Raw genomic sequence first — 114343 nt, forward strand, 5'->3', positions numbered from 1 at the left:
GACATTTACTACGTATTCTCTCTACAATCTTTTGCGCACCTAAAAAAGTACTTATGTCTATCTATTTACCCTGCTCCCCCTTTTTTTAATCAAGAGAATGACTCTTTGGCCAATCCTTTAATACCAGCACATCGTATCATTTAGTCTGATAAGTAGTTTTTACATGTATATAAAATTGTTATCAAAAAATTGCTATCAGAGTATGACAGTATAAAATACATTAAATTCAAACAGCTAAAATATTGCAGATTATCACTTAAAAGAAGAGCTCCCATTTCTGTTGTGTGTCAGGCACTGTGCTAGAACTTTATATCCCTTATTTTTATTCAAACAATGCCAAGGATGGATATAATTAGCCCAGTTTTCAAAATGCATTTAATTATATGAATTACTGTGTTTCACATTTTCTTCATTCTTAATTGGAATTTTTAGGTTGGTGCCAGAAATGGCTATAGAGTACAGCTATAAATAAATGTCTTGCCTTAGTGCTTTGCATCAGATGGATTCTTTTTAAAACCTGATTTAATCATTACAAACCATTTATAATTCTAAGAGCTTATAACATTATTATTTATGGACTTCACAAAATTTTACTTAAATAAATGGGAACTGCTTGTCTTAATCATAATTTAGAAAAATTATCCTGACCTAAGTCAGTAAACAAAGGTGAGAACCACGCATGCACAAGTGACCAGTACAACTATTCTCTTCCCTCAGGAAATCTTATTCACAGCCTCCGTCCCCTGTCCCCATTATCTGTCCTTTTTGCCATTGGAATGAAGGGGTTTTCATTTCAGGCATTGTTTTCCTCATACACATATACCATACACTTCTGTTAGTTCTTTTCCCCTTAACTTTTAATGCGAGTTAAAAGAATCCATGAAAACTTAAGTGAGCTTGGTTGACCTTTCCAACTTTTCACTCCTCATTATGTATCCTCTCTTTAAACCTTTTTTTTTTTTTGATGGCTACTTACATTTTAATAATAATGCTGCATTTGACTTTTTAAAAAGGAAAACTTGCAGATTATTCCCTGGGGTAGTTCCTTAAAGAGGTTATAAAAATATGACAGGTTTGAATTTTGACACACATTGCTTAATCTTAGAAAGTGATGCTTTTTGAAATAACAGATGGGAAATGAAATCGGGTCTTTTCCAAATTCTAAGAAAATGCTTAGGAGTGTCCTTAAATCTCCACAAATATTTTGATATACCTAAATATTTTTTAAAGTGGCATTTTAGTTGACTGTGAAGCAATGAAACTAGTAGAAAGACTCAATAGAGTTGGACTGTTTTTTAGTAAAAATATGCTTGTTTAAAATAAGGAAAGTAACAATCCTACTCTACGTGCTGTGGGCCTCAGTGTGGGCGCGTGATCCCCTTTTAATGCTGCACACTGAGGGCAAAGGCAGACTGGTGTGTGTCCAAGAAGTGATATAGAAGAATTGAGGGTAAAAAAGGGCAATATTGTTGGGAAATGCCCCATCTGATTACAGGGACTGTAGCCTCGCCGACAGGCAAGAGGGCCCCAAGGCTGGAGCTAATCAAGGAGGCCTAGGGAACACAGGCCACTGAGGAGACAAAACCTGTCCCCCTGGCAGGGGCACAGCCCCTGCCTCCCTTGCATCATTCTGCTTGGCCCTGTGATGGTCGGTTAGTCAAGGACAGGTAAGATCGCTCAAGAGGAGGGACAACCTAAGACAAACATGGCCGGTATGGGCAGCAGACAAAGCTTTGGGGGACATGGAGAAAGTGCAAAAAGACCCGCACCCCTAGGCTGGGCTTGGACTTGGCTGGAGTCCTCATTCTATCTGAAAGAAGTCTCCTTATCTCTTGGTGGCTCTGCCCCGCCCACCTGGCTCAGGCTTGAAACAATACTAAAGGCAAGTACAGCCCTAACCTGGATTGGGCAGTTCCTGAGGACAACCAGGCCTAAAAGTAAGATCCTGGAAGCATGCTTTGTTCTTCCCTCAAAAGCTATGATAACTGGCTCATAATGGTTAGGAGATTTACATTATTCATAGAGCCTGACCTGAGGCAGATCTCTTGTGTTCCTTCAATTGTTACCTATGATCTCTATTTGTTTTCTGTAAACATAGCCTTTTGACATTGATTGATGAGCTTTGCATCCTTACCCCTGTGCAGAGGGTTCTCAATAAAAGCCTTTGGACACAGGGGTTCGGGGTCCTCTCCACTAGAGGGAAGAGCCATGTCCCCTCTCCTGGCAAACAGAGAAGTGTGTGCGACAACTTGTGTTTATTCCCCCATCCGTGACAACCCCGGGACAGGCTCTGCGGGATTCAGAGCCCTGCTCCCTCCGCAGCTGGCTCCGGACAGTAACCCTCAGATCCAGGAGCCCTGCAATCCCCCACGACGCCTCGTTCCCCATAACACAATATGATCATAAATCTTAAGAAAGGAGGACCAGTTAGAAGACCGCACCAACAGGCCAATGTTTCAAATAAGGAGGTTGCAATCAAAGTTAAAAGAATAATTTTCTGAGAGAGCTATTTAAAGATGATTGCCTTATGATAGTGCATTTCTTGTCAGATGAGAACCTGAATTCCTGTTTGTCAAAGACTTCATGATAAAATTCTCTAATGCTGTCTTTTATTCATTCATTAGATAGTTATTTATGGGACACCTACTGTATGCCAGTCGTTGGGAATACAATAGTGAACAGTCAAGCAAAGAATCTGCCATGATATGTTTACATTTTGCCTGGAAAGAGAGAGAAAATAACCATAGGTCTGTGATAAATAAGGAATAGTGTGAATTATGGTATGATAGAGAATAGCAGACTGCTTCACAGGATTGTCTAGAGCCCTAGCCTCTTCTTTCCAGACTTGCATATGTGATTATCCAGCAACAGTTGTCTCAGAAGCTCCTCAGACTCAACTTACACTTGACACCTTCTCAATTCATGATCTCCCAGCGAACTGTGCAACCCTTTAATTCTTTTGGGGTAGCCACATGTAAACCTTAGCCTCATCCATGACTTCCCTCCCTACGCTTAATGCATCACCATGTTTCCTAAATATCTGCTCAAATCCTCCCTTGCGTCATTATTGCCAGTAGTACCATCCTGATCCAAATCAATATGTGTGACTGCAGAAGAGCACGGTTTGGTGTGGACGGTTGGGTCGGTTCATCAGGGTTGGAATCTGGCTCCGTCACAAGCTGTGGAACCTTGGGCAAGTCACCAGTCCTATTTGTGCCTGTTTCTGCATCTGTAAAGTGGAAACAATAACAGCACCTATCTTACAGAGTAGCTGTGGATTACATGAGTTAATATTTGCAAAGAACCTTAAAATAGTGCCTGACCTTTAGAAAACAGAAGTGTTGATTGATACTGTATTTCCAACACAGAAACTGAAATGATCTTTATATAGTCAAATCTGATAACTTGTTGAAAACTCTTCAGTTGGTTCCCTTACCCATGAAGACCAATTTCCTAAGGTGACCCTCAAGCCACCCTGCATTTTATTTCTTCTGGTCCTGTGGCCATTTGTTGTGTCCCTATCTGTCAAACGAAGGTAATGTTAGTATTTAACCTCATAGGGCGTTGTAAGGATCCAGTTAATGCATATAAAATGCATTATTTTAATTGAGTATCTGTTCAATAAGTACTGGCTATAAAAATAATAATTATTACTTTCCTCTTGTCCTTAATTGTTAACTATATTAGACTTCTTTCAAGTTATCAAATGCACTATGTACTTTTCCTACCTAAGGTATTTAAATTTTGCTTAAAAAGCTCCATTCCACCCTTTTCTAGCTAATTTATGCTCTTGCTTCACATTTCATCTGATCACATTCCATTAAAATGCCGCAGCATTAGTTTGGTTATAGCCATAAACTAAAAACTACAATTTAAATTCTCTTTTCCTCCTGTGTGTATTGGCTCTTTAATCTAGATACTCCTTGGTAATAATGTTACCCATTATGAGTTCATGTGAAAGTGTCTATGAGCTGCTTCAAACCGCTCTTGTTACTTCATGCCCTGCAGCGGAGGGGAAATCTGGGAAAGGAGATAACATGGGTAATGGCAGAATTTTCCATTGCCGAGAACAACTGCAAGTGCTAAAATTAACACAGATTGAACAACAAACAGTAGGATATTGAGGGCCTGCAGAACAGAGGGAAGGATATGCAGTACATGCAAAGTAAGTTAAATCGTGTTTGAAAAAGTTCAGAACACATGAGTCTTCAAAAATTAAAACAAAAATGAACTGGACCTCAACCTGATTCATTGCTCTTGTTTTTTGGCACAAAGCCCAGATCCCCACCAACCCACCATGTTCGTTCATTTGTTTATTTACTTTTAAAGTACCACACTTGAATGCTTTTGAAAACTGACTTATGTTAAACAGGAGTTGGTGGCGGGGAGGGGTGATATGTTGAGCAATTCAAGCCAAAATGAAGATTGGGTGTTTTCTTCTGAAAGAAGGTTCCACATGGAAATAAGTATGTCTCTATTGCATAGTTGGCAGGAATAGACAGCTTATAAAAATGTTCTCATCTCGCCCGCCCCCAGTTATTTTTATGCAATGGAGATTACATTAATTGTTTGAAATTTATTTCCTGCCTTAGAAATGGTGGGACCATGGTTATTTGAAGAAAAAAGTAGACAAAGAAAATAATCTGCTGAGTAGAGCTTTCAATCACTTGAAATTTTAAAGAGAAAGTTAAGAAGCAAGGGATGGATTTGATGGGGAGAAAGGAAAAGAATGTGCTCTAAACCAGTTTATCTGTGCTTATAGAAATAAAAAAAAATTGCTCACCACCAATATTCCAAGAGCAGTCTTGGTAGGTTTCAAAGCTCTGTATCATTCTAGTGTTTCCATGTTAGATATTTAGATTTGTTAAAGCTATCCTGACTTTAGATTTTAAGTATTTATTTCTCTGAATATTAGCCACTACAATATTAAGATCAATTTTAATTTCAAAATTAAATTTTGTTAACTTTATTTAAATAAATTTTAAAACATTTAATTTTGAAATTAAAATTAGGCAGCTCCCTAGTGTCAACCATACTTTTCTGAAAGAAAATAGTAGTCGTAATTATCATTGCTATAAATAATAGTAGCTATTATTTAATAGCTACATAAATAATAGAGGCTGTTTTTCCATTCTCTCACAAGACTGTGAAGTAGATTTCATTCTTGAACTCAAAGGAGAAATTTGGAAATAGAATTCGTTCACTTCCCAACTTGTGATTGGCTGTACCCAGTTCTGAATAGGGAGCAAGGCTGGAGGCTGAGAAAACACAGAGGCAGGGACTGAGCCCCATGAGGCAGGGTAGGCAGAAAGGGGAGGAGAGAAACTGGGAAGTGGACAGATGTAGAAGCGGATGATAAACAGTGGGCTATTGCACATGCCTCTTCCCCAAAGTTCCATTCACCCTAGCTTCTCGTCAAAGTATCCACTTTTTTTTTTCCCTTGGCAGAATTCTGAAAAGGCCATCCAGTTCAATTTGAAGCCTTTTCTTTGAGCAGCTAGAGACCCAAATAACAGGTCATCTGGAACCTTTAAAAAAAAAAAACAACATTCACTTAAATAAAAAATACGAGGAGACAGTAGGTGAATTATTTGCTATATTGTAAAACTATAGTCACCACCACACAAAGCACACACATATAAACCAAAAATAACAAACATTAAAATTATTTAACATTATTATTTCACAATTTTTCACTTCAAACTGGGTACATTGATTTATAAATCAACATTTTGATAGCTGCTCTCTGGGCTTGGAAACACTTTTTTGGGTCAAAGGCTTTAATTATAAAACAAAATGATCAGAAAATCGGCAACACCTTCAGGTCTGAGGCTTACTGGTTGGATGTGGATGTTATTTTTCAAAAAAATTATTTTAACTCTGCAGAATTAAAGTTCTGAATAAGGAATAAGAAAGCAAAAAGAGCAATAATTGAGTCCTTAGTATTTAAATTTTACATGTTATTTCAGTTAGTCTTGTGAACTTTTACAATAAAAGCTATCATTCAGTATATACTGTATGTCTGGCACTATGCTAGGGATTTATATTTCTTCTCTCATTTAACCTTTCAATGACTTTATAAGGTAAATATTATTCTCATATTAAAAATGAGAGAAGTGCAGCAGAAAAAAGTTTAAACCATTTGTCCAAGATTTCCAGATTTGGAAAACTGCAGAGTGAGAAATAAAATTTAGGTTTAACTAATAACCTCTCTAGTTATCAATATTTTAGAATACATTTTTCAAATTCAAAAACATTTTTGCTGTAGTTTCTAAACAACATTGAGAGGGGCCTTCTGAGGTGCCTGCATTGTTCTGTTTCACGGTCTTGGCTGGTGATTACGTGGAATAGCTTAGTTTGTAAATTCACTGAGATGTTCACTTACCACTTGTGAGCTTTTCTGTATATGAGGTCTGGATGGAAAAAGCCCAGCTATTGTTAATATAATGAGAACAGTTTGTGCGACTTCTATGTGACCGGGCTGCCAAGGAGGAGTGGACTGGAATGAGCATGTATGAATAATGAGGACTCACTGAACTAGTCAGTGAGGGCAGTAGATGCTGTTGAGTAAGCATGTGTAATGTGTGGCCGTTGCATTCAAAATGACCGAGCAAGTAGAGCAAGGAATCTGCATCAAATTTTGTGTAAAGCTTGAACATCCCTCTGCAGAAACTATTCGGAAGATTAAGAAGGCTATAGCTATGGGCAACTGGTGATGGGAGCTTCATCACAACAATGTGACCGCTCACGCATCACGTCTTCTGCAGAGATTTTTGGTGAAACACCAAGTCACCCAGGTAACTCTGCCCCCTACCAGCCCAGATTTGGTGCCCTGCAACTTCTGCCTTGTCCAAAAACTACAATTACCTTTGAAAGGGAAGAGATTTCAGACTGTTGATGAGATTCAGGAAAATACAACAGGGGCAGCTAACAGTGGCTGGAAGAACTGTGTGAGGTCCCAAGGTGCTTACTTTGAAAAGGACTGGGGCATCATTGTCCTATGTACAATGTTTCTTGTACCTTGTATCTTCTTCAATAAATGTCTCTATTTTTCATATTACCTGGCTGGATACCTTCTAGGCAGACCTCATATATTATATGCAATAAAGAGTTTACCTAAAAAATGTAATTCATGTTGAATACCCCAAATGTGAAAGACAGATAAGCACAAAGTAGATGGGTTTTGGTGGTTCCATACAAACTTTAGGATTGTTTTTTCCTGTTGCTGTGAAAAATGTCATTGGAGTTTTGATAGGGATTGCATTGAATTTGTAGATTGCTTTGGTAATGTAGGCATTTTAACAATATTAATTCTTCCAACCCATGAGCATGAAATATTTTTCCATTTATTTGCATCTTCTTCCATTTCTTTCCTTAATGTCTTGTTGCTTTCAGTATACATATTGCTCACCTCAGTTAAATTTATCCCTGGGTATTTTATGGTTTTTGATGCAATTATAAATGGGACTGTTCTCTTACTTTCTTTTTTTGACAGCTCATTATTAGTGTATATAAGTGTAACTGATTTTTGTTATTGATTTGTATCCTGTAACATTACTTGATTAGTTCTCAGGTTTTTGATGTCGTGCCTAGGGTTTTCTATGTATGCTATGTGTTATCTGTAAATAGTGAATTTTACTTCTTTCTTTCCAATTTGGATGACTTTTAATTCTTTTTCTTGCCTAATTGCTCTGGCTAGGAATGCCAATACTATATTGAATAAATGTGGTGACAGTGGGCATCCTTGTCTTGTCCCGAATCTTAGAGAAAAAGCTTTCAGCTTTTCACTATTAAGTAGGATGTTAATTGAGGGCTTGTCATATATGGACTTTATTATATTATGTTCCCTTTATACCTGCTTTGTTATCATAATTGGATGTCGAATTTTGTCAAATGCGTCTTCTGCATCTATTGAGATGATCATGATTTTCATGCATTTTGTTAATGTGGTGTATCACACTAACTAATATATGGATGTTAAGCCAGCGTTGCATCCCTGAATAAAACACACTTGAACATAGTGTTTGATCCTTTTAATGTATTAATTTGCTTTGCTAATATTTTGTTGAGGATTTTTGCATTTATTTTTATCAGGAATACTGGCCTCTTAATATTTTCTTGTATCCTTATCTAGTGTTGGCATCGGGGTATACCACAATGGCCCCATAAAAATGAGCGTGAAAGAGTTCCCTCTTCTATTTTTTGGAAGATTTTGAGAAGGATTAGTATTAATTTTTCATTGAAAGTTTGATAGAATTTACCAGTGAAGCCATCTAGTCCTGGACTTTTCTTTGTTGAGAGGTCTCTGATTACTGAATCAACCCTTTACTAGTACTCAGTCTGTTCAGAGAGTCTTTTATTTCTTCATGATTCAGTCTTAGTAGGCTTTATGTTTCCAGAAATGTATCCATTTTCTTGATTGAACAATTTGACCTGTAATCATTAATAGCAGTCTCTTATGAGACTGCTCTTATGATCCTTTGTATGTCTGTGGTAACAGTTGTAATATCTCCTCTTTCATTTCTGATTTTATTTGAGTTCTTTCTTTTCTGTTTGGTGAGTCTAGCTAAAGGACTTATGGGTTCTTAAACAGCTACCACTAAATTTTATTATGTTTAATAGTGTTATGAATATTTAAATGAATCATCAGACATGTCTTCTCTTAGAGAAATAATAGTTTTTAACATTCAAAGCCTCCAAGGCTACTTAAATTCTTCAAATAAAGAACAACACCATTGTCGCATTATTATCCTCTTGGAACTCTTGTAGGTCTGATAAGAGAGGAGGCAACGTTAACGGAAAGGCCAGTGAACTGGCAGGCAGGAATAATGGTTCCTACTTTTGCCTGTGCCACTGAATCAAAGCCTCATTGTCGACAAGTCTCAACTTCTTTGAACTTCAGTTTCTTGAGCTGTAAAATGAGAGTATCGGGCAGTCTCTCAAAGGACACTTACAGCCAAAATAATTATGACACTGGGGATATGACCAAATATCAAACTTTTATTGGCTCAGGCTGGGTGGGTCAGTTGGTTGGAGCACCACCTCATGCATTAAAAGGTTAAGGTTCTGATCCCTGGTGGGGTCGCAATAGGAGGCAATCAATTGATGTGTCTCTTTCACTCTGATATTTCTCTCTCGCTCTGCCCTCCCTTCCTTTCTCTCTAAAATCAATATCCTTAGGTGAGAATTAAAAAAAAAATGATAATAAGGAATGAATTAATAAAACAGAAATTTGAAAGAATATATGCACCCCTATGTTCACTGCAGCATTTATACAGAGGTCAAGATCTGGAAACAATCCAAGTGCCCATCAGTAGACAAGTGGATCAAAAATGGAATAGTATGCAGCTGTAAAAAAGAAGGAAATCTAATCTTTTGAGACAGCAAGAATGAACCGGAAGATTATTATGCTAAGTGAAATAAGCCAGTCAGAGAAAGACAAAGACCATATGATCTCACTTACATGTGGAATCTAAAAAACAAAATAGAAACAGAGGTATGCATACGTGGACAGACTGACAGGTGTCAGTGGAAAAAGGGCAGGGGACTGGATCAAAGGAGATGAAGGCACTAGCCAAAAGACATATATACATAGCACACAGACAGAGACAACAGTGTGGTGACAGCCAGAGGAAAAGGGGAATGGGGACTAGGTGGAGGTGGGCAAATGGGGGTGGGGGCTGTGGGGCATGGGCACAGTATGCACTGTATAGACTATGTTTTATTGAGCTGTATACTTGAAACCTGCATGGTTTTGCAAACCAACATCGTCCCAATAAATTGAGTTAATAAAAAAATAAGTGGGAGAGTAGAGCTTCCCATCTTTATTGGCAGACGAAGCAGATACAATGTGTTTCCTGTCTTTCCCACAAGTAGCTATGGGAAGGGAGGGGGGGCGGGACTGGGACAGGATGTCCTTCCCTGACATGTCACTCACCAGCCTATATCTTTAAATTTTTTAATGGCCATCAGATCTGACATCCCAGGAGTCCATCCCATAAAACAAAAGAATTAGAAATAACTTGTTATGAAGACTAAATAAGTGCTTGATTTCATTTTCAATTCTTAAATTTCTTTCAAGTGTGTTCTTTTCCTTATAGTTGTAGTCTGAACTTATAGTGACAATTTCAGGGACTTCGGAGAAGGATAACATTTACAGAGAAACAGCTCAAAGAAACTTTGGTAGCCTAATACTGTTGCCAGTTTGCAAGCGAACCGTGGAGAAACTGGGAACTGGACAAATGAAACGGGAGAAGTGCCTGGAGACCTAAGACAGCTCTAGGGCGCAGAAAGGGACTTTGTTCTCTCTTTAAGGCACTGTAAGATTGATTATATACTTGCCAACTTCCCTTTGATGACAGGAAATGTCATTTATCTTTATATCCCTAGCGACAGATACAACCAACAATAAAATATTTGTTGAGTAGAACTGAGTGAAAACTGCGCGGGAATAAGGTAGGTAAAAGGATACCGAAGTAACATAGCCTCGGATATATGAAACTTAAAAAGATTTACTGCACGATTAACTGCAAAGGAAAAGCGACTTCAGCGGAGCACCTTTTCAGATGAGGGGTCATCAAACTAGAATAGGAGAGATGATCCGAGTTCCTGTTAAGTGAAAATCAATGCGGCAACAGGTTTGAATTCAGCAGTGAAAAAGGGAGAAGCGACAGCGACGTGCAGATTGATTTGCATTTTTTCAGATGAGATGTCAACACCCGAAGGCAAAGGTCTGAGTCCCGGAGCCCGGCCGGCGAAGCTCGCTTTGGGCTGGTTTCTTAACAGAACTACCAGGAAGCCCTAAAAGACGTACAGCTCAGGCTGGTATCTTGGCCTAATAACTTCCGTGTGTGGGGGTGTGCAAGAGGGAGCGCCGCCCGCGGACTTCCGCGTGCGGGAGACCTCGGATCTCCGCCCGGCTGCGCCACGCCCAGTCCTCGAGAAAAAGCGCGCTCCACGCCGGGGCCACCCCCACCTCCGCCGGACGGCCGGGCCGGGGGCGGGGCCGCGGGCTCGTCGCTGCCGTTCGCAGGCCCGCGGGCCGCTTGGCCACGCTCGCCGTCGCCACGCCTCACGACTACATTTCCCAGCAAGCCCCGGGCCACCCGCGCGCCGCAGTTGACCCATTTCCCGGCCCGTCCCGGGCTCGGCCGGCCCCCGCGCCGAGGCGGCTGCTCCCTGCTGACTGGGGTGTGGGCGGGGAGCGGCGGAGGGAGGAGGAGGCGCTGCTGGCCGCCGCCGTTGCCTCAGCTGCTGGGCGCTGGGCAGCTCACCGGGTTTCTGCGGCCGCCATGGACGAGCAGGCGGGTCCCGGCGTCTTCTTCAGCAACAACCACCCGGGCGCTGGCGGTGCCAAGGGTCTCGGGCCTCTGGCGGAGACGGCCGGCGACGGGGCGGCTGCGGCGGGGGCGGCCAGAGCCCAGTACAGCCTCCCGGGGATCCTGCACTTCCTGCAGCACGAGTGGGCCCGCTTCGAGGTGGAGAGAGCCCAGTGGGAGGTGGAGCGGGCGGAGCTGCAGGTAAAGACCCTCCCGGCCAGGCCCTCTTCATCCCGCCTCTCCGCTCCCCTTCGCCCCGCCCCGGACCCTTCCCCCTCCCCCTTCGGTCCCCGCTGGTCCCCTCCCCTTTGCTCCCACCCGTCCCACCCGGGACTGTCCCCTTCCTCCCTTCACCTGTGCCTTCGGCTGCCCCCACTTCCTTGACCCGGGTTCCCACTGCCGCCCTGATGCGTTGTTTACCCTCCCCGCTCCTTTTCGGTTTTGCGCCTTCTTTCTCTGAACTCTGTCTGCGTTCAGCTCTCTCGGCAGCCCGCATTTCGGGTCTCCCCGTTCTGGGTACTGATGGGGCTAACCGTGGCTTTGAAAGACGCGGAGCAAATCCTCCATCCCCAGTCCGCGGTCTAGAGACGTTCCCGCAGCAGGTATCGGCAGTTGGCTTCTCTGAGAGGAAGGTGATCAAAGAGACAACAGAAGTTGTGTCTGTGAGGCCTGGACTCCGGGCGAGAAGCTGACGTTGGGGGAAAGTGTTACTAGGAATATCAGCTCTCTTTTTAAATATGTAAATGTTTCTTCTCTTCTTCCCACACTCCCTCACCCCCTCCCGCGTCTCCTTTAGGTATTTCAGGTTCATGGATTTTCCAGGAGGGACCTAGATGATCAGAGTGAGGTGCTAATTCAGAGATGGTTTCCTGTTGTCAGAATCTAAAACTTGTCGAGGATTAATTTTATGTTCAGTGTTTTTGTGAAATTGACTTTTACTTTAAAAGGAAATAAAGGGGGCTTGAAAGTTGGTTACGTTTCCTGCATAACGTGCAAGGTAAAGTGTGTCCAGGGAGGAGCTATAGTGGGCTCCTCTTACAAGGATAAAGGGTGGCCAGCACTTAAACAGGCCACCATTCTGAGTTGGTAGGTAGGTGTCCCTGGCTGTTCTGCAAACTTCCAAGCCATACAGCAGTTTCACAGGGGCCGTAAAGAACTGCGAGTGGCTGTGCCTTTCTGCTTTGCTAGCTAATCCTGGATGCGTATGAAATCTGAGTATGGTTTTGGTTGGTGACACACATGAAGTTAAAATGCTAACCAGCCTGTCACTTTTTTTGGTAACATGTATTTTCTTTGGCACTTAAGGAAAAGAAAAGGAGAAGTCTGTTACATAGAATCTGTGCTGGAACAGGCTGCTTTTGGTGTAGTGCAAGTGGCAGTGGAAGGAGCGGGGAGACAGGGTTATGGTGTGAGCTGGGCTTGCTGCTAGCTGTGTGACCTTGAGGACATCCTCTACCCTCTCTGATCTTCAGTTTCATTACTTATTCATTCAGCACATTTATTCAGTGCCAGGCGTGTGCCTCCAGGCCCTGGGATTAGCAAAACTGACAAAGCCTCTGCCCTGGTAGGGTTTACGGTTTAGTCAGGTAATCAGCAAATGCAGCTGTGTAATATACTGACCCATAGTGCCAACTGCTATGAGAAGAGTTAAATCAGGGTACAGGATGGAGTGTGGCAGGGCAGCACTTTAGACGGGGTGGTCAGGGAAGGCCTCTGGGAGGAGTTGAATGAAGTGAGGGAGTGACTTACCCTTTCTAAGATTCCTCCTTATTCTTTGTATTTCTATTCTTTGGCGGCTTTTTCATTCCTACTGTTGTGCTACTTTACTATCTAGTCTTCTGATATTTGTAATGTTTCTTATAATGAATCTGACCATGTCTGTATAGTAACCAGCAGGCTTAAATGCTTCATTCACATTTACTAGTAATTCACCTTTATTAGCAGTGAATTCCATAAATGAGCTTGTGGATTTCAGACTTCAAGAAAGTGTTAAAGGCAGGCTTTAACTTTAATGTTGTACAGTCATAGAGAATGATTTTTATGTGTAATCACTTAAATTTTAATTTCTTTTCCAGTTTAGGGAATGTAAGATAAGTCACAATAATTTGGTCAAAAACAAACAAGAAAACAACTTAGTCTCCTACCTGTGAAGGTTTGGGAATTTCCAACCCATCTCACCCCACTGTGTTTAAATTTTTTAACTTACCTGTAACTGTAGACACTCTTCAATTTTATATGCGCACACAAACAACATCCTGGGTTATTTATGGCAAATGTTTAAGGTAGGTTTCCCATTGGTGCTGAGTATATTAAGGACACTATATTTTTATAGTATCTTCTGGTTTGTGCTCAAATTACATTAAGCATCCATGGAGAAACTTTAAAAAAATGTGTCATATTTTCCAAACAGAGCAAGTATTATGAATTTTGGGGGGAGAGAGTTTGCAAGAACCTGAGGTTTTTTGACCCCCTTATTAGTATTATTGAAATGTAGCTCATATCGTGCCGTGGCTGATTGGCTCAGTGGATTGAGCGCCGGCCTGAAAACCAAAGGGTTGCCGGTTCAATTCCCAGTCAGGGCACATGCCTGGGTTGTGGGCCAGGTCCCCAGTTGGGGGTGCGCGAGAGGCAACCACACGCTGATGTTTCTCTCCCTTTCTTTCTCCCTCCCTCCCTTCCCCTCTGTCTAAAAATAAGTAAATAAAATCTTTAAATCTATATATATCTTATGTATTTACATCAACATCATTAAATTTGAAAATATCCTTTTATTTTTTTTACCGTTAGAATTTTCTAAGAAAAACAAGAGGAGTTGAATGAATGATGATGATACTTGGTGTCTTCCTTTTAATTTTTAAATAATCTCTTCGGAAGTCATTAACACCAAGTTAACAAAAGTACCTTTAAGATTAAGTCCAATTTTTCCCTTCAGGAACCTGTCAGTCTTGCTCTTTCACATTGGCAGGGCAGAATTGTGAAAGCCAATCCAAGCACACATCTATCTACCTGGCCTGCTTTCACCACTTCCTCCTTCAGATCTGAAGAGTAAGAACTGGTCACATGGTAAAAACTTATTTGTCACTTGTTCCCTCTTGCCCATTGTGATATATATTACTCTTTTTTTACTTTTAGTAATCCCCCTCACCACCACCATGCAGATGAGAATGGGAAAAGAATGGTCAAAATTATTACCGAGCTTTGTATTTATAAAAGGAATTGGAAATGCGATACATAGCATTTTAAAGAATTTTGTGTGATACACATTGGGCTAGATTACCTCAAAGAAATATGCAGTCTAATAACAGTGATAGAACAAACAAAATGCAGAAGAATCAGTGTTTATCATTTTGGGGGTTTAAATTTTTTTAGAAAAGCACAAGAGCTTAGCAGTGAGCGGGGAGAATAGCAGGAAGAAAGAACTTCATGAGGTAATGAGAATGTAAGGCTCAGTATTTGAAAATTACTGACTTATGGGAAAGCAAGCACGTAAATAAAAAATAAAAGTCATTGCTCTAGATTTTGGGGTGTGTGTGTGTGTGTGTGTGTGTGTGTGTGTGTGTGTCTGTTGTGTATTAGGGGAGGCTCTGCTATTTACCTGGAAATACTAGAACTGTGAAAAAGCTGTGATGATTAGGGCCTGTTGTGTGGAGCATGATACTCGAGTGTGCATGAATCCGGGCTTTGGCGTTAGTGATTCATATTTTCTTTCAACAGATGTTTTTCAAGTGCCTATTTCATGCCAGGTCCTGTTCTAGGCACTGGAGAAGCAACGATGGTTAAAACAGATCCTTCCTACACGAAGCATAAATTGTGGTGAAAGACAGTAATAAATAAATGCATTCTTAAAATGTTAGATGGTAAAAAGTGCTATGATAAAGTGTGACGAGTTGGTTATGGAGTGCTCGGGAGGGTAGGGTACGGAAGAAAGGCTTTACTGATGAGGTGCCATTCATTTGAGCAAGACTTGAAAAGGTGAAATGTGAGGAAGAGTGTTCTAGGCAGAAGGAACAGTAGAGGAAAGGAACACGCTCACCATGCTTGAGGAATAATAAGGCAAGTTTCGCTGGAGTAGAGGAGGAGAGAAGAAGTGATGTCAGAGACACTGAGTCTTGCCATGGTAAGGACCTTAGATTTTACCTCAGCAAGATGGGCAACTACTGAAATGTTTAGAGCAAAAGAGTGACACCATCTTCAAACGGAGCCCTTTGGTAAGGTTCAGAATAGACTTGGAGGGGAGATGATGGTAGAAAAATCAGAGTCTAGTTAGGAGGCTTGTTGAATAATCCAGGCCAGAGAAGAACTAGAGTGTCAGTAATGGGAGATGGGACTGTATATATTTTGATACATATTCAAAATATAATGGATTCTGAATACATATTTGAAGGTAGATTCAGCAAGATGTGCTGGAGGATAGGATGTGAAACTTGAGAAAAAAGGGCATTCAAAGTTGTTTTGAATGAGCATCTTCATGGGACTGTTGACAAGATATACTGAGCACTTATGGACACAGTAGACACTTAAAATAACAGTTTATTTTTTATTATTATAACTTATTTACAGTTATAGTGGAAAGCAACATGGCATAGATCTGGTTTTAAATCTTTGCACTAAGACTTACTGTTTTTTTAATGCAAAAAATACATATTTGCCATAATTCTGATCTCTTAGAACGTTAGTTTCCTCATGTGTAATATGAGGATAATAAACTACCTTGTGAGAATTAAATGATATTTTAAAATACCTAGCAAAGACTCGGTACATAACACAAAGTAAGTGCTGAATAAATAGATGGTAAAATGCATGATGGCAAATTTGTATATGTCCTTGTTCACACCTCTCCTGAGGCTAGAGCATGTACGTGCCGTCCTGGAACCATGCAGTGTAATATTCTGTCACTAATGGGCGTTTAACAGCAGTCAGCTTCAAAACATTGATAATGCAGTTCAAATGCACTTGCTTTACTTAATAACTCACTATGTGTTATCTTGAACTTACATAGACATGTCTGAATTTGTTTATCTTAACCATGGATGACTTCTTGGGTAATAAATTGTATATATTTACTAACCACTCTATAAAACTAATTTTTGGTTTTATTTGGGTCTTTAAACTTGGAGCTATTGTACCTCTTTGTGGTATGGTATATTTATAAACAGATTCATTTTTTATTCTAGTCATCCTTGATAATTTTATAATCTTCAATTATATTTTGGAAAGATTATAGAGGCTTTACTCTTTTAAAACATAAACTAATATTTATCACTTTCATTTAGTGTTTCTCAACTTTAGCTGCAATATTAGAATAATTTGGGGGAACTTTTAAAAATATTAATTCCCTGCCCTGACCAACGTGGTTCCATGAGTTGGACATCATCCCACAGAACTAAGGGTTGCTGGTTCTGTTGCCAGTTTGATTCCAGGTCAGGGCACATGCCTGGGGCGCGGCGCATGTCCCTGGCTGGGGGTGTGCTGGGGGCGTGCAGGCAGTAGCTGACTAATGTTTCTCTCAATCATCTTTGTTTCTGTTCTTCTCTTTCTCCCTCCCTTTCCCTCTGTATATAAATAAATAAATAAGGTCTTTTTAAAAAATTAATTCTCTGACCTCTGCCCCAGGCCAGTTAAGTCAGATTATAGGAATTAGGGCCCCTGGTATTAGTAGTTTTTGAGCTCCCTTTAGTACTAATATGCAACAGAGATTGGGAACAACTCCTTTAGTTGTTCTTTTCTGTTTTTACACATATAGTTTGACAATTTCAACACTTGTGTTGGTATTCCAGATATGGATGGCTTTTTATAGAATTTGGGATATAATTTTTGTTATGTTTCTGTTCTTTCTGATGGTAGCTAGCATTTTATTTTTAGGCAGTAGGCTATTATAATTTGAATCACCTCCCTTAGACGGAGAGATGCAGTGATAGAGTGAGTAATCTTTGGGCTGGAATGAACTTTGGAAATAATCAGCTACCTCCTTCTTTCACAGGTAAAGTGAGATCCTGAGAGAGGTTAAATAACCAAGAATGAAATAGGTTTTGTCCAAGCTCTGTCACTTAAATCTCCAGATACCTTTGCAGTTGTTTTTTTTTAAAAAAAATCTTTCAAGTACATTATCTTGCTTGATCCTTACAACCTTCTGACATAATCATTCACTAATGATTAGTTAATCATTTTTCTTTTTATTTAAAGCAACAGACATGGAGATTTTACTATGCTGTTGGCTACATATAAGATTTTCTTTTGACTTTGGTGTTCTGTAGTTTCATTGTGATGTGTCAATATTCAGATTTTATTTTATTTGGGATTTTGTTAGGCTTCTTTAATTTGTGGATTGGCATCTCATTAGCTCTGTAAAATTCTCACTCATTATCTTCTTGGATTTCTCTCCTTTCTTGTCCTCTTTTCTTTTCCTTTGGATCTCTGATTACATATATCTTAGGCCTTCTTTATCTGCTCTATGCTTTCCATCTTTTTATCTCTATCTGCTTTATTCTGGATAATTTATTCTGGTGTATCTTCAAGTCCATTAATTTTTTCTTCAGTTGAATCTAATCTTTTAAAGCTATCCTGTGCGTTTGTAATGTTAGTTATTGTTGAAGTTCAGTTTTGTTCCTTTTAAAATCTGCTGTATCTTGCCCTGGCTGATGTGGCTCAGTTGGAGGGTTGTCTGGTAGCCGAAGGTTGTGGGTTCCATCCTTGGTCCAGGTGCATACAATAACTGGTCCGGGCATGGATGGGAGGCATCCGATCAATGATTCTCTCTCACATCAATATTTTTCTCTCTTTCTTTTTTTCTACAAGCAATGAAGAAATGTCCTCAGGTGAGGATAAAAAACATTTTTTAAATCTGCTGTATCTTTTCCTAATAGTTTACTTTTTCCTGTAGGTCTTTTCAGAATTGTCTCTTATTTTTTAAACCTAGCAAGGATGGTCATTTTATAGTTGGTGTCCCTGTTCTTTCTATATGTGAGGTGTTGGAGGTCCCTTTCTGTGGTCTATTGATTTTGCTCATTCTTTCTTTGATGACTTGTTTTTTTTTTTGTGTCTGTGTGCATAGTTAAATTATGTGCTGCTCACTGTCCTTAAAGAAATATGAGATTAATCTGAGGTCTCAAATAAAGATAGCTTCTTCAGAAAATGTTTGCATTTGCTTCTGATAAGTTTCTGGAGGCATTACCTGGACTGAACTACTTTAAAGCAAATTCATTGCTGTAAGTTTTGGACCATCCAGGTGATGCATGTTTTGGTTGTGAATACATTTGAGGGTCTGTATACATCTGTTTCACCTTTGCTTTGAGGGTATAAACCCTTTAGCGTCTTAGCAAAATGTGGGGTATATCTGCTGTTAGACTCTTTATTCCCCATGGTCCTGATCTTTGATTTTTGCCTTTTGGGTCCTGCAAGGCTATCCAAACTAAAGTTCAGATTTGTTCTGATTGGCCAGTACCCAAAAGGAAAAAGTGGCTTTTGTTCCCTTTCTTCAGTAGGTTCCCAGTTTCTCTTCAATTTTGACCAAATAATTCCTTACTATCTTGTAAGCTTTGCTTTTTAAGATGATTGTAAAAATAGTTCAGCTAGAATTTTTATCTCTTTTCAGTGGGCGGGTTATTTCAAGGCATCATTAATGTAAGTGGATTTCCCTTACTTTCACAAACTGACATAAAAGAATGGACCCAGTAAGTATCTGGGGAGAAATATCCTTGATGGCAGTTCTTTATCAAGAGATGTGCCTGGTTGGCCCTAAAGGTTATATATTATCCAAGTCTACTTTCCTTTGAGTTCTAGTGGTAGAGAAAGGCCTACAACTTTTCTCCAAAATCTCAGTAATTTAAGGAGAATTTAAAACAAACAAACCCCTTTACTGATCAGCCTTTGAAAGGTGTTTCATTGCTGGGCCATTAGAAATAATTGCCCTTGGGCTCTTTAGAGTTTCTTGCTTTGGTGGCTATTTGGATGAAACAATCTATTGACCATCATGATTTTGCTGTGAAAAGTGTGGGTCAGAGTCATATAGCTTCATCACTTTTGATTTATAATTTTTCTGGGCTTTGTAGATGATAAAGATGTAAATTGTAGATGATAATACACCCACTAAACAGAGTAGTTATAAGATTTTAACAAGATAAAATATGCAAAGTGTATTACCCATAATAGGTGTCCAGTAAGTGGTTTGTTCTTCTTGGTTGACGTTTCTATGGACAGAATGTGTTTGATTGTATTAATTCTTTAAATCAAATTTTAGATGCCAAGAACTGGTTTCAGTGATCCATCCCGTGTAGTAGCTGCTTACATTCTCTTTGCCCTATTAGTAGTGGCTTAAGGACAATAAACTGGCTATATTTGGAGTAGGAGCAGGCCAGAGATGGTGGTAGTAGGCATTGAAGCCTACAAATAGTAACAGAAGAAAATTGGGAGTTTGGGAGACAGTCCTGAGTTGGGGAAGGCGTAAAAGAAAGGGAGAGACAGGGGAACAGAGAGGTGGGGGAAGAAGAGACAGACAGGAAGGAAAAACTGCACTGTACACATTAATGTGTTCTTAATAGCATTTTAGTGCTTGTAATGGTAGAATTCTAGGACTGACTGGGGTGGAGACACACACACCCAACACACAGACATCCCCCACCCCCCGCCTCCCCCTAAATCTCTATTCTTAATTTTCTGTCCCCTCCGTTGAACTAAGAATATTTTACCTCCTGAGGGACCTTAGAATTTAGGTAGCCTCATCTCTTGTTCTATTAGTTAGGGCCAGAGAGATGAAGTGACTTGTCTTAGATCATCTGTGAGTTGGTATAGAGTTTGTTTAGATTCCAGGTGTCCTAGTACCCAGGCCATGGCATTGTTCTCCGTACTGCATCATCTCCTTTAATTGGTCCTGTTGAAGCTGCTTCTGATCTGAAGTAGCCAAGTGAAGTATAGTATTTAGATGATTAAGTATTCTTTGAATAGCTGTCATCCTTTAAAGTAAATTCTTACTACTTATTTCAAGTTTTTCTTCAAGTAGAACAACTTAGTAGAATAATTTCTTCAAGTAGAATAATTCTTTAAGGGGCTCAGGGAAGTCACAATTTGTGTTCCTCAAAATTGTTTACCTATGTATTGCCCCATTTTAATAATTTTATTTTCATGTAAGGCCTTAAATACTGAAATACAATGTCTATTTCTTTTTAAAATGTCTGCGAATTTGGATCTTTTCATCTTGTTCCGAGAGTAGCCTAATTAGGTTCTGTGTGTGTGTGTGTGTGTGTGTGTGTGTGTGTATTTTTAATATAGTTTGTGTTTATTGACCATATTATCAGTTTGTGTAATACTTTGGTTATTAGGTAATTCTTAGCCCATTTGTTATACACATAGTATGTTTGAGCAGAATAATATGTTAACCATGTCTTTTCTCTAATGCAGTAAGGTATTTGAGAAAATAAAATTACTTTTTGTGGGGCAGACTAAATGTCATTTAACCTGTATTGTAAAAGTGCCTTATCTGAACAAGATGGTGGAATATAGGAAAATATTGATATGTAAGAAGGAAAAGTTACTGTAGAGTTAGCTAGAAGCAGTGTGGCACGAGGAAAAGTGTGAGTAGGTATTTTGTTTTCGAGATAAGATGGGGAGAAAATAAGGGTGTACAAGTCCTGGAATTTAGGTGAGCTTTGGGAAATATTGCACAAGGTTGGGTGGAATAGGTATTTTGGGCGTGGTGAGAACGTTCTTGGCATAAGTGCACTATAGAGATCTAAGGAAAAGTCCAGGGGGAGTGTTTCATTACTCTACACAAAGGTTCCATTAGCACTCATTTACATGTGACACAAACTGGATCCAATACCAGCATATCTAGTTAGGAGAAATAAACATGATGGCAAATTCCACAAGGGTGATACCAGCTTTACCTGGTGGAAAATTACAGCCCAGTCTGTGACTGGTTCTCAATTTTTTTGTTTATACTTCCTAAATGAGAAGGTTACATAGTGAGCAAGGGATCCTAAATTATAGGCACAATTAAAACCTGCTCCTAAGGAATGTGGAGTCTTATAAAGCTGAAAGGAGGAAAGAAGGAGGAGCCAGTGGATCTGGGTCAGCATCCCTACTGAACTTGAAAGAATAAGAGTCAACCGGGGAGGATGGTACCATGGTCCCAGTAATTGAACCCATTTATCTATTGCTTCCTCTCTTTCCTTTCTTCTTTACCCTCCAAAAACAGTAATAGTTTCACTTACTGGGCACTTACTGTGTGCCAGATACAATGCTAAGCACTTTACATGTATAGTCTATTTTAATGTTTGTAAAACCATATGTGGTAGATACTAATAATCATTCCCTAATTTAGAGGTAAGTTAAATAATTTGCCATAAGAAAAGTCTGAGTTATAGGCCTGGGCATGGTAAGTAGAAGGAAATATTTTGATATTTTTCTTGTTCTCTCGTGCTCTGAGTCAATGTCAGAGCCGGGATGTTTTCCTCTCTCGATGTATGATGAATTTCTAATAATCTCCCAGAGGTTCAGTTTACTTTCTTTGGGAAAACTCTCTGACCGCCAGACACAAGGAAGCTTCATGCTTGTATGTATGAGAGAAGCTTTGTTATCCAAAACCATCCAGACTGGTGGTTGGGCAGTGAATTTAAAAAGATGGTTAAGATGATACTTTAAATTTAAGTTAAATTATATAAATGAATAATCACTTGCCATTGTAAGACCAAGCCAACTAACCCCTCACTTTTTTTTTTTTTTTACAATGCTGATTGGAGTTCTGTGTTGACTTTCTTAAATCATCTACAATTTTAATGCTTTTGTAATACATACAGTAATATATAATACACAATACAATTGTTTATGATTTCTGGTTTTGGCTTTCCTTGAGGAAAGCACGCAATACACAGTACAAAATCCTAGATTTTTATGACTTTTCTCCCAGTCTTTTACAGTTGTTTCACCCATACCTAATTTGACAGAGAATCTAGTGGATCTCCTTTATTGCCTTGACTTTCTGAAGCATTCAGTGTAGTCTTTTTCATCATACCCATGTTCTGTGGTTTATATAATATTTAATTGAATTATCTAATCAGTAATAAGTGCAAATATCATATGCAGGTTTGGAAGGAAACCAGTTGACTTGTGGTGAGCTTATACAACTCTACTGTGGGAAGCGAAGTGTATAAGTGAACTATAAAGAATAGCTTGCTCTGTGTGTGAATATTTAATACGTGCTCTGGGCAGAGTTTTACAAGGGGACTAGAGAATTCTGGTTAATCCATAGGGTGGGTTAAGAGAGAATTAGTGGTGAGAACTTCCACTGTATCTCAGTTATACCATCAATTTCATGCTTTGTATGTTTGTTTCCTCAGTAGAATGTGACTCACTTCAGGGAGTTTTTGTCTCCCTAAAGTCCAGCAGAGTTGACTGACACATAGTAGCTGCTTGATAAATGGTTCTTGAATGAGTCATGTATTAGGTATGTCCTGTCTCCCAGCTCAATTTTGTCCTTAAGGGCAGGTCTTATGTCCCAGATATTTTTGATATTTACAATGTTCGTTGTAAATGTTGTAACTGTACAATATTATGTTCTTATATAGAGAACAGCCTATCTATTCCTTTTGCTTGCTAGCTAGTTCTGCCTTACAATTTGCACTGGAAAGAGCCTTTTAGAGCAAGTAGTACTGTGTTCTGTGGTGTAGAGCACTGCCTAGGCCCTGCCAAGTCACTCTGACAGAGCTCATTTCAGGGACGCCACTGGCTTCCTAATTGCAGCTTAATGTTAGTTGCAGCAAATGGTGCATGGATCTTGGTAGTTGTGATGTGTAGGTTTGTTTTCTTTTCCTTTTGTGTGTTAAATATGGACTGCCAGGAAATGTCTTCGGCATCATGTACTAAAAAATCTTTATAATCAGTGTCATGTAACATTTTTTTTCTTTTCTAAAGCCCATACTTTCAAATTTTACACACATTTCTTATTCCTGTTAAATACAAAGCAAATTGAATATTTTTCTATGAAGGTAAATCTTATTTTAAATAAAATATAGCTATTACTACTTAACATTCTACATTTCTGATTTTGTTTTTAGTTGCAGTACCAATATATTGTGATTTTAAAGCTTTTTAAAATTTTATTCTAAATAATGAAATGAAAATGCCTCAATTATTCAGAATTTAAAATGAAAATTCTGATTTTCTTATGTGTGTTTTTTAATTAAAAATTAAAGTTTAGCTTTTTAGATTCTTATAGCTAGACAACTGAGAAGAAGCACAAAATGCTAAAATACGGAAATACTAACGTTGTCAAAACCTCATAGAAAACTTATCAAGAATTTTTAAAAACTTTTTTAACATATATTTTATTGATTATGCTCTTACAGTTGTCCCATTCTTTTTTCTCTCCTTTATCCTCCTCTTCCCAGTACTCCCATTCTCATCAGCATCTCCCCCGCCTTAGTTCATGTCCATGGGTCATACATATAAGTTCTTTGGCTTCTCCATTTCCTAGACTAGTCTTAACCTCCCCGTCTGTTTTGTGCCAATTATGCTTCTTATGTCCTGTACCTTTTCCTCCATTCTCCTTCCCCTTCCCCACTGATCTTCCTCCATGTGATCTCCATTTCTGAGATTCTGTTCCTCTTCTGTTGTTTGCCTAGTTTGTTTGTTTGTTTGTTTAGATTTAGTTGTCGATAGTTGTGAGTTTGTCATCATTTTACTGTTCATAGTTTTCATCTTCTTTTTCTTAGATAAGTCCCTTTAACATTTCCTATAATAAGGATTTGGTGATGATTATCTCCTTTATCTTACCTGGGAAACATTTTGTCTGCTCTTCCATTCTAAATGATAGCTTTGCTGGATAGAGTAATCTAGGTTGTATGTCCTTGCTTTTCATCACTTTGAAAACTTCTTTGCAACCCCTTCTTGCCTGCAAGGTTTCTTTTGAGAAATCAGCTGACAGTCTTATGGGAACTCCTTTGTAGGTAACTCTCTCCCTTTCTCTTGCTGCATTTAAGATTCTCTCCTTATCTTTAATCTTGGGTAATTTAATTATGATGTGTCTTGGTGTGTTCCTCTTTGGGTTCAACTTTTTTGGGACTCTCTGAGCTTCTTGGACTTGTATGTCTATTTCCTCCACCACATTGGGGAAGTTTCCTTTCGTTGTTTTTTCAAATAAGTTTTTCAGTTTCTTGCTCTTCCTCTTTTTCTTCCGGCACCCCTATGATTCAGATATTGGAACTTATTAAGTTGTCCCAGAGGTTCCTAAGCCTCACCTCATTTTTTGAATTCTTGTTTCTTTATTCTGTTCTGGTTGAATGTTTATTTCTTATAATTCATTGATTTGAGTTCAAGTTTCCTTCCCTTTGAAACTGGAGAAACAAATGTTCGTGCTCCCTGTTACCTACCAGACCCACTAAGAAGAGACAGGGATTGAATCTTTTTGGGCACGTTTTTCAGATGGCTGGCGAACTGAGAAGACAGTGGGCTTGTACCCTAACAGACCATTTTCAATTCAACGGACCATTTTAAACTGATTCTTTTTATAAGGAGAAGGAAAATGTAGGTAAGCAGTTTGGAATTCAGGGAAAAAGTTAATCAGATAAAAAGCTGCAACATTCTTTTATCTGTGCCCTGGGAGGTGGTCTTTATCTGTGTCCTGAGCAGTGGACATCTCACCCTGTAGCATAATGGCTCAGATACCATCTTGATTACTTGCAGTCCTCTGGAGGCACAAAGGTGGAATTGTTTATGGTCTCCTGGAGTCAAGGTGGGTCGTAGCTTCAATTCCTAAAACAAGAGCTTTTTACATATTGATTACTAAGCTTATTAGCTATTACCTGAAACTAAAATTTTTCCAACATTTGAGCCCCCAGTCACCTTCACTGTTGGTTCCCTATATATTTTTATTTATTTCACTTTGTATAGCCTTCACATCTTCCTTTATTTTGTGGCTGTACTCAGTCATTTCTGTGAGCAGCCTGATTACCAGTGTTTTGAACTCTGCAACTGATAGGTTGACTATCTCCTTGTCGCTTAGTTCTTTTTCTGGAATTTTGATCTGCTCTTTTATTTGGTCCCTATTTCTCTGTCTTCGTGCACCAGTCTGAATTAATGTGTCTTCTTTAACTCCTTGGTTGTCGGACTTCCATACTGTTCGATTTTCTGGCAGCTCTGGTTGTTTTTTGTTTTTAAATTGGTTGTTTCCTTTTTTTGGTTATGCAAGGAGGCAAATCATATCTACCTATGCCTCCATCTTGGCCAGAACTCCAAAATGACAAGAATTTTTAAAAACTATGCTTTTGCTTGCAAACCTTTTGGTTGGGATATTAGGTGCTTACTGAATACCTGGCATATCTCTCTCACTGGAGATATACTGTATTTTTCCATGTATAATGAGTACTTTTTTGCCCAAGTTTTTGAGGGAGAAATAAGGATGCATATTAAACATAGTCGTGCTAATTCCATATCTATATAAATGTTTTTAATTCTTTTAAAAATTTCTTGTACCTTTTATCTGTTCTTGTGTTTTGTAATTATTTGTTACATAAAGTTCCTTGTACCAGAATATGTTAAAAAATAAATGCTAAAATTCTTTTACAATAGAAAAATCAAGTATCTAAATATAAAGAAATAAAAGACTAAATTAAAACAAAAGATTTTTTTCCTGAAAGTTTGGGCCAAAAATGTGGGTGCACATTATATACAGGACCGCACTCATACATAGGAAAATACAGTAGTGCAAAACAGGCAGATGTGGTTCTCCCTCACATGTAGCTTATAATGATTCTTAACTTCAGGTAGACCTGAGTCCAATATACCAATGGTAGTATCCACTTTGGTGATACTATTTTAGTTTTCCCCATTAAATAAAAACCAACCAACCAATAGTAACAACAAAAGAAACTCCTTTCTCAGCTCTTATGCATTGGTCCTCTCATCCTATCTCTTATTCTCCTTTATTTCTTTGTATAGACCACATTTACTACCTCCACTTTTTTACTAGTCTCATCTTTCTCTCTGTTTCTTTGTTCTCTTTCCCTTTGGGGGGTTATTCATTTCTCTGTCTCTTGTGATCTTGCTTTCAGTTCTCCATTCAGTTGTTCACCAGATTATACTGTTTTTGTACCCCCCGCCCCCCTCCGGCCAGTAGCTACTCTTTGATTCAAGTCCTTCCATTCCAGTTAAATCTTTTTGTTTAGGCCCCTCATAAAATTACATCTCTAGCTAGTCATGATATTTTTCCACATTTATAATTCTACTTCTTGAATTTCTTACTGTCTTTACCTGGATGCGCTATCACGTGAAACTCAATCATCCTTTCTAAAATTCTCCCACACCAAGTTGACCTTTCTTCTCATACCTAGCCCCTCATTTACCTTTTTTAGAACCCTAGATTGAGTGTTCACTGAACATTTCACTCTCTTGGTTCTCTCTCTCCCCACAGTGCATGTGATATTGTAAACTGTGTAATGTTTTAAATCCAGTTTTGACCATTTAATTCCTAATGCTATTGTTATTCTGGTCCAGACCCTCATCATCTTATAGCTGGATGACTGCGGCAGGGGTCTTCCTAATTCTTTTTTACCTCTGGTCTTCCCCTTGGCCAAGGTATTTCTACACTGTACTGCCTCTCAAGTTTCTAAAATTATTGATTTGTTTAAGACAGTCTTTTTATTTTTGCCTATAGTAGATTTCACATCTCTCCATGATTAGGCTGTTTATATTTCCTACCTGTTAGGGTACTCCATCTAAACCAAAGCAGTGCAATCTTCCTTTGTACATAAGACATGTCTACTTTGTTTGTTTTTTTTTTAAAATCAATGTTCAAAAGGGTTTGTTATTCTGAAATGTCCTTTTATCACCTTGTGGTTTGTATTACTCTTTCAGATTTATAGGTTCTGTATTCAAGTTTAGCTTAATTCACATTTCCAACATGAAGAGCTTTTGAATACTGTTGGTTTTTAGAGATTGTTCTTTTTTTACTACTTGCTTTGTCATTTGGCACTTGGGGTATGCTTCTGTATGTTATTTACTTGCTTTTTATGAATCTGTTTAATTAATTTCGCAAATATTTATTGGGCATCTGCTACATGCAAGTGACTGTTCTGGGCATTGGGGGTATAGTAGTAAATAGCATAGACAGTCTCTGTGCTCTTGGAGCTTTAGCAGCTTCCTCTCTGTACCTTATTTTTTTGTGTTGTTGTATTTCTTGCACCTATCACAGTATGTATTAATAATGATGATGTTAAAATTGAGTTCAAACTTGCAAGGAGCCAGAAAAAAGAAAAAACCCACTATAGAGGTGAAGATGATTATTCTGTAGGATGAAGATATCTTTTAGAAGGTGCTGTTGTCTTAGATTCAATAATAAATTTTTAAAAATTAGCCAAAGTAATACTGCCTGGGAAGATATTAATTCAACTGTATACCATTAGTCCCCTATGAAAAGCATGCAGATAGAATGCAAACAAACAGAAACCTTTAAAAAAAAAACACCTCATTGTCTTGAAATCAATACTTATTCAGGTGTTTTCCACACGTAATCTTTATGCTCTTTAGTTCCACATAATCACAGAATGTGATTCTTTCATTGTATACCTGAGGGAACTGAGATTCAGAAAAGTTAGGTAACTTTAATAAGATCACACAGGTTGAGAGAACCAGGAGTAGGAATTTCCCAACTCCCAAATCAAAGAACATTGAATTTTGTACAGTACAGTTCAATAAATTTTATATCTAGTTATGGTGCTGAGTTATTAAGAAAAATTATGTTCACTGACTTTTTAAAAAATGAAGGTAGGGATTTATTGATCTTTAAGATTCAATATATATCAAGGCTTAAATTTTTTATCTCAAGTATTTTTTATATGCATCTACTATGTCTTTCCCAGTTTCCCTATTTACGTTCTATTTTGTTTTCAGACTGTTTAAATAAAAATTGTTACTTTGATATCTTGACCTAATATTTTATAAGGAAATGAGTGTGTTATGATAGTTGAAAGTCAGGTAGTTATTAATAAAAGCTTATTTTAATAAAACTTGACTTTCCTGGTTAAGGAATCTAAGGAACCTATATTGATTTTTAAAAATATTTTTATATAATTTTGCTATAACTTGAATAAGAGATTTAGAGCTGAGTCGCTGGCTTAAAACCACCATTATTTTCCTTAAAAAACAGTTTTAGTCCTTATTTAGAATTCAGAGTTAAACTTAGATTTTATTTTTAGAAACTGTCTAAAAAGTTACATTTACCAGTATGAAAGAAAACCAGAGCTGGACAATAGTTAAAATGGAAAAAGCAGATTTTAATCAGGAAGTATTGCGGTAGGGAGAAAAGACCTTAGTATATATTTGGCCTCAATTCTAAATACAACAAGGAAATGTAGGAATTTGTAGCCTAGGAGTGGGGTGGGATTTGGAAGGTGGAAGCTACTTGACAGAATTCTTGCTGAAAGTGGACCAGGATGATCTGATGTCACCTGGGGGGTGGTGGGTGATGAGGAATTTGATCAGAGATTGAGGATGATCAGATTTTAAAGGTGGGGGATTGTTGCTAAACCAACTTAGTAAGATTCATACTAAACTTTGGCAAAAATGAACCTGGAAACTAAAAAATCGGGTCTGTTCAGCAGAAGGCTCAGAGGAGGACAGTGCTCAACATGTAGCAAAATAGTCCATATTAATAATTACCAAAAATATACACATTATTCCTGACTGGTGTGGCTCAGTTGGTTGGAGCATCGTCTGTAGTTGAAAGGTTGAGGGTTGGATTCCCAGTCAGGGCACATATCTCAGTTGTGGGTTTGATCCCAATCTGGGTATTTATGATCCACACTCCTGGCCTCTTATGGGAGGCAACCCATCAGTGCTTCTCTGCTGCATCAATGTTTCTCTCTCCCTTCCTGTCTCTCTAAAAGCAATGAAAAATGTCCTTGGATGAGAATAAAATACTTAGGTACCCTTTTTTGTCTGTGAATTTTTAAAAATCAATGATAACACCTAGTGGTGGGAAGAATGTGTTAAATTTTACTCTCATGCATTGTTGGCAGTGCTGGTAGTTAGTATCTATCAGGAAACTTAATTATACTTTGATCTAATAATCCTACTCATTGCAGTCTATCACAGAGAAATAAACAAATTGTCTTAAAAGTCATTATGCATGCATAACACCATTGACAATTTATTTTGTAATAGTGAAAAATTATAATCTAGCCCTGGCCAGCATGGCACAGTTGGTTGGTTGTTGTCCCACAAAGCAAAAAGTTGCTGGTTCCATTCCCGGTCACGGCACATGCCTGGGTTGTGGGCCAGGTCCCAGGATAGGACATGTGTGAAAGGCAACCAATAAATAGTTCTCTCACACATCAATGTTTCTCTCCCCTCTGTCTCTCTCCCCTCTGTCTCTCTCCTTTGCCATCTCTTTAAAAATAAATAAATAAAATCTGACTTCCGATCAAGATGGTGGCATAGATTAACATGGCTTGCCTCCTTGTACAACCACATCAAAATTTCAACTAAACTATAATACAACCATCTCAGAATGGTCAGAAATTGAATTGAATGGAAGTTTCACAGCTCTAGACTTAAAGAAACCACATCCATCCAGACTGGTAAGAAGGGCAGAGGTATGGAACAGAGATATGTCCATGTGTGGTGGATAAAAATTCAGTAGGGATATCTTGGCAGTGAGGAGTCCAGGCCCACATCAGGCCCCCAGCCAGGGTTCCAGTGCCAGAAAGGTCAATCCCCATAACCTGGCTGCAAAAACCTGTGGGGATTGAGTTGGTAGAAGAAACTTCAAGAGTGCCAAGCAGTTCCTCTGAAAGAACTTATACACAGACTCACCTACTCAGACTCACTCCTGCTGAGCTCCTGCACTGGGATAGCAGCTTGAAAAGAAATAATGGCATACAAGGAGGAACTAAAGTGTCTGGCATCAAGGTGAGACCTGGGGGAAAGCCTTCTCCCAGACAGAAAGATGGGCAGAGGTTAATGTCCCTTTTCTGAACCCTCCCCCCACAGAGCCACAGAACTGACAGGTGGGTTCCATATGTGAGAATATATCAACCTGGCTAACACTTTGCCCTGCCCTGGAGATCCCCTGAGACTCCATCCCACCCAACTTAGAGGCCCACCCAAGCTGTTAACGGCCACTTTTCCATATGAATGGCTGGTCTTGGCACATGCTTCACAACTTCCTAAATCTCTCAAAGAAGGAACAGTCAGCCTCAGTGAGCTGCCAGCCCCAGTGCCTGTTCTAGCAGCCCAGGCCCAGCACTAGCAGCAGCCAGCCTAGATTCACAGCTTGGCTTCACCTGGGAATCTCCAAGTCCAGCAGCCAACTCAGATTGTTTTATAGCACAGGCAGGGTGGCCCTGAGCAAAATGTAGGTGGGGATTGACCTTGGCCTGTACCACTCGGGAAACTCCCGGGCCTGCACACCCAGTGGACAGCTGTAGACCATCTTAGGGCACCTCCACCCTGCCCCTGCACAGCAGATCCTCCACTGAGGGTGGAGGTTGGTGGTCAGTGGTCACAGCCAATCCTTGCAGCTGACTGACTTAAATTAATTCGTTCCATTGACCTGCCAACAGCAATCAAGGCTCATCTACAAAAGGAGAGTATATTCAGCCCACATGAAATGTGCAGCTTGAGTACTGAACTTCAGTGATAGGGGAGGCTGTGCCACTGGACCCTACGGGACACCTATTACAATAGGCCATACTGCCAATACACGGAGTCATAGCAGTTCTACCTAATACATTGAGACAAACATGGGGAGGCTGCCAAAATAAGGAGATAAAGAAACATGGCCCAAATGAAAGAACAGAAGAAAACTCTAGAAAAAGAACTAAACAGAATGGAGGTAAACATTTTGGAGATAAGTATGTCAGATGCAGAGTTCCAAACACTGGTTATAAGGATGCCCAGGGAACTTAGTGAGGACCTCAACAGCATAAAAAAGATCCAGTGAGAAACAAAACATACCCTCGTTGAACTAAAGAACAGTTTACAGGGAAAGAACAGTAAAATGGATGAAGCCGAGAATCAAATCAGTGATTTGGAACATAAGGAAGCAAAAAACAAGCAATCAGAACAACAAGAAGAGAAAAAAAACCCAAATTAGGAAAGTATAAACAGCCCCTGGGACAACTTCATGAAATCCAACATTTGCATTATAAGGGTGCCAGAAAGATAAGAGAAAGAACAAGAAACTGGAAATCTACTTGAAAAAATAAGGAAACATCCCTAATGTGGTGAAGGATAACAGACATGCAAGTCCAGGAAGCACAAAGCATCCCAAACAAGATGGATGCAAAGAGGCCCACCCCAAGACACATCATAATTAAAATGCCAAAGGTTAGAGATTCTTAAAAGCAGCAAGAGGAGAACGGTTAGTTATATACAGGGGCATTCCCATAAGACTTCAGCTGATTTCTCAAAAGAAACCTTGCAGGCTAGAAATATTGAAAGTCATGAAAATCAGGGACTTACAGCCAAGATTGCTCTGCCCAGCAAAACTATTATTTGGAATCAAAGGGCGGATAAAGAGCTTCCCAGACAAGGTAAAGTAAAGTAGTTCATCTTCATCAAACCATTATTATATGAAATGTTAAAGGGACTTATTTAAGAGAAAGAAGATGATCAAAACTATGAACAATAAAATGGCAAAATATACTTATCTATCAACAATTGAATCTAAAAAAACTAAGCAAATGAAGAACAGAGATGGAATCATGGCTGTGCACAATGCTTTGATGGTTGCCAGATGGGAGGGGGGTGTGGGGGAATGGGTGAAGAGGTGAGGGTATTAAGAAGTACAAATAGGTAGAGAATAGTCATAGGGATGTAAAGTACGGTGTAGGATATGGAGTAGCCAAAGAGCTTACTATACACATGACCTTTGGACATGAACAGTGGTGGGGGGGATTGACTCAGGGAATGAGGGTGCTGGGTGGAGGGCGGCAATGGGGGAACAAGTGAGACAACTAATAGCATAATCAATAAAATATAATAAAGGAAAAAATAAATTCTAAAACATAAAAAAATTATAATGTAAATGTCAGACTGTATTTAATGAGTATCACTGGGAATGCTTTTGGCTACAGATAAACCCTAGTCACAGTGACATAACAAATAAAGATCATTCTTCTCACAATTCTTTTGGTGGGTCATCTTTTTCTCTGCTATAAGCAGTTGCAGTTGCTCAGTGATGATACAAATAATCTAGGTTTTTCTGTTCTCCTCTGTCATCCATTACCCACAATATACTGACTTACTGTCTTCCTTTTTGTTATATTGCGAATACAGTATTGCTAGACAGTGGTCCCCACTTATTCATGGAAGATATACTCTAAGACCCCCCCGGGGGTGCCCCAAACTGTATAGTACTGAACCTCATATATAATATGTATTGTCTTATACACACATGTACTTCAGAGCCTCTCTTTTGCACATCTGAATTGCCAGCATCACCACTTTTGTGCTTTGGAGCCACTGTCAGGTAAAATAACTTACTTGAATGCAAGCACTGCAATACCTCACAGTTAGTTGATTTGATAATGGAGTTGGCTGCTAAATGACTAACATGCAGAGGCTTATACAGCATGGATATGCTGGATAAAGGGATGACTCATGTCTCAGGTGGGACACTGAGATTTCATCATGCTATTGAGAATGGTATGCAATATAAAATGTAAGAATTGTTTATTTCTAGAATTTTTCATTTAATATTTTTGGACCACAGTTGACTATGGGTTAACAGAAACTTCTGAAAGCGAAACCATGGAGAAGGGGAGACTGCTGTCATTACAGACATTAAGACCTCAGTGAAAGCAGTAAAAGGTTTGGTTGTTTTAGAGTGAGTCTTCTGTATCAGTGAGTGATAAACTTTCCTAGAAGTACCTTCTCTTCATTTCCAGCAGATATCCATATACATCTCACTGGTTATATATATCTGTATGTCTGGACATAGCAGAACCGAAGAGAGCAAGCATTTGGTTTTCCAGATTTTATAGTGGGAAGTTACAAGGTAGAAGGAGATTGGGAATGTGTATCTTGAGTAGCCAGTACACAAGACATGCTACAATGGTTGAGTAAGTTACGGTAAATTTACTCAAAGATCTATAATAAACCTAATGTAAATGATGGTTATAAAAGCAGTACAACACAAAAACTGCATGAAAAAAGTAAGCTGTAAAATTCTGCTCCATATTTCTATCTGTAGAGAAATGGGTTGCAGAGGAAATTAGAAGGAAATAATTCAAAGGGTAAAAATAGAAGCAAAAGTAGAGTGTATCTGAACAGCTTTGCACATTACTTTTTTTTGGATTATGTGGAAGAAGGGGCTGCTGTTCTCATACCAAGTCATAAGGAATGTATGTAGCCTTGTTATCCCCCTTAAAAAATAAAATTTTGCATTGCCATGAGCCATGTAAAGAGACACATACCTGTAATCCATGTGTCTGTGAATGTTCAATTTCATCTTTTCAATTTAACAGGTATATGTATGTGATGCATCGGAGCTGCCAGTTTTAAAACTTAAAAAAAAAAATTCTAACTTATAGGAAAGTTCCAAGAAGAGCATAAAAACATATTCACCAAACTTTATTGTTAATATTTAAAACTGTGATAATTTGCATTTTTATTACTAGACTCTGTAGTTTTCCATATAATGTTTTTTCATCTATATTGTCTCATTGCTCTTTATCAGTCTCTCATTTGGTTATTGTGTTGATTAGTATTGGCCTCTTTTTTTAAAGGTAAACTGTTCTTATATCTCCTGTTTCTATTTTCTGTTTTCTTTTGGAGCATATCATCATAGTTTATTATGTAAAATATCCTGCATTTGAATACTTTTATTATAGGTATTTTAACTCTGATTATAATTTCTTCAGAAGTCAGAAGGGCTTGTGCTAGTTGTATAAGAATGTAAAAAAAGAAGCAGGGAGCTCCTTTAAAAACACAGTATTTCATTTAGATTATAAACTCAATGGACTCTGTGGTGGGGCTGTATTCTTCCTGTGCTTAGCAAGTTTTGTTACATGGTAAGCACTCAGTGAATGAATGGATGGATTTTATTGCAGTATAATCATTAGAATATTAATAACTAAGTTACCGCTTTTAAAAATAATTCTTTGTTGGTTTTAACAAGTATTACATCATGATCTTTTTCTAGCATTATTTCTGGATGAACACTTTCATTTGTTAGAACAGTTTGAATCACTTTTTGAAATCTCTGTTGTGCTCACTTTTATTTTGTTAATCAATTGCTTACTAAATATTGATTTTGTGCCAAAAACTTTGCTAGGCACTAGGGATCCAATGATAATGAAGACGTGTGGATTTAAGGAAGTTCATAGTGCATTAATCACTTCACTTGGAATCTCTCAGTACCAAGCTATATTGATAGTTAAATTGTTGGGTATATTTTCATTTTAATTTCTGTCAAAATAATACATGCACACAGTTAAAGGTAAATAGTACTAAACGGCTTATTGATAAAAGAGAGTTGTTCCCTGATGTGCCATTCCCTGCCTCCAAGTATAACTGCTCAGAATCAATCATTTTTAAAAACTCTTCATTTCTTTTTCTGTTATTCATATTTCAGAAGTGTTCTTACACTACTTCCTCTTTGCCAGTTTTAAATAATAGCTATTAATGTTATGTTTGGTAGATGAGGATTTAGCTGTATTATCCCCTTCCACTTCTTGGCTCTACTTCCTATCCCCCACTGTATCAAAATATTTAAAATTAATGTTTATTATGTAAATATAAATAATATCCATTTATGAGCCAGCTAAATAGTATGCTAATATTTCCTCTGCAACTTCTCCTAGAGTTAGTGATTACCTCATGTTTTTCATGGCTTAATTTTCTTTGAACATTGCTCTACTTTTTTTTTTTTTCCTTTCACAGACTTCAGTAGCCTTTAAATACAAATTTATATGTGGTCAAAATTACCAAATAGTTTCTCGCGCTCTTTACCCTCTTTTTAAAATTATTGATTTTATTCCTAGAGTTTTCCTGTGTTGCTCTAATGTCAGTTACTTGCTATTTAAATCTGTGAGCCAGCTCTTAATCCCAAACTTTGTTTGGCTTCCCTCCATTGTTAGAACTCTTGTGTGCTCAGTGCGATGTGTTCTTTTTAGTTTGTCCTTTTCGTGGTATTGTTGTCTCTTGAGCAAGAATGTATGGGAAAGAAGGAATGTATGGGAATGTATGTTTTGGAAACTTATGTTTTGAAAATAATTGAATAAATACAAAAAATTTATGATAGGAGTGTTAGATAAATAAAAATAATGCCACAGAAACTTTATGAGGAAATTTCAATAAAGTCACTAGTTTATTAAAAGATAAAGCTAACTGTAGAGTTTTAATGCCAGAATAAAATACAGCTTTTTACTTGAACATCACCTCTGTACTGGACTTCAGAGTTAAATAGGTATGTTACTGTATTTTATTTGTATATTCACTGCTTTTGTCTATAATTGTTTTTCTGGCTGCAGTTGCACACAACATATGCCACATTTTTTTTTATTCAGCATACATGTTTCATTCACTGGACTGTGAGCTCTTTTTCAATTTGTTTTATCACCACTTTAGCAGTAATGTTCCCAAATTTTGATGTGTGTGTGTGTGTGTGTGTGTGTCTATTGTTTAGTAGGGAAGGCTCTGCTATTTACTTGGAAATACTAGAATTGTATAAAAGGTGTTATGATTGAGCAGCTTAAGGCTTGTGGTGTGGAGGCTGATACTAGAGTATTTATGAATCTGGGTTTTGGCATTAGTGATTCACATCTTCATTCAACAGATGTTTTTCAAGTGCCTACTTCATGCCAGGTCCTGTTCTAGGCACTGGAGAAGCAACAATGATTAAAATGTAACCATAGACAATGAAATAAAGAACAAACTGACAGTAATCAGAGCAGAGGGGTAAGGGGACAACAGGGGGAAAACAGGAAAGGGTAATCAAGGAATATGTGTAAAGGACACAGGCGAAATCAAAAAGGGGTAGGGTGGAGGGTGGGAGGGGCGGGAGCATGGGAGGGGAAAATGGACAAAGCTGTACTTGAACAACAATAAAAAAAAAACAAAAACAACCACCACCAACCAACAGATCCTAACTGCATGAAGCTTAAATCGTGGGGGAAAATAGGTAGTAATAAATAAATAAATGTATTCTTAAAATGTTAGATAGTAATAAGTGACACGATAAAATGTGGTAAATTGGGTATGGAATGCTTGAGAGGATAGGGTACGGAAGAAAGGCTTTACTGATGAGGTGTCACTTGAGCAAAACCTGAAGAGGTGAAATCTGAGGAAAGAGTGTTCTAGACTATTAGTTGGTTTTCTTGGACATACAGTCAGTGCCTGTAACTAGCCCTTTCTCCTAAGGACAGTGTCAAAACTTGGTGATATCAAACTTAAGCATCAGAATCACCTGTTAAAACACAGCTTTTATCTGCTGGCCCCACCCTCAGCTTCCGATTCAACAGTTCTGGGGTGGGGCCTGAGAATTTGCATTTCTTCCAAATACCTTGGCGATACTAATGCTGCTGCTCTGGGACAACACTTGGAGAAACTGACTTATACCATCTGGCATATTAGGTGTCCACAAATAAAGCAAATAGACCAATAAGAGTGAGGCTCAGAGCTGTTCCAGAAACCCAGCTCTTTACTCCACTGAGGTATGAAATCTTATATAGATCCTCAAGCTGACAGGCGAGTACACACTAGCTTTTATGATTCTCTCCCAAATTATTTGTTTATGATTGTGTTTTTAGCTCTATCCTGATAAAATTAAATCAGCATTTTCATTCATTTTAATTATGATGTGTCTTGGTGTGGTTCTCTTACATCCATTTTGTTTGGGATCCTCTGTGCTTCCTGGACTTGTATGTCTATTTCCTTCATCAAATTAGGGAAGTTTCATCATTATTTTTTCAAATAGGTTTCCAGTTTCTTGCTCTTTCTATTTTCCTTCTGGCACCCGTGTGATGTGAATATTGGAACACTTCACGTTGACCCAGAGGCTCCTTACACTATCCTTGATTTTTGGAGGTTCTTTTTTCTTCTTTCTGTACTGATTGGATGTGTTTTTCTTCCTTATGTTGCAATCATTGATTTGATCTTGGCTTCATCCAGTCCGTTGTTGATACCCTGTAAATTGTTCTTTATTTCAGTTAGTATATCCTTTGTTTCTCCCTGGTTCTTTTTTATGCTCTAGAAGTACCCCACTGAGTTCCTTGAGCATCCTCATAACCAGTGTTTTGAACTTCACATCTAATAGATTGCTTATCTCCATTTTGTTTAGTTCTTTTAGGGGAGTTTTCTTATGTTTTTTCATTTGGGCCATATTTCTTTGTCCCCTTATTTTGACAGCCGCCTCTGTTTCCTTCTGTGTATTAGGTATGGCTGGCTGCTTTGACTCTGTGTCTTAGTAGCATGGCATAATTGTAGTAGGTGTCCTGTAGGGTCCAATTGCACAGTCTCCCCTATCTCCCAAGCTGTGTACTCAAGGTGAGCCCTCCATGTGGGCTCAGTACTTCCACCTCTTGTAGATGAGTCTTGATTGCTGTCAGCAGGTCAATGGGAGGGATTTACCCAGTGCAGACAGCTGGTAGGACTGGGTCTGACCCCTGGCCTGCACTCACCTCCCTCTGTGGCTTCTGGAGGTAGTTGGGTGGTGCTCCCAAGTGGTCTATAACTGTCCACTGGGTACGCAGGCTCTTGGGTTTCCCAGGTGGTGCAGGCCAAGGTCAGTCTCTACCTGTGTTCTGTCTGGGGCTCCTTGGCATAAGTTATAAAGTGATCTGCAGATAGCCACTGCTAGAACCAGGCCACTCAGCGAGAGATATGAGGTGCTGGGCTCAGCTCTTGCTCCTTTGAGTGGATTTATGAAGGTCTGAAGCCTGCACCTTGCACAGCCCTGCATATGTAAAAGCCTCCGTTACCAGTTTGGGTGGGCCCGTAAGTTGGATGAGGCAGATCCTTAGGTACTTGTCAGGGCAGTGCTTACTATGTGAGCCACGCTAATGGGGATTCAGATACAGTGCCACTGCACTGTCGCTCCGTCAGGGCGGGGGGGCGGTGTACAGTGGCTGCTGTCCACAGTTCTGTCTAGGGGGAGGCTTTCCTTCACTCTGGCCCTGATGCCAGACACTTCAGTTCCTCCCCGAAGCCACTGGTGCCCTTTGAGGTGCTGCCCTGGTGCTAGAGCCCAGAGGAAGTGAGTGTGAGTAAGTACATGTATGGTGCAAGTCCCTTTAAGGTGAGAGGCCTGAGAATCCCGCAGATTATTCTGTTGACCCAACCCTTACTGGTTTTCACAGCCAGAAGTTATAGGGACTTACCTTCCTGGCACTGGAACCCTGGGCCGGGTAGTCCGGTGTGGGGCTGCAATCTGTTGCTCCCGGAGATCCCTTTGTTTTATATCTACCACACTTGGGTTAGGACCAGCTGATTCCGTGCCTTTGTCCCTCCGTCCCTACCTGTCTGGATGAATGTGGTTTCTTTAATTCCGTAGTTGTTGGATTTCCATATAGCTCGATTTTATGACAGTTCTGGGTGATATTTGTTCTGTAAATTTTCTGTGGTTATGCGAAGAGGTGGGCTACATTTCCCTACGTCTCCATCTTGACTGGAAGTATAAATTTACTTGTTTTTATCTAATGACATTGGCTACTACCACCTCTTGAACAGTGTTAAAATATTTGTGGTGATAAATGAACATCTTTGTTTTGTTCCTGAATGTCAGTACAGTTTCTTCATTATGCATGATGCTGGTTTCAAATTGTATTGTTTGTATCTAATCATCAAGTAAGTTGGTGTAGCATAGTGTTCGTTTCAAAATAAAAGATTTTATTTTATATTTTATTGTATTTTTTTCCATTATCATTTATCCCTCTTACACTCTTTTCCACCTCTACCCCCTCCTCCTGCAATCACCACACTGTTGTTTGTGTCCATGAGTTCTTTTTCTTTCTTTTCTCTTCCCTCTCCTCTCTTCTGCTCTCCTCTCTTCACTTTTCTTTCTCTCTTTCCTCAATCCTTCTCAAAATAAAAGATTTTAAATCTTATATTGACAAAAAAGTTGCAAGGGCAAAACAGATAATTTTTTTGTTGTTCCTGAACCATTGAGGGCAAGTTACCAGCCAACGTGATGGCCTGTTGTCTCCCACAAAATATTCGAGGGTTTATTTCCTATAAACAAGTAATATCCTATGTAACCACATGTAGCCATCAAAATCAGGAAACTAACACTGATATATTACTATCATCTAATCCTGAGAGCTCATTAATGTTTCTTGTTCCAATAATGTGCTGTTATAGCCAAATCCGGTCCAGAATCATGTGTTACATTTGGTTTTTATGTCTTTTTAGTTTTCTTCGATCTGAAACAGTCCTTTTTCTTTGAGTTTTAGGACCTGATACTTTTGAATATTACAAGAAAGTTAATGTAAAATGTCCCTCAATTTGAATTTGTCTGATTTTTTTTTTGTGATTGATTTCTGGTTATGTATCTTTGGCAGGAAATACCATGGAAGTGTTCTGTGATTGATCATCAAGGAATATGAGAGATATTCCTCTTACATCTTTTTGTTTGCCTTTTCTGGGTACTTCCATCCTTTTTGTAATCTTTCTCTTGAATAATTCTGGGTCTTCTATTTTTATTAAATAGTTAACTAACCCAATATGTGAATTGCTAGGAAGATAGCAAAGTAAGTGTACTGGGAGCATAAGGAGATAGTTGGTGCAGTGAGAATGAGTTAAAGACTTGAATATTGGAGGCTGAAGTTGCAGAATCATCCAGGACCAATGACAGTGGTAGAAATACAAAACTAGCCAAAGGGTATAGAAAGGGAACAGCTGATAATCAGTTTTATTATTAACTTGGTTATATGATTATACTGATTACATTACTGTTTTTGTTAAAGCTATTTTGAAGAATGTATAGAATTCTGTGCCAAAGCACTGTTTGACCAAACAAGTGGACTGTAGTGCTTTTTTGACAAGTCTTTTATTTTTGTCAGCTTTAAATGCATGTATTATTATTATTATGTTTATATAAAATAATGATCCTATTACTGAATGTATAATTTCAAGGTTTTTATGATCATTAAATATAGATATCATATATATTTGGTGCCATTTTCCTTTGTATGCAGTTAAATTATTTTTAGATTATTTTAATTATTTCAGTAAGAGAAAAATATTTAATTGCAGATAAAACTTTTAAGAGACTGTTGAAATGAGAACAAAACCATAACTACCTACATAACAATAATTGTAAGAAGCTCTGGAAATTGGATTTACTGTTAATTTTGGTACTGAATAAATAAAAATTAGTGTCAAATTAAGTAGAAGTAAGCTTAATGGCTTGCTTTCTAAAACTTAGTTGGACAGTCCAACTAAGCTCTGATGATGAAGCTCTGAGAACTTTTACTTTGCAAGGATATTGTAAGAACTCATGATTTTACTCACATTTTTTTTTCTTTCCCCATCTTTACTCTTTATAAAAGAGAAAACCCCCAATGCCTTGGGAGACAAGCACTTGAACACACTATACTATATACTTTGCATATGTCTGCATTTATTGGTTGTTTTATATTATAGACTCTTAAGGATATGGACTATACCTTGTAACCTTCCTAACTTGAAGTAAAATGAATATAGATGTCCTTTTCTTTAAAAAAAATTAATTAAAACTTTTTCTTTCAGTATCCAGCCATATTTTTTAAAAGATTTCATTTATTTACTCTTAGAGAGAGGGGGAGAGAGGAAGAAAGAGAGGGAGAGAACCATCAGTGTGCGAAAGGTATATCAGTTGGTTAACTCTCATACTACCCCGCACTGGGGACCTGGCCTACAACCCAAGCATGTGCCCTGACTGGGAATTGAACCAGTGACCTTTTGGTTTGCAGGCTGGTGCTCAATCCACTGGGCCACAGCAGCCAGAGCTTAAACCTTTTTTTTCTTGCAGTCAATGCCTTTCTGTATACTTTCATGGTTTGTGACAGATATGCAAAGGAAATGTTTTTGTATGTAATTGTTCTGTCTTCCAAAGTTTCTTTCTTAACCGAATTTTTAAAAAAATTGGTCTAAACTGAGTTTTATCTTTCTTTTCCCTACTCAGGCCCAGATTGCCTTCCTTCAGGGGGAAAGGAAAGGTCAAGAAAATTTGAAGAAGGATCTTGTGAGGAGGATCAAAATGCTGGAGTATGCTCTTAAACAGGAAAGGTAATTCATATAAAATAGAAGATAGTCTTTAAATATTGGAATATTTTTTCTGTCATTCCTAAAACAATTTCAGTACTTTATACTTCTGAATTCAGGAAGTATCATCTGTAATAGACATTTTTAAATGGTTGTAATATGTTAATTTAATTATATTATTAACATTCAATAATAATGACCAACAAACTGATTTATGTGATTTGAAAAATTTTAGCAACATTTTCCATACCCTGTTCTTTAAGAAACATATAAGAACGTATAGTAACTGAACTATTAACTGAACTATTAATATCCACTTCTTTAGAGAATTGAAATAGTTTTGAGTAGTAAAGGAAATTTCTGTAATGCTTACAACCCTTTTCCTGTTATCTAATATCATTCAGTTTGATGTATTTTCTTTGGAAAAAATTTGCTCTGGGCAGACTATGTTGAGAATCTTTTTATAAACTTTTTTGGTGTTTTGTTCCTTTGATATAAGCTATTTGTATTTCTCCAGAAGCAAATCTTAACTTTCTAGCTTGCTAGTGTCTGAGATACTTAAGTAACTAAAACTTCAGTCGTAAGTTAAGGACAGTAAGTCACAGAGAGTTTCATATGAATTAGGTTCATTTGCTTTAATGGATGATGGTCTTCGGATTTTTGTGTCAGCAGTATGAAATAGTTCTTTGTTTTGAGTTCTTGATAGATGTTATTGACATTCTCTACTTTGCTTTATTTTTGGTGATTACTTGCATTTCTCATTATTTTGATGTTGATGAATGGACTGTTTGCAAAACTACCATAAAACAACATTTAACAGATGATATTTATGAATATCAAGACATAGAGAAAGCTTTATTAGAACTTCACCCTCATGTGGCATCTTTAAGTGGCCTAAGAGATTGAAAACAGGTTGACTTCTTAGTGAAAAATAAGTGGTTCTTTTCCTTTAGAAGTTGATTGAAAAGAACACTGTATTGGGGAGATGGGAAAAAATACTTTCAAAGGTAGTAGTTTGGAAATATTTGAGATTCTAAGCTATCTAAATTATGGGCATAAGCAAAGAGTATAATATTAAAATGGTAACTATTTATTAACTATTAGATACCAGGCCCTGTGGCTTAAAAACAAAGTGGGTAGAGTTGCAGTTAGGTGGAGACTTTAGATCTCTGAGGTCTGTCTGATTCTGAAGCTATTACATTATAGTATCTCATAAGATGGAAGACTTGATATATACAAATGCTACAGTAACCAAAAATATTGTGTATGTGTATGTGTGTGTATCTCTTTTCATTAAACATCCCAATCTATGCATACAACTTAAACACTGTGCTGGGGCTGAGTAGAAGCATAGGTTATAGTTCTTGCCCTTATGTGCTTAGAGTGACTGGAAACGGACCTGGACACCACAAGGCGCAGTGCGGTCCGAGGGGCGCTCTGGGAGAAGTCTGTGCAGGCTATAGTGGGGTTACAAAGAGGGGGTGGTGGGTTCTGTCTCAAAGGTGGAAGTAGAAAGGAGGATGTAGTTAGAGGAGGTGAGACTTGAACATTATAAAAACATAGTGTGTTTGGCAGAGAGGCAAGGTTCAGGAAGTAGAAAGGAAATGTTTGACATGGAATAAAGCAGTTTGGTGTGTTGAGAAATTTGTAATTACTCTGTATTGGAGGGAGGGACGTTATTTGTGATTTGATAAGTGTTCAGGGAGAGCCTAACTAAGGAATTCAGACTTTTATCTTACAAATAATAGGGAATATTGAAAATTACAAAATCTTTAAAAAATAATCTCAAACTAATAGAAGTTGCAAGACCTATATTCCATTTTCCCAGATTCATCAGTCTGACCACACTTTATTAATTTCATCATCCACACTCTAGCATATTGTTTTTTTTTTTTCAAATCATTTACTACTTAGTTGCAGACATTATGTCTCTTCTCCCCTAAATTACTCTGCTTATATTTCCTAAGAGCAAGAGCATTCTGCTTTATAATTACAGTTTATTATCAAACTAAGGAAATATAATTCCATTATTTAAAATAGCCCATATTCATATGTTCCAGTGATGATCTTCATACCATTTTTTTGCCAAATGGCCCAATAATGATAGTTTTTTTTTTCTGGTCCACAACCAGTGTAGGAATACATATTGCATTTAGTTGTCATGTGATTGAAAGGTTTTAAGCATGGGACAGTGTGAAATAGATTTTAGAAAGATCATCCCGACCTCAGTGTGGGGGATGGACTGGAAAAGTCTGTTAATACAGGCAGGGAGATTTTAATCAAGTATGATGAGGAATGATAACATAGTAGCTTCACAGAGAAGGCAGCAGCTCTGAAACATTTTAGATAGAATCCATACAGTCTGGAAGATGATTGGGTGTAGGGGATGAGGAAAAAAGATAATTCAAGAATGATTCCCAGGTTTCTGGCTTGACGTGTGAGTTTTGGAAGTTATCAAATGAATTAAGGATAAGAATTAATGGTTTAAAGGCAAATATGGGAGAGGACTCATGACCAGCAATGTATACATCAATATTGTAGGTAAAGATATAGGAGTAGTTGAGAAAAGAGGAAATATTGGAGGAAGAGAGCTATTAGAAATGGAAATGTTTGAAGAAAAGGCAGAGGAAGAAGAGCTGACAAAACAATGCTTGGAGAAGGAAGGAAAGAGCAGTATATTTAAAGCAAGCTAAAGAAAGTGGGAGTATGACAATTGCAGGTTCCAAGTAAACTGTGTACTGAAAATAGTCATTTGGATTTGCCAGTTAGGAGTGTCTTGGTATCCTTGCCAGAACAGCTTCAGTGAGGCAGCAGGAACATAAAGCAGATCACAGGAGATTGAGGGCTGAGAAGGATAAAAAAGTGGAGACAGATATAGTTGCGTATTTTTCAAGTAGTTTGACTTTGGAGAACGGAAAAGGTAAAGAACTGGCCTGGTCTAGGGAAGATTTTTTTTTTTTAACTAATGGGATTCTCCTGGAAAAGAGTACCCGATTTAGTATCTTTTGAAGTTCATGATTTTGAAGGAATAATTAGAGATTATTCCTGAGGTAATGGCATTATTGAAGTGTAATAAAGGAATAAAAAAGCAGTTCATTGTGAAATAGAGCTCTTACACATTTCCATGTCCACTGGACTCATTTTTTAAAACACAGATGTTATAGCCTGCTTAAAAACACCTGGCTAATTCCAAAATTATTCTTAGTAAAACCTTTTACATCCAGGCTCCTTTCTAGTCCTATACATACACATACGCACGCAGCGCGCGCACACACACACACACACACACACAGCTAGCTGATTTTTGACGCAGTTCAGCTTTTTTGTTTTTTTCTTTTTTACACTAATGGTGCTTTGAGATTTAGCTAAAATCTCATGTGTTACCTTCTTTTGGTAGTTCTCCTTGACACCACCATTACCAGAATTAAATAATGCCTTATCTGAGTTTGTATAATACTTAATATAACTCTTAGCTCTTACTCCACAGTGTGCTATAATTATTTATTTACATTTCCATCTCTTAGGCATCTCCTTGCCTCCACCCTTATAACTGATTCTAAGCTGCCAGTTATTCCCAGCAGCCAGTACAGCACCTGGCATATCATAAGAATTCAGTAATAGTTCATTGGATTTAATAAAATTATTTTTAAGGGAACACAGTTTATAAACACAGCAGTTCTGTGCTTATTTAGTCTTTGTCTAATTTTTTTATAAAGTGTTAGTTCATAGTGTTTTATTTTTGTTACATATATTGCATAGAATATTTTCTATTGCCTATTTTGTATCTGTTGCAATTCTTCCTGAGACCACTAGAATACACTATAGTGCAGTATTTTGAATTCGAAAGTTTTTCTTTATATGTATATAACAAAAATATATAAATTAACTCCATAAAATTTTATTGCTACTTTTATTGGATCGTCAGGCCAGTTACTTTCAGTTGCTGTTTTGACTTCGAGGAGGTTACTTTGAGTCAAATTAATGGCTATAAATCTTACCCTTTTATGATCAACATTATTGCAAATACATTGAGATAGACTAGGAAATGTTTATAGTCTGGTGATGAAATATTTGATTAAGAGAAGCATTGGGAATAGAGAAAAAGACGTTCTAAATAATTTGGGACAAAAAATTTTAAAAAGATATACATACATATAGTTAATTAGACAAATAACACAAAGTAATTTCCCTTTTGAGTCAGTTCACTGATTTCCCTTCCAAAAGGAAATCTTTTTAGCTGATGTCTTATGTATCATGAATCTTTCCAGAAATATCCAGTGCATATGCAATAAATATAACATACATATGAAACACATATGTACATAGTATATTGTACTTTGTTTTTTTAAAATTAGCTTAGAGATCAATTGATATTAGCATATATTCTCTTTTTTAACGATGACATAGTATTACAAAATATTTTATATATATATACCAACATAAAGACTAGTATAAAAAATATGAATGTATCCACCACCCACCCTAAGAAATAAAACTTAAACTGTCTATAATTTTTATAGGTTTTCTTAAGATTCTTCTCTATACAAAACATTGACTTTTTTCCTGTTGTAACTGCAAAATAATATAAAGAATTCCAGTACTTCATACATTGGAGCAAACAATTTTCATTTTCTTTACACTTTCCTTGAAATATAAAAACTTTGTAATAAGTGCTCAACTAGTTTTTTATAAGCATAAAATAACTTTCAAAAAATAACTTTCAAATTTGGCTGTTACATTTTCATTACTTCTTTATTACTTAAGTTGTCATATTATTGTTATTGTTATTATCTCAGTCTCATTATATTGAATATTTATTGTAAGTAGCCTCAATGTTTTGGGTAAGCAAACAAGTTAAAATATACAAATACATTAAGTAAGTATGGCCATTGTTATTTAACCATAAAAATTTTTACCTTATGTAGACTTATCTTTCTGGTTTCAGGTGGTTAAATCTGCAATGGTTAAATCAGATTAACCATAAATAATAACATTCATATAGCTTTTAAAAGAACATAAACAAGAATTCCTGTTCATAGTTCTGATTCCATCCTGAAAAGGCAAAGCATACTTTGACTATTTAAAAAATTTTTTATTCATCTCTGCTAGAATATTTTATTCAGCATTCACTATTTGAGCTGGTTCCCCCTCCCTCCTTTGGATTGTTAAATATAATGCATACTTGGCCAATCAAAATTGCCTGACAAGGTACAGTGTATTAGAGATGATTTTTCTTTTAAAAAAACTCAATTTTGAGAAAGGTTAGTTTTTTACAAATTTAAATTACAGTCTAAACTTATCTACTGTTTTTGATAATAGAATTAGACTCTGGTAGTCATCAAGAACATTTAAATACAACAAAAACTAGAATGTTAATATGGTTCACTAGTAAGTACAGAAAGAAGATGTATAGTTCCCAGTGTTAGTCCTTTATTATAATAGCACTTGATGGTATAGCAACAGAATAATAATGGCAAACGTGTTTGTATTATGGCTTTGACACCTTGGAAGGCTATGAACCTTTGAAAGTTAGCTAGGATGGCTGCATACTGATGACTACTCCTATTACATACCTAAAAGTTTATTTAAATATGTTTTAAGATGGTTTGTATTTTCTCATTTCTTTGTTAGAGCCAAATACCACAAGTTGAAATATGGGACAGAATTGAATCAGGGAGATATGAAGCCTCCAAGCTATGATTCTGGTAAGCTTATTTTAAAGGAAGTTTAAGTGATTAAAAAGAAGTTAATATCCAGTATTTTGTAGCAACAATATTTATAACTGCAAGTAAATTTTTAGTTATTTGCATATTAGTTATTTTTGCTGACCTATTTTGGCACTATTCATGTAGTGTCATTTAGATCATTTTCCACCACCTTCCTTTCTTTATTCCTTTCCCCTTTCTTCTAGTTCCCTGTTTTCTGCTTATGTTTTACAGTTATTGGAAGGATCGCAATTCATGGGGTAACATGTATCAAATAAGTGATTCTTGCTGGGTCTCCCCAATATTAATGGGGACTTTGAGATGTGTGGTACAAAGTACATCATGCCCTTGAAATCGTGAGAGAAAGAGTAGAAACTGTGGAGGTAGAGATTTCTTCTTTATGTACAGGGGAATTCCTTGTCCCATAAACCTAATCCCTCAGTTTCAGGCGTAAAATTGTTTTTGAACTTTTTCAACCATAGCAGATTCTGTAACCAGATCACTTTTTTTTTTTTTTGTAACCAAATCATCTTTTAACAGATGAAACATTTATTATCTTTTTGTGTTGTTTCTTCTTTTTTAAAAAATCCTCACTTGAGGATATGTTTATTGATTTGTAGAGAGAGAGAAAGAGGAAAAAAAACATCAGAGAGAAGAATATCTGTTGGTTGCCTTCTGACTGAGGATCAAACCCATCACCTTTTGGTGTACAGGACAATGGTCCAGGCACCTGAGCCACCTGGCCAGGGCTGTGTATTTCGTCTTTTTCTCCTAACTTCCTCTTCACATCACCAAACAATATAAAACTAGTACCTGTAAACAATCAGATATTAAGGAATATAGATAATTTACTCATTAGTAGGTGTAAGGGAAGAGTAAGAAAAGTTGTTCAAAAATTAATCAGTGTTTCAGGTGAATGTGTTTCTGACATAATATCAGATTAAATTCCTGGATCAATATCTGAAGATATCAACTATCATTTATATCATTTACTGATACCTGCCTTGTACCAGGGGCTTTATGTATATTAACTCTAATTCTTAAAATAATTATAGTAAAGATAATATTACCCTCATTTTAAGTATGTGAAATTTATACTCAGAGAAGTGGAGAAATTTGCCCAAGGTGACATAGCTATTAAGTAATGGGAATATGGACCTGAGCCCAAGTCTGACTGACTCCAAAGTTTATATTCTTCCCAATTTACAACACTGCTTCTATATTTGACAGTAGATGAAAAAACTTTACAAAGTAAGTTCTAAATGTGCTGCTAATTTTATAGCTCAGTGTAGTAATGTTATTAAATGCTTCCATAGTTGAATATTGAATCCTTGAGAATGAGAGTAATACCTGATGATTGGCATAGTTTTTCCTTTTTTTTTAATTGTTCTATCTTTTACTTTGGCATCTCTTCTTTTAACTTGAGGTATACTTAAATTTTTAAAAAGGCAAGAACATATTTTCTTTTATATCTGGACTATTTGTTAAAGACTGTCCTAAAATTAGAATATATTGCCTAATTTAAAGGAGTGATTTTAATCAGTACTTTTACATTAAAAAGTTTATTTCCCAATTTTTAGATATCAGTTTAGGAATATAAAGACCTATTTGTAATACATACAAAATGTTTATATAAGTAAACAGTGTGGTTCAGTAGGAAAAGTTTGGGTTTTGAAATCAGGTATGTATAAATTTGACTCTGCCCTAATACTTTAAATACCTATATTACCTAATCTCTCAGAGGTTCCTCTATTCCTTATCTGTATTCTAGGAAAAATTCTGGAAATAATTGCTAACCTCCAGGTTTATTTTCTTACTATACAGTACCTAGTTAGCACCTAGTATCACTCCATCTATTGATGTTTCAAATGACCTATTCATCTTACAAATCTTTAGTATATAATATATTTCAGACCTGGCACCAAATTTTGTGAATAAGATGATAATTCCCTATTGGATTTTTACAGAGAAGATAAGAAAAAAGTGATTACATTAAAATGATATGTATGTGGAAGATAATAGGTTTTGTGTTACAAAGTGCAATAACAGGGGAACCAGATCTAGTCTTATGTAGTCAAGGAAGGCTTCTTGCAGGAAGTGATGGCTGAAGTTGACATCTGAAGGACAAGTAAGAATTAGGGGAAGTAGACTGACTAAATATTTGTTAAATGATAGGTAGGAGAAAGGCGGAGTCTTAGCAGGAAAGCTCCTGAGGTAAAGAATATGGCACATTTGAGAAATGAAGTAACTCGCTAGTATTGGAAGGGAGGGAATGAGTGTTTGTAGGTGCAACTAGAGAGTTAGCAGTGGTGGGGGAGGAACAGATGGTAAAATATGTTAGAAAGTCTTGGAAATTATATTAAGGAGTTTACACATTATTCTAAGAGTTATGAGAAGGCTTTTGAAGGACTTAATTAGGACTCTTGAGATCAGATTTGCCCTTTGGTCTGGAAGATGGATTAGATAGAGAGTAGCAAAATTGGAAATGGGAAGACTGATTAGAGGGCTGTTAATAGCCACCTGGGAGATGAGGATGGTTACCTTGATAAGGGTACTAACAATGGAGTTGAAGGGAAGCGGGTGTGTGCAGAAATACTTAGGAAGTAAAATCTATACTAGTTTTTTGGGGTTTTTTTGAGAGTATCCTTTTTTTTTAAAGGATTTTATTTACTTTTAGAGAGAGAGAGAGGAAGGGAGGGAGAAAGAGAAGAAGAGAAACATTGATGTGAGAAAAAAACATCAATTGGTTGCCTCTTGAACACACCCCAATTGGGACCGAACCTGCCACCCAGGCATGGGCCCTGACTGAATCAACCTAGTGACCTTTCGCTTTGTGGGTCGATGCTCCAACTAGCTGAGCCACACCAGGCAGGAATTAGTTCTGGTTTGGATGTAGGGGATGAAAAATGAGAGGATCAAAGATGACTTCCACACTTCTAGTTTTAAAAAACCAGGCTAGACATAGGTTTGGAAGATGGTGGGTTCACTTCTGGATTTATTTGTCAGGCAATCAAGTGAAGATGGCAAGTGGATAGCTGTATGGGTTTGGGGCCCAGGCCCGTGGTCTGGGTATGATATGTGTATTTGAGAAGCATCACCATTTAGTACTGATGACACTGAAGGTCTTTGGAGTGGAAGGCTCGCTCAGAGACGTTAGGCAGAGTGAGAAGAGGACCTAAAATGGAATCCTGAAAGATGGCACCATTTAAAAAACTGGTAGAAAAATAGAAACCTGAAAAGGAGACTCATAAGGGTTGTCTTAATGGTAGGAGGGAAACCAGTGGAAGCCAAGTGGCAAGACAGTTTTCAGAAATAACGACTCTTCAGCATTACTGATTAATATCCAAAGGGCTGAAGAATATCTCTAGGATTTAGTGACAAACAGGTCACTGAGAACTTTATTGCGAGTAGTTTCAGAAGAGAGGTGAGGACAGAGACATAGACATGAGTGGAAAATGAAGACTAAGTGTAGTCAACTTTCAGAAAGCTAAGGTTGTGAAGGTGAAGGAGAGAGATTAGAAGGCAAGAGCTGACAGGACAGGGGTCAAAGAAGTGTGTGTGTGTGTGTGTGTGTGTGTGTGAGAGAGAGAGAGAGAGAGAGAGGGATGTACTTCTTAGAGGAGGAGCAAATAAAAGGGAGAAAGTAGAGATACAAAAAATAAGTATCTGAAGAAGTGATAGGGATTGGGTTCTGAACATAGCTAAAGAGTGGCAGGAGGAACATGTCTTTTATTGTTATCAAGAAAGAATTTAGGAAGTTAGATGATGGGTTTGTACATTCGGATTTCACTTTGTTGGTGGGTAATTAATATGATAGTTTTATGTATGAGACAAGATTACCTGCTCAGAGTGCATGAGGAGTTTACAAAGAGTAGAGAAGGTTTATTATAAATGAACAGGAGGACAAACTGACTGAAAAATGTTACGACTGAAAAAAAAATGTTAGGGACTGAGAAGAGCTAAGGGTCTGGTTGAGGTGTGTGACCATGAATCTATATAGAAGCACTGGTCTGTACACTTGTTAAATAGAATGAAAGTAGTTAATAGTTGAATTCATTGAATTCATGGAGAGACAAGGGGACAAGAAAATTAAGTGCCTTGGCAAAAGAATGGTTGAAGTGATAGGCTGAACTAAAAGTCCAGGGGGAAGAAAGTGAAGATGAAAGGAGCTTAAGTGGCTAAGGATAAGAGGACAGGTTATGATCTAGAACAAGCCAGCACATTTCTTCTGAGGCCAGATAGTAATATTTGGGTTTTGTAGGCCGTATGTTTGCTGTTGCAATCACTCAACTCTCTGTCATAACACGAAAGCAGCCATAATGTATAAATGAGGGAATGTAGCAGGCCAGATTTGACCCACATGCTGTAATTTGCTGGCCTGTAGTCTAAAGCCCCAGCTAACTCAAAGAATTAGTGAATTGGGAGTATTGAATTTGAAGGATATGCTTAGAGAGTGAGTTTGCATCTGTGACAGTTCTTCGTAATGACAAGATCTAAGGTATGACAGCTAGAGAGGGTGGTGGTTATTTGAGAAGCTGAGGTGGATCACCCCCATGAATATTAACTTCACTCAAGATGATATAAAAGGCTGGTTGCAGAGGAAGTGTATAAGCCTGGTTTGGAGCATAATCAAGGGATTTGTAGATGGCAGTGATAAAGGTAGGACTAGGAGAGGAGGATAGAAAGAAGGCGGTACATCCAAATAGGGTAAATCTTTTTTTTCTTTTTTCTTTTTTCCTTTTTTCTTTTTTTGTCCACGTCAGTGGGTCATCCATACATGTTCTTTGTCTAGTTCCTTCCCCTTCTTTCCGCCATTATCCTCCTTCCTCATCCCCTCTGGTCACTTTTAGTCTCCTCCATGTTTCCATGCCTGTGATTTATTTTGTTCGTTAGTTTACTTTGTTGAATAGATTCCACTTATAGGTGAGATCATATGATATTTGTCTTTCACCAACTGGCTTATTTCACTTAGCATAATATTCTCCAATTTCATCCATGTTGTTGCAACTGGTAGGCATTCCTTCTTTCTCTCTTTTTTAAAAAATGCAGAAAATAAAAATAAAAATAAATAAAAATAAAATTTTATTTATTTATTTTAAATGTCAAAATCCATTCTAAAATATTAAAAAATTTAAATCTGTTATAAAATCTCAGCAATTAAAACAACATGACACCAGCACAGAAATAATCAAGTATATCAATGCAAATAGGATAAATCTTAAAGAAGCAGGGGTTTTCTCATTCTTTGTTCCTTTACTCATTTACTATATTTTTCTAACACTGACAATCAGACATTTTCTAAAACATTTTTCACAAAAAAATTAGTTTCCCGTCTGACTCTATTTTTTGTTTTGTTCTACTTTCAAACCTACACATTTCCCCTTTAAGAGAATATTACCCTAGGTTATGCTAAAATTCTATTTATCTTCCATATTTCAGTTTCTCCTATTAATATTAGAAGACAGATACTTAATAAAAATATATTTTTATCCAAAGTGACAAATTCAGCCTTTTAATTGAGATGTTTAGACCGCTTAAATGTAATATGACTGTTGATAGGGTTAGGTTTAAAGCTTTGACCTTGCTTTTTGTTCAGCCTGTTCTTTGCTTCCTTTTCCTTTTTTTCAAATTTCTTTTGGATTAGTTTAATAATTTTTATGATTCCATTTTATTACTTTCTCTGGTCTGTTAGCTATATAACTTTGTTATTTAAGTGGTTGATTTAGGTTTTAAACACTTAACTATAGTTTATGTTTAAGTGATAATATACCACTTCATGTGTCCCATGCGATGCTTATAACAGTGTACTTACATCTGTCCTCTCTGTCTTTGTGTAATTATTTTAATATGTTTTACTTATTCTATAAACCACATACTACATTATTTTCATTTCAACAGTTAATTCTCTTTTAAAGAGATTTGAATGCTAAAAAAAGTATATATATTCCACTACTCATGTTCCTTTGTATGGATCCATGTTTTCTGGTATCATTTCCTTCTGTCTTATTAAGGATTTTCTTTAACATATCTTCTAATATAGGCTGCTAATAATGAATTCTTTCAGCTTTTGTGTCTTGAAAAAGTCTTTTTTTTGCTCGCTTGCATCGTTTCTGATGAGAGGTATCTTCTGTCTTCCTTATTGTAGTTCCGGTGTATAGAATGTGACATTTTTCTCTGGCTACCTTAAAGATTTTTCTCTTTATCTTTAATTGGTTTTCATCAGTTTTATTAGGATGTGGTTTAATGCTTCCCACCCCCCAACCAATGTTTCTTGTTGAGTTTATTGGATCTAAGGGTTTACAGTTTTCATGAAATTTGGCATTTTTCAGCCATGTGTCTTCAGGTACTGTTTTTGTTCCTCTTCCTATGATGTGATCCGGAAACTCTGAAGGCAGTAAAGTCAGTAAAGTGGAGCCATTATAGTGTTCACCTGTTTGTTTCCTTTCTCTCAGTGATCATCTCTCGGAGATCACTGTCCTTTGTTGTGTGATGTACAGTGTCTTAAGCATTGTTTCATATATTTTGTTTTATACTTGTTTTCAAGCAGGAGAGTAAATTGGGTCCTTTTTACTCCAACTTGACTAGAAGTGCCAGTCAAATGCTTTTAATATTACCAAGAAATACAGCTCTTGTCCACTTTAAAATCCTCACTTTTGTATAATGGCACTTTTTGAACTTGATAAGGTAAAAATGACTGGTAGTTGATGATTACTTATTAACCATTGAGAGGTCTGTCAGATTAGCCTACATAAGAAAGTGTGGAGAAAATGAAGTTTACATATGCAAATGTGTTTTTTTTCCCCCTTTACACCTCAGATTTTTATGTTGTTGGTAAATGTCAGATGTTACTCAGGGAGTCAGATTTTATCTCAATATAAGAATATACTTTTTTTAAGAGTTTGAAAATGCATTCTTATTTGATTTGGTTTAATTTATTTTTTCTTAAGGTATAATTTACATATTTACTTTTTTAGTATTTTCAGATACATGCAGTCTTGTTACTACTACCTTTTATAATCAACCTTTTCCTTTCCACTGTAATCTCCTGGCAACCACTAACCTGTTTTCTATTTCTGTAGTTTTGGCACTGTTTTTATAGTTTTCCAGAAAGTCATATGGATTCCAGAATTGTACAAAATGTAGCCTTCTGATTCTAGCTTCTCTCACTGGGCACAATGCATTTGAGATCCACATGGGTGTGTGTCCGTAGTTTGTTCCTTGTTCCTATTAACATTCCATTGATTGGATGTACTGCACTTTGGTAATATCACTAGCTGCCAAACTAGGCAAAGGCAGTTGTGCCTAATAACTGAGGATGGTGTAGAAAGGATTTAGGCCTGTTCTGATGAAGAATTAGATGACCTCAGAAGTTCTTTCACATCTGAAAGTTTTAGTTTTTTGAAATGTCAGTGTAAATGTTTTTACTTGGCAAGTATAGGTTACTCACTTGGCTTAAGAAAGAGACATCCTGGGACATACTATGTTATATACACAGTTACTGAATTTGTAGGTCAGTGGAAACAAGATGTATCATTTTTCATTAGCATTGAGACATTTGTTTTTGTCTTTTCTAAAAAAAGTAATGTATACCCTCTGATGTTATCCCAAAGTAACTCTCTTTTCTGAGTTAACTTAGTCCCCTTGACCTCCCTCCTACCCTCTGTCTATTCTACTGCTATTTTGGTGTATCACAGAGCTTTGCCTAGTTATTTTAGGAGAAAAATGGAAGTGCAAGATCTGATTCTTTAATTTACATATTTCTCTAATTTATTATAATTGTAGTGATAGCATGTAGAGGAAAATGTATGAGCTCTGGAGTCAAACTTGACTTCAACACTTACAACTCTATTACTAACTTAAAGACCTTACAGTTAACCTGTACGACTCATTTCTTGTCTTTAAAATGACACATGCTAGTAATAACACAAGTCTTTTGAATTTGTACATATAATTTAGATATTTTTAACATCTGGAACACAGTAAATGTGTAATATCAAATATTTTAAAACAAATATTCCCAGTCTTACATCTTCACTTGAATAAAACCCTATAAGGATCACAGGTTCTTATAGCTGGATCAGGACTGATGGAAAGTGTCACGTTTTTTGTATCTTTAAAGTAGAGCCATAGAGTAGTTTAGAAATTATTTAATCCAGACTTACCATGGAGAAGGCTGTTTTTATTTTAACGCCTTCTTGAAAGGATTCAGCTTCTACCAAATAATGAATTTAAAGCTTTACAAGGCCTCTTGAGATTTTCACTCAAAGATTGTCTAAAAACAATACTTGAGGTTTTTAATAACTAGTGAAGAAAATAGATTTGGACTGAGATTATTTCCTATCTGTTCTTTAATCAAAGTGGCTTTAAAAAAAATCATTCCTGGGTATTTTGTTCTAATTTTGATGTGGTGCTTTATAATACTTTTATTGAACTCTTATTCTGTGACTTAATTTGGGTAGGTCATTGTTCTGGAGGAAAATTCTCAGGCTGCCTAAAGATTTGGAAAATATCTTTATTTTAGTTCTACAACTCTGAAAGGAATCCAGCAGTAATAATGAATTTAGAGTTTTGTTACGGAAATTCAACTTAAAAACAGAATTTACATTGTCCTAAGACATAAAGTGCAGTTTTACATATTCTTAATTTTATAAATTTTTTTATGAACCAAGATGTCCTCTAATGTATATAACAAGTCAGTTGTACTATGCTTTAATGTTTTCTAGATGAAGGTAATGAGACAGAGGTCCAGCCACAACAAAATAGCCAATTAATGTGGAAACAAGGTCGACAGCTACTCAGACAGTAAGTAACCCATGGTCAGTCTGAAGAGGAGAAGCCTATATTTTCATGAGATCTTTTTTGTTTTATATTTCCAACTCAGTAGAATAATTTATCTCATTATATTGCTGTTGTGAAAACTTAATTCAATTACTTTTCCTTTTTCATATTAAACATTTTTCCCCTGTGGTAGAATTTATTTTTTATTAAATATTAATAACAATGATCAAGAATAAATTCTTGTCATAATTTTAGCTTCATAAAAAAGAATACAATTTTGTCCTGGCTGGTGTGGGTCAGTTGGTTAGGTGTGGTCCCACAAACTGAAGTGTCACAGGTTCAATTCCCTGTTAGGTCACATGCATAGGCTGAGAGTTTGGTCCCTGGTTGGGGTGCATACAAAAAGCAACCAGTTGACATTTCTCTCTCTCATTGATGTTTCTCTCCCTCTCTTTCTCCCTCCCTTCCCCATCTCTCTAAACCCTCTCCCTTCCTCTCTCTAAAAGCAGTGAGAAAAGAATGTCCTCGGGTGAAGTTTAAAAAAAAATACAATTTTAAGCTTCTAGATTTTATTGTACACTAAAATTTATAGTTTAAAGAATTCTCTACTCTTAAAGTTACCCTTTTCTTTACATATTTTATACATGACCATACAAGTTTTATTGTTTAATTAGCATTAAATTTCGTGTTTTTAATCTTTCTATTTTTAATTGATTGAAGAGCTTTTTGATTTTCCCAAATTTGCAGCTATCACTAACATATACTTTCTCCTATGAAATGGCTATTTGAGGCTATAAAGAGGAAACAAAGCTGGGCCGAGGTTCAGATGTCCAGTGCTGGGCTAGGACCACACCAGCTCAGAGCCCAGGCTTTGCATATCACATCTGAAACTGGTGCGCAGGCCTGTGCCTCAGTAAAGTGAAATTTGCTGCCTCTTTTCAGTTTTTGAGGTCACTTGTAAATAGTCTAAATCTGTGATTTCCAAAGTGGATGCATGCCAGCCATTCCTTTTAATGATGGGAAGAGAATAGTCAAATGTCTCCTTATATCTATTTTTTATCTACTCAAAGTTAGAAGAAAATGAGGTTTCACTAATATTTAATAAATGGGGTTTTTTACTAGTGCCCTCACTTTGGTGTTAAATATGATCTATGCATTTTCCTTAAATACGTGTTCTTAATCTGCTGGTTTTTTATATGAGAAATTGTTACAGTAAGTAATCCAAGAGATATTTTCAGAAACTTTAAAAGACTCATAATCTTCTTAAAGGAAAGGTGACATTTCATGAATGAATGAGGAAGTAACTATTCAGTGAACACAATTTATCTGTGGAAAGCGCAGTTTTTGAAAGTTTTTTGTAATGTGATTCTGTTACCAAAATGAAGTATGTGTCACATATTATTTGTTAAAAGTGGAAAAACATAATACCTCTGTATTAGTTTGCAAGAACAATGGATTAAATTTAGGAAAGTTAGAAATTTATTGTCCAAATTTTAATCAAACCCTTTCTATAAATATTAAATAGGATTGAAAAATAAGCGTCTTTATTCGAAAGGTTGCACTTAACCATTTGGTCATATGTCTTTGTGAGAGATCTCTTTGAGATATAATAACTGTTAATACCAGATCTCGAAACAAATTGACCTTAGGGTGGTTATCTTGTCCACCTTTGTTTTCTCTTCCACCCTATAGACTGATGCTTGCTTATAAGGTAATGCCTAACATTTGTCTGTGTTTATTAATGATGCTACTAGTGATACTTGCCTTCTTCATGTTCCACTACCATTTTTGGGGTGAGCTGGTCCTCTTTTTTGTTACTACATATTGAGTGCCTTCTCTGTGCAAGGCACTGTGTTAAGTGTGTCTCTTTTAGGGGAAAGAAAGCTAAGTTCAGGAGAATTAAAGTAACAGGAAAAAAGTGGCAGAAACAGGCTTTAGACCCAGTTCTAACTCGAAATACAAAGCCTATTCTCTTTTTTTTTCTGTGCTTTTGCTTCTCTGCAACATGCCTCCCCCTCCCAGTGTACCCAGGTAACCCACATTCCACATTTGAATTGTCTACTTTTTTTATTTTACAGTTGTCCCGGGATAGAAACTTCCCTGTAGAAGTGACTCTTTGGAATATACTATTTTCTTGTATGTCATGGAGGAAACTACATATGCTAGAAACATTCTCTTAGTTCTCAAGCAATTGATCCAGTGACACTTTACATCAGAAATGTAAAAAGACTATTGGCTATGATAACTACTGTTATGAAATAGTAATTCAGTAGGATCTGAGAGTGAGTTTATTCCAAACCTGCCTAGAAGAAAGAATGTGCTATTTAGGAACATCTTCTTACGATAAATATAATGAATGGTCTATTGTATACTTCTTTGATTTTTCTCAGTGACTGTAGAGACTGGTACTGCAAGAGACAGCTCCATCTGCAGCTGGAACATTATTTATTAGCAAGCCATACTAGCATAGTACTACACTGTTAAGTTTTATGCAGGCAATGAATTAAAAAACATACTTTTGTTTACATTTTGAGTTATAGAATGCTGATCTAATATGGCTGAATTGTAAGGATCCTTTTCATACACAGGTATCTACAGGAGGTGGGTTACACAGATACTATTCTAGATGTGAAATCTAAACGAGTGCGAGCTTTGTTGGGCTTTTCAAGTGATGTCACTGACAGGGAAGATGACAAAAATCAGGACTCAGTTATAAATGGCACAGAGGGTGAAATTAAAGACACAGCAATGATTGGGTAAGTATTTTGCCTGGAAAGTGTCTTAGCTATAACTTTAATTTTTATTAAATGTATTTGGTTTATGGGTGATACTTATGGTACTTGCACTTTTAGGTACTGCTATAGAAATAATTGTAATAAACTTTAATAATTTAAAATTCATTTGGTAGAAGATAACACATAGTGATTAGGGTTATTTATGAATATTGTAAGATATTTAAGATAATAGCTTGAAATTTGTGGATTTAATACAGGTTTTAATATCTTGAAGCTTAGTTATTCACTATAAGAACTTCATAAAAGATCTTATTCTGGAAATTCAATTAATTTCTTTAAGATGAAATTTCATTTCTGTGACCAGTAGTCATGTAAATACTGCAGAATCTCTAGAAGTAAACCTTAGCTTAGCCACTTTTGTTTATCTAATAAAGCTGTAACTCATCTTTCCTTTGAAAAATATCTATTTTGAGTATATATTTTTAATTGATAGAGTGTGAAAAATTCAATAGCTGTTTAAAATACTTTGTTTTGCTTTTTTGGATCATGTATCATACAGTTATATGTAATTCTGTTAAAATGGTCATGAAAAGTTAAATAGGAGATTCTTCTTTATTGAAAAAAAAGTTGGCTGGACTCCTAAATAAAAAGCCAAAGTTGCTGTGAAACTCTAAATATGATGTTACTTTTTTTAGTGTTTATTTAGGCTGGAAGAATGGTTTTAATTAAACTCTAAATATGTTCTAGTGCAGCGATTTTCAACATGCAGTACCTGATATCTAGTCAGGGACGCTGACTTATTTTTCCTCAGATAGTTAAAAAAAAAATGACCACAGCCAACACAACAGTAGCTGTCCAGTGTAAATGAATTAAAATTACACCCAATTTTTTGTCAGGTCAAAAATATATTTTTTGGTGTGCTGCAGAATTTTAGTAATTAGTTTGTGCCATGAGATGAAAAAGGTTGAAAATAGCTGTTCCATTGCATACTTAGTTTCTGTTATCTAGAACATAAACTAAAATTATATGATTTAAGTAAAAGTTTGAAAATATGACTTTTGTAAACAGATGTCATTGGAGCCTTTTAAAATGTATTCATTAGTAATTAAAGCTACATTAAATTGTTTTTATAAATGTAAGGTATAGATTGTTTTTCTATGTAGACATAGACAATGTAGGCATTATTCTTGGTTATAGTTCTACCCTAAGGGTTAATTTGAGTTATTATAAAGACCCTCTGAAAAAACCACTCCACTTGTGTTTTGGCCTTGACCTGCCCTTTGAAGCTGACAGGGCTATTTTTCTGAATATCTGATTTATGTAGAAATGAAGAATAGAATGTGAAAACCTAAAACATGGCTCATAGCAGATTTGAAACTTATCATTTATCTGTTTTGAAAATTTTGTTCATAGCTGTAGATAAATTTTGTTATAGAAAAGCCTTCTAATCTAAAACATTTTTTAATGAACTAGAGAGAAATCATCCTTTCTGGACATTAAGAAATTGTTTATTAAATTTATTTTTAGAGAACTAAAAATTAAAAGCTTACATATTTGAAATCATTTCCAAAAGTTTAATGTTTACCAATGGGATGAATTTTTGTTGTAATATTGATATGACTAATACATTGTACTTAGGAATATTAGGTGCACATTTGCTTTTTTCAGCTCTTTAGCTGTTCCAAAATACAAGATTGCATTAGAGAAAAATGACATATTTTCTAGTTATTTTCTGAGTTATATGATATAGAAAGAGTTGCATAGAGGAAAAGAATAGAGAATAGTAGTGGCAGAGATAAAAAGTTTTTTTTTAAAAAAGAAATAGATGAAGGTTAACTTAGGATCAAAATACTTCTGAATCAGGAGGGAGATTTCTTTACATTAGATTACCATTAATATAAATAGATAGGATTGCAAAAAACTTTAAAAAATAATCACTTCCTATATTGCTTTTCCAATTAAAATTGATAGAAATATAATGGATAAGAATCAGTGTTGTTCATAATGTGATTTGAGGGGTCATAGTTACAATATAAACAGAAGTTAGGGCATCATAACATGAACTAATCCCTACGTTGAGTTTAAAAAATTAACTGAGCAAGATGTACATGTTTTAAACCAGGAAATCTGAGTTAACGGATCCTGCCTCTGTGCTGGATAATTTCAAATTCCCTGACAATGCAGCTGCGGATTTCAGTGATGAAGATGAAGATGATGACATTGATGGACGAGAGAAAAGCATCATTGATACTTCAACGGTGAGTTGGATAACTCCGATATAAATACTTTTAGGGACTATTATGAATACTTTAAAAATAATCCATGTCTTTCAACCTAAATCCTTAGCTTTTTTTCCCATGAATTTGGGGAAATTTAAAAGAATTTTTAATACTGATTTCAAAGTCAAGAATACTTTTAGTATAGCAGCTTTCTGTTAATGCCTCATTCTTTGACTTTTTGTTAATTCATTAAACTTTCAACATTTCTATTGGGCTGGTGAATGTGGTAAACATTGTGTGTTATAACAGTGCAGTGTTACTGGTTGCTATAAGACAATAGAACTGACAGACCCATTATGGAGCCATCAGTTTTAATTGCTGCAGTTTTGCTTTGGCAGACAAGTTGTATAGACTTTCAGAACTCTTCCATTAGATTTCTTCAAGCTTGTTGAGGTTTTTTGTGGAGTTTTGGTTACATATTTATGTTTATTGACTCTCTGTTGGTAATTTCCTACAGTAAGGGATGCTTCTAAATTGCTTCTTCTCCATTCCCTCCACTATTCTACCCCCTTCTACTCTCTCCTCCCTCCCCCCTCCCCTGCTCCCCTCTTTTCTTTTGCCCTACATTTTCCCTCTAACTCTCTTCTTCCTCCTTCTTCTTCCTCCTTTTTAAAGTAAGAGATGAGGGCGTACTTTGCTTTATCTAGGAAAATGTTCACATTACCACTTCTGCTTTTATTTATGGAGGAGGAGGAATATAACGTAATATAAAGAAGACTAGATCTGAAGTCAAAAGCCTTGGGTTTAAGTCCTATTTCTATTAATTATCTAAGCTTAACCCTTCAGGCTTAGCTTTTTAGTTTGTAAAATGAGGGTTATAATACATACCTATGTTATCCCCAGAGCATTCTGAAGAATAAATGAAACAGTATATATGAAAATGATATTGTTACTGAACCAAAGTGAGGTTCAGCTGCCCACCATCACCAAAGACAAAATCTAGAGATAGAGGTCTTATGAGAAAGGAAGAAGGTTTTCATTTGAATACTGAACCATCTGGGATCATGGGGGGACTCCCTGTCTCAAAGCCCATCTCCTCCACAAAACCGAGACAAAATCCAGCAGTCCTCAGCAAGACCAAAAAAAAAGGCGGTGCCCAGAACTCCTGCCCCATTTTAAAGTACCATCTTTTGGAACCTGAGGCGGCTGTTACGTGGTTATACAGGTAGCTTAGCTTATTCCCCCTGCTCTCAGGCTTCAGGGGACCTCCTGGAGGCTGTGTGTGGAGCGGGCACTGCCGTTGGCCATGCAGCTTCTAGGGTCTCATACTCCTGGGCTGGAGAATGCACAAAGGCACAGGCAGATGCTCCACCAGTTCAGCAGGAGAGAGAGATGCTCTCCTGGAGGCCGTGGGCCACATCACTGCTAAGGTCAGGAGCCCCATGGAAAAAGGCCAGGCTAGTACACTGTCCAAGTGCAGATCCTGAGCAGTGAGCCACAAGGAAGAGAACTTTCTTTGTTCCCCTGGACTTACATTAAATTTCAGGTGTGTGATGCACCAGGTGCTTTCTCAGAATGACCGATTAACTTCCTAAACTATTGCTCACTTTGGGTGGTCTAGTTCCCAATCAATCTCTTCTTTTCTCCAGGCTAGACTAATGGGCCTCTTTGATCCAGCACCCCCTGATGCCATTTTAATATCTATTTTGCATGTGCCTGCCTTCCTCTAGTCCCACCCCCAGTCTGGTACTGGAAGGGGGTAGGAGGGCTTTTATTCCCCCTCTTATCCAATTATCTTGCCAGCCTTGTGTGTGCTCAGTGTTGAGAACTTCCTCCTGCCACCATCTTGCCCAGGAGTAGGGGAGTGTTCATTGGTTACCTGGGCAGTGTGGCCCTGTCCACACAGCAGGGCTGCGAAACTTGGTATCTTTGCCATAGCTCTTGGGCAATTCATGAAAGTATTGTCTGACTGTATTTGACAACCTCAGTACCCCAAGGGAGGTGCATGGCGGGGTGCAGAAGAACTCCCAGGATCTATCTCATGGCCTATCTTCATCACCCCCAGCAGCCCCTCCTGTTTCCAGCCCTCAGCCCGCTCCCAGTGATCTGGACAGCCTATCGGTATTGACATGTTTATATAGTGTTTTCTAAGTGTAACTTCTCTGTTTTTTATGCCCTCTGCTTCCATAAGAAACTCAAATTATTACTTCCAGAGTATTGTTTTACTGGGCCCCTTATATAGCACAGTATATAAGTTGTATTCTACTGATACAGCCCTGCCATGGATATTATTTGAACTTCAAGAAGTTACCCTTTTTTTAAAATTATCCAAACTAGTAGTATTAACATGCGCTTTATGTTACTGTAGCAAAAGAAATTGCCTAAACTTGCATACTTTTTTTGTGCTAATAATTTAGAAATTTTGTGCTTCCTTGTGATTTCTATGAGGTGATTACATTGATATATTATTTTCTTCTGAAAATAATGTATTGATAGCTCAGTGGTGAGTAATAACTAATTATGATATGCTCTAAATTTTTTTGTTATTATATCAGTTTACATATTTTAAAACTCTATAAGCTGATTATTGTAATTATTAAGTATGGTCTCACTAGAAATTCCTAACTATAAACTGGTTTCTTTTTAAGTGATCAGATTCACAAATATCCTGTCTTCCAGTTGGTACAGGTCATACGAATTCTGTGACCAAGTAATGAAAGACACAGCTAATGTAAAAATACTTAACCCCATTGAAACATTGGATCCAAAAATTCTTAGAGTTCTCCAGGAAAAGATATTTCTAAACAAATGATTGGTTTCTTCATAGTAGTTTTGCTAACTTTATGATATATTACATTAATTTTCACAGCTGCAGCCTAATAGCTACATGTCAAAAGGACTTAAAAAATATAACTCTTTAGCAATGAATAAGCATGACTTAGAAGATTTATTGCAGTACTATATATAAAGAGTGAATGGCTGAAAATTGTCCAGTTAAAATGTTCAGTAGAACAAAGAGGTTTTTAAAAATATTTTATTTCTTTAATCAAAATAGTTTATTAGATTCAGCTAAGAAAATACAGAAACGCACAGGTCTTCGTAGCTGTTTGTTGTTTTAAAAAACTACATATGTTCCTTCTTTCTTGCTCTTTGCCCTTTGTTGGAGTTTTGATTGTTATTTGAATTATATTCTGGATCATTTTTCTCCTTTATGTGCCTATCCCTTTCCCTAAGATAACCCTCTTCATCTCATTTTTCTTTAGCATTATTATCAGTATTCTCATCATCATATCATTTGTTAAGTGTAGTAATGATCTTGAAATTATATATGCATATAAAATGTGATCAATTTTGAACTAAATAAACGATAAGGAGTGTAAGCAGCAACACTGCCTCCACCTTCAGACACTTTGGGAGGAAAAGCTAATGGGATTAAGAATCATGAACTGTTGTTTTAGTCACAGTATAATCTCATCCTCATTTGTGTTTTGCCTCTTCTGATGGTTTCCAAAGTGACAGCCTATTCTTTTTACTAATCTTAGCACCATGTGCAACCCTTAACTTTTTTGTGTTTGTCTTCATTTCTTAAATTGATTAATAAGCTCATTGATGGTGTGAGTGGAGTGGAAACTTGGATATAAGGAAGAAAAGCAATACGTGCTTATTACAACAAATTCCACCCATTCCCATTTACTAATCCTGCTCTCCATTGGTAACCACAGTTCACTTTTCTTCTGTGTCTAGCCATTAAAAATACAGCATTTTCTATTTATTTATTTAAATGGGATACTTGATAGACAGTGGTTTTCAACTTGCCATTTATTTTTCTTCTTTGTTTATAAAGAAGAAATGAGACCTAGAAACAAGTTTTTCCCAAAGAGTTAGTTTTGTGACTTAATGCAATATAATAGTAATAAGTAATGTTGACAATACATTCAGACATTGAATTCCAGATATTTCTGTATTTTCCCTGCCTTTTTTTAATCAGGCACTGAGAACATGGATTTTTTAGCTATATGATGTTGGTGATGATCCTGCCAAATTCTGTCTGATGTTCCATCAGGGGCACGAAAAGGGCGGGATCAATTGATGCCTGTAGGGCAACGGAAGGTTGGTTGGGCATTGCATTTGTATCTGGAACTATTGAGATCAGCACCTTCTGTTGGCATAACTCGTCAGAGACACTTCTACCTTAGTCTGCCTGCCCAGGGAAAATTAGAACAGATTATTACCACATGCTAATAATCTGGTTTGTGAATACTTAATGTATAGAAAGTTATTGGAGAAAATTCATGCAAGGTTGGGACAGTAGAAATAATAATAATGTGAACCCCAACACCCTGCCACCAACAGAATGCCTTCTAAGTTTTGAGGCATGCATTACTGAGTTTGTAGTTTCTGTGATCGTACATTTCATAAGGGAATGATGTATTAGAGTTAAAATTTATCATGGTTATATTCTGAAAGCTCTTGCAATATTTTATGAAGTGTTTGTTTCTTTAGTTAGATTAGAATGTCTGCACACTGCACAAACGTTATTCAAGAAATATAAGATTAGGTTATGGTTCTAATATTATAGTATTTCAGGAACATATCTGTAATTTAAATGCATGTCTTATACCCCAGTGTTTTCAGTATATGCTTCCATTAGTTTATTTAAAACAAGCTATCACTGAACAAAATTTAAATTACTACTTTAAATGTATAATGTATATATTTTTTAAAAGTGGCATCTGTGTTTTCCACTCTTGAATAGATGTTACAGTTACTTAACAAAACATAGATACACTTTTGGAAGAAAACAATAATTGGGTTTTCTCATACAATGGTAAAGGGATATCTTCTCCTTTATTTAAATTAACTCCATAATACATGTTAATTTAGCTTTTTTTAAAAATTAGATTGTTAGGAAAAAAGCGTTGCCTGAGAGCAGTGAAGATCGAGATACAGAAGAAGCTTTAAAGGAGTTTGACTTCTTGGTTACATCAGAAGAAGGCGACAGTGAATCCAGAAGTGCAGGCGATGGCACAGACTGGGGTAAGGAAGGATACTGGATCTGACCAGAGATGTTATGTAAATAAAAGAAACTAATATTTTACCAAGAGGGCAACATCTTGAGAAACACTTTAAATCTCTTTATGATGTTGAAATGTTAAATATCCTATGAACTTTTTATTACTGTCACCTTTCGCCTGGGGGGTGCGGGTTGTGTGTGTGTGTGTGTTAGGTGTTTAAAGGAAGTTACACAACTAATTACCTTATTTAAAAAACTATGTAAGTAATACAGTATGAAAATAATTTGAATTTATATATAGAATGGTCTCCATTTGCTGCCTGGACAGTAGAACGTGCAAATCTAGATTTTGTGGAAGTTGAGTATGACAATGCATTAGAGCAGCAATTTTCAACCAGTGTGCCACAAAAATTTGTAAAACATGCAATGCCTGACTCTTTAGTCAGGGGCACTGACCTCTTTTCCCGTAGACTGTCAAATAAAAAAATGACGACAGCCAACACAACAATAGCCGTCTGGTGTGAATGAATCAAAATTAAACCGATTTTTTGTCAGATCAGCAAAAAATATAGTATTTTTTGTGTGCTGAAGAATTTTAGTAATTTAGTTGATGTGTGCCATGAGATCAAAAAGGTTGAAAATCACTGCATTAGAAGATTTGAGAGATGTCATCTCTGGCATCATCTGTGCAAAAAAAGAAGTGTAAGTTAAAAAATTGTAGTTCCTCATTCTAGTCAGGTTACTTCAGTTTGTACAAAGCAGCAGATTTTTTTGTGTGCAAATTGTTCTAAACATATTTAATATTTTAAACACCTAACAGGAGTTAAAACATGTATTCTGGAATGAGAAATTTTTTATATTAAGGTTAAAGAACTGTGGAACACCCTTAGCTTACAGTCTCTGCACTTTAACAGGAGATTTCCCTTCAGGGATTCTGCTAATGCTAATACCACTTCTTTTCCTTTTTCATGGCAAATATTTGAAGAATTATTTGGGATAATTACTTGAAGTCATAATATGAAGAATATAACGGCTCTTTAGTGACCTTTTTTTTCCCCAACCGAACAAAGTTTAGAAACCAGGGAAAGTTAAAATGAAATGAATTTCTCTTTTGTCTTATTCTTTAATGAGCTTATATATCAAGTTATGCAGATATTTCAAGGAACAATTCTACCAATATAGCCAGATCCACTGTGCTACACAGTGGTCTTTCTTTGAGGACTCATACATCTGCATAAATAATACTTGGCTCTTACTGGAATTTGTTTTTCTCCAAACACAGCTGCACTGTCCTTTGTGTAACTTTCTTTGCTTTAAGGTGTTAGCCATGGCCCAGAATATGATATGATACATATATGTACATTTTAACCTAACTTACTATGAAGTTAGTAAAAACATGAGGGACTGTTCCTACATCTGAGCTGTCTCACCCTTTAGCAATATCCTGGATATTTCTGTTTATGAATATGAGTGAATGGAATCTTTCAGTCAACTGGAGGTTTCTTTACCAGTGTTTTAAGGATTTTATAATTGTAATTCAAAGCATTTCACTTTTAAGCAATTAACAACACTTAGATGCCTCCATTCCTGTGTAGTTGTATGGACATCTAAACCATTTTAAGTGCTGCTTTTATCCCTCCCTAACCCCCCTTAAAAAGTGATTATGCTTAAGAATCTTGTTAGTTAAGAATCTTGTTAGTTACTGCAGAGGAATGGAGGCATCTAAGTGTTGTTAATTGCTTAAAAGTGAAATGCTTTGAATTACAATTATAAAATCCTTAAAACACTGGTAAAGAAACCTCCAGTTGACTGAAAGATTCCATTCACTCATATTCATAAACAGAAATATCCAGTACACTGCCAAGTAAATAGATTTTACCATACATCTTCTATGACCCTCCATTGCTGTCATTAATATGAGTCTAGTTAAGATTATGATAAGGCTAATTTTTTTTAAGGCTAATATATTTTTTTGAAAAACTGAAGGCATTTTTAGTATGCAGAAGCCACCCAATTTAATTAATTATTAAGACCTGATTGATGAAAATTAACATTTTTGATTGTTAGATCTTTCTGGAAAAAAGGCTTTTTATTGATAGATAGTTCAGTCTATAAAAGCATTGAGGGTTTTTAAATTGTGTTTACTATATTTACAGGCCTAATAACCAGTTTGTTTGTTTATGATCCTCACCCAAGGATATGTTTATTGATTTTAGAGAAAGAGGAATGGGAGTGGGGCAGAGAGAGAGGTAAAGAAACATTGATGTGGGAGAGAAGCATTGATCTGTTGCTTCCCGCACACTCCCTGACCGGGGATTGAACCCACAACCTAGCTTATGTGCCCTAACCAGGAATTGAACCCTCAGACTTTGGTGTACAGGACAGTGCTCCAACCAACTGAGCCACCCAGTCAAGGTATAACCAGTTTTTTAAAACTTTGGATTGGAACTTGTTAAAAATAGACATATTACTGGTTTATTCCAATCACTCAACAAACATTGATCAAATGCCCTCCGTTTGCCAGTCTTCTAGGTGAGGATCCCTATCCCTGTTGTCCCTGTAGTCTACTAAGAGCATATAGGCAATAAGTAATAAGCATGATACATGGTATAGTATGTCAGAAGGTGATAAGTGCTATGGAAAATAGAAAAAGAAGAACAGAATAAGGGGGATAAAGAGTGCTGATGTCAATGTGGGGTGGAGGAGACAGGTCACAATTTAAAATAAGGTGATCATGGTAAGCGCCAAGAGAGGGTAGACAACATTGGAGCAAAAACTTCAAGTTGATAAGAGAGTTAGGCATATGGTGTCTGGGGAAAGTGTTCAGGAAGAAGAAAACCAGAGCAAATGCCATAAGAGAGCAGCAGCCCTGGTAAGACTGAGGAATTCATGGAAACTAGAGTGGCTGGAGCAGAGTACGGGGAATATAGTAATATAGTAAGAAGTGACCAAATCATGTAGGGTTATACAGAGACCACTGGTGAGATGGGGAACCATGGGAGGGATTTGAGCACAGGGATGGAAGGATTTGACTCTTTTTAAAGCATTACTCTGGCTGCTGTGTTGAGAACCTAGGGCAACCAATGTTGATAATAGACTTGATGGGGAGAGAGGACAACTAATGCAGTAATTCTAGCGAGAGAGAGAGTGGTTAGAGAAGTAGTAGATATGCTGAAGATTAGTCAAATTCTAGATGTGTTTTGAAGGTAGGGAAAACAGTATTTACTGAAATAGTTGATGCTGGGTGAAAGAAAGGGAGGGTTTTGGTCTGAGCAAATTGAAGTATGGAATTGCCATCAGTTAAAATGGAGAATCCCGTGGATGGAACAGATTCGATGGGGGAGATTGGGAATTTGGTTTTCTATGTTTAGTTTGAGATATTATTTAGACTTCCTAATGGAAATGTAGAATGAGCAGTTGGATGGATAGATGAGTCTTGCATTCAAGGGAGAGTTCTGAACCAACATATTAACATTATAGAGTATATAAATTATTTTATAATAAGTATAAATATATAACATTTATATTTTCATCTGAAATAGTAAAAATTAGTGATTAGAATTTTTCTACTAGAAGCTCTGTTTTCTGTTTAAAGAATTTGTAAACTAACAAGTCATGTAAATTGTTTTAAATTTTGAATGCAGGTTGATTGTGAAGTTTTCAAGTGTTCTTGAGTCCTGTAAAATAAAAACAATCATTTGTTAATGAACACATGCCAAAAAAATAAAATTTTTGAGATGAAAAGATTATGGAAGACTTTTGTATAAGCTCTTAGTAATAATCTCTGATTATGTAAATTAATTTAGAATTTTGTGATTCCATCCCAATCAAATTCAGAAAATGGGATAAAAATGAGGGGTTCCTGATTATGGATTTTTTGGGCTTAATTTACTAAAAGTCAGTCATATCTTTTGGGGTTTTTTTTCCTATCTCTTTCAAGAGAAATTTACTACTACCTAGGAAATAGAATTGCTCATTCTTTCTTGGATACTGTATTTTGTGTGACATATCTAATGTCTTTTTAAAATTAATGTTATTAAGGGGAAAATGGTCATTGTGTCATTTATTGGCATAACAGTGAATCGACTTACAGTGTTCAGTATTTTATTGAAAAAGGCTGTTTCATTTGTTTTACTCCGTTTAGAAAAGGAAGACCAGTGTCTCATGCCTGAAGCTTGGAATGTGGACCAGGGAGTAATTACCAAACTCAAGGAACAATACAAAAAGGAGAGAAAGGGGAAAAAGGGGGTGAAGAGTAAGTGGAAAACATTGTATCTATAATTCATAAATCTTGCCTCTTTCATATCCCCCAATTTTTTTCAATGTTTTCCTAAAACTACTTACTCTTTTTCTTTCTACTCCTGACCTCTTTCTTTTTCACCTGCTCTCAGGGGTTGAAATTAAATGGTTAGCTATTTAATTATGAACTGAAAAAAACAAAACAAAGCTATGCATATGATTATAGAATCATAATGTATTCCAGTAATGAATCCAGAGCCTCATGAGAGTATGGGACTATGTATTCAAACATAGTGATAATTTGATTTTTTAAAAAGTATATGTGCTTAATTACAATAATAATTTTTCACTGTTGACAATTTTAGACAATTTTAAATCTCATTTAGTATGACATTCTCGCAATCCCCCAAAATTATTGCTTATAAATTTTAGAATTTGGAGACGGAAAGAAAGTTAATTTCTACCCCTGAACATTTTGTGTGTTCATAACACACAGTTCATGTGCTTTCACCACTATATGCTATACAGGGCACAAATATACAATTTCTAGAAGAACTTATTTTCTAATTTAAAACTTTTGGCCAGTTTCATTAATAATATTATCAATGAGCTTTTCTTTTTTCAATAAAATGTGTGCCACATCAAAAAACAGAAGCTAAAATTAAATTTCTAGCCCTGTGAATCATATAATTCATTAAAATTATTAATAAAGTTTAGCAATGGATGTAGTTCAGCATGTAAAATGGAAATACAAAAGCTTTCAAACATCCCTGAAAACCTTAAACACCTTTTTATGACAGCAAGTTTAAACTGTCTCCTTGTGCTTCCACTCACTGACACTATGAATGTGAGTTGTTTTTTTTATGGTGACAGGAATTTCATCTGTTGGGATATTAAAGCAGTGTAAAGTGAGATTAAAATCCAGTTTAGTAAAACATGTATTTAAAAGTTGCAAAAGGCTGGAAGGATATATTTTTTCTTTTTATAGTGATGCTAAAGCTTATCAAAGATCAATCATTCCTGTTAGAATATTCTTTTACAACCTGGTAGTTACTGGAAAGCATTTAAATCTTTAAAATATTTTAGAATTTACAAGTATTTGTCTTGAAAGGTTAAAAGTCACTGGCCATCATTGATATTTGTACCAGCCGTTGCATAACTGAGAGATGATGTCATTTGATGTCTTCTCAATATAAGTTAAATCAATATAAATATTAAAATGTAAGAATATTTTGTACCTTCTATCCAAATAAACTGATAAAAATCTCAACAAACAATAGTGAGTCATGATTTGTTATGGCTTTCCAGAATCATGACAAAGCCAGTTACACTGAAATTTTGTGGGAAATTTGTATATCATACATGAGAAACAAGGAGAATATTTTAATTTTTAGACTGACTTAAAGTTGATATATTTCTTTAAGTAATTATGCTATAATAATGAATGTCTTAAAATATGAAAGATCTTTAGATTAGAATGGTATAGGACTTATGTAGAATCCATCTACAATTTTATTGATTATTCAGTTCTTACCAAATAATACCAAGGCATCACTGTAGTTGAAATTTAGCACTTAGGTCTAAAACTGCACCATTTGACTGGAACAGTATTCCTATTAATAGACATTATTAGATTTCCTGAATCCAGAGATTATCAATATTCATACATAAAGCACAAAGTTTTTTAGCATGATGAAGAAAAATGACTCTATGAGTGGGGGGACCCAAAACAATCTGGAATTATCTTCTGGAGGATGGGTCCCTTGTACTACAGGCTTTCCCCTGCTAGATGAATGTTCAAGGAACCCATCTGTATAAAGTTACCAGCTGGCATTGTTGTGAGAGGCTGCATTCGGAATCAGTGAATTTTTTTTGAAGGGTCTTTCAGTTTATTTGCCCATTTCATGTTGAGTGGCTTACGAACGCCCCTGCCCACACTGTGCTGAGCGTTCGGCAGTTTTTGACCAAAAATGTCATGACCCCCTAAAGTTCCACCCTCCCTATTCACCCAATCTTAGGCCGAGTGACCTTTTTTGTTTCCCCTGATGAAAAAAGTCCTCAAACTTTTTGGGGAAATGTTTTGCCCATGTGGATGAGGTGAAACAAAAAAACCACAGGAGCACTAAAAGGCCTCAAAATTGACGAGGTTAAAAACTGTTTTGAGCCTTGGGAAAAAACCTCTCAGTGGGTGTGTATTGCATCAAATGGAGAGTATTTTGAAGGTGACTGAAGTTTAAACATGTAAGAAAAAATACACAATTTTTTATAAATAAATTCCAGGGTTTTCTTGGGTCCCCCCTTGTATGGGGAAATATTTTATTGCCTTTTACTGAAGATAGACTATAGATCAAGGTTCAGCACATTCCATTTTCATTGTCGGTTATGTTACTGTATATATGGTAGTGTAGGAACAAGTCAAAATGATAAAAGCAGAACTCAAGCAGTTTTGAATTAACAAGTGAAGCATTAATTTATAATCCACCATAAATATTTCATTAATTTCACTGTTTACTAATTGGAAAAGTTTGAATTCTTTCAATATATTCTAGTAGAAATATATCCAGTCAAATTGTGTACTTCAGTCATACTGTCTTGAAATATATTTTTAGGTATTAATTAAAATTGCTTTGGTATAGGAAAAAAACCGTGACAGACTATGGGTAAGATTTCCCATTCTTAATTAAACTTATAACAGGAAAAACTACCGAAGATCTGTTTCAGCCTCTATCCTATATAAAACAGTCAAAACAGGGATGTGAGAGAATGAAGAATCAAATTTCTGGTAAGTAATCAGCAGGGCATGAGACTTCACCTTCGGTATCATAGCTTCAGGATGTAAGGCAGTGAATGCACCTTACTTTAAACAAACAAAAACTGATGTTGTTTATTCAGTACCCAGCAGTAGTTTCACTGTCTGTGGTGTCTTTCTGAATTTAGAGTAATATGCAAGGATTGTAGGATACTGTTTTTAATGGTCTAAATTGCATACGGGCATTTTTTCAATATAGATAGTGATGTTATTCTCTTAATTTTTAAAGTATATGTAAAATATAAGTCTTTTCAAGAAATCATAAACTTTTAAAATAATTTGAAAACTTGGAAAATGATTACTTTTTAATATAGCAGGGTAGCTTTAAAGGTGAATGTTGGACTTGTGAATAAAGTTTATGGCACCATTTTAATGCCGTTGGATAATTCTATTTCTTCTCTTTTGTTTTCTCCCTCCCTTTTTTGGGCTAGGGCCCAATAGATCAAAACTACAAGACATGCTTGCTAATTTGAGAGATGTTGACGAACTTCCCTCGTTGCAGCCTTCTGTGGGTTCACCTTCCAGACCTAGCAGCTCCAGGCTTCCTGAACACGAAATAAATAGGGCAGATGAAGGTGAGTAGTAAAGACACTCTGGAGCACAAAAAAAGCATTTGGATATACATATCTAACTTCTTATTAGAAAGGACTCCCTAAAAGAGGAATTGTATTCTACCAATTTTTGATCTAAATATTCCCCACATGTAGATTTTCTTACATTCAGTGTGGTTTAACTCCAACTTCAATCTTTCAGACTTGAAAAGGGGTGTATAAACTTAAAAAAACAACTCTAAATTCTGTCTCTGGAGTTCCACATAAAGCTCCCATCACTTGTGTGTGCTATATACATTTATTACTTTATTGTATTAATTTAGGAAGCAGTGCCACACTTGAGAGGCACTATAGTCTTAAGTTCTGGGGAATCTTAGCAGTGAAATAAAGTGGTACTTACTGTTACTTTCTCTCTTCAGCCCTCAAGTCTGCTGGTTTAGCCACTGGTACATGTTTTCAGATTTTACTTGGCCATTTCTAGAGCATTAGCTAAATTAGTCCAAACAATATGTATGGTCAAGATTCCACAACTCTTGGTCTTTAGTTCAAGGGTAATATTTGTGTAACTCCTAAATAAAGTTATCTGAAAATATTAGAAGTGAAAACAAAACAAACAAAACACTGGGCTGAAGACCTACTCCCCTTGTGATGCATGAATCATTTAGTTGAATGAAGATTGATTTTCTAATTTAAACAGTCCCCTCATCAGTAGTAAATGTTTATAGAGTTCTTTGCATTTCCCTGGAGGATATATGGTATGTTTTAGTAAAACCCATTATTTAAAATTATTTCTGCTTTATTGTATGGTGGTTTGAAAATGTCTTAATTTGTATTTTCCTCTGTTCTTACAAGGATTTTAAGTAGAGTTTCTACACAGACTAATTAATAAATTGATTTGTTTCTTTTAAGAAAAAGTTAGTTTACTTCTTTAACACCCAAAGTTTGAGCTGCTAAATTCATCTAATCAACTCATAAATATTTGTCCTCAGTAAAGTAACCACTTACAGAAAACTACTAGAAGACCATCTCTGACAGTTTGTCAGAATAATTTGCATTGACACAGTGACACTTTATTATTGACCAAATTAAGGAAAATCTATATTTTATATAATAAAAGTGGCATTTTACTTTTAACTGGTTCTTTGATAGTGACTGAAGGGATTAGGTTGGTACGTCCATTGTTAAAAAATAAGGATACTTAATGTTTATCACAATATAAATCTGACATCTTGAAACGCAGTTGGAAACTAAATTTTTTTGTTTGAAATAAATGAAATGTAACAATACCTACAGAAAACTGCTCAAGTCACAAGTGGTAGCTCAGTGAATTTTTACAAAGTGAGCCCAACCATGTCACCACTGCCTCCAAGTCAAGGAGCAGAGCAGAACATGGCCAGGGCTCTAGGGTCCCTGCTGGTGCTGTCCCCAGTCACTGCGCCGCGCTCCTCTGCAGAGGTAATCCTGATTGCTGTCATCACATGCTAGTTTTGCCTCATAGGCACATTTTACGATTGTAACCATTTTCATTTGAAATTTTCTATATTCCTCCAGATTGTTAACAATTTTATTTGAATCAGACCAGCAATGTCCAGAATCACTTGTTACGTACGTATGTTCAATAATTGATAGAAGTAATTTGGCAATTAGCATGAACTATCAAATGAGGAAAATTGACTCTCCTGTAGACACTTTTTTTGTGTGGTCAAAAAGAAAGAACAATAACTATAGGGTTTGTTTCATATTTTATTTTTCTACAATAATTAGATGATACTTTTAGCTGTGGTTGTATATGAAAAAAGTAACCAATTCTTCAGGGTTTTCTGCTCACTGCATTTTATTGTGTTTAAAAGCATTTAAAAGTAATCAAATTTTGTGTAAAAGCATTTAAAAATAATCAGACATGCCCCTGTGAGACCAGTTGTTGACTCTTTAGAAATGTTTTTATGTTTCTTTTGTCTTCTATCAGTGGAAGCGCTGACATTCCCCCCTTCCTCTGGGAAGTCATTCATCATGGGAGCAGATGAAGCCCTTGAAAGTGAACTGGGACTTGGAGAGTTGGCAGGCCTTACAGTCGCCAATGAAGCAGATACACTAACTTACGATGTAAGGGGTAGTTTTATTTTTGTTGTTTTTACTCATTTTTGAAAGTGAAAAGTTAAGTTTATAGAAAAAGATGGCAATGAAGAAGCAAAGGTATAGAATTTCGTTCATTTTTAACTACAAACTTTGAAAACATGTATATATTATAAACTGTTTTCCACATCATATAGAGATTAAAATTATGGGCTTTACCTAAATCTGTAAGTTAGTATAGTTTGTTTATTGGTTTTAGATAAAAGAAGGAATTCCCTTTCCCATTACTAAATTTGGGTTTTGTTTTATGTTTTCGGGCATCAGTGATTAATTGAGATTCATGCCTGCCTAACAGTATCACTTGCCTTGCTCCTGTAGTTTATCAGTATCCTAGCGAGAAGGATTTTAGCTGTTATTAGGCAGGGATGTGTGCAGGGATGTGTACAGGGTTCTTTGCAGGTATTAAGGCTCACCCATCAGTGATATGGATAAAATGGAAATCTTTATACCTTTATGAATCCCAAGCACATTTTTTTAATAAATGCATTTATAATTGTTCTTCATAATAAATATCAGAAAACAGCTGTTTATTTCATAAACTATTTGTGACTTATTTTATATCTTCATTAATATCCTCTCACTTTGCTACTTCATTATCTTTGTTGGAGAACACAGTGTAGCTCCTGCTGCGTGGGGCGTATCAGCCAGATGCCTAAGCAGACCATGGGCTCAGTAAGAAAGTACTCCACGGAGGAGCCCTTGCCACTCACTCCTCTCCCTGCAGACCCAAAGCTCTCACTCTCTGTGCTAAGTCCACTAGCAGGTGTTTTGGTTTTTACCTCCAAAAACAGAAGAAATCCATATGCTTTTTACCTGCCAGCCTAGTCCGTTTTTTCTTCACCTTAAACTACTGTAGTAACCTAATCAAAACAGATTCCTTGTACTCCATTTTTCCCATTGTGATACAGACTTTTCCCCAACATTTTTGTATTATATTTTATATATGTCTCTTTAAAACACCATTTAGTTGACTTTTTTTTGGTAATCTAACATTTGACAAACTTTTAAGTTGGAGCATTTAGTTCATTTCTTTTTAAAGTAATGACCGATAGCTTTGGATTTAAGCGTGCCATCTATTTGTGCCATCTATTTGTTCCACCTGTTTTGTGTTTCTTTTTCTCCTATTTTTGCCTATATTGGGATTCGTTATTTTTTATTATTTTCCCTTTCCCCTTTTCCCCCATTATTTGGAGTTTATATACCTTCTCATTACTCTTTTAATCATTACCTTAGAGGTTACAACACACATCCTTATCAAAATTTTACATGCATATACCCTTTGAACACTTCTAACTATATTAAATGTTCCTGTGCTATGTATATGTCATTCTTGTTATATATTTTGTTTCTCTGTACATTTATCTTCAACAAGATACTGTTTTGTAGACTCGATATTCAGTTGGGATTGTCCATTTACATTACCCATTTTGCTTTTTTCCATTCTCCCCTGCGTGTCTGACTGTCCATCTAGGATCGCTCTCCTTTTACTCTGAGAGCACTCAATATTTCTCTCTTCAGTGAAGATCTATCTACTGGTGCCCAATTCTCTGTTCCTCGTTTTCTTAAATTTTCTTTATTTCACCCAGTGGGTTAACTTATCTCTGGTATCGAATCCCAGTTGGCAAGTTTTCTTTTTTTTTTTAAGCACTTTATATATTATTTCATTGTTCTTTCAACAGTAGTCTGATTTTTTCCCCCTCTGATATTTTTCTATGTCATGATTGTCAGTCAAGGATTAATTTTCTTATTAACCTTCTTAGATTGTCTTAGTAATATGTTTTCATCAGCTCTGTAAAGTTGTCAGCCATTTATCTTCAAGTGCTCCTTTTGCATCCCTCTCTCCCACACTTTCTCTTCTCCTTTAGAACTCTAGTTATAGTGTTAGATCTTTATGCATCTTCTGTCTCCTCTTCCCTTTTTCAGTATTTTTTATCTTCAATCTAGTTTTTTTAGTGACTTTCAGTTCACTACTTCTCTCTTCAGTTTCAAGTAATTTGTAACTAAACTAATCTATTGATGTTCTATATGTTTTGCTTCTAGAATTCTTCATTGTTTACAGATTTCTTGTTTGATTACAGTTGTCCCCATTTCCCCCCAATTACTTTTCCCCCTACCCACCCCCACCTCCCACATTCAATCCTACCACCCCACCCCACCATTGTCTTTGTTCGTGGGTCCTTTATTCATGTTCCTTGATGACTCTTCCCCTTCTTTGTCCTATTATCCCCTTCCTCCCTTCCCTCTGGTTACTGTCAGTTTGTTCTTTATTTCTGTGTCTCTGGTTATATTTGTCTAATATCTTCTTGAATATAGTAAGCATGATTATTTTAAAATTTGAATGAAAAACTCTGTAGTTCTGTTATTATTATTTGTTATTTCTGCTTGTTTTCATTTATGTTGTATTATCTTGTATGAGCACATATTTTATGCCCAAATAATTATATTTGAAAAATTGTAGACGAACTTTAGGCCTAAGAAGGTATCTTCCCCGAGAGAGTATATTTTAATTTGCTTTTGTCAGTTGTCTGCAGCCACTAGAAATCTTTTACCACCTCATTCCATTTTCAGTTTTTGGGATGATCTAAAGCTAATCTATAATCCCACAAGGGCTCGTTCTTCCAGTTCACACTCATGTCTAGGATGCAGCCCTTTGAAATCAAAACCCAAAGAAATGTAGTTCACCAAGCCCCATTTTTTGGATAGTCCCTGGACACCAGTTTTTACAGCCCTGCACTGCCGAGCTGTCAAGAGCACAGCTCTGCCTCTCAGCCTTCCTCCTGGAATCAGTAAACACTGTTGGGGGAAAAATTCCAAATATCAGGTTCTCCTTCTTAGGCCTCTTTCTTCCTCTGGATCCAGACCCAGTTATTCCTCACCATTTTGTTGGTTCTCCAATTTTTCTTTTTTTTTAAGATTTTATTTCTTTATTTTTAGAAAGAGGGGAAGGGAAAGAGAAAGATAGGGAGAGAAACCTCAATGTGTGGTTGCCTCTTGTTTGCCCCCTACTGGGGACCTGGCCTGCAACCCAGGCATGTGCCCTGACTGAGAATCAAACCTGTGACCCTTTGGTTTGCAGGCCAGACCTCAGTCCTCTGAGCCATGCTAGCCAGGGCCAATTTTTTATTTTTATATCTGCTTTTCTACTTGTGCATAGTACAGAGGTGGTCCTAATGATCTAGTTCATCATGGCTAAAGGCAGATGTTCCCTCAATACTAACCCCACAAAGAATTTGTTCAATATGTAGTGAAACTTGGTCCTATCTCTAGAGGACATTTTTCATAGTTTTTAATTATTAGAAAACTTAGTGTTATGTATATCCCTCTGTTTCTAAAAGTAGTTCATAGTTTTATTAAGCAGATTAGTAATCTGTTGCTCTGTAACAAATTGCTCCAAATTTAGAGCTTAAAACACGTATTTATTATTTCATAGTTTCTCTGGATCAGGAATCTGGGGGTAGCTGAGCTGTGTGCCTCTGGTAACTCAGATAGATGCAGTCAAGACATTGTCAAGGGCTGCAGTCTGACATGAAATCTTGACTTGGGGAAGATCTGCTTCCAAATTCACTCATGTTCTTTGCTGGCTATTGGCTGGAGACTAGTTCCTCACCACATGGGCCTGTCTATGGACTTCACAGCAGGGCATCCGGCTTCTCCCAGTGTGACTGTGCTTGAAAAGAGATACTAAGAACACCCGTAATGGAAGGTTTTTTAACCTAATTTTGAAAGTAATTTGTTGCCACTCCGCTGTATGCTGTTAGTCACACAGAGCAGCCCTGTAATGTGGAAGGGGACTATACAAGACACAGATATATGAGGAGCTGGGGTTGGTGAGGGACCATGTTAGTGGCTGCCTGCCTTATGAAGACATTCAGAAGGGCTGTGTTTGCTCATACATATGAACACCTTTCAGCCAACGGCAGATAGAAGTCAACTCAGTTTTTCCCCACTTTTCCCCACCCCCCAAGGATAACTGGCACAAATTCTTAACGTATTACATATTACATAGTATGTTTTGTCTTCTGTTACTGCCCCAATTATGACATCCTACCCAAATTTTCCTCCAGGTTTTTAAACTTCTGAGTTATCAATTATAGTTTATACTAAGAGTGTAGCCTCTGAAGCCAGTCTGTTTGGGTTTAAAAGCCTGACTTTTTATTAGAGAGCAAGTCACTTAATTTCTCTTTTTCTTACATATTTAGTCTGTAAAGTGGGGATAATGTTAATTCCAACCTCATAGAGTTTGTGAGGATTGAGCTAGTACATATTAAGTCTTTTGAATAATATTCGAAATAATAAATAATGCTCAAAATAGCAGATGTTGTTAGTATCTTGTTGGATTTTGTCATTGGTACTGTTTCTCCAGTACTTACCTCACTCTTGCTTAATCCTAGCATGATTATTAGCCTTGGAGTGTGAAGAGTTCATACATGGTGCTGGTGTAAAGTCACACACCAGCCTTGTTAGCTGTCCTGTTGCTTGGAATGAAAAAATTTTGCTTTTTTTTTTTTTAAGACGGAGTTTCTGTGGGGAAAAGCAACATAATGATGTGTGTGTTTTACCAATGTAATTATTTTTTAGAACATCTAATTGTTTCTTCTAATTTTAATATTTTATGTTTCTAGTTTATAAACTTTGTTGCCAATTTGATGAAAAATTTGTTAGAAAGTATTGAAAATCTCAAAAGTACAATAATATTCTATAATGTTAACATATTTAAAGATAACTTAGTTTTTCAACTCTTACCAAAATTAGTTTCTGCATTATAATTTAAGTTGAAATTATGTCTTCTTTAATCACCCTTGTGAAGATTTATTTTATTATCTGATCATATTTCTGTACTGAATTGTTTCCTGTTTTCTTATTATAGGATTCATATTTCTTCAAAGAATACCACTGTTGATATATTGCTAATTTTGCCTCTGGTTTAGTTATTAACATTTAAAAATTACAGTGTTTTGAAAGTTGCAAAATGTGATGGTTTAATGACAAATCAACAAGAATTAATGTTGAAATGTAGTTATATTCCCGATCCTGAACTAAATGTATAGGTATTCTTTTTGTCTCTTTAACAGATAGCAAACAATAAAGATGCATTGAGGAAGACGTGGAACCCTAAGTTTACGTTAAGAAGTCACTTTGATGGCATTCGAGCCCTTGCTTTCCACCCCATTGAGCCTGTTTTGATAACAGCATCAGAGGATCACACATTAAAAATGTGGAATTTACAGAAAACAGCCCCAGCCAAAAAGTGAGAATGTTTAACTTTATTTGAATATTTTAACAGATTTTCAGCAGAAAAATACTTATTTTATTATTTACTGTTAAATTCCCTGTATATCTCTTCTCATTTTTTTTCCCACCATATCATATAATTTAGAGTGTTTCCCTTCATACTTACAATGTAATATTAGGTTGGAAACCTAACACTTAGGGAGAAATGGTATTATCTGATAGTTTTCGAGGATTTTTGAATCCTAATTACAATCCTTATACAGTGTTTTAAATGTTTGTGATATTTAGGGAGCCCTTTGAATGTACTGAAAATTTCTATTGTTGCTATAAACAGAGATTGGCATGTTTAATCATCAGCCTCCCACCCTACCCCTGTCCTGTTGTTTACAAGCTTTGGACTTATGAAGTGGAAGGGAGGGAAGACTGGGAGGGGTGAGAGACCTCTCTTTGGTCTTTTGGTACTTCCCATACCCACCAATATGTCTAGACTGAAAGGCACTGTTGTTGCCGTCATTTAACTGCTAGTCTTGGCTTTGGCCCCTTGGTTTCTCTCTAGGCACGGACAGACATGGGTTGCTGTAAACCCTTTTACCAGTCACCAAGGTAGTCCTGATCCTGCTTGATGGGGTCCTTATTAGAGCTCCTCTCCTTTCTTCTTTGGGTCACATGGTCCAGAACCCAGCACCTGCTGGCACGACCCTTCTATAGTGTCAGACATTTCTGCTATTCGAAGACTAGAAATGAATTTCAAATGGAGGAGATTACAGAAGTTTTATTACTGGTAGAGGACCAGTAATAAAAGGATTAGTGACATTCCTGTTATGAGTCATACATAGACTAGATCTTGCTTAAAACTAAGTGAATCCTCATTTGGATCAGATATCTTCAGCAGAGAAAAATTACTTCCTGGTCATCAGTTGTGCTTTTTGTCTTTCTAGCTCTTTGGTCACAATGGGCATCACATTAGACTAGAGATTATGTGAATGTCTCACCATACAGTCTTGACAGAATTTTGGAAAAATATTGAAACAAGTTTCTTGCTGGTGGTAGCTTAGTAATATCTTCACATGTAAATAACAGTGGCCTGTTTACCTTTGAACTTAAAACTTTGGAAATGATTTGAGAGAGATCATATGCCTATAAAAATAATTGCAATACAATGTAGAAAATGGTAAGTATTTGACTTTAAATCCAGTTTCCATTAACAATCATGGCCAGTTTAGGTGCTATAGAGTACTCATACACTCAGTATTCTGAATACCGAATGAACTGATGACTGGGACAGTTTCTGCAAGTATCAAGGGCAGATATATTAACCTTCATGGAAATGCCAGGAATTAAAGTACCATTTATTGAAATTCTATGTGCACTAGGCTGTTTCATTGAGTTGGCCAAAAAGTCCATTATGTTTTTTTGTGTGATGGCTCTAGTAGTGCTTAGTTGTCTTTAACTTTATTAGAAACAATTTTGTTAGACTGTATCGTGACAGCTGTCATATCAGCTTGCATTTTAAAAAAAATCTGAATTGGTGAATTTTTGTGCAGTTATTTTAACATTGACGATGGAAGAAAGTACGCAACATTTTCAGCATATTATGCTGTATTATTTTAAGAAAGGTAAAAACACAACTGAAACACAAAAAAGGATTTATGCAGTGTATGGAGAAGGTACTGTGACTGACCGAATGTGTCAAAAGTGGTTTGCGAAGTTCTTGGTACTACTGACAGTTTGGCCAAATACTTTTTTGCTATGGATCTGTCTTATGCATTGGAAGATGTTTAGCAGCACCTCTGGCCTCTACCCACTAGAAGCCAATAGCGGGAGATAGCTGACAGACTCAAAATAGCCAAAATAATAAAGTTATTGGTGAATATGAAAAATGTGTCTTTTATTTTATGGAAAAAAACCATCCAGACTTTTTGGCCAAACCAGTACTTGTAGAATCTCATTTAATCCTGTGAATATTTGGTGTTACCCCTGCTTTTTTTTCCATTTTATTTTAAACATAGAGAAATTTAAAATTCCAAAAGATTAAATAATTTACCTAAACTTAGTTAATAACAGAACTGGAAACTGAATCCAGAATTTATGATGTAATTCAGTAATACTGTTTACTGCTGAAACTTAGAGTGATAAAAGTCCTCTTTTCTCTCTGACTTAGGAGTACATCTCTTGATGTGGAGCCTATCTATACATTCAGGGCTCATAAGTAAGTACGTGCTTTTTAAAAAAATCAGCATCACTATAAATAAGCCTGATTAGAATATTTTGTTATCTCTTACTTACGTATTCATGGTATGAATTTTTTTTTGTATTTAGTAGCTTTTTTATAATTGTAAAAGAAACTGGCAGATAATTGTTGAAAATAAGTTTATCTACTACCAAATAGAAATTTTTGCTGAAATTAAATTTGATTTGCATGATGTTTAAATGATGTCTATATCTCTCATAAAGTTGAGGCAATTAGATTGAAGTATTAGAAGTCCTGACCTCTTTTCCTTAAAGATAACCTACATAAAATATCCAAGAATTTTTTATTGTGATTGCATATTACTTGCTTTTTCTCTTTTCCTGTTAAGCTTAAGGAATATATATATATATATATATATAAAATAGTCACTTGCTTTGTAGCACAGCAATCACATATTTTTTATATAAAGGGTTAGATAGTAAATATTTTTAGGCTTTCCAGGACACATATTTTGTTGTATATTCTTGTTTTTAGTTTAGTTTAGTTTAGTTTAGTTTTATAACCCTTTAAAAAGTGTAAAACCCATTCTCAGTTTGAGGACTGTTCAAACTAAGACCACTGGCTGGATTTGGCCCACAGGCCATAGTTCACCAACCTTTCGTTTAGCAGATGAAGAAAAATGAACAGTGCTTTGGTAGTATAGTTATTCATTGTACAAAGCTGAAAAATAGAAAGCCATTTTAATAATTAATATTCTTATTTTTAATAAGTCCTATTGTCAGATTATTTTTGAGACTAGAAATTGATTTTCTCTCCCAGAGGCCCAGTGCTCTGTGTGGTAATGAGCAGCAATGGCGAGCAGTGCTACAGCGGCGGGACTGACGGGCTGATCCAGGGCTGGAACACCACCAACCCCAACATCGACCCCTACGACTCCTACGGTATGTGAGTCTCCAAAGATAGGAAAGATAAAAAATTTCCTTTTTACACAGTGAACATAGCATACATAAAGATAAAATGAGATTTTTCTAAAAAATAAATTGGTAAAAGAGAAATGTATCTTTTTGGTTGTTGTTCAAAAGGACTCCTGTATTTAGGAACCAGTTTGATGTATAATGTTAAAAGAAAAAAATTGTGTTCTTCCTGAGAAAACAGTTCCCACCACCCAAAGTCTTATTGATTGGAGATGCTGGCTTTATCAACAATTCTTTTCCTCATTTTAGGCACCTGAACATTACTTGGTACATTATTACTAATAAGTAATAATATTTTATCACTGTTCTAATGAACAACTTTGAAGGAAAATGAAGGTTGGCATCATCTTTTTGATCAATTATTGGAGGGAGTAGAAGCTAATGACTCTTCAAGTCCATGGCACCAAAATATTTAAAAGGCCTTAAAAAATTAAGAAGTGTCCTTTAACTTTGGGAGCAGTACCATGAGGCACAAATTCTTACTTTAATCTATTACTAGCTTTTACCATGAATTTCCTTGTAAAAACTGGTTTAGGAATTGACTGTTTTGATTTTCTCTTAAATTCTGGAAAGGTATAAAGTATCATATTTATCATTAAACCATATTTTATTTTCATTATCACTTTAGGTTAATTTTACTGCCAAATCTAAATGAAGATAAGAAATTCAATAAATAAAAAAATTTCCCAACATTTATTTAATAGGCCTTTAGCATGTTTTATGAGGTGAACCTATTTTCTCCCCAGTTTCCGTACACATTTATCTGTTTCATGCTTTTCCTTAATATCTTTATATATCTGAGGATCAGTTGTCCTCATTCTGTCGCAAGCCAGCCCTTCTGCTTTTGCTGTTGACCCCATTCTCTGTTGCTTCCTTTGAGGCTGCATAGTACCCTCCTCCTAAAACCCACCCCAAGCCTCTCTCATTCTCATCTTAAGCCTTGCCTTCAACGTCGTCCTTCCAACCCCTCAGCATATAAGTAAATTCAGGTATCCCCCATCCTGGGCCAGGGGAGGCCTTTTCTGGCTCCATTTCCTTCTCTAGCTTCTGTTTAGACTTTCTCCTTCACCATCTGTATCTCTTTGGTGGTATTATCTAGAAAACACAAATTGTAGGTACTGATTCCTTGTCCTTTCCCTGTGCACCACCATCCCTCTGCATTTCATCTTCTGGTTCATAACATTTTAAATATAACAAGATTTTCAGTGCTGATCCAGAGGGTATTTTACAGTCCTCCTTTTTATTAGATGTATTGGCTCTCTGAAACGGGATCACTCCATCCTCTTTGAAATTTGTCCACTATTGGTGTTTTTGATATGTAATTCTGTGACAGTTTCTGTTCCCTATACTTCATAAACTCTTTTTATTTTTCTTATTTTAAATATTGGCATTTATCAAGGTCCAGACCCTAACCCATCTTTGCATTGTCCACATAGTCTATTCTTTGTTAGATTGAATCCGCTTCTGTGCTGTGGACTCAGATAAGACTCTTCTTTAAGCCTCAGACTGCCTGTAGAACATTTTAAAGTGGGTGCTTCATTGCCCATAAATTCTCTCAAGTGCTGTTTCTTCTCTGTATTTTGCCGTATATAATGCACATTTTTTGCCCAAATTTTTGAGAGAAAAATAAGGATGTGCATTGTACATGGGTAGTACCTGAAGTACCTTGTATCTGTTCTTGTGTTTTGTAATTATTCTACATAAAATTTCTTGTACCATAATATGTTCAAAAATAAATGCTAAAATTCCTTTATAATACAAAAAAACAAGTATCTAAATATAAATAAATAATTGAATTAAAAAAGTAAAACAAAAGATTTTTTTTCCCCCTGAAAGTTTGGGCCAGAAACATAGGTACACATTATACACAGGAGCACATTCTGCAAGGCAGAATATGGTGTTTATTAGTTTGTGTTTCTACAGAATTACCCAAATTCAAAATCTATGAGGTATCCTTGATTCCTTGTTCAGTTTTACTATCCGCACCTTACTAATTACTTAGTCTTTTTGATGTTATTCCTAAGTATTTCGAATTTATTCTTGCTCTGTCCCTTTTACTACTGCCCTTGCTTGGGTCTTCACCATCACTCTCAGTCTACTGAAACAGCACTTTTGCATTCATCTTGGTCTTGTTTAGTCTATTTTCCCTACAGAGTTACCTTATTAAATACGTATTTCACCCTGCTGCCCCTGGGAAATCCTCCAGTGGTTCCCTACTACGTTCAGGATAATTCCCAAGTACTTTAATATGTCATAGAAATCTCACCATAAACTAGCCCCTCTCATCACATCCACTACGTCCCACAAACTTCATCCTCCAGTAATACTGAATTGCTTCTTTCCTCACATGTCAGGCTATTTTTCCTTCTGTGATTTTGTAGGTGCTACCTTTTTTGCCAGGAATGACATTCCTCTATTCTTTGCCTAACATCTGTACACTCTATGTGTCATTCTCTCTAAGAAGCTTTTACTCATCCCTGTTACTCTCCTTGTAACTGGTATCTCTCACTATTATTGTGCTTTACCACATTGTCTTTTGAGGACAAAGATAGTATTGTGTCTTAATCATCTGTGTGGCCCCAGCATCCAGCATAGTGCCAGCATAGGCACAGTGTGTCTTCAGTAAATCCTTTAAGGTATGACTGAGAGAGGATATAGGGTAGTTACATTTTAAACTTAACATCTATGAGCCATCTTGAAAGTACTGCTTCATAGTATTATTGTGAAGATTAATAATTTAAGTTTCCAATTTGATTTTTATCATGAAACAGTGCTAGGTGACCCTCCCCCTGCCTCCTCCCTCCCTCCCTCCCTCCCTCCCCTCCTCCTCCCTCCCCTCCTCCCATGCACATCATTCATATGTCAGTTACTGCTGTTTGAGAATTTGGGGGTTCCTGTAGGTCTCAGTTCACATTCATTATGTCAGAGGCCTCAACAGGAATAATTGCTGTTCATGGTACTAGAGGACAAGCGGCCTTAAAGAATGTATCCAGAGTGCCAAGGAGGTCAGAGGAGGGAAGGATCTCTGTTCACTCCCTCAGGGAGCATGAGTTGTGATTTCTCGAAACAGGTTAAATTCAAATGATTTATTTGTGTTAACATGGTCTTTAATATATCTAGACAAATGGAAGGAAAAAAGGGAGGGAAAATGAAATACCTAATATTTTTATTATATATATATTTTATTTCGAAATCATGTTTATTCTATTACAGTTGTCTCAGTTTTTCCGCCTTTGCCCTCCTCCACTCATCCCACCCCGTCCCCCGCTCCCCCAGTCCATTCCCATTCTGTTGTCCATGTCCATGGGTCATTCATACATAAATACCTAATTTTTTTAAAGAGAAAAATATGTACTTTGTAATTTTAATTTATAAATTTTAAACTACACTTGCATATTCCAAGCCTGTTTTTAATTATTGCAATATTTCAGAAAGAATAATTTCAGAAGGAAGAAAGTAGTAGGAGGCATATTTTATACTGTTACCAGGTTCTCTTACTTTCTCTTTGTAAGTTGTTTTTCTTTGCCTGATGTTACATGCTTGTCGGTTTCTGTAGATCCTTCTGTTCTGAGAGGCCCTCTGCTCGGCCACACCGATGCAGTCTGGGGCCTGGCTTACAGTGCGGCGCACCAGCGTTTGCTGTCCTGCTCAGCAGATGGCACTCTCCGCTTATGGAACACAGCTGAGGCGGCGCCGGCCTTGAGTGTGTTCAATGATAATCAAGGTACAGCCTTCTTACGTTATCTTACTGATTATTTTATAAAATCCTAAATTATGTCTTATTTTAAAAAACAAACATGCAAATAAATAAAGGATTTCACAAACTCTTACTGTTTAAATTTAATTTGAAGGGTTTTTGAAGTAATGAAAATATGTTTATTCAAATTTTCAACATATATGCATTTTAAAAACATAGTATTGGGTGAAAGAGCACAGTTAAAATTTTTTTTTGAGATATAATTTGTATCCAGTAAAAAACAAATTATAAGGTTACATTCCAGTGAGTTTGACAAATGCATAACTCCTGGATCAAGATATAGAACATTTTTTAACTCCCTGAAGTGGCTCTGTGTTCTCAGTCAGATGCCTCTCCTCATTCCCACCCAGAGGTACCCACTGTTCATTTCTTTCATCATAAATTAGTTTTGTCTATTCTAAAACTTCATATGAATGAAATCATACAATGTGTACTCTTTTTGTATCTGGCTTTTTACTCTCACTGTGATTTTTTTTTGTGATTCCTCCATGTTGTAGTATCAATAATTTATTTATATTTTTTAATACTATTTCATTAAATCACAATGTGTATATCCATATACCTCTTAATGGATATTTGGATTGTCTCCAGTTTTTGACTATTTTGAACAAAGCTGCTGTGATGATGCATGTATTTTTCTTATCGGTGGGTAAAGACCTGGAAGTAGAATTGCGGGGCTTTAGAAGTCGAATTGCCTGTTTAACCTAACATGATATTGCCAGACTTTTTCCTGGGTGGTTTGCCATGTTACACCACTGACAGCAATGCTGGAGAATTCCAGTTGTTCTACATCCTTAATTATTAACGTTTGGTATTTTGTCTATTTAATTTTAGCCATTGTGATGGGTGTGTAGTAGTATTTTATTGTGATTTAATTTGCATTTCTTTGGTGGCCAATTCTTTTGAGCACTTTATTTTTGTGATTTTGGCTGTTAATATATCTTAATAACTGCCAATTTTTAATCAATTTTTGCCTATTCTAGATGATAAATAAAAATACTTTTATTCTTGAGCTGTGATAACTTGTGTCTAGGTTTTGACGAATTACCTGCATTTAAAAAAAAATATTTATTGATTTTAGAGAAACAGGAAGAGGGGGCAGAGAGAGAGAAAGTTGTTCCACTTATTTTACATTCATTGGTTAATTCTTGTATGTGCCCTCACTGGATATTCAACCTGCAACCTTGGCTTATTGGGATGATGCTCTAACAGCTGAGCTGCCCAGCCAGGGCTAATTGCCTGCCTTTGGTATTTTCATGACTACCAATAACAATTTGAAATTTACTTCTTAAATTCCATGGTTTTGATAAGTTAGAATTCCTAATAAGAGATGTGCCTTTAAAATGAAGAATTCCCATGCTGCCACTCTGAGCCCCACATTGAGGTAGAGGCATCAAAACTTGTAGTCCATACATGTTTTCCATTTTTTAAATAAAAGCTTGCATTCCGTATATGTATTAGCTGAATAACAGGTAGAAGATGTGCTGAGCAGGTAAGAGTAATGAAATAGACTAGGGTAAAAGAAAAAAAAAGAAGTAATCTCCATTGAATGGCAGTGAGCAAATTCTTATCCTAATGTTGAGCCTCATTTACTCCTTAAGGAAATCATGCTGCTATTTGTTTTGCTATATTTTAAACACATTGTTAAGTAGACCCTCTAATTATTATTCTTTTTGAATATGTTATACCCTTATAGAATTGGGAATCCCTGCCTCTGTGGATCTAGTGAGCAGTGACCCGAGCCATATGGTAGCATCATTCAGCAAAGGATACACAAGCATCTTTAACATGGAAACGCAACAACGCATTCTTACTTTAGAGTCCAATGTAGATACGAGTATGTATAATAGTCTTTAAATAGCCTGTTTGGATCAATTTTTAAATTTTATCAAAATTATAACTACTAGAGTCATCTATGAAAAATACTTGTCGTTATAGAGTCTTCTGCTTGGTAAATCACAGAACATGTTACTTAGAAGGTTATAATGATTTACAATTGATTTTAAGTGTTTGGGTTAGTTTATGCACATTTATAACTATACTATTTGAAATAGCATTTGAGCTATTCCAAAGAGTCGTTAATTTTATGCCAAATGACTAAGCTTTTAATTTTGTTTAAAGAAAATATTTGTTCTGAACATAAAATATTTTTCATTTCTCATAATATGATTTTTTAAATCAACTTCTATACTATTAATATATTTTGGCAAAGTTCATTACTTATTAGAATACAGGCCAAGTTGTACCTCTCAAAATCCCAAGTCTGAAGCTTCTTTTTGGATATATGAAATCAGGAAATAATTTTTCAGATTGTGAAGAAGATATTACAGAATTATTTTGTTTGGGACTTTTTTAATCTTTACTTTCTCTCTAGGCTTAATTCAAACAATCACAGTTTAGGTTGCAGTTGATAAAGAAAGCTTTTATATGCATTAAATATTGTTTCAATTTGAGAGCTAGCTTTAAAAATAATTATGGTGTGTGTAAATGCATGTGTGTGTGTGCGTGCGTTCCCTCTCCTTTTTTCTCCCCCAGATTTCCTGCATTCCATTTTGGTTTTATTTTCTCTTCCTAATACATTGTCCTTCGTTTTCTTTTGGTGTCCTGTGAGAATTGTTTGAGGAAGAAGGCATGAAAAGAGCTTGGAACTATTGTATTTGGATGTAAAAGAGACCAAATAATAAAAATTGAGATTATGGAATAGCAAAAATAGAATTTTTTTGCCAAGAAATGTAGGTTTTAGACTCTCAGTAAATTTAAAGTCATATTTAAATATATGAACTAAAGTGACAGTAGTAAAGTAAAACCCAATGTGAAATTAATAAGGTTGTGAACATTTTTAGAATTACCTTTAGAGTTTGTAGTTAATTCTTTGACCATCTTGAAGGGTAAATGTTGATTTTTAATGACTGCTACAAATTAATCAGAAGTCAATTATGGTGAATGAGATCCTATTTTTTTCTCTAAGACATGACTATAACATCATATGACTTTTTGCCTGATCCTGGAAGCATTTGCTGAAGAAAACTGCCCAGAATGTTTTGAACAAAGGCAGTATTGGAATAAGTGATAATAATTTTGAGTTAAATAAGTCCTGCCATTTCCTAAGTTATCAGTTTGAATACTTCACAGTTGTGTAAAACAAACTTAATTTAGTCTTTTATTTCTTCCTACTGTGACTACCCCTTAGCTATTTATATTTGACTGTGTTGTTCTATTTTGGAATTTAGCAGATTTTTTTTTTAATTAAAGTTCAGACCAAACATTTTTCAAAGTGAAAGTGAATTTCATATAGAGCTTAAAATGATGAAGGATTTTTGTTGTTAGAATCAGATTAAATTGTCTTCTTTCTCATTGATGTCAATGGCTATTGGACTATGATAAAGTCACAAGTAATTGAAGCAGGTAATTGGGTGCTTGTGAACACAGTGAAAAGGTAAACCATTTATAAGTTGCAATTTAAATATAATGGAAGATTATCTTAATTCATTGTTAGAATGATGGCTGGCGGGCCTTCAATTTATTTTTAGTGTTCTTTGCATTTTGCTTACTTGTCTGATTTACTTTCAAGTGGAGAAACTTCCTCACTAGTTGCTTAATAAAAACTTTCTTTTGTTTACTTCCATCATTTGATTTCTATCTACTTATTTCCTAGATTTCAAAGTAATTGAAGCTATTCACAGAAACTTCTCTCTCAGGATATATTGAATATTTTACTTAAAGTATTTCTTTTTTTTGTCATTATTCTCCTGCCAGATCCTAAGAGGATATTACTCAATGGTGTGTTATCTCTGGAAGGAAAAAAAAAAATCCATAGGCTAAAATTTGAAACTAAACTCTTTGAAAAGAACCATTGAAATTGAATATAACTGACCCAAAGCTTACTCCACATGATCAAGTGACTTTTTATTGTGTATTTAGGAAACAGTTTTGATGGCTACCTGCTATTAGCAGCGGGGGAAAAAATCTTTAGTTTTAAAGGTGTCATATTTCTAGGAACTGCAGGAAAATCCAATAGGGAAGACTAATATTACCACTATTTTTTTTTAAGCTATATTTAGCTACGTTTTCTATTATGTGAATATAAATTCATGATACCTATTCTGTGATTAAAAATTGTTTTCAAATTCATTATTTTGTAATCATTTTAAATTTACAGAAAAGTTTCAAAAATAGTATAAGAACTTTTGGCTACTTTTCACCCAGATTCATCAATTTTTGTTTCCTACATTTTGTCACATTTACTTTATTACTCTCCATATATGTACTTAAAATTCTGAACTACTAAGAAACATTGTACTCCTATACTCCTAGATCTTTGAGCACAGTAGCTCCCAATGTTTTTGGCACCAGGGACTGGTTTTGTGGAAGTCAGTTTTTTCCGCAGACAGGACGGAGGAACAGAGACAGGAGGCACAGAGCTCAGGCCGTAATACAAGTGAAGCTTCAGTCGCTCACCTGTTGCTCACTTTCTGCTGTGCGGCCCACTTCCTAACAGGCCACAGACCCTTTATGGTCTGCATTCTGAGGGTTGGGGACCCTTGCTTTAGCATGTAATTCCTAAGAACAAGGACATTCTCTGACATAGCACATTACATTGCCAAAATCAGGAAATGTAACACTGACACAATGCTGTTGTCTATTATTTACATTCAACTTTGCCAGTTGTCCCAGGAATGTACTTTGTAAGGACATCCCGTCCTCTCCCTGGACCATAATATAGAATTTTTTTAAAAATTCTGATATGTTTAAATTAGTGTTACCATTATGTAGATTTTTCCTTATAAAAAGTATCTTAACAGAAATTATTAATTAAACTTAACTTCTTACTGATTTTCTTTTAAAAGGCATGTAGGAAGAACTTGTGATAGTATAGGTATCGGTTTTAGCAGTTGTCTGATTGCATGAGCTGTCTGGTTGAGATAGATGTAGAAATTAGAATAGTTAAAGGCGGTTGCAACATGACCTTGGGGGAGTCACAGCCTTTTTTGGACCTTGGTTCATTCACTGTGATATGGGTTTAATGACAGGTGGCCCGCCTGTCCCATTGTGCATATAAGTGAAGTCTCTTCAAAAACAATTAAGTAGTGCACAAGTACTTTTGGGATGTTGATTATTTTAAGATTCCAGACATGTTAGATTTTCAAATGATGATTATTTCTGTTATGATGAAAAGAGAAAGTTAAAGTGTTAGAATCTCTGTTTGTCATGTATATCTTTAGATGATAACCTTGTAATAAAAGAGCTCTGCATCTAGAAATAGTTGAGATTTAAGTTTGAGAATTATGGGCATGTAAGTAAGGATGGAACTTTTAAAAATAGCAGAAATATCCTATAACATTATAGAAAGAGATGTATCAGTGGCTGAGTGGCACCCATAGAGATAGCAGGTGGTGGGAAAGGAAATTCTACTTCTTAGATACTTCTAGATTTGTCAGTATAGTATTGCTTAGGCAGTTCTCATTTCCTAACGTTGAAGTTATGAACATAATTGCAGAATAAAATAAATTTTAGTTCAAATTTTAATTTGAACTAAAAACAAATTAAAGTCACATCATTTACTTTTTCAGTCTCTTAGGTGGGTATTCAGTTCTGTTTTGTGTGAAGAAATAGTAGCTCTGACTAATTTATATTGTCTTTACTTTTTTATTTTTAAGCAGCGAGCTCTTCCTGCCAAATAAATAGAGTCATCAGTCATCCCACTCTTCCCATCAGCATCACTGCTCATGAAGACAGGCACATCAAATTCTATGATAACAATACAGGTAAAAATTTCTTCAAAATTGATTACTGCTAAAGCAAAAAAAAAAAAAAAAAAATCCCCACTATAAGTAGGCTGATTTTGGTGTCTGTGACTTTATCATCAGGGAATAAGCACTGAAACACAGATACGATCCCAGCTCAGTTTCTGTTCATTTCATCCAAATCTGCTAAGAACTACTTGTCATGATAGCATATAGAGTTATTCTGCTTTATTTAATAGTAAGTACATGCTATATTTTGGCCCTGGAGTCAAGATTATCAGTAGGAACACAATGAAAATTTTATTCAAATACCAATAAAAATGATCGCTTACTGTGAATATACTGGAGGAAAGTAGAAGTAGAAGAATAGGATCATTATATTTTGTTTGAAATTATTCAATTTTTGAATAGCCTTAGTGTTCAGAAGGAAAACCCCTGAGTCATTTGGTTTTATTTTATTCATTTTTCCATGGGCTGATCTTTCTTACATTATAATCCTATTTGTTCCTGATTGATTTGTATTGGGGCTTTCCTAGTTTTTATTGTATTACATGTCACTAGTCTGAAGGAAATTCATGAAGAGCTGTGCTGGGAGAAAAACACTGTTTAGCAGCCATATTTACATGAGTGTCTGCATTTGTCTTTGTAAATATGTTGACTTTTGCTGACTTTTCTTAGCTATGAGTGACGAATAATTTAACATTCTCAAACTCTCTGTTTATTGTTTCCAGCAAAGTCGTGGCTAGGTTTTCTCTCTGTTCCTTTGTCTCTGTTTCAGTCTCTTCTGTTTCCATGATCCATATAACTGGTCTGTAGCTAAAGGTGATTAATGTCTGAGTTCTAGTTAATGCACATGGCTTACTGACTTTTATATTGTGACTGAAAGACAAAAATATAATTTGGAATTTGAGCTTTTGTTTCCCATCATTACCATGGCTAGAGTGGGGAAAGAAACACTATTGTTTTAGCTGATGAAAAAAGCTATTGATTTAGTAAGTACGCAGAGAGGGATGAGTGGAGAAACCAGTGTAACGTGGTAACTGGCATATATTCAGGATGAGGAAAGCTGTTAATAAAGAGTAACACTCTCTTTTTCCAAAGGCAAACTGATCCACTCGATGGTAGCCCACCTAGAAGCTGTTACAAGTTTAGCAGTTGACCCAAATGGCCTGTACTTGATGTCTGGCAGTAAGTACATCAACTCTGTATTATTTATTTATTCTTATCATTTTCATGTTAATATAATTTTTCCATTCAATTTCTTTCTTTTGATATAGGTCATGACTGTTCAATACGTTTATGGAACCTAGAAAGTAAGACATGTATCCAGGAGTTCACAGCTCATCGGAAAAAGTTTGAAGAATCAATTCATGATGTAGCTTTCCACCCATCCAAATGCTATATAGCCAGTGCTGGGGCTGATGCACTGGCTAAAGTCTTTGTATGACAGAATGCATCTTCTTCACCTTCTAGCTCTTTATAAATAATCAACTGCACAAAGGAGATAACAAGAGACCAGGGCAAGAATCAACCCCTTTTGCCCTTTTCTGCTGAAGGAGCACAGAGAACATTTGTTAAAGAATAGTTTTGCAATTCGTATACTGTTTTCTAAAACTAAGGTTGTTCAGTTTGCTGCAAGCTCAGCGGAATCTGTGAGCCTGAAAACTGTCTCAAAATTTTCCCAAAATAGGAATTTTTATTTCAAAAGTTGTTCTAATTCGCTAGGCAGGCCTGAGCGAACATAGGTTTAGCTTGTCCCCTATTGAGTAAATGGGGCACAATGTAAGGGATAATTTAAAAGCTTGGTGGCTGGGAATGAGTAGAGGAAGAGCCGAAATTTAGACCTAGTTCTCCCCTGAGAAATCTCGTTAAACACATTAGGTAGTCAAAACATTAATCTCTACCATATCTGCTGAACTAATCCCTATGTACATAATGACCAGGCAATGTTAAAATGAGTTTTTAATTTAGCTCTCCTTTCAGTTGGTCACATAAAGTACCTGGCAAAGCATTTTACCTATTAGGGGGAAAAAAAGAAATGCAATAATATGTTAAATATATTATTATTCAGAAATGCTAAACAAATATTCAGTTTGTAAACAGATATCTATATTGTATTACATTTTTGAAAGTGGATTTGTTGCCATTCTAAAGTTTAACCGTCAAAAGCTCAACATTATGAAGAATAGTTGATAGACTCTGCTTTTACTAAAGGATTTAACTTAATTCAGGTGTAAGATTCTGTTTATTTTTAAGGCAAGCAGGGCATATCTTTATAAAAATTCTATTAATTTTAAAATTCACTTTATTCATGTGATATTTATAGTATCAGAGTGGTTATTTCATATTGATAAAATCTTAACTTTTCAGTGGTTGAAAAGATGGTAGTTATTTGCAAATACTCATTTATCAAAACCCACATAACCACATTTCAAATGATCTCTGCTCGTTCTTTTTGTCTTTCATATTCAAATTATCTGACACCTACCAAAAGTAGTTCATAATTATGTTTTAACACTCCACAGGGTATGGTTAATCTCAGTCAGCTGTTTTTGCAGACATACTAAATAAAGCAAATGTTTTATACTTCAGAAGTCCTCTATTAACATCTCCAATAAGAAGAACCTCTTGAAAATTTGGATGGAAGAGCTCAGTGTATAATATTGGATAGTTTTCTCTCTCTTTTCCCCTCCCTACCCCTCATCCATTGTTTAAAACACAGCATGTTTTAATGGGCAGTGAATCGATATTGTTTCTGGGGAAAATCATATCTTAAAGGACCAGGGCTCCCTGAGCTCCTTGCCTCTGACTGACGTGGTCTGTCAGCTCTTGGGATTCTCACGACCCTACTCTCTGAACCTGGTGGACAGACCTCATCCCTGCCACACTCGCCTCCTCGCACACTCTTGTTTTCTCAGAATGTCAGAGACCAATCTAGAAATTAGAAATAAACTACTAATATCCAACTTTTCAGCAAAATGTATATATAATAGGCTCTCAGACTTTTTAAAAACTTCACATACATAAATATTTTAACCTTTTCATACAATTCCTATGTTCCTATCCCCACATATTCCATTGTCATAACAATTGCACTTCAAATGATATGTACTCCTTGAAGAATTATTCTGACATTGATGTGGATAGTAATTGGCAATTTTTCTTTAAAATTTCTGCTTGTCTATTTGTAGAATTCTTCACTACACAGGCAAATTTTCTTTAAGGACCTGTGCTAAATTTGCTTGGTGGTAATACAGATATGCTTTAATATTTTGACACAGCTACCCTGTCATTTCATCTGTGCTTTGGTTAACAGTGGGCTCAAGGGACTCTTGTATAATCAGATAAATTGACCTGGACATGAGCTACCACATCATAGCCGAGCTACATACCAGGTGAATGTTTATATTCCCAGGCAGATAATGGAATTCCACGTTGTGTTCGGTGAATTCCTCTTTTGGTTTTTCGCAGAGTAAAGTAATGGCATTGCCAGCCTAGCATTTGTAAAATGATACTGGAAAATTCTAGCCAGGTGTCCGCCCTTGGCATATTTATGATGGACAACCACAAAGCTATCGTTCTATCAGTTATCGCTTTTAATTACCAGCCAAGGTAATTAAAGGTCTTCAGTACCTTCTTTATTTATGTCACTGAAATTCTCAAAGCCAAGACTTTCTCTTCACCTGCATTTTATACCTCACGGTTGAAAGTTTTCTGTTAGTGAGTGGAAAATAACCATGAGATATATAGACCGTAGTGCAAGTGATGGAACTGTTGAAAGTTCCTTAGGAAGCCAGTGCTGTGCCTCTGGAGACTGTACATAGAAACAGAGATTCTTCTCTACTAGTGCTGTGTGATCTCAGCCTAACCATGAGCCAAAGCTGCCTTCCAACCAGATAGAAGCATATACACATGTCCGATTTTTCCCTCAGCCCATTGAAAAGGTGAACAAAATTCACAAAATGAAAACAAAATCATGATTTGAACAGTCACTGAAATACTTTCATAGGGCTTGGTTTGTAAATATTTTGGATGAAATGTATTGGAATAGTATGAAAATCATCAAGAGATGTGGGTTCCTGCCTTATTTTCATATGCTGTGGATACACCTGTGGGAGCCCACAGCACCCTTCTCCAGACTCAGCAGTCGTATGGGGCTCATTCGCTACTCGGACCATAGAGTGATATTTAACATAAGTGATATAATGACCTTCAGTATTTTTCTATTGAACAGGTTTATCAATTTTTGCCATTAAACAGATAATTAGTTATGCAAAGTATTTAGCTTTTATAATCATTTTAGTTGTGACTAAAAGGGGAGAAATTGAGCTGCATCACTGATAATGAACTTTGTGAGAAATTTTTTGTTTATCCGACTTTCATTCCTTCAGTATTCTTGCTATAAATTTCTTTTGGAGAAGATGATTTATTTGAAAATGTCTAAAATAAATATGTAAATTTTATAAATATATATTATATATATTATAAGGATATATATAATATATATATATAGACTATATATATATATATATATATATAAAAAACCATAGGTGCATTTTACTGTTTTGTATTTTCATTTTTGGAGGTAGTGTACACAGCAGGTAATGATGAGTATGATGAGTGTTGTGCTGTTTACTTTTGCAGTATAATATATATAGTTCTAACTGTTTAAATTACTGTAAATACTATATTCATTATAGGCTAGCATGCTTGTTTTAAAGACTGTCATTCTAGTTTATTAAAATCTGAATGTAAGAAAACTTGGCTATTTAAATGTGAATTGAAAAATATTCCAATCTCAGTAATGAACTATTTCCATCAAACATTCAGGATTTTTAACAAAACATGTATCATCAAGAAGGCAATAGCTAGAGAATGAGAGGTGCCTTTAAAAAAAATACAAACGCAGCCTTACAGTGAGGATGAGGATTGATTTTGGGGGGGAGGGGGAGAGAGAGAGAGGATAATTGTGTATGTGTAGTGTGTGTGTGCATGCGCCAATCTGTGAAGGTCCTGATTTGTGACCACGATGTCTTTTCAATGTATCTGCTCAACTTCTAGGACTTCAGGGGACATTTCATGCGCTGTCTTTGTGCTCTTCTGAGCACCATGTATACTTTCCAAGAATTTTGAATGTGAATTCCTAAATATTTTAGTAGTGAAGAAAATAACTCACCTCATTATAGTCAAGTTTGGGTAAAAGGAGAAATTATTGGCTTACCAAAATTATGGGATCTCATTCATGTTGGCTAAGTAAGAGTAATTTTTAAAAACTCACTTTTTTTTAGTACTTCATATGTTTCCCTCTTACACAAGAGCATGTCATGAAATTCTTATGTAATGAAGATTCAACTAGTAAAAATTATTTTTAGATAATCACCAGAACTAGTTACAATTCCACCTAAGAATAGTATTTAAATGGCATCTTTTATATCTACCTCTTTGTCATTGCTGCCATTTTAACTAAAGCAAATCTGTATGACATCTGAAATGATGGTTGGATGCAATTTAAAAATTTATGTTGGTGCTTTTCTCAGGCTTTGTCATTTAAGTTATATTGAACTAAGATTTCACAAATCGGATTGAGGGACAATTAATTTTGATTTTCTTTTGAAAGAACTGCTTAAATTTTATCATTAATATTAATAGTTGAGATAGATAAATCTCTGGTTAGTATCTATGTCTGTGTGATGTTTTCAACCAAGAGCCAAACTGTTGTTGAATTTATATGGAAAAATAGCTCTAAGTATAATTTTGTTCAACTTATTTTATTCTTTGAAAACTATTTCAAGGCAATTAAGTACACAATTTTATTTACTCATCAGTTGCCTCCATTACTGTTACTTGTTTATATAATTGCAGACCTTTAAGTGTTTGACACTTGGGACTCAGGTTGTACAAAAGTAGTTGTTGACAGAAATTATATGTATATTTTTGTGAAGTGTATCAATTCCCAAAGTTCATTTTAGGGGAAGGTCCAGAAGACTGACAGCTATGTGTAGAAACAGGATAGGTCATTGCTAAATGATTGAAATAACTTTTACCTTTGCTACTGAAGGCTTTTTAATTGGCCATACTCATTATCCAACTGCGTCTCCATGTCAGTGTAAGGGACAGGAGGCTGACAAAGTATTTAACAGATTGCATTAGGGGTGTTTTTTGTCTTTTTTTTTTTTTTTTAAATTCTTAAATCTTAGGTCAAACAGAGATCCCTAGATCCCACTTATTTATTCCAGCAGTATTCCTGAAGTAGTGCTTAGGGGTTAGAATTTTCTGGATCTTTGCTAATCAAGCTTTAGATTTGGTTTAACTGGGACCACATGTTTGTCATCCCTGTGATGCAAATTAGAAAGCTCTTTTTAATTTAGGTTAACTGTAATGTCTGCCTGGGTTTTTAACAGGCTGTGAACCAGTGAGTGCCTTGTTTATGTAGAATGATTTTTCCCTGGTTGTGTATTAGCTCCTCTCTGAAAACATCTCAGAGAACGGTATTTTAGTTGACTTGGAGAGGGCTGCTTAGTTTGGTGTTAGCAGCGATCAGAATGTCTTCAGCATGTCGCATACCTCCCTCCTTACTTTTTTCTTATTGTTTGGCTGAAGTTTGCCTCTTGTGAGAAACAAATACAACCCACCTTCTCCACACAGTTTTCCAATCCAGATGAAGAGTTACCCCCTACACTCGATCCCAACTGTATGATCTAGTAACTGTTTTTAGGAGAAACCACTCCTCTGTAATCCTGAAATCTCTTATCTTACGTGTTCTCAACTTCAGTTTACTAGAGCTGACCTCAGGGCATCACCAGTTTAGATTCCTAGGTAACTCCTAGGTAACTCCTTTTCTCCACTCCCCGCCCTCCCCCCCTGCCCCCCCCACCCCAACTGGTGAACCTTGGGTCAGATTGTATGATCTTCAGGTATTTTAAAAATTCATTCTAATATCAATTAATGTAAATTAATCCAAATGCTAATTTTTGTGGTGCAAGTTTCTTTTGTAAATTCAGGGTATGGATAAGCTCATTAAGATATCCTTTTTTGGTGGTTCTAAGTGTATTTGTTTTTAAATAAAGTGTACAAATATAGATAATGTGCTATAGGTGTCTCATGAATTGAAATATTTGTCAGATTTGGAATCTAGTGTATTTGCAGTTAAAAATACTTTTGTTATTTTGGGGGCTAGTACAGAGAAATAAAAGGGTATCAGACAACGTAGATGTAAATCCAAAATAACGAATTGGTCTTAATTATGAATTGTGAGAATGGTGGAGGAGTTTATCATTATAGAGAGTTTGGACCTTTGGAAAGCCAGTGAAGTGAAAATACCCCATAAGATTGGATCACTGATACGTTGAGGGACACAGGTTTAGTTTTTCAAGTGTTCAGTTACCTAATTTTTAAAAATTATACACGTGTATGAATTTAATGTGTTTTTTTCTTTGTTTAGCTACTTCACAGACAAACATTAGCCTTCTCCTTTCCCTTGCTCTCTCAGATCAACATTATTTTTCAAAGGCTTCCCTGCCCCGAACTCTCCAAGTCTCTGTTGCAATCTGGAGTCACAATACCATATGGAATCTAAAAGATATCCCTCCTGGTGTCCTTGAAACTATCCACTGTTCTTTGGTGTTTCATGTGCTGCTGTAGCAGTGAGTGTTCTATCCTTTGGTATATTCAGTAGTGCCAGAAATGTCCCTTTTGTTCCCTGTAATGAGAACTGAGTCATGGTTGCTTGGAGTTACCTTAGAGTAATCTAGTTTAGAAGGTCAACAGGACTCCAAGTTTTTCATGGACTGGTGGGCCCCTGGGGTCAGCCCAGGTTCAGGGTGGTGTTCTGGCTTGGATTGGATTTTCCAAGACGACCACTGAGGTTTGGAGGAGTCCCAGAATTGTCATAGCACTTGGGGTATACCCTAGGAAACCTGGGAGTCGGGCAGCGTCCTTTAACCCAAGACTGCAACCACGAAGTATCCCTTCAACGTGTAATTTCTCAGCTACCCCTGTTGTTTACGATGAGCGGGACACTCCAGTTCTATGGAGGAGCACCGACATACCGCTCTGAGACAATTGAATTGGTATTTTCTGGAACGCAAATTTTAATTTAGTGTATTTTTTCTACTTTCAAAACCAAGCAATCCAAAGTCCACTAAACAAGTGACTCACTTTAAGTTTCACTTACAGTCTGCAAACCCTAATCCCTGTGTTATTTCTAGTTACTAAACTAAAGGTAATGGTTTTGGTCAGAGTTGAAGATGGATCTGACTATCTGGGTAAGCAATGTCGGCCATGTACTGCTAGTTGGAAGGGACCATTTCATAGGAAATTCTCCTGTCCTTGGTGAGTTAGCCATTCACATTACATGAAGAGTGGCCCAGATGCCTAACTCTACATTTACTTTCTCTGTGTGCCTCTTGAGAGAGATAATTAATCCAGTGATGTAAAGGAGAGCCCACAGTAAAACATCTGTTAAGTAGCACTTGGAGTACTAGAGTTAGTATTTATTAATTCATGTGCCAAAGTTTTTCATGTCCTTGTAAGATCCAGTGCATATACCAGGTTCCCAATCTATAACCTCAAACCAAAGATATTTTTGAATTACCTCATATAACAGCAGCATCAAATTAAGGGTAATGGTAAGGGCACTCATCACCACAAATGAGAATTCCATCTGAAAAACTTTAATTAAAAGCTGCACAGAGAGCAAAATTTAACGTTAAGCATGAGTTGCAAAAATGTTCGTGATGTATGTAAAATGTGTGGTAATGTTGAAGTATGCTAACGTTTAATTACTTCCTTATGGGGACCAGGGCAGAAATTTTTCATAAGCAAGATTAACTTACCTTAGAGCAGAAGAAATTTCATCAGAAACAATTTCCTTTGGGTGCTGGATAACTTGGGTGAGGGTGTGGGGAAAGAAGCACCGCACTGAAAAGGAAAAGCCCCGCTGCCCATTGTCTCCCTTTCTCCCTAAATAGCCTGGAAAGCTGACCTCTGGGGTCTTTTTGACCCCTGAAAGGAATGATTCCAATGCTGACTTGTCATTGCTTCCTGCTACCTAAAGCTGTTTAGGAAATACGTTGGAATTATTTTAGAGCCCCCTGGTAAAGTGTCAGTATAGCTTTTATTACATTTTAGGAAGTGATACTAACATAGGCTCAGGTGTCCCGCGCTGTCTGTGCGTCAGAATGAAGATGAGACGTTTAAGAAATACCCAAATATAGCCGTGGTAATCTCACGAAAAGACAATCATTTCTATTAGATTCTGTTTTGAATGATGTCGACTGCTTTTTAAAGTATTTAAAAATACATGTTTGTATCTTTTTCTACAGATTTGAGCCTACATATTTCAGAATATCCTGTTGATGGAATAATTGTACTCAAGGTTTATTTTAGAAAACCAAATGGTCTCATATCTTTTGGCTGTCACTGATCAATAACACTCCTATCACACACATGCCCAATACTCAACTGCCATGTAGGGATGCTTTTATATAAGGTGAATGTCTCAGCATGTTGCTGACAGGAAAAGCAATAGTCCTGTATGTAGCTTGCAGGTAAACACGGAGCCTTGTGGATTTGATACAAGTTAAAATGAATGGAACATTAAGATACTAATAGTGTTGATAGCAGTGTCCCCCTCAGAGCTAACAACATTAGGGTTAAATTCTACCAATCTGCCATTCACAAATGTTAAATGTACTCAGGCACAACCAAAATGTCCTTTATCAATTCACTTAAGTGAAAGCTTTGTTCTTTGATGAAATAGTGCCTGTTCAGTTTCCTTGTCTGTCTCAGGGTCAGAGAAATCTTTCTCCCAACTCTAAAGCATTCAGACTTTAGCTTATTCCTTTTGGACAGCCTTTTGAACAAACAAGACAGTAAGCTGTTTCTCATTGCTGTAGGGTACTTATGAATACACATCTAAATATTCCAATTTAAAAAACGGTAAAGCTTGCAAGCAGACTTTTCAGAAACATCGATTTTTGGAGGCAGAAATGATTTTACTTTTGAACTTGAAGGTTGTATGTAGATCCAGGCAGATTTGTGCCCTGGATGTAAGTTACATATAGCTTTCCTCTGCAAATAAAAGTTTTTTTAATAAATTATTTTGAGCACAAAAATTGGCAAGGAATGAAGATAGAAGTTTATTGCACATATCTTTCAAAGTATTGATTTTTTTGAGGCATGGGTAGCCCATAGTGTGATAAGTATTATCCAGAATGCCTTGATTCTACCCTATCTTCACAACTCAGATTTTTCGTATTGAGTGCTGCTCACTTTTCAGCTAACAAAACAGTTAATGGTTATTTTTGCCTCTGTCTCTAGATGCTCCTTGAGTCAGGGACCAGAGTTTTTAATTAAATACATACTCTCCTTAGCACCACTCCTCCCTTACCATATAGGAAGTACTCAGTAAATATTTGTTGGCTGAGTAATCAGAGAACACACTTCAAAAACTCTACAGTTCATCAAAGACAACAACAACAAAAAAAATCATCCCTCCAGTCCTTAGGCACTCCGAAGTGTATTTAAATCTGTGGAGCTGATTCTAAGATTGAGGTCTGTCTGTAGCTTAAAGTGAGGAGGGATCTGGACCTTGACTGGAGGTAGCAATAGTGCCCAAGACGACACTCCCTTTCTGCCTGCATTGGAACGGAGCAAAGCATATGGGGGACAATGAATTGTCTCCAAGCCCTGTTACGATGTCCATTCTTTCTCTAACCTTCCCAACACCAACCTTCTGGCCTCTGATCCCTAAACTGGAGCTCCCCGAGCCAGGAACTTAAACCTGACTTTGTTGGGCCCAGACAAGGTCCAGCACTATTTCCCTTCGCCCCTCAGGTGGCACTTTTTCTCCAAGGAGGAAGGATGCTCCTCCACTGGAAGCTTGCCGAGAAAGGCATTCCTTTGGGGGCTTGCTTTGGAGTTGAAAAATCTGGGACAAAATCCCTCAGAATGTTCTCAGGGCTGCTTGTTGTCTTGAAGATTTGATAGTAATTATCTTGACGTCTATAAACTCACCTAGGAATAGTTGGGTGTTGTCTTGGTTGGCAGTTACTCCTGCAAGGCCCAGGTGGCTTGTGGCCTTTAGCTCAACGGCTTAATTGCTTCAGGAGTAAAATAACAAGTTAGATAGTTATATTTCACAATCAAATGCCTTTTAAAATCCTAATTGAATCATCAACAGAGTAATGAATCAACAGAGTATGAAATATTCAACTAAATCTCAAAATATTAAACCTATATATGTAAAATTATCTCCTTTTTAATTATTAAAATATGATTCTTTTAAGATCAACACAGCACACAGGAAAGAACAGGATTTTGTTCCGGATAGAAGACAGGTGACATTGCAGGCAAGCTAACTCTTCTGAGTTGATTCTCATCTATGAAATGGGGATCTACCTAATTAGATCTACCTAATTAGGTTTGGTTTGAGATAACAAATAAAACAACTGATAAAATCAGGCAGTAATAAGTATCCAACAAATAATTATTCATTCCCTGAACTGAGACTTCTTGATGTGATTCTGTCGTACTCCTGAGAGCTTCTAGAGTATCAGGTTTCTAAGACAAATAAGGTTTAAATGAACATCAAAAGTAGCCCTGAAGACATTATACATAAAATATTGCTTTCCTCAATATTTGAATGCCTGTTATGTGCCAGAGAGTTCTTGGTGCTGATGTTCAGCAGTGAACAAAATTCTTTACCTGATGCAGTTTCCATTCCAGTGGGTGGGGAACAACACTGTAAAATATATAGAATATTAGTGATAAGTGCTGAAGAAAAACAAAGCATAGAAGGGAGATGATTTTATGTTTTTCATATAAGAATGATGCAAATTAAGAGAACTATAATACAATTAACACAAAAGAGCAATAAATGAAATAATAAAGTGCATAATGCAAAGCTAATAACCCACCATCCCATTTCACCCCCACTTCCCTTGTAATAGCCCGATATTATATCTCTTTTTGTCCATACAAATATGTACACGCACATTACATACGGAGTTTTGTCTTCTGCCCATTACTCTGTGACTTCCTTTTAAATTTTTATGTGTATTGTGAGCACCTTATTTACAAGTCTATACATATGTAGCTTTCTTTTGAATTTCTTAATATACACAATTTTATAAATGAGGGGTTTGCTTTAGATAAATTACGTTATGCATATTCTCTGCATCTTTTCTCATCCAACAATATATTATGAAAATCCCTCCAGATCAATCTCACAGCTCTTATTTCATTCTTTTTATTGCTGTATAATACTCTATGATGATAACTTCTTAAACCTCTTCCATTATCAATGGGCATTCACTTTGTTACCAGATTTTTACCATTATGGTAATTGTGTCTGTCCACGTATCTTCAACCATGATGGCTTAAAGAGTCTCTGGAGTAAAATTGCTGGGTTGAGGGAGATGTAGGTTTGACATTTTGAACACGTGTTGACAGATTGATTCTCAAAAAGTCTGGAACAATTTATGTCCGTCAGTAAGTGTGTAAAAATAGTCTTTACCATTTATACTCACCTGCATTAGCTGTTGTATCATTAAAAAAAAAAAAGCCTGTTAATGGGTATAAGTGATTCCTCGTTGTTACTTTATTTGCATTTTCCTGACTACTGAAAACCTAGATAATTTTTCCTATGTTCTTTGGTCATTTGAATTTCACTCATAATTAAATTGCCTATTGTATTAGTGTTCTATTGCTGCATAACAAATTACCACAGACTTAGCGGCTTATAGCAAAACCCGCGTATTATCTCACAGTTCTACGGGTTAGCACTTCAAGCAGGCTTGATTGGGCTCCCTGGTGTCCAGCAAGGCTGAACAAAGGTACACACCAGGCGGGGCTCTTTACTAAAGGTCTTGAAGGAGAATTCACTTCCAAGCTTATTTTGTTGGCAGAACTTGATTCCTTGCAAGTCTAGGATGCAGGGTGGTTGCAGGACAGAGGTCTCTGTTCCTTGCTGGCTGTTCACCAGGCATTGTTCTCAGCTCCTAAAAGTTACTTTCTAGTCCTTGTACAGGGTCACCTCCATCTGCAAAGTTATCAAGGATTCATTAGATTCTTCTTGTGCTCAGTTCTCTGTATTATCTTGTACTGCTAGCCAGAGAAAACTCTCTGCTTTTAAAGAGCTCATGTGACTAGGTTAGGCCCACCCAGATAATTTCTGCATGTTAAGGTTAACTGGACAGTAACCTTAATTACATCTGCAAAATCTCTTTACTTTGTCAATGCAACATCATCATGGGAGCAACCCAGTGGCAAAAGATCTTGGGAGTCATCTTAGATTCTGACTACTGTAAATATTTATATTCTTGCTTCTGCCTTTACATTTATTTTTATTTATTCATATTTTTGTCCGTGTTTTTATTGTTTGGCTTTTTATTTAAATAGTTTATAGGAGCTTTTTGCATATTTTTTATAATAAAACTTTCTACTCTTGGTTGCAAACATTTTTCTTAACTATTATATGTTGCTTATTGACCACGTTAGTAAGCACTTTTTCCATAGAAAACTTAGACATTTGGATTTTACTCTAAGGGGGAATTGCATATTTATATTTGTATTCACATTTAAAATTTTTATTTTTTCATTCTTTTTTTATTTTATTAACATTTTGTTCATATTTGCAATCTTTAAAAAAACTCTGCTCTTTGTATATTGTATATAAACTCTCTTAATTTGCAAATTTCCCCAAATCTATAATTTATTAACCATATTTATAATTCTTTTTCCCATACAGAACTTTATATTAGTATATAGTCAAGTATATTATTTTACAATATATGGACATTTGAGAATATATAAAAATTTCAAAGTATTCTATACTGATTAAGGTCTTCAGCCCTGGGTGGAATGTGTAGAGTATAGAATGGCTTCTGCATTTTATTTTTGATGTTTGTCATTAGTGGTATTCACATTTGTCTTTACTCTATTTGGAATTTGTTTTTGTATCAATTACAAGTGATGGAACCCACTTTACTTTCTTCTAAATGGTTTGCCAGTTGTTTCAGCACCCTTTAGTAAATATCTTTTCCCAAGAAATTGAAATACCAAGTTTGTCATATATTAAATTTTTCTATATAATGAGATGTCTCAGTATGCCTTTCTGTCTCACTTACAGTTCTCTTTACATATGGCAATGTCATATGAATTCAATTACAGTGACTTAAAATATGTTTGTATACAGTGACTTTATTAAATGGCAAGGTAGAGCTTTTTCTCTCCCCACAGTCCTGCCTATTGCTTTTTTTTCTTTTTACTACCTTTCTCTGCTATTCTCATGCATTTAAAGTTTATAATCATTTTACCCAATTAGGGGGTGAAATTGCATGAAATTTGCAGATTATTTGGGGGGAATTTGGCGTATGATACTGTCTTCTAAGAATTAAGAAAATCGTATCATTTCCTGGTTGCTCAGATCTTGTCTGTTAGCTTCAGTAAGTATTGAGAGTTCTTCTCATTTAAGTCCTACATCTTTTTTTATTAAATGTATTCTTTCTTAGCCCTTTGGTCATTATCATGAATGGATTTTTAAACCCATTTCCATTTCTAAAAGCTTATTATAAATAAAAAGCCTATTTTTTTCTGTACTTATCTTGAATACAATGACTTTATTAATATACTTTCTAAATTTTCTCATTAATTCCAGTAACTCCCTGGTAATATAATGATGACTAACAAAAATAACTTAACTTTTCCCAATGTTTGACAGATCCTTTTCTAGAATTTTTGTTGTCTAAAACTCTATTATAGTGTCGAGTGAAAACGGTGATAGCAGGTATTTCTGTTGTTGATTTTAGTTGAAATAGTTCGAGTATTTAGTTACTTAGAATGTTTGTGTTGCTATTTGGTGAAGAATATTATTAAGTAAGTTATTTCCTGTTTTACCAAGATTTCATTAGGAACAGCTGCTGAATTTTCAGCATCTTTTGATATGGTCATGTGTTATTCTTCTTTAATATGTTGACTAGCTAGATCATGTGTGGGGTTGCTGACGTTAAACCACTCTTGTGTCCTTGGAATAAAACCTACTTGGTCACAATGTGTTATTCTTTTCTTATAAATCAGTATTTCAGTTGCTAATCTTTTATTTATAACCTCAGCATGCATATTTATAAAAGATTACTCTATAGATTTCCTTAGTGGACTATTTTAGTAGGTATAAGAAATTATGAAGGTCAGCAAAATGTAGAAGTAATCAGAAGTCTCACCCAGTCCTGGTGAGAATGTGAATTTATTCAAATATGTTGGAAAACCATTTGGCAAGATCTACCAGAGTGAAATATTGACACCATGGAATCTAGTAATTCTGCTTCTAAGCATACATCCAATAAAATGCGAACATATGTTCATCATATGTTCTGGAATATTTATAGCAACAACATTAGTAATAGCCTCGAACCAGAAACTACCTAAATATCCATCAACTGTTGAATGAATAAATACATTTTTGTGTATTCATACAATGGACTATTATAAAGCAGTGAGAATGAACAGGTTATAACTACATGCAACATATGAATGAATCTCCAAAACATTATGTTCAGCCTAAAAAGCCAGATATAAAAGAATACTGTATGCTTTCCTTTTTAAAAAAAATTTATTTTTATGCAGAGGGGAGAGGAGAGAGAAACAGAGGGAGAGAAACTAATGTGTGGTTGCCTCTCGCGCCCTCCACTGGGGACCTGGCCTGCAGCCCAGGCATGTGCCCTGGCTGGGAATGGAACCAGTGACCCTTTGGTTCGCAGGCTGCCACACAATCCACCGAGGTGCAACAACCAGGGCTGCTTTCCTTTAAATAAAGGACAAAACAGGCAAAACTAATCTCTGCTAGCTATGCTCTATGATCATAAATGATGAACAGTTCAAACAAAAAAAATACTAATTTTTCACACTCAATTCCCCATGGCATGTTGAGAAAATCAAGGTGGACCAAGAATTTGCTCAGAGTCCCATCTGAAGATTCCTAGATCAGTAACAGGAGGTAGGTGTGTTACTCAGCTTCCCCATTTCCCTTACCTTTTGAAAGTAAGGACACTAATTTTTTTCTCCCCTTTCCTCAAATCTCATTGCCTGACCAAAACTTCTCTCTTTTTCATATCATTTGGAAAGTTTGCAAAGTAGCTTGGTTCCTGATATAGTCAACAGACAGTTTCTCACCAATGAAAAAGCTCTTCCAATTTAAAAAAGCAAGAAAATCCAAAACGAGAAACTAAGAAATTGAAAGTGACCCCAAAAAACACATATGATGAAATTAGTAAACAATGACATTTAAGAGTTATAACTATACTTATATCCCAGAAGACAATGAAATGACATCTTTAAGTACTGAAAAGAAAAAAATAATACTGTCAACTTGCAATTGTTTTTTTACAAATTTTTAAAGATTTTATTTATTTTTAGAGACAGAGGAAGGAAGGAAGAAGGAGAGGGAAAAAACATCGACGTGTAAGAGACACATCAATCGGTTGCCTCTCATACACCCCCCAACTGAGGATCTGGCCTGCAACCCAGGCATGTGCCCTGACTGGTAATTGAACTGGTGACCTTTTGGTTTGCAGGTTGGCACTCTATCCACTGAGCCACACCAGCCAGGGCATCAACTTGCAATTCTATACCGAGTAGAAATATCTTTCAGAAATAAAGGAAAAGACATACAAGATACCTGATATATTAAAGCAAGTCTTCCAGGCATAAGGAATTTATAACAGATGGAATTGATATCACCTAATAACAGAAAAAATTCTTTTAAAATCACCATAAATGGTAATGAATAGTTTAAAGCAAAAAGTATATACAGAAGTTGATTAAACAAATATATAAGTGAAATATATGACAACAAGAACACAAAGACTGGAAGAAGGTAAACAGAAGTATACTGTTGTTACTATACTGTATGTGAAATAGTATAATATTACTTGACTATACTCTGATAAGTTATAGATGTATATACTACTGAACCTAAAGCAGCCACTTTTAAAAAAAAGTATAGTTAATAAGCTAACAAAGAATGTAAACTATAACAATAGTAAAATATCTGCCCTGGCTGGAGTGGCTCAGTGGATTGAGCGCCAGCCTGTGAACCAAAGGGTTGCTGGTTCGATTCCCGGTCAGGGCACATGCCTGGGTTGTGGGGCACATGAGAAGCAACCACACATTGATGTTTCTCTCTCTCTTTCTTCCTCCTTTCCCCTCTCTCTAAAAATAAGTAAATAAAATCTTTTTAAAAAAACTAATGAAATATTTAATTCAAAAGGAACAAAAAGGGAAAGGTGACAAATAACAGATACGACAAACAGAAAACAAATATCAAGATGGTATATTTACACCCAACCATATAAGTAATCACATGAAAGGTAAATGCCATAATCTAAATACCGTAAGTGAAAGGCAAGATTGTTGGATTAGGAACAAATACCTAATTAGACCTTATCTACATGAAATACTGTATACAAGAAACTCACTTTAAGTATAAAGACTCAAATACATGAAAAGTTGGCTCTTTGTGACTTCTGCCTTTTCCCAAAACTAAAATCACCTTTGAAAGGGAAGAGATTTCATAACTTCCATGAGATTCGGGAAAATACAACGGGGTAGCTGATGGCGATTTGGAGAACTGTGTGAGGTCCCAAGGTGCCTACTTTGAAGGGACTGAAGCATCGTTGTCCTAAGTGCAATGTTTCTTTTATCTTGTATCTTCTTCAATAAATGTCTCTATTTTTCATAAAAAAGTAAAAGGATAGGAAAAGACATCATACCAAAAATAAGCTTCAGTGACTATATTAATATTGGACAAGATAGATCTCAGAGAAAAGATTACTACTAGGAATAAAGAGGTTCATTTAATAATGGAGGTCAATTTATCAAGAGGACGTAACAATCCTAAAAGTTTAAGCATCTAATAATAGAGCTTCAAATAACTGGATCAAAAACTGATAGAATGAAGGGAGAAATAGGCAAAACTGCAACAGTAGCTGGAGATTTCAGCACTCCTCTCAATAATTGGTAGAACAAGTAAACAGAAAATCAGGATATAGAAGACTTAGGTAACTCTATCAACCAACGTGAGCTAATAAAATCACATTTATAGAATATTGCACCCAATAACAGCAGAATATACTTTTTTCTTTCAAGTGCCAAAAACATTTATGAAGATAGACCATATTTCTAGGCCATAAAATGAATCTCAATAATTTAAAAGGATTCAAATAATACAAATTATGTTTACTGACTAGTGAAATTAAATTAGAAGCCAATGAAAGAAAGATGTCTGGAAAATTTCCAAGTATTTGGAAACTAAATAACACTTCTAAATAACCAATGGGTCAAAGGAAAATTAAAAAGTATTTTGACTGGCCAGGATGTAGAGCAACAGTAACCTTCATTCATTGCTGGTGGGAATGCAAGTGGTACAGTCACTTTGGAAGACAGTTTGGCAGTTTCATAGAAAACTAAACCTACCCTTAGCATGCAATCCAGCAATCATGCTCCTTGGTATTTATACAACTGAGTTGAAAGCTTATAACCACACAAAGACCAGCACAAAGATGTTTATAGAAGCTTTATTCATAACTGCCAACACTTGGAAGCAACCAAGATGTCCTTCTGTAAGTGAACAGATAAATAAACTGAGGTACATCCAGTCAAAGTAATATTATTCAGCACTAAAAAGAAATGCGCCATGAAAAGACATGGTGGAAACTTAAATGGAATTTGAAAGGGCTACATATTGTGTGATTCTAACTAGATGACATTCTAGAAACTATGGAGACAGTAAAAAGATCAGTGGTTTCCAGGGACTAGCAGGGAAGGAGGGATGAATAGGCAGAGCAAAGAGGAATTTGAGAGCAGTGAAACTATTTGTGTGATACTACAATGGTGGATGCATGTCATTATACATTTGTCCTTACCCGCAGAATGTATGGGTGAACACCGAGGGTGAGCCCTAATGAAAACAAAGGGCTTTGGGTAATAACGATGTGTCAATGTATGTTTATCAGTTCTAATACATGAACCACTCTGGTGTGGCATGTTGATAGTAGGGGAGGCTGGAAGATGACAGCGGGTATATGGCAAGTCTCTTATTCCTTCTGCTCAGTTTTCCTATGAATGCAAACCTCTAGAAATAAGGTCTATTGAAAAATATTAGTGGAAAATCATTTTAAACTGAAGCAAATGAAAACACAACATACCAACATTTGTGCTAACAGTGCCTAGATCACAGTGAGAAACTTCACGGTGGAGAAGTCTGGCCTTGGTAACCAAAAGCAACACTACAAAGACCGCTTGGGTTAGCAACATTCATAACCTTAATGTTTCCAGGTGATTTATTTAGAAACCTCCTTTACAAAGGAGTCAAATGAAAGTAACACTAATTTTCTGCAGTCCTAATTTTTTACTAGAAAAAAGATCGAAGAGAATTTGTAGGTAATGCCATATTCATGAAGAAAAGCTAGGAAAGCTCCCTTTTAATTCCCCAAGTGTGCTTTTCAAGATGCAGCCTTGCTCCTAAACCATGGAGGTGGGCGAATATGAGATAGGAGAACTGACAGCACCCCCCTCCCTCTGCCTTGGCAGACATCGCTAGTTGACTTTAGCATCTTTTTCTTTGAGGGCTTGGCCTCAGAATCTTTCTTCATAAGGTTCTTCAGACAGTCACTAGTAGCTGATCTGCCCAGGCAAAACCTATCCACTATCCCAACCCCAAAGGCTTTCGCGGCAGCATTTGGGATGAATGAAGGCAGTGAGACTCATTGTGAGCATCCATAGATCTGAAGAGAATTTTTTTTCCTGCACTTTGTTCCTTAGTAAGAAAGAGTCCCCCTGTCACTGGCAGACCCCTTGCAGCCAGGGGAGGGTACTGGGGGTAGGACTCGGATTGTTGTAAATGTGCAGAATCAGGGGCATTCCGAAATCTGTTGGGAGACGCCATTGTGATAGGGAGGGCTTCCTAGGGCATCCAGAACAAACGGCTCCTGTCAAGCGGCCAGGCAATCTCTGTACAGCAGGGATTATTACTGCCATGCTTGCGTGGGCTTGTCACTGTACAGTAGGTCTGTCAGGTAAGGACAAAACAGACCCAAGTGGATTAAGTCAGCTCCCTTGTCCTACAGGTCAACACCAGACAAAAGGGGCCAGCTGACAGGCAACATGGGTGGTGGGGCAACAGTTCTAAAGGATGGTGAATTCACTTTCTAGGCTGCAGCGCAACCCCAGGGAAGGGCCAGAAGGAAAGTCCTAGTCGTCACTGAAACCATGGAGGCTGAAAAGAATGTTTCGTGGACGCCTGGTAGGACGTGGAGAGGTGAATGAAAGCGGCCTCACAACAGCTCCTCCGAAACTGCCTACATTCTTTGTTCTTTGGATGATTTGGGGGCATTCCAAAGAGACTTCGGTCCTACTGCCGCTGAGCCCTGCCCATGTGTCCTATATGAAGTCCGTGAACCTCCAGAAGGAATGTATCCTCCAAGAAGGACGCCTCATGGACACCTGAGCAGCAATTCATAACCAGCGTCCAGCAGCCATTGTTGACAGAGGCCTCTCACACACTCTACCTTTCGGGGAAAAGCCACAGGCTGAGCTCTCAGCCTCTGGGACTGTCCGCCTGCCTTCTGAGTCAGCCCTTCGAGCGCCTGGTATCGTTTTTTAACCATTGGGATGCAACCTGCCCCGTCCAATAAGAACTATGTAGCCGTAGTCTCTTTTGCATCTGGCCAATCAGAGCGTCTCCAGAAGGACCAATCAGAATTGTGTGATGAGG

General features: G+C 36.3%; 1 protein-coding gene across 3 annotated transcripts; it reads left to right on the forward strand.

The window, feature by feature from the left end:
• The first annotated feature begins 11169 nt into the window (after positions 1-11169).
• STRN (striatin) lies at positions 11170-98000 on the forward strand. Of its 3 annotated transcripts, none has more exons than XM_054567815.1 (18): positions 11170-11519; positions 41413-41516; positions 47124-47197; positions 55921-55999; positions 58564-58731; positions 60833-60968; positions 65831-65966; positions 70088-70198; positions 73423-73566; positions 75509-75645; positions 80748-80923; positions 83069-83116; positions 83918-84039; positions 87629-87796; positions 89526-89666; positions 93490-93594; positions 94675-94761; positions 94851-98000. In XM_054567815.1, exons 1-18 carry the CDS (start codon positions 11292-11294, stop codon positions 95018-95020), a joined length of 2334 nt encoding a protein of 777 aa, XP_054423790.1. In that variant the 5' UTR covers positions 11170-11291; the 3' UTR covers positions 95021-98000. The 3 variants fall into 3 exon arrangements, with proteins under 3 accessions (XP_054423790.1, XP_054423799.1, XP_054423781.1); XM_054567806.1 differs by having other exon boundaries at positions 11171-11519; positions 93487-93594; XM_054567824.1 differs by lacking the exon at positions 70088-70198 and having other exon boundaries at positions 93487-93594.
• The last annotated feature ends 16343 nt before the right edge of the window (positions 98001-114343 follow it).

This window comes from Pteronotus mesoamericanus, unplaced genomic scaffold (genome assembly GCF_021234165.1).
Source record: "Pteronotus mesoamericanus isolate MK-2021 breed Mesoamerican mustached bat unplaced genomic scaffold, CSHL_Meso_final contig_101, whole genome shotgun sequence".
Taxonomy (NCBI): Eukaryota; Metazoa; Chordata; class Mammalia; order Chiroptera; family Mormoopidae; genus Pteronotus; species Pteronotus mesoamericanus.

What these genes read in the sequence shown, in the direction of transcription:
- STRN (XM_054567806.1), top strand. Translation starts at nt 11,292, where the DNA reads ATGGACGAGCAGGCGGGTCCCGGCGTCTTCTTCAGCAACAACCACCCG. An exon ending in TATGCTCTTAAACAGGAAAG is followed by an intron (nt 41,517 to 47,123) that starts GTAATTCATATA and finishes TTTCTTTGTTAG; the next exon opens with AGCCAAATACCACAAGTTGA. An exon ending in AGAGTCCAATGTAGATACGA is followed by an intron (nt 89,667 to 93,486) that starts GTATGTATAATA and finishes TTTATTTTTAAG; the next exon opens with CAGCGAGCTCTTCCTGCCAA.